Source organism: Girardinichthys multiradiatus, chromosome 21 (genome assembly GCF_021462225.1).
Source record: "Girardinichthys multiradiatus isolate DD_20200921_A chromosome 21, DD_fGirMul_XY1, whole genome shotgun sequence".
Classification (NCBI taxonomy): domain Eukaryota; kingdom Metazoa; phylum Chordata; class Actinopteri; order Cyprinodontiformes; family Goodeidae; genus Girardinichthys; species Girardinichthys multiradiatus.
Genome location: NC_061813.1, coordinates 33,524,447 through 33,668,625, shown reverse-complemented (window position 1 = coordinate 33,668,625; position 144,179 = coordinate 33,524,447). Strand labels below are relative to the sequence as shown.

At 40.2% G+C, this 144,179-nt stretch overlaps 3 protein-coding genes across 8 annotated transcripts; 1 reads left to right on the top strand and 2 right to left on the bottom strand.

Annotated features, from left to right (window-relative positions):
• The first annotated feature begins 13,974 nt into the window (after positions 1–13,974).
• On the top strand, positions 13,975–18,769 carry LOC124858234 (apolipoprotein D-like). The gene is made up of 5 exons (XM_047350157.1): positions 13,975–14,130; positions 17,277–17,392; positions 17,471–17,592; positions 17,886–17,971; positions 18,184–18,769. Exons 2-5 carry the CDS (start codon positions 17,282–17,284, stop codon positions 18,411–18,413), a joined length of 549 nt encoding a protein of 182 aa, XP_047206113.1. The 5' UTR covers positions 13,975–14,130; positions 17,277–17,281; the 3' UTR covers positions 18,414–18,769.
• Positions 18,770–25,779: 7,010 nt separating this feature from the next.
• LOC124857892 (apolipoprotein D-like) lies at positions 25,780–39,207 on the bottom strand. The gene is made up of 6 exons (XM_047349453.1): positions 37,855–39,207; positions 31,346–31,470; positions 31,202–31,267; positions 27,082–27,098; positions 26,439–26,515; positions 25,780–26,348 (listed from the first exon to the last, which is right to left on the bottom strand). The coding sequence occupies exons 3-6, from the start codon at positions 31,262–31,264 to the stop codon at positions 26,080–26,082; spliced, it is 426 nt and encodes a 141-aa protein (XP_047205409.1). The 5' UTR covers positions 31,265–31,267; positions 31,346–31,470; positions 37,855–39,207; the 3' UTR covers positions 25,780–26,079.
• Positions 39,208–39,334: 127 nt separating this feature from the next.
• Positions 39,335–139,715, bottom strand: LOC124857754 (rho GTPase-activating protein 21-like). 6 transcript variants are annotated; one of them, XM_047349167.1, is made up of 26 exons: positions 139,308–139,715; positions 136,889–137,133; positions 86,412–86,600; positions 82,461–82,482; positions 70,992–71,090; positions 70,202–70,280; positions 68,345–68,399; positions 64,673–64,696; positions 60,489–62,322; positions 55,852–55,998; positions 55,667–55,769; positions 53,624–53,660; positions 52,953–53,072; positions 52,503–52,802; positions 51,323–51,387; positions 51,083–51,231; positions 50,772–50,914; positions 50,227–50,385; positions 49,991–50,069; positions 49,840–49,913; positions 49,671–49,760; positions 49,458–49,583; positions 49,335–49,376; positions 47,724–47,829; positions 44,568–44,599; positions 39,335–41,884 (listed from the first exon to the last, which is right to left on the bottom strand). In XM_047349167.1, the coding sequence occupies exons 2-26, from the start codon at positions 136,997–136,999 to the stop codon at positions 40,271–40,273; spliced, it is 5,799 nt and encodes a 1,932-aa protein (XP_047205123.1). In that variant the 5' UTR covers positions 137,000–137,133; positions 139,308–139,715; the 3' UTR covers positions 39,335–40,270. The 6 variants fall into 6 exon arrangements, with proteins under 6 accessions (XP_047205123.1, XP_047205124.1, XP_047205126.1 ...); XM_047349168.1 differs by lacking the exons at positions 136,889–137,133; positions 139,308–139,715 and adding an exon at positions 126,184–126,361; XM_047349170.1 differs by lacking the exons at positions 136,889–137,133; positions 139,308–139,715 and adding an exon at positions 99,995–100,012.
• Between the last annotated feature and the right edge of the window lie 4,464 nt (positions 139,716–144,179).

Genomic DNA, 144,179 nt, shown 5'->3' with positions numbered 1-144,179 from the left:
TTATAATCTTGCAAGAGAGAAGGATTTATTACAGCATTGGAGATGCGCTCAGTAGTGCTGTCAAATCGTTATGCCTAGACCAAGCAAAGGTTTTCCTTATAAGCTACAACAGTTTTCAAGGTAACTCTCATGAGACCCAGAGAGACGAGGTGAAACCTGTTGTCCTAGACATGTTGACAATGGAAATGGAACCTTACACAGTGTGGACATGTTATCTCATACAAGTGAATAGGAGAAGGTTGAAAAACCATCTCTGTAAGACTAAACAGAACCATCTGTCCTAACCCTGGAGGCAGAAGAGAATAACACAGAAAGGTTTGAATACTTTTATCAGATCGTGCAGAGTATCTAGTAGAAAAGAAAGCAAGGCACTAAAATTTTTCAGAACAAAGGTCAAGGCCTTGTATCAAGTTAATTTACAATCTAAGTTGTAAACAACATCATCTATAAATAACTCAGAAGCACATAGGAAGTTATAATTTCTATTCATGAAGTTGTCTGAATAACTTCAGATAACTTCTTCCCCGTAACCTCTACCCCCAATACTAGATAAAAGTAATTTGCATATTCTGTACACCCTTAATCATACCATTATTTAGTTATTCATTCCTGTTAAACATTTGATCACAATAAACAGTCATTTTTTTCCCCAATATATCCATTTCCATTCATCCATCCTATGATTATTATTATTTCTTTTTGTTTTCTCTGAAGTCTAACGGTTAGTCAGACAAACATTTGAGACAAACATTGAAACAGAAATTTAGACAAACACTTAAGACACACAACACATGTCGGCTTCAGCCTCCCCTCTTTAGGAAGTTTGCTGCCAAATCTTTTACCATCAAATTATTCAACCAGAACCCTATGGCAGAATGACAGGTTCTATTTGGTTCTGTTCCTATCCCAAAGACAATTTGGATCCAATTTCACCTCAAGAAAATTCATAAGAAATTTAAGTTTTCACCTCTGAAACTAAAACCCAGAAAATTGTTCCAACTTGCGAGCATCTGAACACATATAGGGAATACCGACAATAGAGAAAAACACATGAAAAACAAACTTGGTGCCCCCAAAGCGTTCTTTAGTTGTCCGAACACAACTAGGAATCAAAACCCAAAACAAAAATGAGCTCACAGAACCTAAAACATACCATTTGATCCATGAACCTTTCACTCATGTGGCCCACATCATTCATCATTCATACCTTGGACCTTCATTCATTCCTGTCACACCTTCTCAACCACACGATTTCAACCCTCAAAAACAATATTTGGATTTCTATTGTTCCTGAACCCCAGAGATCTCATGTTCTAAGTAATAATGTGTCAATAGACCCATTTGTCAGGCTGGTCCCATCCGCCTTTTCAGGCCTTCTTCACCTAGGAGAAAAATAAATGTTTAGGGTTATCTCTCACATCATCAGGCAATATAGTGGGACCACTCTTCATCAACCTTTCCAGAGAAATCATGAGTATCGTGACCGGCAATGCCTGCAAATAATTTGATCATACAGTCATCCCGGTACAACAAATTAACAGGAACAAGAAATCACAAACTTGGGTAGATAAATCGGCATTTTTCTTTCTTTTGCCATCTTCATTTCACAACACATAATCGTATTTTTATATCATTTCCATTATTGTAATATACAAAGAAGACAAATATAAACAACATTCCAGTCTTGCTGCGTATCATTTATTGAAGGAATAAAAGAAGATAAAAAGCAAATAGATTAATTATAGAAAGAATCATTCGTTCAGAAAAAGGAAAGTATAGCCTACCTTTGTAGCACCTGGTGGTCTGACACAAAAACTATGGATACTTGGCCTCTAGTCACCCTTTTGTAGCATCAAGTAGTGAAAGTTGAAAAATTAATTTGTACTTCTGCCTACCACAATAAACCTATTTATGCAAAAATCGGTATGTATAATCCGCCAGGGATTTTATTGCTTTTAATTCCATCAATTAAATCAACTGTATCATTTAATGCAACAACCACTTTTGGTGAAAACCATGTTTTAATATAGGACATTAATTTTAATCTTGCCAGAAACCAATGGTAGATTTATTCTTTTCAAATTATATAAAGTTAACAGTATTTTTCCTCATGCTGTAAATCTTAAATGAATTATAGTTTTTTCCAAATTTAATCACTGCAATTATTTGTTGTAAAGTTTTCGAAAAATCACCTGTTGGATTCGTATAAAATGTTTTTCCCTTCCAGCCCGTAAAAGAGTTTTCACACAACTGGTCCTGCCAGTCCTAGAACACGCAGATGTATTTATGGCCATGCCACAGAAACTAATCTTCATCCCCTCAAACTTTGAAATACTGCGTATTTAGAAATATTTGATCCAATTTAATTCACAATATGGTCTGAGAAATACTGATCAGTTATCTTTATGTGTTTTACACCAAGAATTAGGAAAAATTAGACATTGTGCATTTCAGTTTAAAGCTTCATCAGTTTGGAATACTTAAGTTGCCTTTACTTACTTTATTGTAAAACATATTTTTCTTACTTTCAATAAGAACAAAGGTTCATTTATTCTGGACTTAATCCTCACAGAGATATGAACATGAACTCTGCATCTGTATGTGTTGTCTTTTGTGCCTTGATGTTAAGTGTGTGTGCCAATGCAGCTGCTATGCTAGTGGTTGTGAGAGTGTGTGTTTGTGGGTCCTTGAGAATGTTGTGGGTATTTCAGTGTGATTTTTTCACATTTGTTTGAAGTAGAGACAGGCTTCTGCTGTGTGCAGAAGTGTTATCTTTGTTTTCAGGCAGCTGCATGTCTGTGTCAAGTTTAATGCTGCAGTCATTTCACAGAGCTGAGGAGAGAATTTAACTTCTCTTAAAAGAGGAAAAATCAAAAATGCACACAATCTGGGTCAAATATGGAATTATTTTGCTGTAAAATGAATCTTCTGCATGTGCTTTTCAACTGGCCTCAGCATTATGGCTATGTTGGTTAAAGGCTGATCTTGCTGTTCTCTCTGTTCTTTAATTTTCCAACCGGGACGTATGATACGCTATGTTCTGAGCTCCCGGTCCAATTGAAAGCGCTCTAATCGGCTTCCAAGACACCAGAACACATTCACTCCACAGGAGGATGGATTCAGCATGCAGTCCTTGTTATCACCGCTAGGTTTCCAGACTACACACTTCCTCAATCCACCGATCTCTTTCACACAGTACAAGTTATGTAAAAACATTAATCATCATTTACAATACTACTGTTTACCAAGGCGAGCCTGTAAAAACAGGCGCAGACTTATTTTGTATAACTTCGTACGCAGGTTTCCCAGAGTGTTAAGATCATTGAGTCATCAATCAATTAATCAACCAATCAATCACCCTGAGGTTAACCGATACCCGTTCCCCGGGCCGAATCCGCTATCTTATTCAAACCTTTCTTTGTTAAATCACTGATTAGTTTTTTCTATCTCTTTTTACTTCTTCATCTTTTTCACCATTTTCCACAACAATATAGATTAAGTGAATGTCACTCCGTACTTAAATTCGGATCAGTGGAAGTCCAGAAAAAGAGACGTGAGAGCCGAGCCCTGCAGTAAAAGCGCATGTTTACCAGGTATTTCTGCCTACCTGATGAGATGACTACGGTGGCCCTGAAGTGCAAACCACATCAACAAGTTACTAAACACAACTACAAATTATAAAACACAACATTTAAAAAAAACACAACATTAATTAAGCGCAACAACAAATCAAAAAACACATTTCAAAAAACGCAACGACATTACCTAAGCACAACAACAACAGATCAAAAAACACATTTAAAAAAATACAACATTTCAAAAAACGCAACGACATTAACTAAGCACAACAACAAATCAAAAAACACATTTCAAAAAACGCAACGACATTACCTAAGCACAACAACAACAGATCAAAAAACACATTTAAAAAAATACAACATTTCAAAAAACGCAACGACATTAACTAAGCAGAACAACAAATCAAAAAACACAACAGCATTTCAAAAAACGCAACGACATTAACTAAGCACAACAACAAATCAAAAAACACAACAACCTTTCAAAAAACGCAACGACATTAACTAAGCACAACAACAACAGATCAAAAAACACATTTCAAAAAACACAACATTTCAAAAAATGCAACGACATTAACTAAACACAACAACAAATCAAAAAACACAACATTTCAAAAAACGCAACGACATTAACTAAGCACAACAACAAATCAAAAAACACAACAACATTTCAAAAAACGCAACGACATTAACTAAGTAAAACAACAAATCAAAAAACACCACAACATTTCAAAAAACGCAACGACATTAACTAAGCAGAACAACAACAGATCAAAAAACACATTTCAAAAAACACAACGTTTCAAAAAACGCAACGACATTAACTAAGCACAACAACAAATCAAAAAACACAACAACCTTTCAAAAAACGCAACGACATTAACTAAACACAACAACAACAGATCAAAAAACACATTTCAAAAAACACAACATTTCAAAAAACGCAACGACATTTACTAAACACAACAACAAATCAAAAAACACAACATTTCAAAAAACGCAACGACATTAACTAAGCACAACAACAAATCAAAAAATACAACATTTCAAAAAACGCAACGACATTAACTAAACACAACAACAACAGATCAAAAAACACATTTCAAAAAACACAACATTTCAAAAAAACGCAACGACATTAACTAAGCACAACAACAAATCAAAAAATACAACATTTCAAAAAACGCAACGACATTAACTAAGCACAACAACAACAGATCAAAAAACACATTTAAAAAAACACAACATTTCAAAAAACGCAACGACATTAACTAAACACAACAACAAATCAAAAAACACAACATTTCAAAAAACGCAACGACATTAACTAAACACGACTACAAATCAAAAAATACAACATTTCAAAAAACGCAACGACATTAACTAAACACAACAACAAATCAAAAAACACAACAACATTTCAAAAAACGCAACGACATTCACTAAGCACAAAAACAAATCAAAAAACACAACAACATTTCAAAAAACGCAACGACATTAACTAAGCACAACAACAAATCAAAAAACACAACAACATTTCAAAAAATGCAACGACATTAACTAAACACAACAACAACAGATCAAAAAACACATTTCAAAAAACACAACATTTCAAAAAACGCAACGACATTAACTAAGCACAACAACAAATCAAAAAACACAACATTTCAAAAAACGCAACGACATTAACTAAACACAACAACAAATCAAAAAACACAACATTTCAAAAAACGCAACGACATTAACTAAACACAACTACAAATAAAAAAACACAACATTTCAAAAAACGCAACGACATTAACTAAAACACAACTACAAATCAAAAAACAAAACATTTCAAAAAACGCAATGACATTAACTAAACACAACAACAAATCAAAAAACACAACATTTCAAAAAACGCAACGACATTAACTAAACACAACTACAAATCAAAAAACACAACATTTCAAAAAACGCAACGACATTAACTAAACACAACTACAAATCAAAAAACACAACATTTCAAAAAACGCAACGACATTAACTAAACACAACTACAAATCAAAAAACACAACATTTCAAAAAACGCAACGACATTAACTAAAACACAACTACAAATCAAAAAACAAAACATTTCAAAAAACGCAATGACATTAACTAAACACAACAACAAATCAAAAAACACAACATTTCAAAAAACGCAACGACATTAACTAAACACAACTACAAATCAAAAAACACAACATTTCAAAAAACGCAACGACATTAACTAAACACAACTACAAATCAAAAAACACATTTCAAAAAACGCAACGACATTAACTAAACACAACTACAAATCAAAAAACACAACATTTCAAAAAACGCAACGACATTAACTAAACACAACTACAAATCAAAAAACACAACATTTCAAAAAACGCAACGACATTAACTAAGCAGAACAACAACAGATCAAAAAACACATTTCAAAAAACACAACGTTTCAAAAAACGCAACGACATTAACTAAGCACAACAACAAATCAAAAAATACAACATTTCAAAAAACGCAACGACATTAACTAAACACAACAACAACAGATCAAAAAACACATTTCAAAAAACACAACATTTCAAAAAACGCAACGACTTTAACTAAACACAACAACAAATCAAAAAACACAACAACATTTCAAAAAACGCAACGACATTAACTAAGCACAACAACAACAGATCAAAAAACACATTTAAAAAAACACAACATTTCAAAAAACGCAACGACATTAACTAAACACAACAACAAATCAAAAAACACAACATTTCAAAAAACGCAACGACATTAACTAAACACGACTACAAATCAAAAAATACAACATTTCAAAAAACGCAACAACATTAACTAAACACAACAACAAATCAAAAAACACAACAACATTTCAAAAAACGCAACGACATTCACTAAGCACAAAAACAAATCAAAAAACACAACAACATTTCAAAAAACGCAACGACATTAACTAAGCACAACAACAAATCAAAAAACACAACAACATTTCAAAAAATGCAACGACATTAACTAAACACAACAACAACAGATCAAAAAACACATTTCAAAAAACACAACATTTCAAAAAACGCAACGACATTAACTAAGCACAACAACAAATCAAAAAACACAACATTTCAAAAAACGCAACGACATTAACTAAGCACAACAACAGATCAAAAAACACAACATTTCAAAAAACGCAACGACATTAACTAAACACAACTACAAATAAAAAAACACAACATTTCAAAAAACGCAACGACATTAACTAAAACACAACTACAAATCAAAAAACAAAACATTTCAAAAAACGCAATGACATTAACTAAACACAACAACAAATCAAAAAACACAACATTTCAAAAAACGCAACGACATTAACTAAACACAACTACAAATCAAAAAACACAACATTTCAAAAAACGCAACGACATTAACTAAACACAACTACAAATCAAAAAACACAACATTTCAAAAAACGCAACGACATTAACTAAACACAACTACAAATCAAAAAACACAACATTTCAAAAAACGCAACGACATTAACTAAGCACAACAACAACAGATCAAAAAACACATTTCAAAAAACACAACATTTCAAAAAACGCAACGACATTAACTAAGCACAACAACAAATCAAAAAACACAACATTTCAAAAAACGCAACGACATTAACTAAGCACAACAACAGATCAAAAAACACAACATTTCAAAAAACGCAACGACATTAACTAAACACAACTACAAATAAAAAAACACAACATTTCAAAAAACGCAACGACATTAACTAAAACACAACTACAAATCAAAAAACACAACATTTCAAAAAACGCAATGACATTAACTAAACACAACAACAAATCAAAAAACTCAACATTTCAAAAAACGCAACGACATTAACTAAACACAACAACAAATCAAAAAACACAACAACATTTCAAAAAATGCAACGACATTAACTAAACACAACAACAACAGATCAAAAAACACATTTCAAAAAACACATTTCAAAAACGCAACGACATTAACTAAGCACAACAACAAATCAAAAAACACAACATTTCAAAAAACGCAACGACATTAACTAAGCACAACAACAGATCAAAAAACACAACATTTCAAAAAACGCAACGACATTAACTAAACACAACTACAAATAAAAAAACACAACATTTCAAAAAACGCAACGACATTAACTAAAACACAACTACAAATCAAAAAACACAACATTTCAAAAAACGCAATGACATTAACTAAACACAACAACAAATAAAAAAACACAACATTTCAAAAAACGCAACGACATTAACTAAACACAACTACAAATCAAAAAACACAACATTTCAAAAAACGCAACGACATTAACTAAACACAACTACAAATCAAAAAACACAACATTTCAAAAAACGCAACGACATTAACTAAACACAACTACAAATCAAAAAACACAACATTTCAAAAAACGCAACGACATTAACTAAGCACAACAACAACAGATCAAAAAACACATTTCAAAAAACGCAACGACATTAACTAAACACAACAACAAATCAAAAAACACAACATTTCAAAAAACGCAACGACATTAACTAAACACAACTACAAATCAAAAAACACAACATTTCAAAAAACGCAACGACATTAACTAAGCACAACTACAAATCAAAAAACACAACATTTCAAAAAACGCAACGACATTAACTAAACACAACTACAAATAAAAAAACACAACATTTCAAAAAACGCAACGACATTAACTAAAACACAACTACAAATCAAAAAACACAACATTTCAAAAAACGCAACGACATTAACTAAACACAACAACAAATCAAAAAATACAACATTTCAAAAAACGCAACGGCATTAACTAAGCACAACAACAACAGATCAAAAAACACATTTCAAAAAACGCAACGACATTAACTAAAACACAACTACAAATCAAAAAACACAACATTTCAAAAAACGCAACGACATTAACTAAAGACAACTACAAATCAAAAAACACAACATTTCAAAAAACGCAACGACATTAACTAAACACAACAACAAATCAAAAAACACAACATTTCAAAAAACGCAACGACATTAACTAAACACAACAACAAATCAAAAATTACAACATTTCATAAAACGCAACGACATTAACTAAGCACAACAACAACAGATCAAAAAACACATTTCAAAAAATACAACATTTCAAAAAAACGCAACAACATTAACTAAACACAACTACAAATCAAAAAACAAAACATTTTGTTGGGACCCACAGCCATGGAAACAACATTAAAACTCCGGTACAAACTTTTCTAGAATTTTCAAAATAAATTGCATTTAACTGACTTCCAGCAACTGAGGGGTAGCAGCGGACTTCCCATGATGCCACTGGCTGTATAGAAGCACCCCCCTTTCCAATGGTCCGATCTCTTCCACCTGGATTCTGTGCGAGGCTGGCTGGAGAGGCAGCCCGCTAATGTCTCTGGCAAAAAGACATAAACTCTTCAACTGGATCCGAGTGTCATACGATCATCGGTCATATTCACTAAGATAAGTACAAATGAATCACTGTCTGTGTATCCGGTAGATTCATTCATGAACGAGAATTAAGGTACAAGCCTGGCTTGACTTTCTCTCTGAGGCCTACAGAAGCAAACTGCGATCCAGAGAAGTCCCCAGTCGAGACGCTGTCTCTACCAAGCAGAGTGGAGCAGTTTTTCCCCGGTCTGAAAGGAGGACAACAGGAGCCGCATCAAGTTATGTAAAAACATTAATCATCATTTACAATACTACTGTTTACCGAGGCGAGCCTGTAAAAACAGGTGGAGACTTATTTTGTATAACTTCGTACGCAGGTTTCCCGGAGTGTTAAGATCATTGAGTCATCAATCAATTAATCAACCAATCAATCACCCTGAGGTTAACCGATACCCGTTCCCCGGGCCGAATCCGCTATCTTATTCAAACCTTTCTTTGTTAAATCACTGATTAGTTTTTTCTATCTCATGCATGAGTTCTCTGTGTCTAACATCTTTTTACTTCTTCATCTTTTTCACCATTTTTCACAACAATATAGATTAAGTGAATGTCACTCCGTACTTAAATTCGGATCAGTGGAAGTCCAGAAAAAGAGACGTGAGAGCCGAGCCCTGCAGTAAAAGCGCATGTTTACCAGGTATTTCTGCCTACCTGATGAGATGACTACGGTGGCCCTGAAGTGCAAACCACATCAACAAGTTACTAAACACAACTACAAATTATAAAACACAACATTTCAAAAAAACACAACATTAATTAAGCGCAACAACAAATCAAAAAACACAACATTTCAAAAAACGCCACGACATTAACTAAGCACAACAACAAATCAAAAAACACAACATTTCAAAAAACGCCACGACATTAACTAAGCACAACAACAAATCAAAAAACACAACATTTCAAAAAACGCCACGACATTAACTAAGCACAACAACAGATCAAAAAACACAACATTTCAAAAAACGCCACGACATTAACTAAGCACAACAACAAATCAAAAAACACAACATTTCAAAAAACGCCACGACATTAACTAAGCACAACAACAAATCAAAAAACACAACATTTCAAAAAAACGTAACAACATTAACTAAGCACAACAACAGATCAAAAAACACATTTCAAAAAACACAACATTTCAAAAAACGCCACGACATTAACTAAGCACAACTACAAATCAAAAAACACAACATTTCAAAAAACGCTACGACATTAACTAAGCACAACTCGGCCTGCTAGCACCAAGATAGCTATCTGCAGCACACGCGCTCAGCTTTGTGTTCTGTGTTTGTGTGTTTTTAAAGTTAAGACGAACTCTATTTAAAGGGTGATTTTAAACACAGAAGATCGGCCATAATGCGCCGTCCGCGCTCATGCATTTTAACCCTTTTATTAACGGTATTTTAAAGGTGTGTGTTTGATTCTGGTGCTAAGCTATCAGCTTCCTTGTTAGCTTCAACTGCTAACGGCTTAGGACACATGCTTGCTACTAAAGAATATTTACCCAGAAAGGTTGTTAGTTTTCAAGATAGTAAATAATAGTCCCTAAACATTATTTTACTAAATCTGATAACTAAGTAAACACCATGAAGCCCCATTTCTCCAGAAAGATTTGGCTCTTTTCCAAAATACTGCCTTAAATATTTTACCATCCCCTTAATAATATTTCTTTAAATATTATTTTAATAAATAAAGGCAGCTAATAAGACACTGTTGAGAATTAGTCATCCAGAAGGTTGGTTTTATTCAGCAGATCATTCTTAAAACATTATTTTATTAAAATAATATTTTATCTGATCTTGCATTGTGAAGGGTTGTCTAAAGGTTGCTGATTATTGCCTAAGTTGGTTCCAAGACTAACTTAACTTCACTTCCAGATTCTTCAAGATAATCCTTGGTTCTCAAACATAAACATTGCATGGTAATGTTGCATCACTCTTTTGGTCATGGTTCTCAATCATCTTTAATCAACTTGTTTATATTGTACATAGCCCATTAGTCTTGATTATTCTTTAATTCTGCTTGGTAGTTTAGTTGGATTGTTTTAGCATAGTAAAAAGTTTGTTGATTGAAATATGTTTGACTTTGAGTCGACTTATTTTTTTAAATAAATTCTTGTATTTTAAGAAATTGTGTGAATTCATTCTATGTGTGTGCAGAGTTTTGCTGTTCAATAATATCAGAGCTCATCTCACACCTTTTGATTTTGTTCTAATACCATCGCCTTAATAGGCTGATGTTCACAGGACAACCCTTAACAGACCGAAATATTATCTGATAAAATATTAATATTAAATATTAAATAATATTCTCAGATTCATAGTCACAACAATTTCAAAAAACACAACATTAACCTACCGGAAAAGGTAGGTACCAGTGGAAGACATGGGACATCGCTGATTGGTCGACCGCACTTTTGGACGGACCGAAGCAAGCTTTGGCACAGTTCTTGTTCCGCCCATATCGAGGATGCATTGATGCATCCTTCTGTGGACTTCGGTAAGCTAGGTTTCCCCTAATGTACTCACCAGCAGCGGTCAATGGAGAAGGTGAGTGCAGACATTTATCGTTTTTATACCACTATTATTTTCTGACAAAAAGTAGTTTTAAGGCGTATTCCGGTATTTTCGGAGCAGCAGAGCTCCGCAGACAGGCCACAGTGGCTGCAGGCTCAGTGGGCGGCTGGAGGGGGTTTTCCCCACTAACTGCGGTTAGTGGTATAAAAACGATAAATGTCTGCACTCACCTTCTCCATTGACCGCTGCTGGTGAGTACATTAGGGGAAACCTAGCTTACCGAAGTCCACAGAAGGATGCATCAATGCATCCTCGATATGGGCGGAACAAGAACTGTGGTCCGTCCAACAGCGCAGTCGACCAATCAGCGATGTCTCATGTTTTCCACTGGTACCTACTTTTTCCGGTAGGTTAATGTTGTTGTGTTTTCTGAAATGTTGTTGCGTTTTTTGATTTGTAGTTGCGTTTTTTAATTTGTTGTGCTTAGTTAATGTTGTGGCATTTTTTTAAATGTATTTTGAAATGTTGCGTTTTTTTTGGAATGTTGCGTTTTTTTGAAATGTTGCGTTTTTTCAAATGTTGCGTTTTGTTGAAATGTTGCGTCTTTTTGAAATGTTGCGTTTTTTGAAATGTATTTTTTGAAATGTGGTTTTTCAAATGTTGCGTTTTTTAAAAATGTTGCGTTTTTTGAAATGTGTATTTTGAAATGTGTATTTTGAAATGTTGTTGTGTTTTATCATTTGTAGTTGTGTTTAGTAACTTGTTGATGTGGTTTGCACTTCAGGGCCACCGTAGATGACCACGATCTGTACTGAAGGCTCGGTCCCACCTGCTGCCGCTGTCTGGATCCTCCTTGCAGGGATGGTCTCGTTTGGAACCTGGACAGTCGGACGAGCCCCCACTGTTGTAAAATGGGAGTTTTTACTCTCTTTCCTCCCTGTGTACCACCGGGTCCGTTTCTCTCCAGTTCCGAGACCCAACCAGTAAAACCAGCAAAGTATTTACCTTGTGAAATAATGAGAAATGGTTAAGTATAAAATCAAGATTTAATGCCAAAATGATCAGTGAACAGAGTATATAATTGAACAGATACAGAGTGACATTCACCTTTGGTACCGGGCCCCCCTCAGCCCATCTTAGGGATGCACCGAGAGGAGCAAAGAATGGAGCATGAGTTCTGCTTTTATCTATGCCTGTTCTTAACCCTCCTAAAGGGTGTCATCCTCTTGTATCAGTTTATCTTTGACTATGTGTTGCGTCTTATGTGAAATCAACAGTTTTGTTTTGTTCAAGCTGTAGCAGTGAGCGGTGCGGCAGATAAGTAACAAGGGCAGATATATTTAACTAAGGCAGCAAAGAGATGATTAGAAAAGGCCACAGAATCATGCATCCATAACAATGTGATATAAATATAAATTCTCGATACTGGTTTTACTTGATCTCAGTGCAGGATTCAACAGGATTGATCATCACATTTTATTATCCCGACCACCTAAAAAACATTGCCAGAATTAGACAACTGATGTCCTAACAGGATTCTAAAAAATTAGTTTATGCATATTTTTTTTTATCAGATTTGACTATTGCAACGCTGTTTGCACAGGACTATTAGAAAATCACTAAGACAACCTTAACTTCTTCAAAATGCTGCAGCTAGAGTTCTTACAAAAAATAAGAAGAGACCAGCATATCAGTCCAGTTCTGAGGTCTTTACTCTGGCTACCTATAGCTCAGAGAATAGAGCTTAGAATCTCATTAATGGGTTACAAAGCATTACTTGTCAGAGTCCTCATTATATCTCTGATCTTCTTCAGTGCTACAAACCATCATGACCTTTAAGATCATTGGAATGAAACCTACTTATCATTCCAAGATTTAGAGCAAAACACGGTGAAGCCGCCTTCAGTTTTTATGCCCCAAAAATCTGGAATAAGCTTCGCATACACTGCAGAACTGCTCCCACTCTGAGCTCCTTTAAAACAAGGTTAAAAACCTTTTTATTTGTCATTGCTTATTCTTAACTACTTTTATTTTAACTGCTTTTGTCATTTGTTTTTATGTGTTATCTCTTTGTATTTGTATACACTCTTATGTATAAGCACTTTGAGTTGCCTTTGGCCAAAATGTGCTATTTAAATAAAGTTGCCTTTCCTTTCCTCCAATCAGTTTCTGTGTTCTGTGTCTGTTTGCTAAGGATTATAATTTAAAATATATAACATGACATATAGTGACTAAATGTGTTCCGTAACTGCAGTGACTATAATAGGACAATAATGGGGGCGGTACTGTTAACGTTACGTGATATGAATGAGTCCAACTGTTTGTTTCCCCACTGAGTCAGCACTCCTTCAGTGAGGGAATGTGCGCATGGTAACAATTAGTTGACTGCCTCTTTAACAAGGCAAACGGGAGTCCGTATTGATCCAGAGATCTGGAGAATCATACTCAGACCGTCTGAAATCACAGCTTCACACGCTCAGGTAAGGAAATGTTTCTCAGGTATTACTTTAGGCTGGAGAACACAGGAGGGAAAATCTTTATTTCAATATGTTAACATGCTTTCTGTTTTGTCTCGTTAAGAAGGATTAATTTAACATACATCAGATTATTTTTCTGCAGTTACTAATCATGCTGCTGTACAAGTTATAATCTTTATAATTTATCATGTATAGCCTGGAATCCCTTTAAATGTCATTGAATAACATGTTTCATAATGGGGTTATACAATGTCAACAAGTTGTAGGTGTTTTTAACCCAAAGCAGCACCTTCAAAACCTGAGGAACAGGTGTGGCTTCTCCATGTATGCAGTCAAACAAGACAAACGAACAAATGATAAACACTTTCTGCAGACTACTGGGAATTTTTTTCTCTGCCATCCATCAACATAATAATGAACATGGAGTCAGCCATGACAAGTATGATTAACCCAATGTGTGTTTAAATGTAAAACTTTGACAGGTATGCAAGTGTTTTTTCTAACGTCCATTACAGTAGAAGAACCTTCTAGAATATTGTAGATGTTTATGGGTTGGGGGGCCTGTAAGATCTACACCGCCCTGCCAAAACAATATCACGCCTGTCGATCCTGTTTTCACAGTATGAATAATTTCCACAAATAATAACTTTAGTAAGAAAGATTAACTGGATAGATATGTATATACCCCTCTCTCTCTCTCTCTGTATATATAGATAGATAGATAGATAGACAGACAGACAGACAGACAGACAGACAGACAGACAGACAGACAGACAGACAGACAGACAGACAGACAGACAGACAGACAGACAGACAGACAGATAGATAGATAGATAGATAGATAGATAGATAGATAGATAGATAGATAGATAGATAGATAGATAGATAGATAGATAGATAGATAGATAGATAGATAGATAGATAGATAGATAGATAGATAGATAGATAGATAGATAGATAGATAGATAGATAGATAGATAGATAGATAGATAGATAGATAGATAGATAGATAGATAGATAGAAAGATAGATAGATTTTTTTGTTTTTTACCAACAAAGTGAGGACATTTTCCTGGTCCTTACTGTTTTAAATGCTGTTCTTTGATTAGGGGTTATGTTTAGGACTAAGTTGTGAATTAAGTTTAGGTTAGGGTTACCTACCTAGGGCTACTTAGGGTACCTAGGGTACTCCACAAGACCTACGGTTAGGGTGAGTTTAGTGTCATGATGACATCCCCCTAATTCAGTCTAATGACTGAAAAAGTTTGGCGTAGGGAGTCAAAGGCTAGGCACGGGCCGACGCATGTCACGCAAGAGCTCATCTCCGTATGTTAGACCCAGGTGGAAGGGTCAGGGTCAAGGTTAGGCCATAGAAATGAATGGAAACCAACAAAAAGTCTAAAACGTGTGTGTATGTCAAACATTTCTGCAGAAATGTTAAAGGCACTAGTATAGCGCTTTATCAAGTCCAAAGAACCCAAAGTACTTTAAGCTACAATCAGTCATCCACCCATTCATCCACTGCCAGTAGTGAGCTACATTGTAGCCACAGCTGCCCTGGGGCAGACTGACAGAAGTGAGGCTGCCATACAGTCAGCACCACTAGGCCCTCTGACTCCTATCATCAGACAAGGTTGGTGAAGTATCTTGCCCAAGGACACAATGACTGAGAAGGACAGAGGGGGGGTTTGAACCAGCAACCCACCAGTTACAAGACAAACCCCTACTACCACCACCAGTTGCCCACACTCCGATCAACCTAAAAAAGTAAATCATAAATTTAAAAATGCTTCATTTAAATTAATTGTTTTGGTCAGTAAGTGTTTCATCAGGTGTAGGATATTTTCCATAAGCTTCAACTTCCTTCAAGTCTTCAAGACGTTGCTTCAATGTTGCCACATCTTCTCGGGCTTGCCAGCTTTCCACCTTTTCCTCCAAATGTATCAGTGGTCATTATTAAGTTTTTTGTCTCTGGGTGCATTTGCAAACTGTAATCTGGCTTTTCATGATGACTTTGGTGGAACCTCTTCTTCTTCTTCATTGAGTAAATGACACTGAGCTTCAGCCACCATCTTTACAAGGTCTTTTGCTTTTGTTCTGGGCTTGATACACACATTTCAATCCAACACACGGTCATCTCCAGGACACACAGCCAGTCTGCTTCCGAACCAGACGGCTGACTTTACATTCCCACGATACTCTACACATAATTGAGCATTGGACCTTCAGGCCGCTGAAAACAGATGAACCAGACAGATAAAGGTCCACAAACCTTTTCTTGATTCCTTCCGTTTTGACTCTGTGTAAAATACCTCCACCAGTGTGTTTCCAGTTAATTCAAATGCTGTGGATTAATCTGTCAGAAGCTTAGTGCGCTGAAATCATCATCTGGGTTTTTACCTCACTTTCAATTTTCTGGCATGTAGCAAAAACAAATGATTTTGGCATTCCTAACAGACCTAAAAGAGGGAAAATTAGCAACGAGGAAAATAAATGCGTACTTTATAAAGTATATGTAAGTATCTTGATTCAACTACACATTAATCAAAATCAGCTTCAAACTGCAACATTAAAAGATTTTGAAAATAAGCAGAAAATGTCTTGGCAGATTTTGCCAGAACTGAAAACCCCTACTGGGAATTTTATGTCAAAGGAAGCATTAACCACCGGAGCTGTTTATAGCCTGGATGAGTGACAGCTCTCATAAATCTGACACCTTTGTTTTCAACCAGAAAACAACAGAGTTCACTCCGCACCAGGGTGAGTCCCATTCTTAAACAAAGGGATCCAGTATTTCTGTTTCTGGTTCACAAACGGTGGCAGCATGAAAATAAATATTTCTAGAAGGATTGGGGCTTTGGGCTGCAGTAGGTGTGGCTCTTGACTGTCTTGGTAGAAGAAATGAGCTGAAAGGTGGATCTTTTTAGTTCACTGGTTCCAACCCTCACCTGTGGATAATGATCCAAACCATGAAATCTGTTTCGTAACTGGGTTTATTCTAAGATGGATGGACGGAACATGCTGCCTACTGTACCAATGGCAGAATGCCATTGACATGTCTAACCATATTTACAATATTCTGTTTTATTGATAAGTTTCTGTAAATATGTAATAATTCTAACTTTTTAATCGTTCTGTTTTTTCCTGCAGGAACCATGTCTGCTGTCTACCTCGTCCTCCTGCTGCTACCTCTAATCTCGGCCCAGACTTTTCACTGGGGTCCATGTCCCAATCCGGCAGTGCAGCCCGGCTTCATTGTTGAAAAAGTAAAACACGTAAAAACATTGTGGGTGCATAAATAGAGAATGAGTTACCCAGCAGTAAGGCATTATTTCTTTCACCAGTACTTGGGAAAGTGGTATGAGATAGAGAAGCTTCCTGCTTCCTTTGCACGAGGAAAGTGCATCGAGGCAAACTACGCCTTGAGGAAAGATGGTACCATCCGAGTGCTGAACTCCCAGTTCTAGTGAGTACTTTGTGAGCTCTCTGATTGGTTCTGGATTTGATTTGATGTTTTGTGTAAATACACAATTTGATTTTTCTGGTTCCAAACATCTGATGCTCAATGATTGTCATGTTTAGAGCAATTCAAACTATCACATAAAAACACTATAGAAACATAAAAGTTGCACATACTTGAATTATTGTGTCTGATAAAAAGAGTGGCCATGTGGACTTCCTGTCCCTCCTTCTTTCCAGAATAGGCGGAAAACCCCATAGCAACCAGTGACCAACTCATTCTGTTTTTCTATGTTCCAGTAAAGATAAAGTAAGGACAGCAGAAGGGACAGCTGTGATTCGTGACATGAGGGAGATGGCCAAACTCGGAGTCAGCTTCTCATACTGTAAGTGTCTTTAATAATGAGTATTAAGATTCTGATGGCACCCAATAAAGGGATATTTGTTATTTTTGTCAGTATTTGAGGACAAACTGGTGTATTATAAGTAAAAGGCCAGAGGTTGTGAATTACACATCACTGTGGTTCACATCTGATATCTGACTACTTTGATCTCCTAAATCAGCATATAAACTCACTCCTATGGCCTTTGCTCACAGTCACTCCCTACAGCCCATACTGGGTCCTCACCACCGACTACACCAGCGTGGCTGTGGTGTACTCCTGCACGGACATCCTCCGCCTGTTCCACGTCGACTATGCCTGGATCCTCTCGCGGTCACACTTCTTGCCTGCGGAGACGGTGCGCTACGCCAAACAGCTGCTGGTCAGAGAAGGAATCGATATCTCCAGGATGAAGGCCACTGATCAGAACTGCAAGGACATCTAGGGAAGAGCTGATGGTCCTTGCAGAAAGAATATCTGGCTTCTCAGATTCAGTACATTTATATCCCACTATTTCTGCTTTTGTTTTTTGAAATGCAAAGAAGTAATGTAACAATAATTTTCAAAGAATTTGCTTAAAGAAGCAATATTTCATTGTTTGATTGCAGTTATCTGCTATTGTGATATTTACCCCAAGTCCAACAAACTATATTTTTCGATTCTGTTTCTCTGTTAAATGGTCAACCGGCTGAGGGTGGTGGTGTATTTAATAAAAATCTAAACCACTGAAAGGTTCTTGATTACTGCACTATAATGGTGTAAGTTACATTTTCTGTATCGTTTAATAAATAATGCATAATTGTTCTGTCTATTCTTTTTGGACTCACCGTTGCCAGCAATAGCAACTAGGGGTTGCTGCACCTGATTGCAGTTTTCTGGCCGATCACAGATTTTTAAAAAGCCTGACCTGCCGATTCCGATTTTGGCAGACACCAATTTTTTTTATAAGTGACACTGTGACAGTGTCAGGGTTTATAAGGTCACGATATACTTTCAATGTTCCAATCTTATTTTTTGAAAAGCACAAAAAAAATACCCAGTAAAAACAAATTTGTTTTAGCTGCCCATAAGGTGGTGCTCTCAAATATAACCGAAAAGTTTAGAGCACTGCAGTTCCTTTAGTGTTTTCATTTTCATTTGTCACATTTTAAAAACAAGCAAAACTTGCACAACAGGTTAAACAAATAGATAAGATCGGCTTCACATGTAAGTATCGGCCAATCACCCAAAATTAAGGAAACTGGGGCCGATCAATCAGCCTTAACTATTCTGTTAACATTTTCCACAAGGTTTAGGATATATATATATATATATATATATATATATATATATATATATATATATATATATATATATGTGTAAATATATATATATATATATATATATATGTGTATATATATATATATATATATATATACTCCGAGCCCCTCCCGGATGTCCGAGCTCCTCACCCTATCTCTAAGGGAGTGCCCGGCCACCCTACAGAGGAAGCTCATTTCAGCTGTTTGTATCCGGGATCTCGGTCTTTCGGTCATGACCCAAAGTTCATGGCCATAGGTGAGGGTAGGAACGTAGACCGACAGGGAAATTGAGAGCTTTGCTTTTCGGCTCAGCTCTCTCTTCACCACAACGGACCGGCACAGTGCCCCCATTACTGTGGCAGCCGCACCGATCCGTCTGTCAATCTCCCGCTCCATTCTTCCTTCACTCGTGAACAAGACCCCGAGATACTTAAACTCCTCCACTTGAGTCAGGAACTCCCCTCCAACCTGAAGAGGACAAGCCACCCTTTTCCGGTCGAGTACCATGGCCTCGGACTTGGAGGAGCTGATCCTCATCCCAGCCGCTTCACACTCGGCTGCGAACCGCCACAGCGCATGCTGTAGGTCTTGCATAGAGGGGGCCTGCAGGACCACGTCATCCGCAAAAAGAAGAGACGAAATCCACTGGTCCCCAAACCAGACCCCCTCTGGCCCTTGGCTGCGCCTGAAATCCTGTCCATAAAAGTTATGAACAGGACCGGTGACAAAGGGCAGCCCTGCCGGAGTCCAACATGCACCGGGAACAGGTCCAACTTAGTGCCGGCAATGCGGACCAAACTCCTGCTCTGCTCGTACAGGGACCGGATGGCCCCTAATAAAGGGCCCCCGATTCCATACTCCTGGAGCACCCCCCACAGGGCATCACGAGGGACACAGTCGAATGCCTTCTCCAGGTCCACAAAACACATGTGAACCGGTTGGGCAAACTCCCATGAACCCTCGAGCACCCTGTAGAGGGTATAGAGCTGGTCCAGTGTTCCACGGCTGGGACGAAAACCACACTGCTCCTCCTGAAGCCGAGGTTCGACTATCGGTCGGACTCTCCTCTCCAATACCCTGGCATAGGCCTTACCAGGGAGGCTGAGGAGTGTGATCCCCCTGTAGTTGGAACACACCCTCCGGTCCCCCTTCTTATGAAGGGGGACCACCACCCCAGTCTGCCAGTCCAGAGGCATTGTCCCCGACCGCCACGCAATGTTGAAGAGGCGTGTCAACCATGACAGCCCTACAACATCCAGAGACTTGAGGTACTCAGGGTGAATCTCATCCAACCCCGAAGCCCTGCCACCGCGGAGCTTTTTAACCACCTCGGTGACTTCAGCCTGGGTGATGAAAGAGTCCAACCCCAAGTCCCCAGCCTCTGTTTTCACCACGGAATGCCTGATGGCAGGATTGAGGAGATCCTCGAAGTACTCCTTCCACCGCCCGATAATGTCCTCAGTCGAGGTCAGCAATCTCCCACCCCCACTATAAACAGTGTTGGTGAAGCACTGCTTCCCCCTCCTGAGGCGCCGGACGGTTTGCCAGAATCGCTTCGAGGCCAACCGGTAGTCCTTCTCCATGGCCTCACCAAACTCCTCCCAGGCCCGAGTTTTTGCCTCTGCCACAGCCCGGGCCGCAGCACGCTTGGCCTCACGGTACCCGTCAGACGCCTCAGGAGTCCCACAAGCCAACCACAGCCGATAGGACTCCTTCTTCAGCTTGACAGCATCCCTTACTGCCGGTGTCCACCACCGGGTTCTGGGATTGCCGCCGCGACAAGCACCGCAGACCTTACGGCCGCAGCTACGGACAGCAGCATCGACAATAGATGTGGAGAACATGGTCTATGTCTCCAACATCCCTTGGGATCTGGTCGAAGCTCTCCCGGAGGTCGGAGTTGAATACATCCCTGGCCGAGGGCTCCGCCAGGCGTTCCCAGCAGACCCTCACTATGCGCTTGGGCCTGCCAAGTCTGTCCGGCTTTCTCCTCCTCCAGTGGATCCAACTCACCACCAGGTGGTGATCAGTGGACAGCTCAGCCCCAACAAAGTCGATCATCGACCTCCTGCCTAGGGTGTCCTGGTGCCAAGTGCACTGATGGACACCCTTATGTTTGAACATGGTGTTCGTTGTGGACAATCCGTGTCTAGCACAGAAGTCCAATAACAAAACACCACTCGGATTCAGATTGGGGAGGCCATTCCTCCCGATCATGCCTCCCCAGGTGTCACTGTCGTTCCCCACGTGGGCGTTGAAGTCCCCCAACAGAATAATGGAGTCCCCAGGAGGGGCACTATCCAGCACCCCCGACAGGGACGCCAAGAAGGCTGGGTACTCTGCACTACCACTTGGCCCGTAGGCTGAAATGATAGTCAGAGACCTCTCCCCAACCCGAAGGTGCAGGGATGTGACCCTCTCATTCACTGGGGTAAACCGCAACACGAGACGGCTGAGCTGGGGGGCAACAAGCAAACCCACACCAGCCCGCCGCCTCTCCCCGTGGGCCACTCCAGAGTAGAAGAGAGTCCAACCCCTCTCGAGGAGATGGGTTCCAGAGCCCACGCTGTGCGTGGAGGCGAGCCCGACTATTCCTAGTCGATATCTCTCGACCTCCCGCACAAGCTCAGGCTCCTTCCCCCCCAGCGAGGTGACATTCCACGTCCCTATAGCCAGTCTAAGCATCCGGGGATCGGGCCGCTGAGGTCTCCACCTTCGTCCGCCACCTTCGTCCGCCACCCAATCCTCTTTGCACCGGTCCCTCACGGTTCCCCCTGCAGGTGGTGGGCCCATTGGGGGATGGCCTCGCGTCTCTCGTTCGGGCTTGGCCCGGCCGGGTCCCGCGAGGTGCAACCTGGCCACCAGACGCTCTCCGTCGAGTCCCGACCCCAGGCCTGGCTCCAGGGTGGGACGCTGGCACGTCATGTGCCTCGATATTTTGGTCCTCATGAGGGATTCTTGAACCACTCTTTGTCTGACCCATCACCTAGAGCCTGTTTGCCATGGGAGACCCTACCAGGGGCATTTAGGCCCCAGACAACATAGCCTCTAGGATCATTTGAGCACTCAAACCCCTCCACCACGTTAAGGTGGCGGTTCATATGTATATATATATATATATACATATATATATATATATATATATATACAGTACAGACCAAAAATATTTTCATGACTATAAATATTGTAGCTTCACGCTGAAGGCATCAAAAGTATGAATTAACACATGTGGAATTATATACTGAACAAAAAAGTGTGAAACAACTGAAAATATGTCTTATATTCTAGGTTCTTCAAAGTAGCCACCTTTTGCTTTGATTACTGCTCCGCACACTCTTGGTATTCTGTTGATGAGCTTCAAGAGGTAGTCACCTGAAATGGTTCTCACTTCACAGGTGTGCAGGAGGTGGATACAGTACACAGCTGATAGTCCTACTGAACAGACTGTTAGAATTTGTATTATGGCAAGAAAAAAGCAGCTAAGTAAAGAAAATGAGTGGCCATTGTTGGGACCTACAGCCATGGATTTCCACATTAAAACTCCGGTACATACTTTTCTGGAACTTTTCAAAATAAAGTGCATTAACCTTCTTTCAGTACAGCCAGGAAAGAGGGTAACTGCAAACTTCCTGTGGCACCATTACCCAAAATAAAGCACAACTCCGAAGGGGGAAGGGGGGTAGCAGAGGACTTCCCAATGATGCCACTGCCCATATAAGACCCCCACCCTTCCCACATATCGCTCTCTTCCACACCGATGACCATCGGGATAGGAGGGAAACAAAGCAAAAAAGACATAAATTCAACTGGATCCAAAGTCATACGATCATCGATCATATGCAAAGTTAAGTAGAATGAAATACTGTCTGTGTATCCGGTATTTTCATTCATGAACGGGGATAATTAAGGTACAAGCATTGTTGACTGTCTCTCCAAAGCCCCGCAGATGCAAACGGTATTCGAGAGAGAGGCCCCGGCCAGGACGCAGTCTCTCAGCCTGAAGGAAGACGGCAGAAACCGCAGCGGACCAGAGGAGCCGCCAGCTCTCCGGAGCTAACCCTATTGTTCACAGAGCGAACGCAGAGGTTCCGCTTGTTGACTGTGGACGTTTCTTCGAACTTCATCGCCCTTGGAGAACATTCCCTCGCCATACGTCAGAAGTGAGGTTTGGGCAGATTAACACATAGGTTTAGGATGAAATGATCTAAACGTTTTCATGTTATGAAGTTTTGTTTTGTGGAACCTGGCGATCTTTAGTGCTAGTAGGCTAGCTACGGCACGCGCCGGTTCTGTGTTCTTTGTATGTTTTAAAGTTAAGATAAACTTTATTTAAAGGGTGGTTTTAACCAGAACATTGCTCATAACGCGCCGTCCGCGCTTATGCATTTTAACCCTTTTATTAATCCTGGTATTTTAAAGGTATGTGTTGATTCTGGTGCTAAACTTCTTTGTTAGCTTAACTGCTAACGGTAAGGACACATGTGTGCTAGCATTAAGGTTAGTCAACAGAAAGGTTGTTAGTTTTCAAGCTAGTGAATAATAGTCCCTGAACATCATTTGCTAGAGTTGATACTTAAGTAAACACCATTAAGCCCCATTTCTCCAGAAAGATTTGGCTCTTTTCCAAAATACTCAATAATATTTCTTCAAATATTATTTCAATAAATAAAGGCAGTTAATTAGACACCGTTGAGAATTAGTCATCGAGGAGGTTGGTTTTATTCAGCAGATCATTATTTAAAACATTATTTTATTAAAATAATATTTTATCTGATCTCATATTGTGAAGGGTTGTCTAAACATTTGCTGATGAGATTATTTTCTAAGTTAGTTCCAAGACTAACTTAACTTTACTTCCAGATTCTTCAAGATAATCCTTGGTTCTCAAATATAAACATTGCATGGTAATGTTGCATCACTCTTTTTGGTCATGATTTCTAATCATCTTTAATCAACGTGTTTATATTGTACATAGCCCATTAGTCTTTGTTATTCTTTAATTCTGCTTGGTAGTTTAGTTGAGATGTTTTAGCATAGTAAAGAGTTTGTTGATTGAAATATGTTTGACTTTGAGTTGACTTATTTTTGTTAATAAATTCTTGTATTTTAAGAAATTGTCTGAATTCATTCCATATGTGTGCAGAGTTTATGCTGTTCAATAATGCCAGAGCTCGTCTCACACCTTTCTATTTTGTCCTAATACCATCGCCTTACTGGGCTGGTATTCACAGGACAATCCTTAACAGACCGGAATATTATTTGATAAAATATTAATATTAATTATTAAATAATATTCTCAGATTCATATTTACAACACCATCATTACTTTAAGAAATGAAGGTCAGTCAGTCCGAACAATTGGGAAAACTTTGAAAGTGTCCCCAAGTGCAGTCGCAAAAACCATCAAGCGCTACAAAGAAACTGGCTCACATGAGGACCGCCCCAGGAAAGGAAGACCAAGAGTCACCTCTGCTGCAGACGAGAAGTTCATCCGAGTCACCAGCCTTAGAAATCGCAGGTTAACAGCAGCTCAGATTAGAGAACAGGTCAATGCCACACAGAGTTCTAGCAGCAGACACATCTCTAGAACAACTGTTAAGAGGAGACTGTGTGAATCAGGCCTTTATGGTAAAATAGCTGCTAGGAAACCACTGCTGAGGACAGGCAACAAGCAGAAGAGACTTGTTTGGGCTAAAGAACACAAGGAATGGACATTAGACCAGTGGAAATCTGTGCTTTGGTCTGATGAGTCCAAGTTTGAGATTTTTGGTTCCAACCACCGTGTCTTTGTGCGGCGCAGAAGAGGTGAATGGATGGACTCTACATGCCTGGTTCCCACCGTGAAGCATGGAGGAGGAGGTGTGATGGTGTGGGGGTGCTTTGCTGATGACACTGTTGGGGATTTATTCAAAATTGAAGGCATACTGAACCAGCATGGCTACCACAGCATCTTGCAGCGGCATGCTATTCCATCCGGTTTGCGTTTAGTTGGACCATCATTTATTTTTCAACAGGACAATGACCCCAAACAGACCTCCAGGCTGTGTAAGGGCTATTTGACCAAGAAGGAGAGTGATGAGGTGCTGCGCCAGATGACCTGGCCTCCACAGTCACCAGACCTGAACCCAATCGAGATGGTTTGGGGTGAGTTGGACCACAGAGTGAAGGCAAAAGGGCCAACAAGTGCTAAGCATCTCTGGGAACTCCTTCAAGACTGTTGGAAAACCATTTCAGGTGACTACCTCTTGAAGCTCATCAACAGAATGCCAAGAGTGTGCGGAGCAGTACTCAAAGCAAAAGGTGGCTACTTTGAAGAACCTAGAATATAAGACATATTTTCAGTTGTTTCACACTTTTTTGTTCAGTATATAATTCCACATGTGTTAATTCGTAGTTTGACTAACCAATTAATTTGTTTTTGTCCTTTCACACCAAAACATGTTTAATTGATTAGCAATTATCACAGAATACATTGTTACACTACATTTGTTACATTGCATCAGTGGATAAGCATTGTTAGATCATACAGTTTTTGGAATTGCATGTATATAGCTCCTACAGAATCAAAGGTTAATTGTTTCACAGGATTTTTACATTTCCATAAAGTTCCAGACCACACGAAGTAAACCTGGGAAGAGGGTGAAGACAATGTAAACCTAAATCGCAGTCAAAAGATCTAAATCCGGATTAGTTCAAAGAAGAAACAAAGATTAAAAACACAGTAATTCTGGGGAATTTGTAATGTATAAAGGTTTAACTCAGCAGGCAATTGCATAAAAGAACAAAAGCCTACATATCATGCCCTAGCTTTCATTCTTCCTCACTGCCGTGATGGTCCTCATGGTCCTCGTGGCAGTCCTGCTTAGTTGGCTCCATCTCAGAAACATCAATTCCTTCACTCATCAGCAGCTCTTTGGCATGATGCACCATCTCATTAGGCAGGAAGGGCGAGTGTGACAGAATAGTGACGAAGTTGAGGTGGAAAAGACTCAAGAAGTCAGTGCAGGAATACACAATGGTTACATTGGTGTAGTCAGTAGTCAGAACCCAGTATGGACTGTAGGGGGTAACACAGAAAATTAAAACCATTTAAACAAAAAAATAGGATATAAAAAAGAAGAAAAGGATGGTGAAATGATATCCAAACCACAATTTCTTACAAGGTGTATAGCTGACTCCAAGTTTTCCTGGTTCACGAGGGTCCAAAATCTTAGCCGTCCCTTCTACCACAATCTTCTCGCCTTTGCTGTAACAATTTTAAGGAACTTAATGGCATATAATTGAGGCTTGCACAAAAAACAATATTTAAGCAGACCTGATTCCTCATAATTTCCTCAGAAACCTGAGTTTATTCCTAAAAAGATTAGCAATAATCTTATCATACTAGAAGGAATTAAATCCTGTTAGTAAGCTTACCATAGCACAACACAAACAACAAGATATAGTCTGACTTTACTTCAATAAATAAAACAACCATTTGAGGCAACTGTGGCTCAGTAGGAAGAGTAGTTGTCTTGCAATCAGAAGGTTGTGGGTTCGATTCCAGCTTGCTCCTGCCATAGGGTTGATGTGCCCCTGGGCAAGGCACTTAACCTCAAGTTGCCTACCGATCTGTGTATCGGTGTATGAATGTGTTAGTGAGTGCAATTGGGTGAATGTAGCTCTAGTGTAAAGTGCTTTGAGCGGTCTGTATGACTGGTAAAGCGCTATATAAGTTCAGTCCATTTACATTGTTTATATTTATAATTATGCAAACAAAAGTATTCAAAATTGTTTGCTCTGGGTAGTCAAAGCTTTCTTATGTAAACTGACCCTCCTTGGTAGCTTAGCTTGTCAAAAAACAGATATAAGTGAAAAAGGGAATTATTCAGCTTTTGTCCATCACTATAAATAACAAATGTTTTATCAACAAAGGGGAACTATTAAATATAATGTCAGGGGGTACAGATGTTTTTGTGTATTAAGAAAACCATCTAGTTAGCTTAGCATAAACATTTAGAAGGTGAAACATAGATGAGTTAATTCTTACTAAAAGGTAAACATTGAAAATATTGTTCTGACAGGAGAAGTATTTTTTTTTTCATTATGTTCAATAAACATGCACAGCATCCTGTATAGCTTAGCATAAAAACCGAAAAGTTTAACCAAACAGTCCCGCCTGTTGTGTTTTGAACACAATTTATATAATTAGATTTTGATACATTAAACCTAAACAATAAAAATATTGGTTGGAGGTAAAAAAAAATTTTGTGTATGTGAAAATGTAGTTTATTTCAGCTGAACTTTGCATGGCTTAGCTTAGCATAAATACACTGCATGTGCACAATCTTCTTAGCTTAGCTTAGCTTAGCCTACCTTAATTTAGTTTAGTTTAGTTTAGCTTAGCTTAGCTTAGCTTAGCTTAGCTTAGCCTAGTTTAGCATAAACACATAAAGAGAAAATTTCCCTTTCTTATTTTATAAATAACATGCATAAGTGGAAAAACTAAGCCATTAAAGTATTATTCTAGGTAGTAAATCAATTCAATTCAAAAATACCTTATTAATCCCAAAGGGAAATTAAATGTTGTTATAGCTCATATTATGAAGGTTTCTTCAAAGAGCCGTTGTAGATGCTGATGGCTGTGGGCAGGAAGGATCTCCTGTAGCGCTCCGTCTTACAGCAGATCTGAAGAAGCCTCTGACTGAAGACACTCTGTTGTTGTAGGACAGTCTCATGAAGAGGATGCTCAGGGTTCTCCATAATGTTCTTCATTTTATGAAGAATCCGTCTTTCCACAATGATCTCCAGAGGTTCCAGAGGAGTCCCCAGAACAGAGCCAGCTTTCTTTATCAGCTTGTTGAGCTTTTTTAAGTCCCTGGCTCTGATGCTGCTTCCCCAGCAGATGATGGCAGAAGAGATCACACTTTCCACAATAGACTTATATAAGATATGCAGCATCTTGCTGCAAACACCAAAGGACCTAAGCTTCCTCAAGAAGTACAGTCTGCTCTGTCCCTTCTTGTAGATGGCTTCACAGTTGCATCTCCACTCTAGTCTGTTGTCCAGGTGAACACCGAGGTATTTATACTCCTCCACCACCTCCACTTCTTCTCCCATGATAGAAATAGTTTTTGACTTATTCCTGTTTCTCTTCAAATCTACAATCATCTCCTTTGTTTTAGTCACATTCAAAATGAGATGATTGTTGCCACACCATGCCACAAAGCAGTCCACCACCTTCCTGTACTCAGCTTCTTGTCCATCTCTGATCCACCCCACGACTGCAGAATCATCCGAGTATTTCTGCAGATGACAGGTGTCTGTCTTGTACTGGAAGTCTGAGGTGTACAGAGAGAAAAGGAATGTTGCTTTCTTTGGATTACTGCAAAGAAAACTGAAAACCTGCTGGTTAGCTTGACTTAGCTCAGTGTAGATACTGGGAAAAGAGATATTTTATGGAACTGTATTATTATGAAATTGTGTATAAAAATAAAGCATACAAATATGGAGTTCTGGGAGTTAAACGTCTGTTTTGTGAATTAGTGTGAAAATTGACTATTTACTGGTTAGCTTACCTGTGGTAAAAATGTAAACAGATACATTAGCTTTAGTGTATCAGTATAAACATATGTTTATATGTTTTAAATGTTTATAAACTGTACACATATGTAAAATTTTATTTGTAAGTACCTATGAAACCTAAAGCATTAAAAATTGTAGTTCTAAAAGGTAAACATGTTAGGTCAACATATCCTGAGGGTTTGCCTTGTGTTAGCTTTGCTTAATTAAGAATAAAAACAATAATAGCAGAAAGTTGGAATCTTCTTATTCCTTGGGTACATCCTTAAAACATTTTATATATATACAGGTCCTTCTCAAAATATTAGCATATTGTGATAAAGTTAATTATTTTCCATAATGTCATGATGAAAATTTAACATTCATATATTTTAGATTCATTGCACACTAACTGAAATATTTCAGGTCTTTTATTGTCTTAATATGGATGATTTTGGCATACAGCTCATGAAAACCCAAAATTCCTATCTCACAAAATTAGCATATTTCATCCGACCAATAAAAGAAAAGTGTTTTTAATACAAAAAACGTCAACCTTCAAATAATCATGTACAGTTATGCACTCAATACTTGGTCGGGAATTCTTTTGCAGAAATGACTGCTTCAATGCGGCGTGGCATGGAGGCAATCAGCTTGTGGCACTGCTGAGGTCTTATGGAGGCCCAGGATGCTTCGATAGCGGCCTTTAGCTCATCCAGAGTGTTGGGTCTTGAGTCTCTCAACGTTCTCTTCACAATATCCCACAGATTCTCTATGGGGTTCAGGTCAGGAGAGTTGGCAGGCCAATTGAGCACAGTGATACCATGGTCAGTAAACCATTTACCAGTGGTTTTGGCACTGTGAGCAGGTGCCAGGTCGTGCTGAAAAATGAAATCTTCATCTCCATAAAGCTTTTCAGCAGATGGAAGCATGAAGTGCTCCACAATCTCCTGATAGCTAGCTGCATTGACCCTGCCCTTGATAAAACACAGTGGACCAACACCAGCAGCTGACATGGCACCCCGGACCATCACTGACTGTGGGTACTTGACACTGGACTTCTGGCATTTTGGCATTTCCTTCTCCCCAGTCTTCCTCCAGACTCTGGCACCTTGATTTCCGAATGACATGCAGAATTTGCTTTCATCCGAAAAAAGTACTTTGGACCACTGAGCAACAGTCCAGTGCTGCTTCTCTGTAGCCCAGGTCAGGCGCTTCTGCCGCTGTTTCTGGTTCAAAAGTGGCTTGACCTGGGGAATGCGGCACCTGTAGCCCATTTCCTGCACACGCCTGTGGACGGTGGCTCTGGATGTTTCTATTCCAGACTCAGTCCACTGCTTTCGCAGGTCCCCCAAGGTCTGGAATCGGCCCTTCTCCACAATCTTCCTCAGGGTCCGGTCACCTCTTCTCGTTGTGCAGCGTTTTCTGCCACACTTTTTCCTTCCCACAGACTTCCCACTGAGGTGCCTTGATACAGCACTCTGGGAACAGCCTATTTGTTCAGAAATGTCTTTCTGTGTCTTACCCTCTTGCTTGATGGTGTCAATAGTGGCCTTCTGGACAGCAGTCAGGTCGGCAGTCTTACCCATGATTGGGGTTTTGAGTGATGAACCAGGCTGGGAGTTTTAAAGGCCTCAGGAATCTTTTGCAGGTGTTTAGAGTTAACTCGTTGATTCAGATGATTAGGTTCATAGCTCGTTTAGAGACCCTTTTAATGATATGCTAATTTTGTGAGATAGGAATTTTGGGTTTTCATGAGCTGTATGCCAAAATCATCCGTATTAAGACAATAAAAGACCTGAAATATATCAGTTAGTGTGCAATGAATCTAAAATATATGAATGTTAAATTTTCATCATGACATTATGGAAAATAATAAACTTTATCACAATATGCTAATATTTTGAGAAGGACCTTTATAGAATTCACAGATTTATGCCTTTGAATAGACATTTATTTTGGGGATTAAACTAGTGCAGATTAGAAATCAGTTGCTGAGCTTAGTTTGAAAATGTGACATCAGATAAACAGCCAGCTATTTTAATGATTAAAAATGTCACAAAACAAAACGAATGCCCTTGTTAGTTTATTACAACTAGGCAAAACATAAAAGTTAATAAAATATTTTCCCCTGTCGTTAAAACTGTGAAAGGAACACGACTTGTCCTCCTAACGTCTTTTGATTTACAAGTCGCTCATCCCTTCTGAAATGGTAGCACTAAACCTATTCAAGTAACATTAATATAATTAAAATTAAATATTATCATATATATTTGTTTGCTGTCAGAAAATCCACCAACTTCTTGAAACTTTAGAAGAAAAGCAGAATTACTCACATGACATGAGAGTTGAGCACCTGGACGGTACCATCTTTCTTTAGTCAGTAGTTTACCTCAAGGCACTTTCCATTATCAAAGTAAGAAGGGATCTTCTCTATCTCATACCAGGTTCCCATGTACTGTTAACAGAAACAAATAACAATGTATGAGAAACACATGGTTTTCTGTGGATGCATTAAAGTATATCTTAGCTTTACCTCCTGGAGGTCAAAGTCAGGCTGCACAGCTGGAGTAGGACAGCTACCATAGTGAAAACTCTGAGCTGAGATCAGAGGCAGCAGCAGGAGGATGAAGAAGGAAGGGGACGTTGTTGCTTCTGGAGCTAGGAGAAAACACCGCAGAAATTAAGAGCGGAGATAACAGGAAGTTTACTGATGTATATGTAAGGTGCTGCCTATGACTTAAGTGGAGACGTGAAGCAGCAGAAAATAAACGAGAAGACCATAACTTTGCTTGATTTTTTATTTGATTCTATATTTGTAAACAAACACATAATAAGCAACTCAGTTCAGCTAGTAATCCATTTGGTTTCTCACACAAATAAAGAAAATAAAGAAATTATCATCAAGCTAGTGTAGTGTAATGACTTCTTGTGGTAGATTTAAGTACTAATCTGTAACCCTTTTGTGCCATTTGGTTTATGTTATTAATATTTTTACAGAAAGACATATAACAATTTTAATCTTAATTAAAGCTGCAAGCAGCATTGTGCGGCCCTCACAGCCAAGCGCCGCTTGGCCTGTGCAGCCACCGCGGGACCCTGGCATCGCCTCCTACACGCCACACACGATGACACCGCTTCACTTCAACGCGTCGCCAGTAGGTGGCACTGTGGGCAAAATGTCAAATGATCTTCGGTCATGCAGAGTTTGAGTCTGGCAAAAAGCATTCAAAATTTGGAGTAAATCGGACCTTCCAGATGGAAGCTGCACTCACTTGTTTGTTTGTGGGTGGGGCTAAAACAACATCATCAATTGACTGTGTCAACATGTCCATCATTAACTCATGATCATGTATACTACATTTCAAGTGGATCTGATGATGTATGAGGGAGATATAGCCCTTGAAGTGTCCTAGGGGGCGCTGTTGATCCAAATTCCAATGTAATCCAATAGAGGTGTTTGGGGACTGAGAAATATCAGCCATATTTATTTTGGAGTGAATCAGATAATCCATGTGAAATTTAGAGCCAAACGTATGGCTGTGGTGTGACATCAGAATTTGCCACGCCATCATATTAACACTGTCCAACTAAAGCAGTAAGTACTGTCGACTGTCTAAGACCATCATGTTATCTGTTACTTGGGACAGTTTCACGTTGATTAGGTAAAGAACATCAAACATTGACTCTGTAAAGGAAAACGTGACACTTCCTGTTATCAGGGGGCGGGTCTTCGATGATGTCAGCATCTAACCAGTGAATATTGTTCAAGCATAGAGGCAGATCAATCCCAAAAAGTTTAATGTGTCTGTGACTTTCCTTGTAGGAGCTATATCAATTTTGTCTTTTATGGTGAGAAGTCATATTTTGAGTCATGGCCACGCCCACACGCTATCGTGTATCAAAAAGCTTTTGATAACTTTTGATCCCCAATCCCTTAAGAGTATACTGAGTGATTTTCAAGTGTGTAAGTCAAAAGCTGTACGATGAGTTCGCTCAGATATGCGGGCTAGAAACGCCCAAAACAGGGTAAAAATGGCAACTTCAATCCAAAATGGCCGACTTCCTGTGGGGGTTGGACCAATGCTCCAATAGACTTTTTTGTAGGTCCCGAGAAGTTACATATGTGTACCAAATTTCAGAATCCTCGGTCAAAGCATGGCTTGGGGCTGATTTTTTAAAATTTTCTAGGGGGCGCTGTGGACAAATTAGGCCACGCCCACCAAATATGTCATCAGATCTCTGTTGGGGACTGGAGTAGGTTCAATCACATGGAATTTGGTGCAGATCAGATGATGTATGTGGAGATTAAAGCCAAACGTATGGCCATGGCGTGACATCCAACTTTGCCGCGCCACCACGGCCACGCCCTTTTATGAAAAGTCACTGTGCCTCAAACGAAGTTAGACCCACTAGTTATCTGTCTTCTGACACACTTTCAAGTGGATTGGGTCAAGAGGGTCATAGAGGCACCCTTCCAATTGAAAAAAGTGACTTCCGGTTCTGAGGGTGCGTGGCTTTGATGATGTCAGCATATGACCCCATAGAATCGTCGGGAACCCGAAGGCTGTCCTTCATACCAACTTTGGTGTGATTTGTAATTTGTTTGGTAAAGTTATTGCAATTTTTCACTTTTAGGCGCGAACGCCAAGTTCATGCCCCGGCCACGCCCCTTCAACATACACGAAAAGTCACAATTTTGATAACTTTTAATCCCCCGTGCCTCAACTCCACATTGACCAAATATGAAGCTGATAGCTCAAAATCCCTAGGAGGAGTTCGTTAAAGTTCGAGGTGAGTAAAAGTGAAAAATGGGCAAAAATTGGCCTTTGACCCAAAATGGCCGACTTCCTGTGCGTTTTAGGACATACCCCCAAGAGACTTTTTATCTTGGTTTGAGGAGCTCTAGCAGTGTGCCAACTTTCAGATCTGTACGACTTACGGTTCGGGCTATCTCACGTTTGGGGGCGTGGCTAAGTGGTTTGGCCACGCCCACTTATGGCGACATTAAAGACTTAAAATTTCACCAGGGGGACAATTTTGGGTAAAGTTTGGTGAGTTTTTGGATATGTTAAAGCCGCCAAATAGGCAATTCATTTGTCGCCAGAATAATAATAAACAGAGCGATTACAATAGGCCTTCGCAGCGCTTTGCTGCTCGGGCCTAATTAGATTTTAAGGGGTTAGTTTAATCTTAACCAAATGCAGCAAAAAAACTAAATTTTGTTCTTCTCCCGACTGATACCTTTGTACAACTGTTTTTTTTTTTTTTTTTTCATTCTTTTTAACATCAATAAAATATGGATTCAGTTAAGGGATGCTTATGCGTAAAATTCAGGAGTGTTCTAATATGAAATCTGAGATTGGTGTAATCTTAATCAGATTTTACAGATATTTATGTAGCTTTGTTTTTTTTTTTAGACTTTTTACTATTCCCTTCTTCTGATTGATACATTTCTACAATGGGATCTTTTTGATCCCCTTTAGCCTCTCTGAAAACGATGCGTTTGGCTTAAGGATATAGATATATAAATGTTAGGAAAACCTACTGTGACAACATTTCAGTGTAAATTTGTTTTAATCTTTTTGGAAATGTTTTCTATTATTTTCTAGGTCATTTTGCTGTCCAAATGTTGCAAAAATCATTTCTGTTTTATGTCATTTCAGTTTTCTCCAGTGTTCTGTTTGCAAGTTTCAGGACTCAAAACTGAGCCCTGCATACCTATCATTCTCACACCTTTCTTTGTACACACTTGGCTTTCTTTTTTTGTTGTTTTCAAGACAAGGTGCGGCCACTTGAGCAAAGTTCGAACCATCGGGTTTAATCTCACGCAGGAACTTTGTGCATATTTGTGTGGGTGTCTTCCATGATTTATTAGATAAACTGTCTTCAAACTAGGTCCTTTTATCTGTTATGTTTTTGTACGCTGAGGTTTGTTTTAAGTAATTTAATTTTGTATTATGTTGCGGCGGAAAAAACCCTTAAACAAATACAAGGTGTAGTTTCATTTTACAATGACTGTATAATCCTGTGTAATTTCTTTGTATCCTTCTCCAGACTGACACCTTTGAAGTGATTCCTTTGAAATGTATCCGCCAGCTATGACTACAGGTGAATCAGATGTGCTCTCTTGGAACAGACTTGTGACTCTGGTTGTTGGTTGATTAAATAACTAAACTAGTCAACTAAATCGGGTCTGATAACAACACAAAAGGCATAAAAATAGGGATTCTCATAAAGGTATTTTTTAAAGAATTATTTAAATATAGGCAATGCATATTTTTGAGTTTAAACCAATGTATTTAAATATGTTTAATCATTTATTAGTCAACTTTACCCTCTAAAAATAGTTCAGATAGTGCAACTATTTTTTAAACAGGTGAACTAATGGTTAAGTCACCTGTCTTTTGCGACTCATTTCAAATTAGACAGATGTTGACAATCCCCCTGTGTCAGCTTTTTACTTTGCTTACAAGTTTAAATGAAACTTTTTTTTATATAATTTATTTTGCGGCACTAGTGGCCTTTAATTTCTAATTTTTTCTGAAAGTGTGCTGACTGGAAATGGGAAGAAAGATTAGGGGAAGACATGGGTTGCGCCCTATGCAGCATTTTTAAGTAAAACAAAAAGTTTTAGATTAAAGTAACATTCTCGTAACTTTATACTGGTGGATCATCTGCGGTGGTAGGTGCACAAAACATGAAACAGAAGTTTGGTTTTCTTCTTCCTATACAGGTCCTTCTCAAAATATTAGCATATGGTGATAAAGTTAATTATTTTCCATAATGTCATGATGAAAATTTAACATTCATATATTTTAGATTCATTGCACACTAACTGAAATATTTCAGGTCTTTTATTGTCTTAATACGGATGATTTTGGCATACAGCTCATGAAAACCCAAAATTCCTATCTCACAAAATTAGCATATCATTAAAAGGGTCTCTAAACGAGCTATGAACCTAATCATCTGAATCAACGAGTTAACTCTAAACAACTGCAAAAGATTCCTGAGGCCTTTAAAACTCCCAGCCTGGTTCATCACTCAAAACCCCAATCATGGGTAAGACTGCCGACCTGACTGCTGTCCAGAAGGCCACTATTGACACCCTCAAGCAAGAGGGTAAGACACAGAAAGAAATTTCTGAACGAATAGGCTGTTCCCAGAGTGCTGTATCAAGGCACCTCAGTGGGAAGTCTGTGGGAAGGAAAAAGTGTGGCAGAAAACGCTGCACAACGAGAAGAGGTGACCGGACCCTGAGGAAGATTGTGGAGAAGGGCCGATTCCAGACCTTGGGGGACCTGCGGAAGCAGTGGACTGAGTCTGGAGTAGAAACATCCAGAGCCACCGTGCACAGGCGTGTGTAGGAAATGGGCTACAGGTGCCGCATTCCCCAGGTCAAGCCACTTTTGAACCAGAAACAGCGGCAGAAACGCCTGACCTGGGCTACAGAGAAGCAGCACTGGACTGTTGCTCAGTGGTCCAAAGTACTTTTTTCGGATGAAAGCAAATTCTGCATGTCATTCGGAAATCAAGGTGCCAGAGTCTGGAGGAAGACTGGGGAGAAGGAAATGCCAAAATGCCATAAGTCCAGTGTCAAGTACCCACAGTCAGTGATGGTCTGGGGTGCCGTGTCAGCTGCTGGTGTTGGTCCACTGTGTTTTATCAAGGGCAGGGTCAATGCAGCTAGCTATCAGGAGATTTTGGAGCACTTCATGCTTCCATCTGCTGAAAAGCTTTATGGAGATGAAGATTTCATTTTTCAGCACGACCTGGCACCTGCTCACAGTGCCAAAACCACTGGTAAATGGTTTACTGACCATGGTATCACTGTGCTCAATTGGCCTGCCAACTCTCCTGACCTGAACCCCATAGAGAATCTGTGGGATATTGTGAAGAGAACGTTGAGAGACTCAAGACCCAACACTCTGGATGAGCTAAAGGCCGCTATCGAAGCATCCTGGGCCTCCATAAGACCTCAGCAGTGCCACAAGCTGATTGCCTCCATGCCACGCCGCATTGAAGCAGTCATTTCTGCCAAAGGATTCCCGACTACGTATTGAGTGCATTACTGTACATGATTATTTGAAGGTTGACGTTTTTTGTATTAAAAACACTTTTCTTTTATTGGTCGGATGAAATATGCTAATTTTGTGAGATAGGAATTTTGGGTTTTCATGAGCTGTATGCCAAAATCATTCGTATTAAGACAATAAAAGACCTGAAATATTTCAGTTAGTGTGCAATGAATCTAAAATATATGAATGTTAAATTTTCATCATGACATTATGGAAAATAATGAACTTTATCACAATATGCTAATATTTTGAGAAGGACCTGTATTTGAAACTACAAATGCAGCTCAATCGTAAAGTCATTTGGGTTCTTCTAGATGATACAATATCCGGTTCAGAGTTATTATTTCTTAACTTCACGCTAAAAGCTCCCGGGTTTTCGGTTGTGCCACCATGACATTAGTCGTCATCCAAATTGTAGAAAAGATTTTCAGTTATCTTAGCTCAGTTGGTATTTGTAAAAGTAGCTGCCAAAACATAAAAATATTTCTGTTTAAGTGCAGTAAAATTATATTCCAGCAGAAATGAGTTTACAAAATATAGATGATGAAATAATACAGATGTGCCAGTTTTTTATTTAAATTGTACAAGATATATGACTTATCACGATTGAGGAAAACAAACAATAAATCTGACTTTACAACAGGGATGTTCTATTTTTTACATGCATTAATCAACTTTTGTTCAAATAAGTTACAATCACGCTTCACCTGCTGGCTGCTGGAAAATGTCTTTTTGCCTTTTTCCGCCAAAATAAAAAAATCTTAAAGACGTTTGTTTTCACAAAGCAGCTTCTTTTTTTTAGCTACTTTTCATATTTAACAACAATGTAGAAAAAAGTCATAGAAAAACCAAAAAGGATAGGTCACTAAATAAATAAATAAAATTTACCTGAGGACTTTGTCAAGGTCAGGTGTCTGAAATCTTTAATAATGCTAAAAAAAAAACATATCAATGGTTTTGTTACCTGAGCTCTGAGGTGTTGTCAGGTGAAGGTTTGTTCCAGACTTCTGCTAAAATGTCCAGAACTGGATGGGCTTCTGGCTCACGTTGCGTCACTCTTGAAAGCACGAGGCATAAATGCCATCACCGTCCTTAAAGGCAAATAGTTTCAGTCATTCAGGCTCAACCGTGTCAACAAAAAGTGTCGCTTATCTGTGTGGAAATTTCATTATTTATGAAATTTTGTTCAGAGGTGACTGAACAAAACGCAATGTAAAACCCTTCTCTTTTTGCAAAAAAGAGGTTAAAAAAATAGGATTTTGTCCTTGTTTAATCACAAGTAAATCAGTCATAGTAAGAGTTGCAATAGTGGTTTCACTGGAAAATTATTCTTTTATTTCTCACCTTTATACAGGTACCAACAGTTTTCATTTAGACTTCATACCTCTGGAGTTATTCTTGATTTATTTCAGTTATGTAATTCCAGGTGGAAATTGAAAATATTTTCCTATTTGTATGTTAAACAAATCATGGAAACAACACAGTGCTAAGGTCGTCAGTGTAGCAAAGGGTCATTTCATTAATTGTTTTTATTTTTTAGGCCATCTGGACCAATTCAGATCAGCGGATTCAAAAAACAGTAAGACCTAAATAAATATGGACTTGAATATCCTACATTTAATACAGATCCTTTACATTATAGTTTGTGATTTGTTTAACTTTTACTTTGCTTGTAAAAATTTCAGAAAATCATCTGGGGCAATGCTTTGTTTGACACCTAAACCAGACCCAGTTTTAAGAGCCACAGGCCCATTAAAAACCCTAATCTTACATAGTCTAGAGGCTAAACATAAGAAAAGATCTAAAGTGATCATTTTTTTATGTATTTCCAGCTGCGAAAAACAGTAAAACCACTAATGAGTTCGAACAATTATGATGTTGAATTTGTTAAGTGTTGTGAATTTAAAAGCGAAGCGCGGCAGCTTTGTGGGCACTCATCTGTCCACTCAGCTCCTACAGTTTACGGGCCTACTCCTATAACACAGCTCCATAATGGACTTTTTCCTTGACTCTCAGCACCACCTAGTGAAACGAAACACCCAGGTTTGCTTTTCACCGACAAAACATATTTGCTTGTCCATTTCTTTCAAAACAAAATGTGCCCTTTAACATCCACTTTTCTTTCCTCCACAGTTGTGATGATGGACAACTCTCTGTCTATATCATTAGGGTTACATTATATAATTATATTGACATTTGTATAGCAGAAATACCTTTTATTCCCCCCCAAGCTTTAATTATTTGATTTCTTTTTCTTAAATTGTGTGACGGACCAGATAAAAGGGTTCCGAGGGCAGCATAATGTCCAGAGGCCAAAGGTTCCCCACTAATGTTTTAGATAATAGAAAAGAATATGAGGTCAGTGAACAGACATTTACATGTCTTCCTGTGTTTAATGTGCAATAGGATAATTTAAGAAATAAATAACTGCAACAATGCCAAAATATACTTACGATTTTTATTTATTTCCAGTGTTTGTTGGGAAGGGGGGGGGGGGACTGAACCCATGCTCTGCTGCAGCAAACATTCATATAATACAGGTTTCAAACCTAGCTTGTTTTTCTTCCAGTTAAAGGCGCTGGTGCCTTTTACTGCACTTTAAAAACACAGGTGGGGGTGGGGAAACAAATGCTGGAGTTGTAGATTTCACTGAAAACTGGAGTTCTTGTTTCAAACAATCCTTTTGTGAATGATAACTGTTTATAAAAACTGCTTTTAAAAAGAAAACAAAAGAGGCACTTTTTCAGATAAGAACAACTTGCACAGGTAAAAACATACTTTTTTTGGAAATAAAAACTAATGTACCAAAGCATTACATACTATAGCGTCAGCATCTCGTCATTACCATTTCATAGCCTTTTTTTTTAGGGATAAAACTATAACCATCCTCCAGTTCTTCCAGCTAATATCTGGCTGTTGTTGAGTGTGCTGCAGAAATAAAACTTCCCACAGAACGCAGCTCAGAAAGCAGCCGTTAGTATTCCTACGTACTTCAAGTACAAACAGAACAAAAACAGACAGTATTGTCACAAGCGTCTAGTATTAGCCCAGAAAAAGTAAAACATTCTTCATACATGAGGAAGAACTGAACCATGAATCCTCCTGCTGTGAAAATCTTCATTATCATCTGTGTCCATATGACAGAATAAAGACTCTCGGGTCAGTTTTGCAGGAGAAAGTTCATGTTTCCTTTCCGTGTCTGTTCCAGTATGGCAGAGAACTTAATCATCTTTAACATTAGTTTAGTAACAATCATCAGAGCTTATACACAGTATGTACAGTAAATACAGAAAGTATACTTTAGTATAAAAATATTGTGCTAAAATACACACATTCACACTTGAACACACTCGCTCTGTCTTTAGTTACGGTTTCTACACCTACAGGTACTGGTAAAACCGAGAGCGGGTAACTTGTGCTCTGGAGAGTTTGTGTGGGTGAGCGTCCGACCCCAGCTGGGTTTTATTTGTGTCCTGCAGCCCGTCTCCATTAACCTGCGCTGCCTTCGTTGGCTGAGGTTTTTCAGGTACAGTGTCCGGAGCTGCGGGATGATCGTCCTCTGGCACCGCTTTGGGAGCCACCTCTGCACTCGGTTCGGAGCCTCTGAGGCGCTCACGGGTGATCCAGTCTCTGATGGAATGGTCCTGAGAGGACCACGTGGGCTTGAGGCGGTCCAGAGCCGACAGATCGGCTGTCTGGTCTACGCCCCCCTGCTCCCTCCAATCGTTAATAACCGCTAGCTCTGCAAAGTCTCTCTGCCCGCCCATGGTGTGCCTCCGGCGGATGTTCTTCTTCTTGCTCTGAGCATCAGGAGCCTGGCCCTTCGTGGTGAACATGTCATCAGCAGATGATCGTATCCTGAACCTCAGCCGCTCTGTGATTTTCAGGTGCCAGGCCGGCTCAGGGCGCTCCGACTCGCTGCGTGAAGAGGAGCTGATGCTGCTTGACGACCGGCCTTTCTTCATCACCTCCAAGACTCGAGAAAACCGGTTGGAAGGCTCTGCTCTCCCCTCGTTCCCCACAGCCCCCTCTGCTGACGAGTCACTATCAGTTTTATGCCTTAGGGACCACTTTCTGGATAAAGTGTCGCATTCAATCATCCTGTGTGTGGGGAAGAGGCGCCGTGCTTCCTGTCTCTGTGTGCCCGCCCCCTCTGGGATGCCCTCTTTACCCCCAGCATCAGTTTTCTCCTGACTCTGCTTCGGGCAAGGCGTGGACTGGCTGCTGCCACCTCCGGGAGCGAACACGGGGAATTCACTTTCGCTGTCTGTCTCCATGGGTCGCCCCTCACTAATGAGCTCGCTGCGCTCGTCGTCAGCCTCCTCCCCGCCCTGTAGCTCCGGACTGAGCACGCTTGACTCCGCGCCGGTCAGGAATGTGATGGAGGAGGTGGTAGAATAGTCGGAGGTGATGGAGCTCACCTCAGCTCCGGCTGACGTCCCTGCTCCTTGTCCCACACTGGCAGGCAGATCCATGAAAGCTCCACCAGTCCACTTTTTGGGTCTTGATCGTGAGACAGATGCCCCAGAGCTCATGGTCCCAAGGTCAGAGGTGTTTTCTTCCAGCTGGGATGGGGGGTACGACAGGGAAATCTTCCTCTGGGCAGCTGTTTGATCGCTGATAATTGGCAATGGTGAGGGTGAAGGCGAGGGACGTCGGGGTGGAGTCTTTTCTTTGAGTAAAGATGAGTTTCTGTGCTCCCTCTTGGCTTTAAATGTGAATTCAACAGCTCTACCGTTCTCCTTCCTCTCCTCAGCTCTCGGCTTGGTGGTGGGGTTGGGACGGGTCTGGCTTGGAGCCTTGGTCTGCAGTGAGTGGTTGTTCACTTTTTGGCCGGGAACTTCCTTTCTGGGGAACACGGCATCGAGATCATCATCTGAGCTGCTAGGCTGCGGCTTCTCCCTTGACCTCCCTCTTTTGTGGCTGGCGGCAGCAAAGATGGAGGAGACCAGAAGCTCTCTGCTGCACTGGTCCTTCCCATAACCCCAGGAAACCTGCAGGGAAAATGGAGATTGGGCAGAGAAAAAGAAAAAAATACAAAAATGGGTCATGTTAAACTGGGAAAAGACAAAATAAGGAGACAAATAAGCCTTCATTCCTTAGATCAGTACTCCACCTGCTCTTGAGAAGCACCGACCAGAGAAGTGGACAGAAAGAGGAACATTAGCAGCATCATAATGAGGATGTACATTATTATTGTTGCCATGCAGCCTCGAAAGAAGCAGGTAAAGCAGAAGCTGCAGAGGCACAAGCAATGCCATGAAGCTGAGGAGGAGTTGCAAGAAAGCAGCAGTACAGCAAGAAGCAGCACCTCCTTCTAGACCCAAATGAGCTCCTCTGAGAGCAATGTCACTATTTGCAGGACTGAAACTACAGCAATACCTGTCAGATATTTACACACGTTTAAAATCTATTTCTTCTTTTTTTCCAGCTTCCTACTTTGCATTATCAGGCTGGAATAAAGACAGGAATATTGCAACAACAAAGTATAAGTATTTTTTCTCTTGCTCTCGGTGGAAGACACACGCATTTTCTCTCCCTCCCTCCCTGCTGATCCCTGCTTCTTCTTTTTGTCTGTATTTTTCTCAGAGCCTCGCTTTGCATATCCTCCAAACTTTTAAATTATGGATTTGGTCAGCTGGACTCTCAACGAAATCACATTTTTTTTCGACAGGAAGACAGGGTAAAGGAGACCCTCTTGTCCAGGTGGGACATTCTTCTCTGGAAACACAATGGATTCTTAGCAGCAGTGGAAGATTGTGTACCTGACTGCGATGTTGGTCGAGGACATAGAAAATGTGTAGATATTTGGACTTTTGATAACAGGATTTCTGCTTTTTGGAGTTGGTGGTTACCTGGCTTATCAAGTGATTCGCAAAACGTGGGCAGCTGTTCAAAGCTTTCCAAAGCTTCCTGCGATGTTAGATGGAGTCAGTAGAGCGATCAACACTCAGACTGAAATGTTAAGAGAGCAGAATCACAAGCTGGACACGATTCTTGAACAGAATCGCAGCCTGGCAGCGGTTGGACTCGGAGGTTAAAGGATATAATCTTGGAGAAGTTGTACGCTCCAGATCTGCGGAAAGTACCAGAAATTTGGCTATTTGGATTCGCAATTGAGACAAACCAGTAAAACTCTTAAGGTAGTTGGAAATTCACAACTTCCTGAACCACAACATTTATTGTTTTTCTAAATCTGGCGCCCCAATGTGGCCTTGGCAACTTCTGCTAACTGGCTATTGACAAAATATTTCCTGGATGTTATATAAACACGACGCTCTTTCCCAGCACTCCCCTACCAGCTGTGTGCTGATAGGACTATGCGTCCCATTGATAAAACTTCCACCTCTCTTCTCAAGGACAATGGTGCTTCTATCAGTGTTGACAGTCTAATTCTTGCAAACACACTCAGACTTTTATAAATTCGCACCCTCAAGATTCCACCGTACCCTTGCTAAATCTTTACTTATGTGTGTGTTGCTTACCCCTGCTGAGGTTTTTTGTACTATTTTTTTTTCCTCCTATCTTACTTTACCTAATTATGTGATTTCATTACTTTTCATAGATTTTCACATTTCTCAGAAGGATTACCAGCAAAAGCCAATTATTATTAGTAATTCATTACTTTTTCATTGATTTTTAGTTTTATCAGAAGGATTACCAGCGAAAACCAAATATTATTAGTAATTTGGACTTTAGCTGCTCTTACACCAATGACCCAGCTTTCTTAATTAGACTACAATGGACTTACTTAGTTCAACTTAGAGTACCAGTAAAAGCAATATATAATTAGCACCTGAAAATGTGGATTAAAGCTGTTTTGTACCAGTGACTCAGCTTCACTAGTTAGAATTCAGTGGAATGATGAGACTATTAGATTTCTTAGAAGGATCATTTGATTTGTTTTTCTGTGTCTGTATCTGTGTTTATTTTCTTTGTGATTGTATTGTAATTGTATGTAGAGCGCTTTGAGTGTCTCGTTACTGAAAAGCGCTATATAAATAAACTTACCTCACCTGTGCAAACTAGGAGCTCAAAGCTGACCCCACCCCCCACCCTGAAACCATCTGTTGCTCTTACCACACACCTCACCACTGTCTCACTGCACCACACTCACAGACATTTATAGAGCTGTTTCTTGGAATTAAAAACGGGGGGAATTGCAACAAATAAATAGTATAAAAATACATAAAATTACTATTTAAAAAAAAAAAGAATGAAAAGGAAACAAAGAGATACAGGATAAAATGTTACATTTTCATAATTTTATTTAACATAATAAAGTATTTACTAGGGTTTTTATGTACATTTTATGCTCTCAATTATGGCAATTTCAGGCCTTTATATAACTAATTAGCACCTCCCCGAAGCATCTTTACTATCTTAGTGTTCTTGGACTTAAGATTTCAGCTCAGAACCAAAAAGCAGATTTATCACTTTCAGTTAACTATTAGGTACATTTAACAACATTTGTTAAGCGTAATTACTGATACTTGCTCATGTTTTTATTAATAATTAAAACTTAAAGCCCTTTAATGAGATACGAGGTACAGAGAACCGATTCTTAAAAAGCAGAGCCAGCGATTTATAGCTGTATAACCTTCGAAGCATTTATGTCATGCAACTTTCTTTTTAGCGCCTGTAACTCTAAACTATCAGTGACCTCGACGCACTCACCTTAGATTTAGCTGAGTCACTAGTTGGTGAATCTGTGGGGTAAAAAAGACCAAAAAGAACAACATTAGATGACTTTTACATGTAAAAAAATAACACGAAAGAGGTGGTACAACATAGGGGAATGAATTAAAATTAAATAAAGTGTTATGTTGACGAATGAGAGCATGAAAACGAGGTGAGAAAACACTGGACAAGACTGATAAGCAGACGACAGGCCATGCTGCACAGACATACAGATGAGCTCCACGTCCGCCCAGGATGGGATGTTCTTTTTCGACTCTGACACACACACCTGAACATTGAAAGCAAGGGGTCTCCGCAGAGAGTGAGGCAGTCTAAGGTAGCTGACCTGAAGAGCAGCAGAGTGGATGTGCCATGCAACGAGGATGGTGACAGAAGGAGGCACGTTGACTGAGACCGCATCTTCTTTGGCTGCACTTCAATAATTACTACCAACAACCCAGTTTGCTGTGTTGATGTAGATAAAATAAATAAAATTTACAGAAAATTGTTAAATGCTGAAGCTGCTTTTTTTATTGCGGGAATCTATCTTTGCCAGAAAACTTGAACCTGAAAGCTGAAACATTTGTCTATATAAAAACAGAAATGTTCAACCACCTAAAAGAAAATAAGTCTTCTTCATGCCCATCTCAGTCCCACAGACCTAAATCTTATTTTAAAAAAAGCCTGTGGGATGGGCTGAACAGTACAGATTATAAGAGCAAACCCAGGACTCTGGATGACCTAGATAGCATAGAGTAATGGTCAAAGAGCCCTTATATATTGTTATAGAAGAAGACTAGGTTCTGTCCCACTGGCACAAGGTGATAATACAAAGAATCATCAGCAGGGGAACCAGTATTAGTGATAAGTTTAGTTTATTAAATGAATAATCCTATCAGATGTAATCAGATGCCAGAATTCCAACTATTGCTGACTTACATCTTTATTCCAATGTTAGGAAACTTAATAAAACACCAAACAGCTATCAGATATGATGTTTAACAGGTTAAAAAAATAGTTTTATGAACAGAATTTACCTGTTGAATACATGTACTCAAATAAAAGTTTTTTTGTGTTTATTATAGTTTGGGATTTTGCTACTGTATTAAAAGAAGGTTTCATGTTGAGGGTTTTTACACATTTATTTACCAGGAAGACCAGTAAAACTCGACAGAACCGCAGCTCTAAAATGTAGGACCATCCTTTTAATCAGTAACTGAGCCATAGTTCTGAAAGAACAGGCGATATAGTTAGTTATTTAACTGACAGGGCAGCTTAAAGGTGAGATGAAAAGGGACACAAACAGAGATGGCCATCGAAGTAAAAGAAAAGTGACAGGGGGGTCACAGAGGGGCTAGCTATATGAGACAGGAGGACGCTACATGAGAGAGATGAGTGTGGGTGAGGGATCCTATGATCAGTGATTACCTCATAATAATCATTTCACGTCCAGCTTTAAAATTTGTGCTTTACAGCCGAGCCCCCCTCCGCTCCCCTTAAGTACAGTACAGATGATGGTAAAGTGTATGCAGGTGCACACTGACTGGAAGTAGAAACCATACCATGCTATCTCTCCTGTAGGCCAGCTTGTAAGACAGTGAGGAAAGACAGCGGAGAGCCTTTCAGACAGCAGCACCGGCCTGCGTAAGGTATACTCTGACAGAAAACCCACATCATTGGGGACTGTACCGTGTAGCCATACTGCTTCCCCGGGTTTCTTTTTGTTTTTGTTTTGTTTTTCTAAGTTTCGCCTCATCTTCACGTTCGTTTTTGGATTTAAAACACCTGCGGGTTCCTGCAGACTAGGCAGCTACAGTGCGGGCAACAGTCCTCCTTCTTCCTACAGTTCCAGCTGTCCATCACGGACAGTACAGAGTCCATCAGAGACATCATGGCGTGATAGACTCCGCCCACTTGGCCTGTGTCAAGATCAGTATGTGTGAATGCTGGGAAAGCCGTTAGGACACCCGACAGAGCCTCACTAGAGACAGAGGGATCAGAGGTCGCCTTTTACTGTAAAAACATCTGCACTGATGTGAAGAACATGCCGAGTTAGTGCAATAGTAGGCAGGATAAAGAGGGAGAGGGGAGCACAGCCCAAAACAAGATCAGCAGGAAATTACATCTTTTATTGCTTTACTTTACCAGCTGTTTACCAGCTGTTTCAGCGTCCTGCTAAAGTATTCATACTCCTTAAACTTTGTCACCAGAACCTTTAATGTAATTTATAGAGATCCTATGCGGTAGATCAGCACAAAGTAGAACATTATTCAACCATTTTTCTTTTCAACATAGCTCGAGCCGAGACAGATTGGATAGAGAGTAGCTCTGAGCATCAACTGTCAACTCTTGCCACCGATTCTTTAATTAGGCCATTAAAACAAATGAATATGCTTAGATTGGAACCATTTCATTGTGGGTCTGACTGCATGCTTAGGGTCGCTGTCCTGCTGGAAGAAGAACCTCCACCCCAGTCTGAGGGTCCTTTTGCAGCTTCTAACATGACTGCCCATGAGCCGTGGATCTCTGTTGCTCCTCCAGACCTACAATGGGCCTCCTGACTTCTCTAAATATTTATTTATCTGTTGGTTTATTTGTCAGGAACAATGTCGTTGCAACATTGTTACAGCTCAACATATTACCGATATGTTGCTTACAGGATTTAAAGCCAGATTTGCTGACCTTGTCCCTCGTTATGCTTTTCTACTCATAAACATAATTAGCCGTGGTTAAGCAAGAATAAATGAGATCAAAATAAAACTTTATAAAATAAAAAAATAAAAACTACATTTAAAACCTTGTTTCTCCACTTTACAATTATGCACTACTTTGTGTTGGTCTTTCGCGTATAATCTCAATAAAACAGGTCAAAGGTTATATTATTATTATATGACACAAATGTGTAAAAAGCTTAAGGAGTACAAATAATTTAGCAAAGTTTATCAAAGTTACAGCAAAACAGGAAACACTGCATTTTTATGCATCCTTCTTAGAGATGCAGATAAATTACAGAAGCCAAAGAAGCAAAGGGAGAAGCTGCATTATCATCAACATAATTTTTAATGTTTTTTTAAACGGAAACGTCCCCGTCTTTGACCGTGGCGGATGAAAAGGACAGAGGACGGCTCACCAGCGGCGGAGGCAGCGCGTTACCTGATACGTCACCCTGCGACGTGCCGGTGCGACCGATGTTGGTGAGCAGGTGGTCGATGTTGGGGACGGGCTGAGACTCGACGACGTTCTCATCGGGGGAAACGGTCTGAAAGACGTGAAAGAGCAGACCGTAAATGTTAGACTGGCGGACTAAAACGGAGCTTGACTGCTGTTATTCATTTGGTGATGAAAATTTCAGGACCTCAAAACTATGTTTGGACAAAAAGAAAAAAAATGACTTATTTCTCCTTTTAGCTTCTATGTGTCAAAATAACATGTTTATATCATATTAAACAGGATATTTAATCTGAATATCATCCCAACCCAGCTATACTTTTCTTTTGGCTCACTCTGCAGGCTTTCTACAGGGTTTAGTTCTGGGACTGAGATGGTCATGGGAAGAGGCTGATCTATTGTCTGATGATCCATTTCTGCGTAGATTGTTTTGGATCATTATCCGGCTGAAAGACCTAATCATGATCCATTTTCAGTTTTCTGGCAGATGCCAGTAGAGTTGAGCCACTCCACATATTTACGTTCGTGATGGTAGGACAGGAAAAGCTCTTTTCTGGCATCGCTGCCTAACAACCGGTCACCATGGAGATAGCATCTAACGGTTGTTATGGTGACTTCAGGTGCCACTCTTTGCAGTGAGCTGTGTAGGTTTAATGTGACATCCCTTACCATCCTCCACTCTCTATTCTTGACTCTCCCATTTTGAAGATTAGCTAAGAGGCAAGGCCTGTGTGTCATGACGTATTTATACCCCCAGGTGAACAGTAAGTCATAGATCACTAATTAAATGTTCCTAGAAATTTTGCTCAACTATAAAAGCAAATTGTAAATAAAATAAAATAGCTCAGTCACATTTATTCAGTAGTGCTGTTAATAGGGCAACTAGTAATTTAGTTAAAAAAAAATCTTAATCTTGTATGAAAGTCTAAGTTTGGAAGAAGAGTTTATTTTCAGGCTTTCTACTCATCTTTACCAGAGGTGTAAATAAATATGGAGGGTCCTGTACATCACATGGTGTCTTAGCTGCATTAAAAAAGAAGTTCATTAACATTTAAATAAACTGAAAAAATATTTTAGTCCCTGAAACTGCGAGTTTTGGGTTGAAAAAAGGCGTTTGCATTTCTTTCCTTATTCTCACAAAGTTTGACTATTTTCCCCAATTTAATTACTGCATAAAGGAATAAATGAAGACCTTAAAATGTATTGAAAAAACATATTTCTTTGAAATATATATTTCCAATTTAACTTAAATTATTACATATACCAATGTAATAATGTAACAATTTAGTAACTTATTTATTTTTGGAATTTGTGTCACTGTTTATACAGCAGGAAGATCGAAAAGGTAAATATTGATTATTTTCTACTAGTTACAGACTGTCATGGGTAGATGATCTTGTCCCAGGTCCAGAACATTAGGGTCATAATGTTCTAGAAATTCAGTGTTGATTACTGGATGAAAACACTTCAGAGAACCGCAGAAAAATAACCATTTATGTTATCTTTAAATTTAAAAACAAAACCCACTGAAGGGCCTAAATCTAGACCCCTGATCTATATTAAACTGTCTTTACATCCTGAACAGAGTTAACTCACCACTGGATCTCCATTTCCATCGTCAGTGAAGAACCAGTTGTACTGCAGGGAGAAAACAGAGTAAGAGGTGAAGCTCCGGTTAACACGTGTAAAAGGATGGTCACTGAAGGATCAGAGGCTCACGTTCTGAATGAGTGTTTCCACTATCTTGTACTGGTCGGGCATGTGCGTCACCATGTGGGTCATGTTGTCGTCGGTGGTGCGCACCAGGGTGGGGCCAAACACGATGGCCAGGTTCCTCGGCTCCATCTGACATTAAAAGGAAACCAGGTGTATTTTAGGTCTTAAGTTATGCCTAAAACTAAAGAAAAAGTGTGAAAGTTATGAGATGATAACCTTGTTTTTCTCTGAGTTCTCAGCTACAGTTTTCAGATGAGCTGAGAGGAACTTCAGGGTCTCATAGTGATGATCCGGTAGCTCATGAAGCTGCAGGCCGTCAACAGACGTTAAGTATTTTCTAACTTTTTCCCCTTATTTTGAGGTGAATTTAATCCGTTTTACTCACCAGTCTCTTCAGCACCTTGAGTCTCTCCACTGGATCCTCTATTCTGTTGGCTTCAATGAAATCTGCGTACCTATCTGCAGGGGAACAGAACACTTTTATAGAACTACAGTTCACAGTTGTGACCACAAGATGGCGAGCAGAACAAGCTTACCGTTGGTAAACAGGGGCTCAGGAAGCTTTCGAAAGAAGGACTTCAGTAAGCTGCTGATCACATTGAGGTCCCTCCATTTCTGCAGGAGAAATGATTTATACTGTTGCTTTTTTTTATTTATTTTTAAAAGCCATTAACTGATACCCCGGCAGGTGCTACAGCTGCCCTGACCGGGACAATTTGCAGCTTTGTCCGGCAGGTATTTTAAGCAGCACAGATTGATAAAGGACACTCACATCATCCTGGATATCGATGTCACCCACGCCCTTGTTATTGAGCTCTTCCTGCATGTTGGAGATGGCAGCGTTGTTTCCGGGGACCCTGTAGATGCCCGTGTACTCCAGTCCCCTCTCCTCCACCAGCTTACAGCAAACCTCTACGATCAGAGGCACAAACTGGAGGACAGAAAGCCATAAATAACCGATGAGGCTACTCCTCATGACGCTTTATGTACAAACATACAGTATCGTGCACATTTTTATTCAAACCCATTTCATATCAGAAACCGGATATTTACATACAGTATAAAAAATCAAATCAGAAGAAACTTTTCCTGTTTTAGATCAGATATGATTGTTGAAATTATTTGTATTTGCCGAATGCCAGAATAGGAGAGAATTTTATTTTTCATGACTTTTCAAGATCAGAAGTTTACATACACTGACATTACTAAGCCTTTAAATAATTTTATCTTTCAATATATCAATATTTAATGGCTTCTGAGAGATTAACACACAACATCAGAGCTTTGGGCTGCAGATTCTGGACAGATTTGTTGCACCTTGTTGGTCTGTGCAGGAGGGCAGTCATCCAGCCTGACTCCAAATGTGACTCCAGGAGATGGCTTCTTCTCAAAAGGTTTCCTCATAAGCCCAGGGATGCCCTTTCTCCATGTCCCTTTGTCTTTGGGAGGACTGGTGTCATCTGTGCACACAGAGGACAACATCAGCATTTACTATACCCTAAAGTCTTTTCAGCTTGTTAGGCTTGCTGTTGGTAACCTGTGATGATTCTACATCATATTTTAATACTATTTGAATTTTTCTGGCTAAATGAAGCTCTACAAACTGTGATTTACAAAAGTTTTCCCACCTTTGTGCATGTTCTTCCTCTCCTGCTCGGGTTTGGGTGAGTGTGGACTCGTTGCTTTGGGCTCTCCTTTACCTCCCAGCAGCGTCTGTCTGATGCTGAGCGACTGGCGTGAGGCTCTGGGTGACGGCTCAGGCTTGCTGCCTGTGGGGCTGAAGGAAATGGGCAGATAAATGTTAAACAGAGATTTCAGATCAAATCGAATGAGTCCAACAACTGAAGATGTCCCTGTCTTCTCCTTACCTCATCAAGGTGTTGTACTCCTTGATCCTCCGGCTGATGAGGTCATGGCTGGTGAAAGCTGCGTTCTGGAAAAGAAGATGTAAGACGCAAACAGATATTTTTGAAACTTCAGGAGGTGTTTCCAAAGCTTTAAAGGTGATATCTTTATATAACCAGCTGCAATTAGGTGACACGGGTTAAACTATTGGAATTGGAACACTACGAAGTGTATTGTTAGGTCCAAATAAAGTACAAATGGTGGGTGGGACTAAAATGTGTCTGGATCCTTTTATACAGGGTTAGACACCCCTACAGTCTCCATGACTGTGATGAAACGTTGTTGAATTGCGACAAATCTAAAAAAATTGTCTTGAGTATGAAGGCAATTATGATGCTGCAGCTCTTTTAGTACTTTTCAAATATGTTTTCCCTGTTGCTACCAGAATAGTACTATCATTTCTGCAAAAGGATGTTTCCTAACAATGTGCTTCATTTCCCTATATATATGGGAGGTTTCTGCAGCTCCACCATCAGTGTCTGCTTTGTTGTGCAGCAGGAAACACCATCAGTATTTTCATTAGCTTAGCAGCAAGAGAGGATGGACAAGAAGAGGGCTTTCTGTGCAGTTTTGAGTACCATAATGTGTCATCATGTGTAATTATTTAACCTCGCCTATAGTTCTAAGGGGATGTGTTTATTCAGGAATTTAAGTGGAATAATGCACAAACCATTTCATCTCTGCTCTTTATTAAAAAATATGAAGCCAAAGTTTTTTGGACAGCCTGACAGGTACACCTTACATTCGAACAGCAACTTGAAAAACTTTGTACTTCCTTCAGTCTCCCAGCAACCAGCACAGCTGAATGCAGGCGCATCATGGAGGTGAAAGTTCTTCTCCCCAGCATAGAGCTTTATTCCACGAGGAGTTGATTTATATGCGCAAGAAGCCTTAGCAGGGTGTGGTGTTTATTGTTGTGCACAGATTGTTTATTGCAGCTGGTGGATGAGATCCTTTTGTTTGAAGCCAGAGGAGCAGTAAATCCAAGGCAAATTTCAGCACCAGTGTCAAGAGCATTACAATAAGTTAGTTGCTTGGTGTGAGTAAAAACCTAAACCTAAATAACCTTAACCCTAGGCCAAATATACAAAACATATGGGTAGTAGCAAAGGATGAAGTGAAATCCATCCCAAAGCTTTATACCTCCTCATCCAGATTGCTGCTCTCCTGTATGACTCTGATCCAGGCCAGCATATCCTCTCGGTCCTCAGCCTGGAACAGATACTCGCAATCTGACGTGGTCAGCCTCAAGACGTTCTTGCGCTTTGTGTCACTGTAGGAGATGTCAATCAGACAGGCCTTAATGCTAATCTGCAGGGGCTCCTCTATGGTTTGGCAGCTGGCGTGAGCTTGGCCCTCCTTCTTGTCTTTATACAGGCAGAGGTAGTGGCCTCTCAGCACGGCGTACATCTGTTTCCACTGTCGATTTCCTCCTCCGACGCGCTGCAGAGTGAAACCATTACCAATTGAGTAGCCTGAGACCTCATGGTGTACACAGAACGGCAGGCTGTTACTGCCAATAAAGCTAGAGTAGGTCAGGTGTGTGTTTTATGTGCCGAGGTCTCTCTTTTATGATGCAGAGACAGTACACACCTTTCCCTTATCTGCATGAAGCTGCTTAAAATGTAGCAAACCCTCCTTGATTGCATCACAGAAGATGTCTGATGAGGAATCTCGCCTGGACCCAGAATCCTCTGATGACCTGTCCACACCCTGGAATATAAAAACAACACAATACACGTTCAATAAAGAAAAGATTAGTAAATCATTAGTGACTGTCCACTGTCTCTACATGCTCATCCAGGAGGAGTGAATGCTGCAAGTCACTGACTGGATGCAATCTGCTGGGTTTCCTTAGATAGAAAAACTTTTTATCCAATTTGAATAAATAACTGAATCTGACTGCACTGTTCAATGGTTAGGATTAATTGGAATGTATGTACCTGACTGTTGTGAAGAGACACGTGTTGTGAATTGGCGTTATATAAATAAACTGAATTGAAATTAAATGGAATTAAACACATGCAAATTCTGACCAAGGTAGGAACATTTTATGAAAGCAAAAAAAGATAACATATTTTTTCCTATCAATTCCTGGTGTTGACTATACAGCCTTCTGCGTTTTCCATAATATATTCACATTCCAGAGGCAGAACATTTATCTTGTGGGTGTGAACTAAAAAGCTGATAAACTACAGTGGAGGACATGCTGATAAACCAGTCATGTAAGGACAGCTGGGACTGTCCTGCGATGGACAACTTACCTTCCTCAAGCCTTTCAGACTGGGAAGCAAAGACCTCCTATGTGGTAGAGATAAAACATGAAACATTAGGAGACTTGAAAGAGCTGTTGCATTTTAACTGGTCTGGAGTACTGCCTTATAACAGCTCATTAAAGCTGTTTTTATGGTTCAGACAAACATCTCCTGAGTGCAAGTGTGGCCTAAGCAAACAAACACTAAAACCCAGTGAGTTTGGTTGTGTTTAAAGGGGGTGAAAAAGGCTTAGTCACTGTTGCTGTTGGGAGATCCAAGAGCTGGACACTCCTAATAAATGAATGTGAGAGACTCGCTGCACATAAAAGGACAATAGTTGTTTTCATTCTACCAGCAAACAACTGAAGATAACTGAAACTCGATGGTGAATTTCAATTAGAAAAGGTCGGATCAACATTAATCTTCAGTGACATGTTGGTTCTTTGACTCCAGATCCAAACTTTTCTGGCACAACTTCACTGATTCCCAAGGTGCATGGAGATGGTGATGTTAGTGGCTGTTATCTAGTTCAAGTTTTTTAACATGAAAGGAATACTTTTAGAGTTCTATGTGTAATTTTAACTTGTCTGCATGTTCCTATGCACCTTTGGGAACAAACTACTGCTAGGTGTGTAGGACGATTTCCTCTTTAAATTTGAAGTGGTTCAGCCCAGAGCCTATTTGGTTTAACCAGTCTAAAAGTACTTTAATTAATGACTGATCAGCCTGTGTATGTGTGAATATGTGATTGATTTATTTGATTTTCTTCTGTATTATACTCTATTATGTAAACACAAACTGGTGATTTGTGAAAATCACAATGAAGTCCACCAGAAATCTGTCATGTGGTACAGTATATATCGTGTACCTCCATCGTCTATACCCACTTATCCTTGCAGGGTTGCGAGGGAGCTGGCGCCTATCCTGGACAGGTCGCCAGTCCATCACAGGGCAACACAGACACACACAAGACAAGCAACTATGCACACACTAATACCTAAGGACAATTTAAAGATCAATTAACCTAACAGTCATATTTGGAATGAGGAAGGAAGCAGGAGTACCCTGAAGAGAACCCACACATGCACCGGGAGAACATGCACCTCCATCCAGGCTTGTATTTGAACCTGGAACCTTCTTGCTGCAGGACAACAGTGCCACCGTGCAACTCATGTCACATAAAGAGGTTGGAAAGTTTTCAAATAGACCATTTAGCATGCTAACGCTACTGCTAATAATTAGCATTAACATTGCACCTTGCTATAAAGATAAGCATCCTTGATTAGCATAACAAATAGCATTAGCATAGTCGCTGCTATGCTTAAACTAATACCAATGGCTACAGTTAGCTAAAGTCTACAGTCTATCCTTGTTATTGTTTCAGCCTTGGTTCTTTTATCAGCCTAGATAAACCTAGTTTTTAACTCAACGTCTCAGATGTATCATAACTGCCCAGGACGATAACGCCAAAGAAATGTTAGCTGTCTCATCTTCTGCTGTGTAGGCAAATAAAAAATAAAAAAATAAAGGTTTTGGTTTTCAAGGTAATAGATTAAAAATGTAAATTGAAAATTGTAAGTCAAATTGGAACTGCGCTTTAAATAACGGCTTGCTTCTGAATTATTGGCACACATGCCACAACTGTAGGGATAGTTAGTTTGAAAAATAAATCAGCTCCTCATCGATGCTGTTAAACTATGGAGAGCCTTATGATTTCCATACTGACGAAAATGAGGACACAATGGGAGGATTAAAGATTTAATCTGCTGTTAAAGTGAAATGTTGTGGAATTAATTACAAATCCAAAATTTCATGTCAAGCTTAAACACTTTTTGCAATGGCTTTGCTAAAATTTTTCAATTAATATTAAATTTAGGCTCCTTTTTAACTTTTGGGTCTCTGCTATATGATGGCATTTAGAAAAATAAAAATTGTACTAAAAGGATTTCATACGGCCGTGCAGTCCAATAACATGAAAACAGATTTGTGTTAATTAGAACCCTTTTTCAGGGATTATGAAGTAATCCTACTAAGGATATTGCTGTAACTCACCCTCTGCTTTCCTCATGGTAGTTATCGATACCTTCATCGTACGACTTGGACCGCTCAGATTTGGTACCAGAGTCTGACCCAATAATTGTCAGGTGAAGAGAATCTATAACAGAAATGGACACACAATTACATTAAAACTGCTTTGAAACTGGTGATTTAAATGTATCTGTAGAGTTTGATCATACCTTGATCATGTGACAGGTGGCGCCGAATGAGAGGAGACGAAGACGTGGGGCTGGGTGGGATGGTGGCGATGAGGGGCGTCGAAGAGATCAGCACGGAAGCAGGAATGTGGGTACTGTCCTGGTCGATGCTGGGGCTGGACGGTTCATCTAAGGATACAAACAAGGATCCAGAGGTTTAGAGGAAGGAGGCGATGTTGAGTTTCTCTGGGGTTGTAAATCAGAAATTAGAACCAGAATCAGGCGCTTGAAGTAAAAACCTCGTGAAGCCAAGAGACAGAAGAATGTTTTATGCATCAAAACACAGGCTAGAAATGTGACTAAAGGTTTCAAGTATGTGCTGGTTTAGTCAGTGGGTCTGATCCATTATCAGGACCGGGGTTGGAAACAGGGTTTACAAGTTTTAATGTTTTGATTCGGTTTTTATTAGACTTGTTGGAGCCAAATAAAAATTCAACCTTAGCCCAGAACGTCTTTTCCTTGTGTGTCAGCAGTCAGACTTTATATTTGCAAATAAATAGATATATAAATGAATGTATAGAAGCTTATGAAAGAGAGAACATTTGGTTGAAAGAATAAAATGTATTGAAAAGGTTATTATGGACATCTGAGGTGAAAGGTGTTTTGTTTCCTCACTAAATAAAACCTGCTCTGAATGTTGTTGTTTCTTCCCTTCCTCCGTTACGTCTTTGGGAAAGCTGAACTCATGGTGATCTGGAGTTTATTTAAAATGGGCGTTTCATGCTTTCTGTCCTGTTTTGCCTAGAAGGAAAATATTTCTCCAGTGTGGGATTCGATACCTTCAAGTAGAAAGCTTCAACGTTAATCCAACAGAAGTACTGAGGAAGAAAAAAAAACAAAAAAAAACAATACTGCCTCATTTGTTCCTCTCTAACTTTTCTGAAATCTAGGAAATATTCAAAGTGTGTGAATTTAAATACCAGCACAGGGCTTAACTCTCACCTGATGCCTCAACATGAATAAAAACATTAACAGACAGCAATAAAATGCAGCAAGAAGGGCCTACAGGGCAAACACAGAATCCAGCAGACAGAAACACAGTCAGGATGAAGTTTCTGCCCAGATAAGCTGCCAGACAGCTTCACCTTTACATGTGCAGCTAACATTAAATCATCCCGTGTCATAAAGGCTGATAGGACTTATCAACAGGATGGCAAGCCCTGAAAGCAAATGAGGATACAAGTACAGAGGACAGATATGACACGACATTAATTATATCTGAGGCGGAGAGGGAGGGTGATCGGTCTATCATACCTGCCACTATCAGATGTATCACGTTATGTCAAATTAGGGAAGAAAACAAACCAAAACCGCTTTTATTCAAATTCCTATGATCGGTTTCATACTATGGATCAAAACTGTGAAAATCTACAACCACAACAGATGCATCTCAATGACTTAGATTATCAGTGAATCGGTAATTTATTTGAAACAATGCAGATTTATAAATCTCCAAAGTAAACTTCTCACTTCTTGTTTTTTTTATGGCTGTAGAGTAAATATAAAACCAATGCCAGCAGATCGTTAGCTGCACCTCACATAATCTCTACAGACTGGATGTGTCCAAGGATAAAAGGCCTCTGACTGGGGGGATTTCTTCCTTTTACATGTTTTTGGCAGCTAATTCATCAGGTTGCTGGCAGAGACACCACAGCTTGTGAAGTCCAATCCACCCTGACTTTATACGATCGTTTTTATTATTGTTGGAGGAAAGTTTTTGCATTTTTTCACTTTGATAAGCAAATACACACAAAGAATGTCTCCAGTTTTTCTTATCTATGTTGTCACCCAAACATAAAAAGTAATAAAATCAAATTTCTCAGATATGAAAAACAGCCATCATACAAGGGTCACTTTCCTGGATGCACATTTACAGATTTTTTACCAAAGTTTATGAAGTTTTCAATTAATAAACAGCAGTTATTTTCTATAGCAGTCGAGCTTCTTCACTGAAAACAGTAAAAACGTCCAAAATGCATGAATTTAAAGTTGAATAATGGTTGTCCTGATATGTGTAATAACCTGATTTAAAAATGTAGATACTTTAAACATCAAGATGCTCAAACTAGTTCTGACATGGCCATCCTTCAGTAAGGTTTTGATCCAGGTTCTGTTGTATTCTGGGATAAATCGTATAATTTGTCTCTTTATCTCTGCAAACAGATCTCAGAATATCCCCAATATAATTTATTTATTTACAACATCAGCTGACATTTCCCACCTCTGGCATTCAGAAGCAGTGCTGCAGACAGGAGTTATACACATGGTTTCAAGCAGAACCAACAGGGTTTGTAAACACTCGTACAAATTGTTTTTAAAAATCCGACCAAGCAACTGCGATTGTGAAAGCGGCGCAATAATGAATGGATGATACAGTCAGTTCATATTTTCCCAGCACACGTGCAGGTTCTGGTTGATGTTGAGGTTCTTTGCTTCAGCTGTTTAAGCTAAGCTGGCTAAAAATGTGACACTAACTCAGCACCTTACAGATGGCGGTTGAAGGGTTGATGCTAGGACCGCACCTGTTTGTTGAAAGTCAAGGTTGGTACTTCTGTGGTAAAAACAGAAATAAATGTTGTGGAACAAGACCCCGTCCCCCGTCTAATACAATAAAATTAAAGTAAAGGTTACCAGGCTGCTTGTACCTCGTCAACATGGATGGATGAATGGAAGAAAGCAAGGAAGGAAGGAAGGAAGGCTAATATTTGGACGTCGAAAACACTTTAATCAAATTTTTGATTTCTCCAAACTGTGTAGGAACCTTGTAAACAGTCGGTATTTAAGTTCTGTCCAGATTAGCATAAAGTGTTATAGATTCTAACTGAGTTGAGGTTGTACAGATGCCAAAAAAGAAGGAAATAGTCCTTTACCTGCCTGCCACATATGAAGCCAGTTTCAACACTGGGTTGTTACAAAAAAAACACAGTTAAGCCAGACTAGGATAATGCTTTCTACTCAACTGTCCATAATGACTTAAAAATAAATGGAAAATCCAGAAGATTGAGTTTGGGAAACTGGAATTTTAAAGTGGAAAGTTTGAGAGAACTTTAAGTGTTCCTCAGGGAACGGTGACGTATTCGAACCACGTATTTGGCTTCTGAGTCGGTCGGGCCAGAGTAATTCTCTCATTTTGGTGCAGCTCTTCAAGTCGGTACACATCCACCCACAGTCCGTTAAACATCTCCAGTGTCCCTCAGTGGTATAAGGCAGAAACCTTAGAACGCCGTCCTAATGGACTGTGACAGAACAGAGGAGAAAAGGAGCATTCCTGCCGGCTCTAAACAATAAGTGGACCAACATCAGCACATTAGTAACCTGCCAAACATTTCAGTAACAGAACCCAACCGTTGCTGCTTGACGTTACGTGCAAAATGTCACCTCACATCTTGCTTGTGATGACTTTCTTCACTTGCTTCATTTTCTCTCAGAAAAACGCACATTCAGAGCAGCTAATGAGTCACAACTTGCAAACAGATGTGTTTATCTTCCTGTGTTGCTGCTCTTCTTGTTCAGCTTTAAGGCTGATGAGCTCAAACTCGACTCAAATCCTCAAAATGACTCGTTGACATTTATCGGGAACTGATCTGATGTTTGTATTACGATCTGCAGGAAGGTAAACGTTTCTTTCCTTATCATTGCTTCCCTCCATTCGTACAAATTCGTCTCGTTACCCAGAGTCAGATCGCGGCACAATGGGGAACAAAGCAATCTGTTTGTTTTTCTTTTAATGATGTATGATGGGATTTCTGTGCACCCTTGAAAGACACCTGAAAAATGTGTGGAATTTGGTTTTTGAGTTTTCAAGATCCGGATAAATGTAGAAAAAAAAACACGGTATGAAAAATTGGGGGACGCTTTTCTTGGGGGACTATGAAGCTGTTCAGAATGAGAAGGTGAATGGAGCTGAAAACAGGGCAATCCTGGAGGAAACCAGTGACACTGGGGAGAAAGGTTCACCTTCCAGTAGGACAATGACCCTAAACCTGCAGCCAAAGCTCCAATGAAACGGTTTAGATTAAAGCATATTCAGGTGTTAGAATGGCCTATTTAAAGTCCGGACCAAGATCCAATTAGGAATCTGTGACAAAACTGATGTTCACTGATGCTCTCCAGTTTGAGGTAGCTTGAGCTACTTTGCAAAGAATAAAATGTAAAAATTGATTTATAAAACATTTTGAGATCAAAGTACCATTACAACTATGTGCTATTTTGTTTTGGTGTACCACATTATATAAAGAACATTATGGTTTGTGGCTGTAAATGTGAAAAAGTTTCACGAGTCTGAATACTTTTGCATGTACTATATTTATTAAAGTTTCATTTTAAAGCCTAAAGCCACCCGGCTGACTAAACCATTCAGTTCCTGCAGAAACGTTCACTTCGGCAGCGATTTATCCAAGTTACCAGCTGGATTTACTGTATACACACACCCCACTACTTAATACCTGCATATCAACTCCTTCCCCCATACTTGACAAATTTGAGAATGACAAATCAGTGCCAGGATTACAAAACTGGAAAAGAATTCATTTGCTGACAATAATGCCTATTTTGTTTTGTGGGGATGGGAATAAACTTTTGAGACTTAAGTATTTCTCTCCTGATGGATGCAGCCTTACCTATGAAAGGGATTGAGTCCAGGGAGTCATCCAGGTTGCTGGAGCCAGATTTGTGTCTCGTGTCTTCCAGCCTCCTCAGATGCATCTCCCTGCAGCTCTCATTGGACACCCAGCACATCGTTCCATCTGCAGAGGCGGCCTTCATCAACGGCGGCGACTTGTGCGTCAGCTCTCTCTGTTTGTCGTTGACGGCCAACACGTAGGACGGAGGGCGAGCGCAGGCAACTCCAGATGTCTTGTTCCTTCTTAGGACCACAACCGTTGCATCAGGTCCTTTGACACCCTCTGAAAGACCGCCATTAGTCCTCTCAAGTGCACTTGTTTCTTTCACATTTGGCTTTTGGGCGACAGCTGCGGTTGAGGATATTGTGACCACTTCGCTCTTTACCGGTCTGTGTGTGGGGAGCCTGGAGGAGGCACTGGAGCAGGATGAGGACCTGGCAGCTAATCCCGACTCCAACCTGTTCTCCATCTTCAGACTGTCTGTTCTGCCCCTGAGCTGAAGGTTCAGAGGGGAGGAGTAACTGAGATGGTTCCCCGTGGTGTTAGCTCTTTGGTCTCTGAGAGGCTCTGTGGTTTTAATGGAGGATGAGGTGGGAGAAAAGTCAGAGAGCGAGTTTTTGACAGGCAGACGTGAGGGTCTCATTATGAGACCATCTGTTCTCGCCGTCAGTGCAGAATCTGTTGTACCTTTTGTAACATCAGGAGTAGATAGAGGCAAGTTAGATAATCTCTCTTCCTGCTCTGGACCTGTAAGACTCCTATTTAGAGGAGGAAGGGCTCTTGTTTCCTGTCTTTCCTCCACCTTGTCTCCAAACCTCACCACGCTTCGCTCTCCGAGCTGCTGGCCTATATGGTCGCAGGACCTTGCTCGGGGTTTGATGACCCTGACAGTGCTAGAGAAGGGCAGAGCGTCCTGAGAAGCGCTCCGAGGCCAGTTCCGAGAAGTCCTCTCTGGTGGGCCTCCGAGCCTCTCCTGGGAGGCGCTGCGAAGCGGAGTCGTCGCAGCAGGATCCGTCCCGCGGTCATTGGAGGCGCTTCTCCGTCTGACCTGAGAGCCTGAGGCCCCTTTCTGATTGTCGCAGGGCAGTGGGGTACGCTGCTGGGTGTAGGCGGAGTTAGAGCCGGTTGCCGCTCGCAGGCTATCCAGGCGTTCCTGGATGGTGCGGGAGCCATACGTATGCAGTCTCTTGGCATCGATGTAGTCCTTGTAGGTGGTGTAGTTCCTCCAGTCAATGTTCTGGTGAGGCGAGGTGGTGGGTGCTGGGGGGGAGGGGGAGCAGTGGTTGGTGGTGGGTGAGGTGGTTGTAGAGAAAGTGTCCGTCGATGTAGCAGCGAGAGGGGCTCGCACTGAGGCGGATGAGGTCTCAGGATAGACCGTACCAGGTCTGGAAGCTGGTGATGGGCAAGTGTAGTGTAACTGGGCAATTCCTGGGACACTGGGGATAAGGGGTCTGAGTCTATCTGGTGGGGAACTGTACCGGTTTCCTTCTGTCCTGTGGCAGGGTTCAGTCAGAGTAAGCCGGGACCCACTCTCCACCGGATTAAGGGGTACAGTAGGAGTCCTGACGCTCTCATTATTGATGGATGTGGCCGACTGAGGCTTCAACACCTGCTGGGGTGAAGGATCAGGAGACGAAGGGACAGGGATCTCCATCCGATAGCTGTTCTCCGTGGGGGCCCCTCGCCTTGCCGGTCCCTGGTCCAACGGCTGGGCCACGGCCGCAGCCTTGAGCTCTATCCGAGGGTAGCATATGGGAGGGGGCTCCGGGATGTTCTGGGCATTTCCGCTGTAAGCCTCATTTCCTTTGAGGTATGCATCCTGGGAATACGCCTGCAAGAGATTATACGACATTATTTACAGTGCACTGAAGAAACGTTTATATCCTCTGAACATTTTCACATCTTGTCACGTTACAACCACAAACTTCAGTGTATTTATTGGAATTTTATGAGACAAACTAACACAAAGAAGGATAAAATTGTGAAATAATAAAGCATTTTTCTTGTCTGAAATCTGAAAAATGAGCACTGGTGGTGTGCATTTGTACTCTGTCACTCTGACACCCCTTAATAAACCAGACTAAAATCAAACGTGTAGAGAAGTCAGCCGAGTAAACAATGTCCATTTATGTTTAAAATGACCTCAGTATAAATCCAACTGTTGTGCGAAGACCTCAGAGGTTTGCTAGAAAACGTTAGAGAACAAACAGCACCATGAAGATCAAAAAACCCAGCAGATAGGTAAGAGAAGAAGTTGTAGAGAAGTATAAAGCAAGATTAGGTTATAAAACAAAATCTCACATTGTAGCCACAGCTGTCCTGGGGCAGACTGACAGAAGTGAGGCTGACATACACAGGTCCAAGGACACACGACTGAGATAGACGGAGCAGGGCTTCGAACCGGCAACCCACTGGTTACAGGACAAACCTCTACTAGCACTGCACATCACTCTCAACAGACCATCCCCAGAGTGACACAAGGTGGTGGCAGCATCATGCTGTGGGGATGCTTTTCTTCAGCATACCCAGGGAAGCTGGTCAGAGTTGTTAGGAAGATAGATGGAGCTATTTACAGGACAGGAAAACCTATATGAGGCCGCAACAGACCAAACAGCCACAGACACAATGGAATGGTTTAGATCAAAGCATATTCATATGTGGGAATGGTCTAGTTAAAGTCCAGGACCAAACATTCAAGTGAGAATCTGACTCGAACTCAAACGTTGCTCTTCAGAAACCCGCTTCATCCAGTCTGACTGAGCTTGAGCTTTTTTGCAAAGCACTCAGTCCCCAGATGAGCAAAGCTTCAAGAAACATACCAAACAAGACTTGCAGCTGGAATTACAGTGGAAAGTGGTTGTAGAAAGTATTTATGCAGTAGGGCTGAATATAGACGAACCATTTATCATTTATGCACTACTCTGTACTGGTCTGTCACATAAAATCCCAATAAAACATAAAAGTTTGTGGTTGTAATGTCAGAAATTGTTCAAATGTTCAGAAGACCTTCCTTTTTAAAACAAACCCAAGGAGACGATCAACAAAAAAATACTTGCAGTCAATCCGAAACATCCAGAAACTGTCATCTTACTGCTTCAAATTCCTGCTCAGATCTTTTCAGCTCAAGCCTGACAAATACCCTCCCATCTGCATCTCCATGTTCCTCTCTGCCCTCACAGCTACAGCTCGCTTCTAAAAATACCTCCTCTGCAGCGCTGCCATGCGGCAGCTGCAGGACTGAGGAGTGGAAACTGGAGGTCTGTGACTGCTGGTGAAGTGACGGCAGTCTCTGTATGAGTTGATGAGATTGTCACAGGGGGACAATCAATACTTGAATGACAGCTTGATGAAGGCTGCCAGGAAATAAGTGAAGAGCAGAAAAGCTGCTAATAGTCGGCCGTTTTCTTCCATCTAAATCAAACATATCTCTGTTAACATTATTTACCTAAAGGATGGGATGTAAATTGAACATTTTCACGGAAAGCTGAGAATTTCTGCAGAATTCCATGCAGATAGAGGAAGTTTGCAGCAGTTTACCCACCTTTGGTACCGGAGAGCTCGGTCTGAGGCACAATAAGCGGGTGAATCTGGTTCTCCTCTTTTTGTTTTTCGCAACTGACGCTACTTCTGTCAGCATGGCTTTTCTTTGATTTAACCTGAACAAAACCACTAAACGGAGCTAATTAAAATCACATAAATAAAATCTCTGAGGTTTGGGGGGAAAAAACCCTCCAGGCCTTATATCCAACGCTGACATATTTCCTCATCTTTTCAGCACAGACTTTCATGAGAAAATGAAAGGGAGAGAGAGTAACAGTGCTGGACTTTAATCAACAGCACTCTACCTGTGGTGTCAGGTTACAGCTGCTGACTGCTCCCTCTGGATCTTAACTCCTCCAGTTAAATAGAAGCCAATTTCCTGGTTGTGGAAAGTACAGAGGAATGTTTGAGGTCTGCTTGACGATAATCTCAATGCCCGAAAGAAGAAGAAAAGCGAAACAAAGCATGATCGTTACATTTTATTCAAAACACTGATACTGGTGGAAAACGTTGGGGGGATTTCTATGTGGGGTTTGCCATTTGTCATCATTTGCAGCAAACATGAGCTGCAAAAGGTGGAGAAATAAGCCAGGAGAGAAGTGAATCAGCAGGAGAGGTATTAGTTAGGTTTCCCTTCTTACCAGAGCAGTGATATCCCTGGAAAACTGCAGCCCACAGGTTAGATAAGCGGGAAAAGAGACAAAGAAAGGGTTAGAAGAGGTAAACAGGTGAGTATGAAGAGATGAGAAACACAATGTTACAGAAAGAGGAGAGACTTCAGAGAAAACTACAAATTAGATGCACCAATTGTGGCTTTCATGGCCGATTCCAGTTTCCGAGTCTGGTAAAGATTTCAGAGTAAAATGTAGGAATATTTTGGTTTTCACAATATTCTGGACATTTTAGTATGAAATACACCATTTAGACATAAGTTACAATTACTTCCATGGTGTGAAGAAACTAGACTGGCCTGACCTCAACCTTAGAGCAGAGGCTGCAGTTCTGGTTTTCTCATCTAATTCTGAACACACTCCTAAACTTGGAAAATGTGGAAAAACTGTGGAAAATGTTTACAGAATAGTTAAAGTTGCTGTTGCTGGCAACAATGGGTCCATTAACAAATTATAGACTGAGAATAGGATGCCATCAAACTTCAAAATAGTGTATCTTTCTAGTTGGGTTTGATAGTCTGCACAATCCATAATAGTTTCTCTGCTTTTATTTTGTGTATCTGGACCATCTTAGATCAGCTCTAATTTCTAATCTAGGACACTAAGATTCTCCAAACCAGTTTGTGACCTTTAATGTCTTCATTTTGTTTTTAGATTGATGTGGCAAATAAGCGATAAAGGAAGTCATCAAACATTTTTTTAAATTTAGAAATGAAAATTGAAACATTTTCCTAGAGTTGAAAAAATGATGAAATCAAATTCCATATTTTTCCATGCTGTGTAGGAACCTTGTGTCTTGAACACTTGAACCCAAACCCTGACAGTGGAAAGGAACCACTTCATTTTAACGGAAGGAAACGTCCAGCAGAACCCGGCTCAACGTGAACGGCCTCTGTTGTCACCGACTGGGGACGCTCTGGTTCAGGAGTACTTTCTATGTCACACTTTCCTGTAACTAGCTATTATTATTAGCTTCAAATTTGTAAATTTGAAGCTAATAAATATGCATTTGAAAGAACCCAAAAGTGACACCAAGTCAGCTGTTTACATGACAACGTTTTAAAGTGAAAATGGAAATGTTTTGTAGCATTTCTACTGTTTGTGTACACAAACAGCAGAAATGCTTCCTCTGAAAACGGCATGTTTTGTTAACGGTTTCCTGAGTGTTTCGTTCTGAAAATGTCCCGGTCTCCGTACTGCTTGTGCTGCTGAGTCTTTTGAATCTAACAACAGTTCTCCAAAGTTCTCACTTTCTGCCCCGTTCTCTAAACATTAAGTGTTACCACACGTTGTTGAGTCTCAAAGAACATACCGCCTACTAGTGGTGTGCCGGGGAATTACACCATTTTCACGTTTCTACTAGAGTTGAGTGCATGAAGTTCATAATTAAAACATCCTGATGATGTGTTAACATAAATTGAAAAACGGATTATAGTCGTGTAAAACGGGTCCAAGTCAGCTGGTGTTACATCTCCTGTTCAATTGCAGAAGACAAACATCCATAACAAAGCAGTTTCCTCATAATTTTGAGTTAACTTACGATGCAGCTGCCTCATTAGCCCGCATGCATGGACAAGAAAACAGAAACCAGCTTTCTCATGCCAGATGTGTTTGTGCCAAAACAAAATAATAATGTGTGATTCTGGTCGCCTAATTAATTATGCTGTAGATACACCATGATGTGAGGAAGGCAGGAAGCGATAAAAACGGTAAACAACGTTGTCTTTTTGGAGTTATTCGTTTGGTGTAGCTGTTCGTACACATTACTGCATCTGTTCCCCATAAACCATCCACATCACAGCTGCTGTCAGAACAGCCACCTTTCCCCAGCAGAATCTCTGCCTTTCCTCTCTTCTCGTCACCTCCTCTCTGTGGCACCACCCTTCGGCCTTTCTGCATCTTCAGGCATTTTGATTGCGTCATTTTCACACTGACCTCCCCTTTCTCAGCTCTCCCATCAGTTAGACGCAGTTTATCCCATGTTCTGCATGCCGGCACGCTTTGCTGGATGTGTTTGTTTGCTGTAAACAGCATGCTGACAGGAGTCAGCTGACTGCAGCTGCCCTCCCTCTGGCTCTGGGTGGGCTCAGAGTCTCTCAGAAAACACATTTAAATATATGTCCAGTCACAGTTTGTTCATGCACGTGTTCTTTAAGACAGTGCGATGCATTTCACCGCATACAAAGGTAGTAGATTACATAGAGTAATAGACGGGAGATTTGAATACTGCATATGGTAAAAAATACCCGAATCGCTTGGCCTTGTGGGTGCTTGTTGTTGCTTTCTTTTTCCAACAGCATTTTATTAGTTGTGGCTGAGCTGAATGGGAAGAATTTAGCAGCTGTTTGATCTGACTCAACTCCGTGCTTCCCAAAAACGGCAGATAAACATGCAGCAACTGGTCTGAATCTGCTCCCAGCTGCTTTATTGTCTGCGGGGCTATGGACCCTCACTGGCAGCGTGGGCAGCTGGATTACGTCACAGGTCTGATCGGTAAATGGGTATGAAGCATTAAGTCTGGATCGGCTCCTGTTTTTGCTTCTTTCACTGTGTATTATGGCTGCTTCAACATCTTTAATCTTATCCACTATGCCATCTGGTTGTGATTCATGCAAATCCACATCCTCCACAAGCTCGCTGATGGACAGATCATGCATCTTTCTTTGTCAGGAAATCAGATAATCACTGACCTCCTGCTGAACGATCTCTCAACAGGTTCACATTTTAAGAAATTAAAGTAAGCCAACTGTCCGAAGTGATACTACTGTTCAGTTTTGTTGGACTACAAGTAAAAGGGTAAATTAAACACTTTGTGTTTCTGTTATAAAGGTCCAGAATAAAAAAACCCACAAAGGAAACATTTCTGACTTTAGGATCATTAGGATTTAATTTTAGAGGTTGGTCAGGAATCTGCAGCCTGGGACTGTACAGCCGCTTGTAGCTCCTAAGACCCTCTACGGTGGCTCTTCAAGGCCAAAAAAGTCACAAGCAATATTTCTTTTAGATATAAAGCATAAATGGTAATTTTCGTAGTTTTTCTGGGTTTTTTTTAAATCCATAGTCTGCAGAAGAGAGACCAGACACCTCAAAATAAATTACTTGGAGTGCTACTACTAGTGCCACAACACCCAAATGCTAAACGCAGACATTCTCTTTAAAGAGGCGCTGGTACCGGCGAACATAGAAAGAACATTTTGGATCTAATCGACAATTAGACAGTTTCAGGAGTAGATTTTACTGTATGGCTTGCAGAGAAACTGAATATCTGACAGTAAATGTCTTTGGACAGAGCTCTTTGCTGTGCTGAATCATGGCCTTTGTAGTTTTGACCCAAATTCTTTTGTTAGAACTGCAACCCATTGAACAAATTAATTCCCCAATTGAAGAAAATTAAAAACTAAAAATAGCAATAAAGGATCAAACAAGCAAATTTAGGGCATAAAAATCTTATTTAGGCCTAGAATTGAAATTAGTAAAATTTTAAAAGTTTTATAGGATCCCACATAAACCCTTGCTAGATCATGGCAGCTTCTGTGAGCTACCCCAAGATTCTTCGTTTTTTATTTTTTAAATATTGTTAAAATCGCATCTAATGAGGTGGATTTATAGTTACAACCCCACTAATAATCGATGGATACATACCAGCTGCAAAATGTCCTCATCTTTTGGCATCACACAGAGTTCCAACGTGGCATCGCTGATGCATGGAAAAAATCAGAGAGAAAAATATTTAGAGTTTCTTTAAAAATAGCAAAAATCACAAAAAAGCTCATGATTGAATCTGTAATCAACTGAGTTTTTACCCAATAAAAAGCTTTAAAAGTGTTAGCAGGGGACAAGCAGAGTGGTTGACATGTTTTCATAGTCATGCACACAGGTAAATATACTTTATATTAATCAGCCCATTAATCAGCCCCAACTAGTTTTAATAATGTTCCAGCTTCTCCTGGTATTGGCTGTTTGCTGTCTTTTTTATATGGTCCTTTTCAGTTATAATTCATACAAAGATAATTCAACTCAAATACAATAACCCCACAGTGTTTTTGGGATATTTAAGACAAAATGTGAAAAATTAGGAGCATTGTAAGATAAATATTCCTTGGGAACACTGAAACATGCAATATATGTCCTAATAAAGGATATATATAATCATTTAAGGTTTTCCCTTTCAAATGTATGCAGGTTTGTAGTTCATGACAGTTAATTTCCATTTTTAGACCCCAGCCTCAGACGTCGACAGTTAACAAAATGGCCACCCAGGACCAGTAAGGAGGAAGTTGGGGGAAATGTAGCTATAAGGCAGCAGACTGGAGACTTAACAAACTGGCACCCCACCCAGGGATTTAAAAGAGTTCTGTAAGGAGCCTGCCTGCAATTCATCACAACATTCAAGCAGAAATTGTAATCTCTGCTCCAGTTCTGACGAGCATTGCTACTCTGGTAAGGCTTTTTGTAAAAAACTTGTTCACCAGAATACAAGAGCCATGCAGTGATTTTTCTCACGTTTCTCTGCATAATCACCAGTTTTACTCTTAAGAGTTTTACTACTGGAACCTATTTGTCAAAACAACTATACCCACAACACGGTCTATCACGCTACCCAAACTCTAGGAGTCCATCTACAGTTACGGGTTTCAAAACAACGTGTCGTCTAGTCACTTCAAGCTCGTGTTACATGGAAAGGAGGTCAAATACTGGCTTACAATCTGTTGTTCAATTGACTCAGGCACTGTAGCTAATTATTGTGACTAATGACGCAAAAATGATTAATGATTTATATAAAGGGATCCCTTGTTGTCAGCGGATGTTTTTGACTAAGAAGACAGACAAAAGGTAAAAAAAAAAAACTAGATTTTTTCACCAGGGAAACTTTATGTTCACAAACAACACTGGAGGTCGTCTCACCATCCAAGCTGTGGCATGGAATGTTATTTATTATGGCTTCCCTTAAATCCAATAACTTAATAACCCAGACTTTTGACAGTCCTGGGCCAAACAGTGTTTTAACTGGACGAAGAGAAACTGGTCCTCCTTACCTGTTTGCTTTCATAAAGCTCATCCACTTGTTTTGCATACAGGATCTTTTGGAAAAGTAGGAGGGCTTACTCCAAATGTTTCTGTTACCAAAAAGTGGCCACACATCTGTCCAACACATTCTTGTTTAAAAAATGGCTTTTTATCAACAAATAAATAAATGTTCTGTTAACAACAAAATCAAAAGTCGTACCCTGTAGTTTCAGGTGACACCTTATCATCCATATATGTCTGTGCCTCCTGTTTTTCGAGAGACGTGGCTCCAATGTTTCATTTTTTTGTATGAAAAGTGTTTTAAAATAAATTGTCTGCTTCGAAAAAACAATGGAAAGACTGACGAAGATTTGTTTACGTTTAATACTTTCAAGATTTTTGCATTCTTGCTCTAAAAATACAAGGAAACTTGCCCTTTAAGATCGTTTCTCCCAACACAAAAATTAAGATGCCGCATAATTGCAGTCCTACCTGTTCTGGATCAAAGCTATGACTTGGGAGTAAGTCTTCCCGATGATGCTTTCACCGTTCACTTTCACAAGTCGATCCCCTGGAAGGAATTAAAGGAATAATTTAGAGAAGTGTCTACGTGGGGATCAGAAAAACACAATAATCCTGAGTCGAGAAACCAGTCCAGTAACTCCATCCAGCACAAACATGCATTACCTCTGCTCAGATCAAACAGGAACAATAATAATCCTACATGTGTGCATTTGACAGGACGTTCAGAGTTTCTGAAGATGACCATCTTCAACAGGAAGAGAGGCGAGGTGAGTTTAGGGGATAAACCGGATAAATGTGGGAAAACACTGCCCTCCCTTCTCCCAGGGGAGCGGACAGATAAAAGCAGACAGCTCTGAGGGCTTGTCCGCACCACTTACTGTAACATTTCCTGTAATAAAGAGCTGACTTGGCAACTCAGAGCTCCTAACATCACTTTCACTTCAAGGAAACTTTAAGGTGCTGATTCATTGCCTCTCTACGTCAGAGGTTTTAGAAGTATTTTTATCTTTACTGTGTCGAATTAGAACTGATTCATGTATTAATAAGATAAGAAACAAAGTAGAAATAGACGAGACCAGAGCCATGGCAAACAAAGAACGTTAACACTTTGTTCAACCTCCCACAGAGGAGTCATCTGTTATTTTGTACCTCCTGGCAGTTTATGCTAAAGTGGAATTACCTTCAGTAAAGTACATTAATAGAAGATCTGCCAATTATGACAAATGGCACACCTTCCCCCTCCACAATCACTGTGTACCTGTGCAGAGTCCAGCTCCGTGGGCGGGGCCACCCTCCTTCACTTGCTTGACGAAAATGGTGTCCATTGGCTCCAGACGGTTCCTCTGTCTCCCTGGCCCTGGATAAATTAAATTCCATAATTTGACTAACATGAAAACACAAACAGGTGAACTTTGAACTTTAGATGCCCTTCGTCACTTCGTTTATTCACTGTGTTTTTAGTCCCACTGCACAGCACTGCCTCGCTCTTGTGGGCCGGCATGTTACTGCAGCAGGCTGGCACGTAATGTTCGGATTTGGAAACAATCTGCATCTCATAAAACAACATAAACGACTAAAGGAAGCCTATGTGACATTATAGTCTGGTTCGTTTATTTTTAGTAAAAACAGCTACTGCAGATCACAGTAAACATGATCTGACTTGATCTGCAAGTTGAAAGCCAAATCTATTTTTAGCACTATTTATTTTACTAAAATGCTAAGCAAGAAAACAACTGTTGGGCAGAAGGAAGCGGATTTTCTCAGAAACAGTGTTATATTTCATGATCATCCTGGTTCTCATCTTTCTAGACTTGCTGGTTGCTACCTGCCATGCTGCAGTGAAGCTCCGTTCCTGCAGTTCCCAGAGCAACTTGATGCAACCCTCACCCATGCTGTACGTGGACGTTGCCTACGAACACACACCCCTCCCCTCCCATCTCTCGCCAGACTCACCCAGCAACAAACTCTGCGGCACAAATTGGATTCTGCAGGTTTCCACGCCTGCAGCTGGATGAGCGGGATTACATGTGGAAATCTCAAGCTTTGGACATTTTTAATGCCCCAAAGTGTCTTAGTAAAAGCATAAACTGCAGCGACCATTAATTAAAAACACAAGCGTGCCTCAGAGCGACTCCAGCTGCTCTGAAACATTGAATTAAAGTTGAACTGTTACTGCATTCCAGCACAAAGCAGTTTATACTGTTTAAAACTAAGTTTGAATAAAACAAAACAAGGTAATGTTAGAAGTAGGACTGGTCTAAAAAGGAAAGGTCTAGTAGCACCCAGACTATATGTCCAGACTGACATAGTCAGATTCATGTTCTTTTAGCCTAGTTAAGACAGGTGTGGACCTAAAGGCTGTTTAGGTTTTAATTTGTATTTAACAGCAACCTAACAACTAATGAAGTGGTTCTTTCCAGTAATTCTATGTATTGCTGGAAGTTGTGCAGCAACAAATGGGTTTTATCACTGTGTGGCCTGAAAGGTGACGTTCCCGGTAAATGGTGTCCCTTTTTTAGAAGAAAATAACAAAAAACTGACATGTAGAGGAATTACAAACCCAATGATTGCAATGATTGTGGAAAAAAAGAACAAATTACACAATGCCCTTTTTTCTTGCTCACAACATCTAAGTTTCTGTAGATATAAAATTCCCCAATCAAGTATTGATCAGCTACAATAAGACTATCAAACTCAGGTCAGAGCATTCAGGTCAACTAATTAATTACAGTTAGAAACCTTGGCTCAATAACAAGGGGAATAGAGCCTTTTCAGTGGGGGTCCTTAGCTAACCTTAAATAAAAGCCACTCTGCGAATAATCTATATGAATAAGGTGGATTTCTCAAGATAATAACATGAATATCTTGTCATCTTGAGAATATAATAAAAATAAAAACGTAAATATTTCTAGCACCAGCCACCGCCATTCTGGGCTTTCACACTTCTCAATTAATCATTCCTTACAATCCCACTGCTTTTATTTATAGTTGTACAGGATGGATGGATGAGAGCTTTTATGGTGTGGGAGAAATTAATTTCATTTCATTTATCACAACCTCGCCTGGATTTGAGATTCTAAGACGTGAACCTCAGGCAGAAAGAGAAGCGGTTTGAAAAACTGGGCCACTGCATGTCATTGAGACCGCGCAGGTTACCTGCATCAAATATTTATGAAATATTCATACTGATATCAACTGGCTGGACAGTGATGCTTGAACAAAATATGAAAAATAAATGTTTCATTGTAAAAGTGAGATCGATCTTACATTAGAAATGCAAGATAAACCCCCTGAGGGAAACAACCTATGAGTTCTTTTCATTTACAGCCATTTAAAACTATCTCAAAGTTGTCCACAGGAGGGCAGTACATACTACACTGCTCTGATGGATCCGCGTTTGAGATGATGTCTACCAAGTCTTCATACATCCAACTAGAGCTGCTTTTACCTGCTGTAATAAAACAAATCAACACTTAATTTCTAAAATGTAATGCAATGTTCTTGTCTCTGGTGTTTCAGCAGGTAAAAATAGTGGCTCCCAAGGTTGGACCCCTCTGTGTGTGATGCTGAAATGATCTCCGGAAATCACATTAATACCATATTTCTGCCACAATTTTTATAGTGGATAAAGAAAACAAAGATGGCCTTGTTCACCTGATTTATGAGTAAACTTTGTTTTTTTTGTTTGTTTTTTTTTACTGTAGTTGAAGGCTGAGAGGTGTGGGAACCACTGAGAAAGTAAACCTTTAACAGGTTTCTGACATGTTCTTCCATGTCACACATATAGTTTTCCAAGCTTAAATTTTCACAGTTCTCAGTCGTTTTTACCCTAAATTTGCAGCTTTACTTTAAATTTGGAAACTTTAAACAAGTTAACTTAAATTTTATGTGTTTTTGCTAATTACATGTAAAAAGTAAGAAATGTTTTAAAATATTGTTTAGTAGGACACATTTTTTTTATCACTTTGTTCATTTGCTCATTTGAAAGTTGCACATTAGCTTCAGCCTAATGCTTTACAAGCATTTTATGGCTGTGGTTACTGTGAAATAAAAAGTATTTTGCCAGTCAAACTGATATTATGCTGCCAGGTAACCTTTCCCAGTTAACGGTGATTGGGCTGTATGCGTGCCTGAGTGTACACACTGCTCTCTGCCTCTCAACAAGCTCTGGTCTGGCTGCCGTCCTGTGTTGCACAGCTGGGCCCGGTTGTGTGGGCCAGCTACCCGCTCCCCTGTTGTTTTGGGTTAGATAATATTATTCTAGAGAGAATTGGGTCAGCTGCCAAATCACTGCATTAACCTCAGAGTAAAAAAAACCCTCTTCAACATTAACATTTTTGTCACTCTCACGTTTACAAGCCACCACAACCACAAACAGATGTACGAACATACACTGCACCCTCTGCACATGGGCTGAGGCTTTCAAACCCAAAGGAGAAGGTCTGTGTTTATGTTTAGATTACTATCTACAGTAGGTCTGATTCACAGGAGAAATCTGATGATGGGAAGCGCAAAATACTGGCAAAGGAAGCCTCCCCTTAGAGTGGGAAGGTCAAAGCACAAGTACAATTTACATCAATTCATAATTCAAATGTCCTTTGAAAAGCATCAAAGACCATCAAAGACCTTCATTCTTAGAAAGAGAGTCACTCAGATGGTAAGGAAACATGTCGGTGCAGATCTCAGATGAATGGTGCAATATCTCTAACCCCTGAACTCCGTAAACACACATCTGATAAAGTTCAAATGCTTTCAAAGCTTCTGTCACCAAACGGAGGAAACTGTGTTCATATTTAAAATATTTACAAATGACAACAAGACATCTGAGATGATTGAGAAACAATTCTACAAGACGACCAAATTTACATCTTTAAAATCTAACAAATCATAAGTTAACTTTTCCAGAACTTATCAAATACTTTCCCAGAACTTTTCAAAGGATTTCCTTGAACTTTTGTGGAACTACAGGTTACAGGTACTTTCCCAGAACCTAGACATTACTTACCAGGTACTTTTCTAGAACGTTTATGGAAGTTACTAGTTACTTTATTGAAAAGTAATTGCTACTTTCCAGAAAGTACCAGGCAAATTACAAGAAAAGTAACCAGTAAATTCAGGGATGGTAACCGGTAAGTTCCACAAGAGTAACCTGAAAGTTCCATGAAAGTTCCAAGAAAGTACATGGTAAGTACTGGAAAGTAAACTCTAACTTCTGCAAAAGTACTAGGTAAGTTCAGGGAAATAAACTAGTTAGTTCCATGAAAGTACTTCAAGTCACCTCATAATAATGCCCCGTTTCTTCAAATACCCTTTAATTTTTGGCAAAGCTTTAGGAAAATATGTGTGAAATTCTAGAAAATAACTTTCAAGTTCGGAGAAAGTAACCTTTAGGTTTCAGAAATGTACCAAGTAGGGTCAATGAAAGTCCACCATTAAAAATCACCCGATCACACAGCCCAGCTCCTGAAAGTAGCCAGTACATTTTGGCAAAGTTCCAGGAAAGTATCTGGGAAGTAGGACGTTACTAGAAAATCTTGCGATGGTGTGAAAATGGAGATATCAGCTGCCATATCTGCCTTTTTTCTCCTTTTGTCTCTTTCTAATATTTGCTTCCATCACTCTGTGACCTTTAGCATGTTGGGCAACGTTCATAAAACCTGGGATATACTAGCCCACAGTTATTACCCTCTGAACAGTCCTTCTTGATTTGAAAATTGCACAGTGATATTGCAATGACGACATATTAGCGATATATTGTGAAGCCTTACTGGAAAGCTTAGAAAAGAACCAGGTAGATTCAGGAAAGTTCATGGAAAATTACCTGTAAGTTAAGAAAAGGTAGTAGCTTTATTTTACATCTAATTTTACAAGCAAATGCTTTCCTTTTCAACTTAGAGAAACAAAAAGCTGGGAGGTCACCTCAAGCATCTGTTGAATGGTGTGTCTGTTCTCACACACACCTTTCAAAACACATACACATATATATACACATTCATAACTTGTGTTTTCCCACCAGAACAGGAAGGTGGGAGAGTTCTTTCCATCACTCTGTTTCAGAAGAATTACACATACCAAAAACCACCTGGGATAAAGAAAAGTACATTTTACTGATACATACAGCAAGAATATATTCAATGATTTGTTTTCTCTTTGTTAAATGAGGCAAATCACACAACAAGGGAGCTTAGGTTCAAGTAGGGGAACAAGTGACAAACATCTGGAGCTAGTTGGTTTGATTTCAGCCTGAATTGTTGAATCTATTTCCAGGAAACTGAACATAAGATAAACATTCCCTGGAACAGATTATCTAACTGTACCAAGCAGAGTTAGTGTGCTAATAAAAGAGAGTCTGAAGGATTGGATGTACTGCCTTTACAAATCTTTAATGCATTTTCAAAACTGTTAGGAATACTGAACTCAAGCTTATAACCAGCATGCGGGTTTGATGTGGTATTAAATTTACAATACGCCTCGTTAATTGCCACGTTCACACGAATGACGAGATTTGATTCTTATGTTTCAAAGTTTAAAACTGGCTAAATTAAGTGAAACAAACTCTAAAGACAGGATTTGAGTGGGTTTTTCACCATCCCACAACTAGAAATCCAATATGGCTGCAATATAAGCATTATAACAGCCGCCTTCATAAACTGTGCCTTTGCACTTCTGGAAGTTTGTATCTCACAATTGGAGTGCAAATAATACTGTACAACATCTAAATTCAATAAAGGTTGTTTAGATGGAATTAATTCACAGCAACAATCGTAGACCGCTTAAAAAACACAACAGGTAAAAATTGTAGCCTGTTGTATTTAGTCTCATTCAGTCCATTCTGTTCAAATTCTTAACATTACAGCTCAGTACAGTACAGGCAGAGTCGGTAGATCATGTCAGTTATATAGAATAAGTAATCTTGTTTTTCTTCTCCATAGAAAGTACTCTCTGCATAGTATTGTTTATTTAGCTGTACATTTTTCCTGGACAGAAACATTGATGGTGCTACAGCTGCCATTGATGTCTGCTGTGTGTTTTCCTTTCCCCTAGAAAGTACACCTGGCTCAGTGTATAACTTTGCCTCTTTTAATGGACGGAGCCACTGACAAATCTATTGCTGCCATTAATTCTGTGTACTTTTATCATTTCTTTCCATAGTAGGTACTCCTAGTTGATGCTTCTATGTTTAGCTGTGTCTCTTTTCTGGACAAAGCCATCATTGAAGCTTTTGCTGCCATAAACTCTGTGTACTCTCTTGTTTCTCTTCTCTGTAAAAAGTATTAATGATTGAGCACTTCTGTGTTTAACTGAGTCTCTTTTCTGAACTGACATTGATGGAGACATTGCTGCCATAAACTCTGTTCACTCTCTTTCCTGTAGAAGGTAGTCCTGTTCAAGTGTGACTGTGTTGATCTCTGTTTCTTTCCTGGAAAGAGTAATTGACTGAGCTGTAACTGCCATTAACTCTATTTATTTTTACTTCCTATTGAAAACACACCAGGCCTTGACTGTTGACATTGACCGAGCTTTTTTTCCCCATAAACTTTGTGTACTCTCTTTGTTTTCTTTTACCATAGAAGGTACTCCTGGTCAAGTGATTCTGTGCTTATCTCTGTTCCAATTATTTGTGTCCTCCCTTGGTTATGCTTCTTATAGAAAGTATACATCGTGCAGTGCTTTGGTGTTTTATTGTGACTCTTCTCATGGCTGGACCAACTGATTGGCACCATTTATCCTTGTACTATACCTATTTTTCTTTCCCTTTGTTTATGTGTGTCTTTTTTACTGGAGAATTGACAGGGTTATAGGTGCCAGTAACTCTTTAGTGACTGAATTTAATTACGATTATAAAACTGTTTTTGTTGTCACACAGATGCTAGGTTAAATAGAGGTATATAGTTTAAATACATTATAACATACATCGAATATATATTTTTATATAAATGTAGATATGATGCAAATTAGCAAAATTAGGGATTATTGTGTATTATGGTAACTAAAAAAACTTCCTGGTCACAGGTATGTAGATTATTTTATTAATGCAGTTAATTCTAAGCAGGGCTTTGAAACAGAATTACTGCAGAAAATTCTGTATAATCTATTCTGGTCATTTCAAACACAGCTTCAGACTATAAAATATTATATCTGAAAGGCATTCAGATTCTCACCACTAAATGTACTTCCAATACAATTGTAGGTCAGCTGCATTAATACTGGAAGTAGCTAGAGGTATTAAGGGTGTAACGGCAGACATATTCGGACCAAAAATATCCGGTACAGCCTTGTTGGTTTTGTATGCACGTGTGCTGAACAAATACAGCCTTGTTTATGTGTGGAACTAAGTGCACAATGCAATGTCATGCCAAAACAAAACAGGGAGGACTCCCAGCTATCACTAAACTGCAGTTTGGGAACATTACGATTTCTCATGCAGCTACAGAGGAGAAAGACAGTTGGGCCGAACCCAAGCTTTACGTCAGCATTTTTCAATAGCGATGAGGTGCTGCACCGCAGCTTGTTCTACACTGAACTTAATTACTCCCCTGAAACAACTTCAAGCTGAATGTAAACATCACAGACAAGGGAGAAAAACTGGCATCCAATCAGCCCAAACTCTGTATATCTATGAGATGCAAGTCGGGAGGAATCCCCGCGGATGAGAAGGGACCTTCCCAACAGCTGCTTAGGCTGCATTCAGGCACAGCTGCGACACTGGATTGTCTAGATATCAAAACAACTACAACGTGTTATTCTCAAATAGGGGCTCAGTCTTGTTCAAAAAATGTTAAACATCAACCCTGACCTGATTTTTCATTTGGTTTTATTGTTGTGTAATCTACCTATCAAGGCTCTGCGTTTTATGACTGACGGCAGCTATTGTGTTTTGTTTGTTACAGCAAATTGTCAATCCCTACCTGCCCACAGACTCTCTCACTGGGTGTTTTTTTAATCTATAAATGCAGTCTTGGGCTTCTTCCTACATATTTATGCTTATTTCTGTGTACAGAACAGGAAAAGGCCGTTCAATTTTCTGCTCCTGCTACCTGGAATACCGTGCCAAAGATTTAAAACTGTCATCATTTGTGGAACCTTAAGTCAATTTTAAAAGACAGAGATATTAACTCACTTGGCTCTTTAACTGCCCGAATGTTTAAAGCTATATCTTGAGTGCATTTTTATGAATTGTGTAACTGCTGTTTATGTGTTTGTGTTGTTGGTCTTGTTGTCTGTTTTACGCTGCTGTATTGGCAAGCCACCCTTGGAAAATAGGTTTTAATCTCAGTTTTTCCTGGTTAAATAAAGGGTCCTACACTGGCTATGCCTGCTTATACTACCTTATTCATTGAAATATATATATATATCCAACCAAATCTCCAGTTAGGTCTCAAATTTTATCTTTCTGATGTTTTAGAACATAATAAAAAGAATGAATTTCAGAATCTAAAAAAAAAAATCCTTTGTTAACTGTTGTCCGAAGAAATAAAAAGAAAATCATCCATTTTTATTTATTTCTTTTGAGTACCAAAAACATACCACACTGTGATTTTTGTGTAGCGTTACACCCCTACTCCCCTTGCATGCGTGGGTTCTCTCCAGGTACTCCAGCTTCCTCCCACGGTCCAAAAACATGACTGTAAGGTTAACTAGCTATGTCTGTGTGTGCATGATTGCTTGTCTTGTGTGTCTCTGTGCTGCCCTGTGATGGACTGTCCAGGGCGTACACTCACCAGCCGTCACGGCCCTGCACGGATAAGCGCGTACGGACAACGGACGGATGAAAGAATGGGTCGCATTAGAAAACACAGGACCGGTTTGACTTCAATAGGACGAATTAAGATTTGTTTTTCTTGTAAAGTATCTTGAGAAGACATCTGCTGTGAGCTGGCACGAGCTATAAAAAGCTGATATGAACTGAATTGAAAGAGTCAGTGTCTACATTCAGGAAGTACAAACATACAAATAGTGGAGAGAAGAAACTGGATAACAAGGGAAGAGAAACGAAACCTTTTCTCGCAGCTTTACTAAAGTGAGCGTGTTTTAAAAGGCTCACTGGAGAAAACAGGAATTCTGTTTGCTTGTGCTGCCTCACATTCCCTCTACAGACTTTATGGGAACAAATTAAAATCCAAGCAAAAACGAAAAGGAGAGAAAAGTGAGGAAATAAAGTTGGGAAGAGACTCACGTTGAAAGAAAAGCAAATATTTTAACAGATGGGGAATTTTTTTGTGTTGCTCCTCTTGCTGTGCGGTTTAACAAGCATCGCAAAAAAGGATTTTACCCTTCAACAGCTTGATAAAACACACAACGGGACTGGAGCATTCACTTGGTAGTGGGCTGGAATGAAGATACAGGGGAAGATTTAGGATAAAAGTCTCTTGGTATGAACACAAATGAAAGCAAATCAACCGTTCCACAAACTAGACACAGTCAAAAGTTCCAGTTTTGTTTTCATGCTTTTACATTCTGAAAACAAAAGATTGTTTCTCTGTGCATCATCTGAGTGTTATGTTCTTTCTGGAGGTTTGAAGAGCATCCAGCGGCAACACCCAGCTAGTCAACATGAGGTCAGCTGACCCCCACCTGCTCCTCTCCAAACAGCAACTGCATTCAGCACACAGCGGACCCAGAGCCGAGCAAACAAGCTGAGCTCCAGCGCGCCAGGGAGGCTGCGCTGACCCGAACGTTAAAATAACCGAGCACATGGCATGTATTATCTGTCTGTGTTTCTGTGTGACTTCACATAGTTTTTCACTGACGTTCTGAATGTTTTTGGACCGATTACAGCCAGCAGAGTCCACAGCTGTCACATAGCAACCACAACAGTTTCTGCATATCAAGAAGAGAAACCACTAAAGTCAAAGACCGAGAAGTCCTGACAACATTTTTCACTGTGGACTGACTAGCGAAGGCTAAAACTGACCTTTTAACCCTTGTATATCTATTAAATATTTTTTTCTTCTTCTATTGCTTTCAGAACTCAGACAATTTGAGGAAGGATTGGTGCACCTCGCAGGATAGATGACATCATAAGGAAAGACGTGGAAATACTGAAGATCTCAGGATATGAGCAAGGAAGTTAAAGCTTGGACACAAATGGATCATCCAAATAGACAGTGACCCTAAGGATAGTTGGTTGGACAACTACATCAGGCCTTTATGGAACGGTCTCTTTGTAGGCAGAACTAAAAAGGTGTGTGATGCAGGCGGACTACAAACCTGACCCAGTTACACCAGTTCTGTCAGGAGGAATGAGCCAAAATTCCCGCAAACTATTGTTAGCAGTTTGTGAAAGGATATGCAAACGTCTTACTCATTCTTGCATTTGGCAAATTGAACAAATTTTAGTTATTCTAGCTGACCCAAAGCAGGTAAGGTTTGGTCTAAGTTAATGTCAGACAGTCAGAAACGTTATAGAGTGTATGTATATATCTGGTTTCAGCTGTATATAAACCAAGCTGCATTTGTTGCTGCATATCTCCAAACTTTAAGCCCTGTTGCTACCGTTTGTAGTTATTAGGAATTCCTAATCCAAGTTTCTGAAATCCTGCTAGGCTCCCTGTCAGCATCCTCAGCGCCGGGTCTCGGAACCTGCTGAGATGCCGGGAAGAACTTGGAGAAGAACCAAGATTCTACCTGCAGCAGCATTAGGAACGGGGGAGCTTTATCAGCCAAGAATAGTCATAAATATTCTCATGTAGGGTCAAATCACACAAAAACATTTTAATACATGTTTTAAATCACTGCTTTGTGACTGAACAGGAAGGGAGGATATGCAGGAGTTAACTTTGGTGGTGAGAGGAGGAATGTGACACCACAGGCTGTCAGGGGAGGATGAGGGACACTTACAGGAATCTCTCCGATTCCCGTTGAGAACATTGAGAACATTTAGGTCAGATTTATGACAGATGCTCCACTGACCCTCCTTTCACTTTTAGTTTTTTTTCACTTTCGCTGCCTACTTATGACGCAGTAATTGCCCCGTTGGGGCTTTAGGAGCATTCCAAGGCAAATACAAAGCTAATGATGGATTATCTTCCTCTCTGTGCAGCTATTTCCAAGAAATAACTGCTGTTTACTTTTATTTTAACACGCAAGGATCCCCAGACAAGCAAATACAGAAACCTACTGCAGAAAACTGCTGGGGAATATTTCAAGTTGACGCTCTGTCTGCATAGGACTGCAGGGGCACATGGATGCAAGATCTGCTGCTTCATGTGTACATATAGATGTGATTGATGCGGCTGTTTCAAGGCTTTTGATGAAGAGCGGCGGAGCAGTCCTGCTGGGCCGCAGACGTGAGCTGCATACTGAACGGGCTGGAAAGACAAGCCGGATGCTCCGAGGAATGCAGAGGCCGTGCCAGGATCAGAGTGCAGGCTGCCAGGACAGCCACGCCAAAGAACAAAGACTTTAAATTGCCACACTACCTCACAGCTACCACATGAGACAGCTTCACCTGTGGGAAATCAGTGGAGTTGAAATAAAACTCCTAGAGTTCCAACCGAGACAGAAATGGTCTTTAAATGGATCAGTTTCTATTTATGTATAAAGGAATACATTAAAGTAATAAGCAGTCGATAATCATTTATTTCCCATTTACTGGAGCAACAAACATGGAGGAGAGATTAAATGGTTTCTGTGCTTTCGTCAGTAGAGCACCTGAGGTCCCTCACACAGCAAACGCCACAGATGCAGGCAGCAAGTAAACAAAGGAGGGTTGTCTTGGACTCACCTCGGCTGCCGTTCTCGTCATCCTGCAAGAAAAACAAAAAGAGAATCCTGTCAGATAATAGTTTAAGATTGCTGTTCAGCACTTTCTGAAAGTTGAAGATTTTACTTTCCGTTACTTTCTTGCAACTTAGAAGGTACTTTTATCTGGAAATGAAGTTGGGATGCATGACATATCAGCATTTTAGTAGTCTATTTGTACATATTGTATTGATCCCATAAGTAAAACTTTGCTGATATTAGAAACTGATGCTCATTATTTAAATATCGGTTCTTGGCCATAATAGCAATATTAATATCGGATATCCATATCGGCCCAAATTTACATATCGGTGCATCCCTAAAATAAAGTCTACTTTCAGGGGCTGGGCACTGTTTTGAGGTGACTTGTAACCTGATACTTCAGGAGTTCAAGTAGTACTTACAAGGTATTTTCCTGAAACATTCAGGGTACTATTCCATAACTAACAAGTTGCTTTCCGAACTGAAACAGAACCTTTCGCTGCTTTCCCAGACCTTCCAGGGTACTTTCAGGGATTAGGCTGTATTACTACAGTACTTAAAGGATGCTTTCCGGTAGTTTTAGGAACTTGCTAGTACTTTCCCCAAATTTACAGGCTTCCTCTTAGGAACTACACATTACAACCCAGAAAGTAACCTGTAAATTATGGAAAATTCCAGGAAATTCAGCTGTTGGATCCAGGAAGGTTGTCTTAAAGTTTTGGGAAAGAAGAGCCTAGGTTTTATATTTGAAACAAAATAATAAGTCAACTAAAAAATTGCAATTCCTATCCAGGTTGCAGTGGATGAGTAATTTATGACAACATTAATGCATCTTGTAAGGACCAAGACTGGGAAGCACCAGGGTATCCTGGGAGCTCTGAATATAGCAGAAACATGGTTTTAAATACCACCACTAAAAAACTATGATGGAGTTAGAGGCTGCCATATGCAAATTAGCTGAAACTGTGTAATGCATAAAATAAGCGCAACACAGGCTTGATGTTACCTGCTGGCTCCAACACCAATCTGTGCATACATTCTGGCGTTAGCCTGTTCATTTTATAGTCTGATAAAATGACTTGTTTTTAATGACGAGGGAAAACAAAACACCCGGTGTGATAATTTAGGGTTAAACGGCCAAATGCTCGGTATGTTTTTGCTTGCCCTATAGTCTACACATCAAGCCTTCATTTCACTGTCAAATCCACACACTCAGGGTGTAATCCCCATCCTGTCAGACACATGTGTTTTCCTCTTTTCTTTAAAGTCTTGTCTCTCTAAAGCCTTTCTTAAGACAGACTGACCTTCTTCAATGAATCCTTAAATGAGGATTAAATCAAGAGCTTCTGATCCAGCGCCCTCAAATTAATTACAACGAAAAGCAAAGAATCCACATCAGTTTGTTTACCCTCCACTAATCAACTGATCCTGGGAAAGTGGTGCATGTTTAGAGTGAGTCTGACCAAGCTTAAAATGATGGTTTGAGCGATTTAGAAACGTGTGAAAGGTCCATAGTAGAAACCCTCTTGATGCTCGGAGAACACCAGACTTAGTCTAATGTCAGTTTTAATTCATTTTTACGAGGATCACACAGAAACAATCTGTCCCAGAATGGACTAAAATGTTCCCCAAACCCTTCTGTGATACCCAAGAAGACCTCTGGGAGAAACCATCTAGCTCTCTGATTATACAAATGTCTGAGCATCCTATCTGTTGGGCCACAGCTTCTCTTTTAACATGCAGAACCAAAGCCAAAAGCTATAAACAGAATGTCCTATGCTAACTTTGTGGGAAATCCTTCTGTGCAAAAAGAGGTTAACCAAACACACTTCAGAGAAAAGTAAACCTCACTTATCCTGAATTATCACTCAAAAGAAACGAGGCAGTCTTTGATAGGCTTTGAGAAAGCCGACCCAAAACGCCAGCGCATTTAGCCCTTACTGGAGCACCCGCAGCCCTTTAGCCCAAGTTTGTCTGTGCCCATTCAGGGAAGGAAGTGCTGCGGCGACGGGATGAACGGGAAAAAGCTGATTGAAATGGATCCGCGCCAGAGGAGAGCTGGCAAAGATCTTCAGTGGTATCAAACAAGTCAGAAAGCGATGTTCTGCTGGAAGATTTGTTCCACTTTTATATACATATACGGTAACATTTACAGCTTGGATTGAATCAGAAAATTAGGTATAAAGATTCTCTGCATAAAGAAAAACTAAACGTTGGACAGTGGAATGTATGGTGCCTTGCTCTAGTGTTCATATCCCTGCAACTTTAACTAACTTCAATCAGGTTTATGGGGTTGTCATTTATTATTATAATTATTATTATTATTATTATTAAGAATACGTAATAATTAACAGATAATAATTTATGTATTTGCAATTTCTGTGGGCAGCTGATTGTACTATATTTTATTTATTAGTATTAGAGTGAGGGGGTCTAAATGCTCACCACTTTTTCAAAATATTTGCTAATAGTGAATCATTTTCATTCCACTTTACAATCAGTATCTGCCCTTAATAGATAATCCCCAACGTGAAACATGGTGGTGGCAGCATTATGCTGTTGGGGCTCTTTTTTCAGCAATGTCTTAAAAATGGCCCAGTCAAAGTCCTTTCTTAAATCTAAATCACAGCTTGCAAAGACAAATCAGAGAATGTTTCCGTCTCGAGATGTGCTGAGCTGGTATACATGATAGAAACCTGGTTCCACAAAGTATTGACTCAAAGGGACTCTAAAAATTACTTATTTATGAAAGAAATAGAAACCACGCCATATTTTCCCTTCACAAAGTGGAACTACTTTGTGTTCACATGAAATGCAATGAAATACAGTTTGTGACTGTAACAAGACAAAATGTGAAAAGGTTCAAGGGCTATGTATACTTTTGCAAGACACTCTACCTAAACACTGAGGAAATCGTGAAAGGGAAAACACTGAAATGGGAATTCAGGGTGAGGGAAAAACACTTCCCTTACAACTACCACACACAAAGGAAACTGAACGGCTGCACGCAGCTGGAAAAAGTTACACTTTCAGGAAGATCGGAAACATTTGTTTGTAAAGTTGAAATGCCATTGGCTCCACACATCTGAACATCATATTCTTTGTTTCAAACTGCAGATCAGAGTCACATTTGAACAAAATCAGATTGTGTACCTCCAACATATGCTACTCTGATCTGTTATTGTGTTCAATCTGTGCAACCATGAGGAATTAGTGTTGGCCTCCTTTGATTATGGTCTCATAAATGTTTTTGTGGTTTTGGTAATTTTGACAGAACGATCCAAAATTATCATCTGGGACTTGAGATTAGAGAAACATGACAAGTTTCAGATTGAAGGGACAAACATTTTAAGAAAGAAACTTCCCAGCAGTTGAGTTAAGATGTTACGTAGAATGAAAATACAAACAGAATCTGTAAAACACTTTAAACTGTAAAATAGTACTATGTAAAGACTTAAAACAGATGTTCCCAGCTTACAGTAACCCACATGTTTTCAGCTGGACCTAAAGAAGTGAATGCTGTATGTTTTTTGGCCTCATATTACAAAAACATGCAACTGCCAAGTTAAACACCTAGAAAACAACTGCCTGATTTGGGCTAAATTTGGACCACGAGGACCAGATGCGTCTAAAATGAGCCCCGGATCACATGACTGGGGGAATCATAGGTGGAGCGACAGCAGTACAAACTGAATTCACATATCTTACTCTGTCAGATATCTGTTTTCTTGTGCTCCAAAATACTTTCTCAGCCCTTCAAAGTGGATAAATGTGCTCATTTTACTATTCCTGGCACTTTCCTGAAATGACAGCATAAGATGCTTTGAAGCTTACATTCAAATGGTATTCATCACCTGATAAAAAGTGTCTTTTTAGCTGCATGAGAGTCACATGAGGGTTTCTAAATGCTTGTATTTCCCAGTGTCATCAGAGCCATAAAACCCGATATTACCTTCAGAGAGTTGTGGACAGCAGACTCCGGCGGGTAGACGATGAAGTGTCGCAGCGTGAAGCCGAAGCCCTGCGACGTTCGCCGCAGGCACAGCGTCTTCGGCCCCGGCCAGGAAAACGGCTCCTCCTCGGCCCCTGGGGTAACGGTGGCCGACGTCTCGCTCTGATCCCGACCATCCTTCTGCTTCGTCTAAAAAAGTCAAATAAAATATTCAAGTGTTAAATCTCTGAATATAAACCTAAACAGTTCAGATTATCAGAGTATTATTGTTTTTGCAGCACCAGTGGCCTAAATTTTATATTTTTTACAGTAGGCAGGAAGTGGGGTGGAAAGAGGGGGCAGACACACAGCTGAGGTCTCCAGGGTTGGGACTCGAACCCCGGGACGGCTGAGTTTAGGACTGAGGCCTCCGTATGTGGGCAGCACGCTCTACTGCTACGCCACGCGAGTCCGCATCTGAATCGATAAAAATAAATAAATAAATAAAAAAGTGGCCTAGTCAAAGTACGGGCTTAAATCTGATTGAGGTTCTGTGGCTGGACCTTAAAGCTTCATGCTCCAACCCCCTCCAGTTGGCTGAATTTAACAAATGGAACAAAACACAGTGGGTGAAAATTCCTCCAGATAGATAAAAGACTAATTTCCAGTTATTGCAGAGACTTAATGGCAGTAATCTCCGTTTAGAGGGCATTTATTATATTTACATGAGGCCATAAGGTTTGAATAGCTGTTACCCCTTAATGTATTCAGCGAGGTTAACTTTGTCTGATGTTAAAATATGTTTGATCTGAACCATGCGAGTGGGACAAAAAAAAGGGTGAATGCAATATATACAACCAGCACTAATTGCTATTTTTTTTGGAAGCTGGAAAGACTGGGTTGTTGCAGAAGCTCTTAAATATTTTACTAGTTTGTAATTAAGCAGCAGGTTGAGTGAAATCTCCTTTTCGGCATCAACCTCATGTTTGTTATCCTTTTTGGGATGTCTGCTAAAGTATGTTGTGTCTTAAAGAACATCGAAATGCACCAAAACACATTTTCTGCTGTACAACTGTAAGGTTTTCTTCCTCTACACTGCAGACGCCTGCTGCATATGATGCACAGTGAAAATATCTTCGAGATAACCTGCCTTTAACATGTGTGACCAGACGCCGAGGCACATAAAATTCAGCGCGGTCACTATCCTGACATCACCCCTGGTAAATTGTAACACAAAGTGTTTCTAAAACAAAGAGGAGAAGTGTGTTTTCTTTAGGGAAATGGCTCCTGGCTCCGACCAGATCTTTTTCATCAACCTGAATTAAAGAAAGGATTCCCCTGTTGAAGATTCTTCACAGATCTGATAGAGACACAAGGAAGAATCAGGCATCACTTTATGGTTTCTGGGGGGAAAAAACAAGATTTTTGGTTGGTTCGAAGCTTGTAAAATAACAGGGAATAAATTATCACTGTTAGAAGATTGAAAGACCGCCCTGAAAAATCAGCGGAAAGTAATTCTGCCTGCAGGATAACAGTTTATCTGTAGCTACATACATCTAAAAATTAATACCAAATAAAACCGGGGGCATTTGATATTGTAAGAAGAAGAGTTATAGGACTGAATAGTATATTTCAAATTTACCATTGTTGCAATATCGTGGCCCCTGGACTGGTTTTGTGTGGCCCCTGACTGCAATTCATATATAGTACATATATGGCCCCTAGCACAGGGGCCTCAAGCAGCTGGAGGTTTTATATTTAATTAGAGCAAATTATTTACTGACACATTGAAATCTGAGAATGGAAATTTTAGGAATTCATTCTTTAATGTTCATGCTTTTTTCTTTCTGTTTAATTTTACAGTCAATATGCCACAAATGTCCAGCGACATTTACTCAAAAAAGCAGACCCAGGTGCACCTAAATCTGCATTTCATTGATTCATTGAACGTGGCTCAATACAACAAACATGTATGAAGAAAGAGTGAACCGCATCTTGTTCCTGTTGCTGAGAAATGACAAGTACATAAAAATCAGTCAACTCTCCCCAAATAAGCTGTAAACTGTAGGTGCTTCTGTTAATACGGCAAACCTGGAAAACCTTTATGTTTTGGATCAACTATAATTTGCAGATGCCTTTCCCTCAAGAAGGACTATTTGTTTCACTGAAATGTCGCCTGGGTAGTTGATTGTTTAGCAGTTAAAAAAAAATTGGAGGGGTTTTTAAAAAATACATTTTGTGTCCTGCAAGCACTTTCATCTAGATGATGTTGTCCCATGAGGCAAAAACGTTGGACACCACTGTTTTACAGCGACTCTCTCTCTCTCACACACAGTGTGACGTCGCCTCTATGTTTAACACCCTTCTGCACACCCCAGAATAACAAGGACAATATATTTTGAAATTTTGTCATTTATCTTCCCATTCTGCCAAAGGTTAATAAAAGCCGAAGATTGTAAATTGTCCAGAAAACTCTCTACATCTCTACCTATTGTTAATGATATACGCTGCACACCATAATCAAGTTAGTAGCAGTGATGAGTTACTATGTAATATTATGGAGTAATGGATGTTTTTCCTGTTGCGTTACTGTTTGTGCTCATCAGCCACTGGATGTAAATGTCAAATACACACTCAACACATCAATCAGTTCTCTATTTCATTATTTCGTTTTAAATAGAGTTCCAAACTAAAAATGCTGGCTGAGAATAAAGTTTAATAAAACTTTTACCTGTCGTCTGAGCCAGCTGTGCGGCCCTACGCACAGGCCGACACATATGGCTTCAGTTATTGCACAACTGAGGCTTTTCTGCATGTTTTCATGATGACAGACTTGTCTTCTACATTCCTACTGTAGTGGACACAGGACATAAAAAACAAGCCTGAAGCTCCACAAGCCTGAAGCTCTGTTGCGTAATATTGCATAACACAACACATGCATAACAATAATTTTTAGTGTTTGCACTGACTTACTCCGAAATAGTCCTTCCAGCTGAGGAGTCCAGGCATCCCTCATTTAAAGAGGAAGATAATTTGACACGTTTTAGGTAAAACAAACTCTTACACATGCATAGAGAGGGAATAAAGGTCATCCGGTAAAGCTCAAAGTTAAAACATTTTTGTCACAGTAAATCATATTATTTTTATCTATTCAAACTTTTTTTTAAAGCAGAAATATCTATAGTTTGGGGTTTCAAAAGTAAAAGAACCTCAAGATTTTAGAACATAAAAAATGACAATTAAATGTTATTTTCTTTCCGACAAGAGAATCACTTTAAACATGTTCAGTAAACATGGAGAAACCTTGAAAAGTTTGGTTGAGCCTGTGATTATTTTCCTTTTTAGCAATTTTATTCTAGATTTTTTATAATTGGCTCAAATCATCACCCCTCCCACACCGTGCTGTACTGTTGGTATGAGGTGTTTGTGCTGATGTTCCGTGTTTGATTTGCTCTAAACATGGTGCTGAGCTTCATGGTCAATTATCTGTATCATGGTCTTATAATAAAACCATAAAGGACATTGTTCTTGATATCCTGGCATAAGTACTGTTGCCATTTTCTTTTTAGGGAGAAGAGGCGTCCTCCTGGGGACCCTTTCAGACAAGCCATACACATTCTGTGTTTTTCTAACTGTACTGTCATGAACTTTAACATCTAACATGCTAACAGACAACTGCAGCAGCTGAGACGGAGCTCCAGGGTTTCTTGCATCTTCTCTGACTATTTCATGCTCTGACCTGAATTTGTTGGGACCTCTAACCCAGAGACGATTAGCAACCCTCTCTAAAATTTACCTGCGAATAATCTTTCTTACTGTAAACGTTTGGTCTTCAAATTGTTTAAACATTACTTTATAACCCTTCCTAAATGGATGGGCAGCGACCATTGCTTCTGTAAGGTCACACAATAAAGTGCTCGGCCGGAAAGAGTCTCCACGTCAAACGCACTTCTTACAGCAACCAATCGTGAGAATGTGCAAAATTTCCCTTCTTCATCCCTAGTCTGGTTTAATGGCCTTTAACACCACCTTCTTTTCTTTTGCTTTTCCAAAGATACAAAAGTAGCTCTTCCTTCTCGTCTGATGACACCAAGGCAAAAAGTGTGAGAAATGTAGGAATTTGTCACCAGAATTACAGAAAATTGGTACGCTAGACTGTAAAACCTCAATCGCCCGCAAACTTTGTGCCGCTCACAGACGCCCGACTCTGTGGGAGCCTTAAAACTCTACCAAAGCAGAAAGGGTGTGCTTAAGTTTTTTCCACATACAGCTTTTCTATTTGGCTTCAACTCTGTCGAATAATAAGTATGGAATCAATTTTTTGTTGATTTAACCATGACTGTGTTTTAAACTCTGATCTTTTAGCCTAAATCTGTCAAATACAGCCAAATAAAGCAGAAAACGAAGCACTGCAGGGATATTTTTGAGGACATGTTTTTAAAGCTTCCACACTTAAGTCTTTTAAAATTTATCTTTGCCTCAAACACATATTAGGAAATATTCAATTACTTTCAATCACTACAACCATACATTTCCTCATCAATACTTCCAGCCTCCCGTCACATCCATCATCAAAGTAACGACGGAGCTGAACTCCTGCACCGCAGGACGCGCGTTAGTGGTTATTCCTAACACCTCCATCATGACTCTGCGCTACAGGAACCTGCCAAGAGTTTCAGCCTTAATCCAGATCACTCGGCAGGATCTTCTCCCACCAAAATACATCTATGGTGCGGATCCAACACAAAGACCTACTCCCCCTTTGTTACACCCTCCGGCTTTTCTTTCCCCACCTCTCTTTTGCATGTCAGGGAGCAGCTGATGAAGAACTCTCCCGAGAGAGGGAGTGGTGTGGGCTTAATGGTTGGACTGGTGAAATCACTACCAATACCCAGAGGTCTGGAGCTGGAGGTAAGCCACAGTCCAGAGTGTAACTGAGAGGAGAGGGAAGAGAAAGGAGGGAGGAAGGAAAACTCCTCTGTCTGTTTTCATTTAATGCTTAAAATCTTAAGATGTGCTGTGCAACTAGATTGGCCACTAGGACTAAATACCTCACAGCTGAGGCGGCGGGGGATTTCTGTTTCTATATCTCTGCAAAATGCTAAATTATACAGGCCTTGAAAAGACTTTTATCCCCACTGAACATTTCACGTGCTCCAGCGATTTTATGTGTTTGTAAAGAAGAAGGAAAATAGTTCATTGGCACGCCTTTGTAGTCAGCTCCTCTGAATCAATACTTGGTAGAACCACCTTTCACTAATTTTACAGCTGCAAGCCTTTTAGACTAGGTCTACCACCGGTGCACATCTTGAAACCAAAATTGTTGCCCATTTCTGTTTGCTAAAGAGCTCAAGCTCAGTCAGAATAGATGGAGAGCGTCTGTGAACCTAAATTTCCAAGTCTTGCCACTGATTCATTATTGTATTTAGGCTTGGACTTATACTGGATCATTTTAACACCTCTTAGCTGTAGCTCTGGCTAAAGGTTTAGGGTCATCTCCCTGCTGGTAGGTGAAATTCTGCTCCAGCAGCCTAGGTTATCTTTGGGGATTATGTTGTATTTAGCTCCATCTATCTGACCAGCTCCCCTGTACCTGCTGAAGAAACAAATCTTCACAGCATGACGCTGCCACCACCATGTTTCACCTCCAGGATGGTGTGTTCAAGGTGCAAGCTGCAAACATGACCTCTTATAGTTTGCTTTCAACAATGGCCTTCTTCTTACCACTATTCCATGATTTTCCATGACCCTGGATTTGTGGAGATGTAGAGTTTGTCTGTCAACAGATTCTCCCACCTGAGCTCTATATTTCTGCAGTTCCTCCAGGGTTATCAGGGGCCTTTAGGTGTTTCTCAGATTAATGCTCTCCCTGCTTGTTCAGTCAGTTTAGGTGGACGGCCATGTCTTGGTAGGTTGGCAGCCATGCCATATACTCTCCATATTCAGATGATGGGCTAAACAGTTCTTTGTAAGTGCTTCAAACCCTGCTTCTGCACAGCTGCCTCTCTAACCTGTCTGCTGAGTTCCTTGGAGTTCATGATGCCCTTTGTTTTCCAATGTTCTCTAACAAACCTCTGAGGCCTTAAAAGAGCAGCTGGCTTTATGCTGAGATTAAATACATTTGCTAGTTGTGATGGTAAAAAATGTGGAAAGGTTCAGGGAGTATGTATACTTCTGCAAGACAAAAAGCAGGAGAATTGGCAGAAAACCACCACTGCTGCAGCAGAGGTGGTTTTATTTAAAGGAAAACGTCATTTTAATCTGCTCTAAACAAGCACAGACAATCACCTGATAAATACTCTTTAATTATGCACGCAATCTGTTCATCCATCCAGCCACTTATTATTTCAAAAAGGCAAGTGTTTGATGTGCTGTGTTGCCATATGTTACTGCAGCCTGCAGGAGGGTAGATTTGCATGCTTATTCCTTCTTCTTTATGCATACAAGATGAGGAGTTGGACTAAATTCAAATGAGATTCTCTTTGGACGCTTCTCTGATTCATGACTCAGTTACAATAAAACATGTTCTTTTGCCTGTTAAAGTGAGTTCTTTAGTTAGAATCAGAAACTGTAGCTTGGCAGGATTGAGGAGAATATTAGCCTGAACATTTTCCTCCGACAGCAAACAGAGAGTTTCACCCTGAACCCTACAAAGGGGCCAACAACAATAAACGAAACCTTATCCAAACACATACAAACACACTCACGTTACAAAAGATATCGGTCAGTGAAACAGGATTACCCTGCAGCTGGAGAGCAGGATGAAGCACATGAAATTCCTCAGGCAGCACAGCAAAGTGTGGCCATCCCCGACCTCTTCTCCTCATGTAAGCCTATACGTCTCCTAAAGGGGCTCTGTGAGGATGCTCTCTGTCCCTGAAACCAAACCGTGCCTTACCCGAGATCGGACGCAGTTCTTCCTGGAAGCTTCCCGGAGCCGAGCCCAGGACACGCTGCTGTTGGGACTGGAGAGCCCCAGTTCCACTTCCCCCCAGTAGGCACGGGCCAGGAGCTGGAACCAGAGGCAGTACGGCTCGGACAGGCAGCCATCCACGCCGGCCAGCCGAGCCCAGGGGCAGCCTCCTGACGGCGGCGAGGAGGAGGAGGAGGAGAAGGAGCAGCAGCCTCCTGCGTTCTTCTCTGTATCCTGCGGTTCTGGGTGATCCTTCAGGCGAACAGGCTTACAGCCCGCAGGAAGCCCGTTCCTCTGAGCCAGCATGGCATCGCCAGGTCTGAGGCTGATTAAAACAGGGTCCTTTAGTTCCTCTGTGCGCCTCGGTCCTTTATTCACTGCCTGTTTTAGATTGAATTCGCAGAAACAGGGTTGTTCCCCTGGACGTCCCACAGACTCATGATGTTTCCACTCAGCCGGGAGGAGAGTGCACTGCACAGAGTCCTGTCCGACTCAATGACGCACCCACCCACTCGACACACAGAACTTTCCCTCAAGTATGCGCACACACATTCCTGCACACACACCAGGCAGCCTGAAGTGAAGTTTTCCTGCCTCCCTCATCTTCCTCTCTCACTCCCCTCGTCCTCTGCAGACAGCCTTTAAAAGTTTCAGTCCTTCACTCGTCCATACGCGTGCTGCTGCACTCACACATGCTGAGGTCGATCAATAAATTATGAGAAACAAGAGGAAACATTTAAAGGTGCTTCAAACGTTTAGATTAGGAAGGAAAAGCAGGCAGGAGAGAAGGATTAATTTTTCGCAACTGCAAGAACAGCGACTTTAGATTAGGCATCTTGTGGACTCAAAGAAATCTTTAGCAAGAAATGCACAACTAAGCCAGCCACCTCTGAGTATCTGCAGCTCATCTGGCGGCTACCGAGCACCAATGGTCTGATGGCTCAGGCTGTTAACTGATGTCAGCAGTTACATAATGCTTGGCACATTTTTATCGGTTTGTTTCGCTGCAACGGGACAGTTTAATTTGATTACCAAAGGGTGAGCAGTGATACAGACAGATTGCATATGAGAGCTTTAACAAAAAAGAAATAAAAGTTTGGTTTAGTGATTCAATTTTGTCCTTCGGTTATTACATTTTACTAAGTGAGAGCTGGTTACCGGTATCCAATGATGAATAAAGGACAGCACAAGGAAGGAAGGAAGGAAAGAAAGAAAGAAAGAAAGAAAGACAGACAGACAGACAGACAGACAGACAGACAGACAGAGAAAGAAAGAAAGAAAGAAACTAACTAACTAACTAACTTCAGGTGTGTTCTATGTGCAAGACGGTGACATCCGTCCCTTTTCTAAGAACTATTTGTTTCCAATTCCTGTCCTCACCACACGTGTGAATTTAAACTTGCACCAACAACACACCTAATGGAATACCTCCTCAACCCTCCCTCAGTCCTCACAATTTACCAGTTTGCTTCCTCCAACAGATACTCCTTGCAAGCATCCAGCGGATAGAAATGTCTTCCACATGAGCAAAACTACAAACACTCCTCTATTTTGACTCTGAGGTATATTTGCCATCTGAGACGGCAACATCGGGAACCCAGTCGTGGAATGTTCCGTCTCTGCGTTCGGCCGCGAGCATCTTGTTACCACATTCCCTCGGCTCAGTTTAGCCCGTGGCATTCTGTACGGAAAAGATAGCAGAAATAGAGGCAGCTGAGACACTTGTCTATGTGGAAGCCAAAAATTATATACATGAGTAAAGTCCCCAGATTCCTCTACCGATCAAAAGTTTTCGATGTACTTAATACTCACTTAATAGTCTTTTTATTTTCATGACTATTCAAATTGTAGATTCTCCCCAAGGGCAAAAGGATCTGTTAATGAACACACATGGAATTATATAGTAAACAAAGTGTGAAATAATATTTTCATATTTTAGATTCTTTAAAATAGCCACCTTTTGTTCTGATTACTGCTTTGCTCTCTTAGCATTTTCTCCATGAGCTTCATGAGGTGCTCACCTGAAATGGTTTTCCAGAGCCTTGAAAGAGCTTCCCAGAGGTTCATTGAAAGACAATTAATATTTCAGTCATCACGGCAAAGGGTGGCTACTTTAAGGGTTCTAAAATATAACATATTTAAAGTTATTTTCCAATTTTTGGTTTGCTACATATTTGCATATGTGTTCATTTCACACTTTTAATGCCTTCATTGAGAATCTACGTACAATGTAAATAGTCGTAAACATAAAGAAAACCATTAAATGAGAAAGGGGTTCAAAAATCTTTGACCAGTAGTGTATGTTGGCAGGGAAAGTTGTTTGGTGTCCTGAAGCACACAAAAACAAGACAGGCCACCCAGAAAAGTTGTGCCTTTGTCATGGCAACAAACAGGACCACAATAATGAGTCCACAGAACCGGGTTTCTGAGTGGGTGCTTGTTAGTGTGACGTGTTGGTGTACACTCAGTGTGGTTGTGGGCGTCGTGAAGAACAGCAAACAGGATTTTAGGCTGCAGACTCTCTTCACTTTCTCAGACTTTCTCCTCATGAGATCCTCAAATAAATGTCCATAAAAATGCTTTTTTAAATTTTATTTCAGGAGAGAAAGAAAACCATCTAAACCTAATATGTAAATCTTCCATCGAATGCTCTGATAACCTGTGAAGAGACTGTGGAAGGATTCGGCCCACTCCTCTTTGCAGAATTGTATTAATTAAGCCACATTGGGGGTCATTAATGGCTTCTTTAGGCTCAAGCATCTTAATTAGATCCAGACTTGAACTTTCACCTTTATTTTGCTTTTTCTGAAGCATTTAGATGTGGTTGAGCTTAAGGTCATGTGCTAATATACTGACGTTCACCTCCAGGATTTTCTGGTTCATCAATAACAGCAAGTGGTCCAGGTCCTGAAGCAGCAACGCCACCCCAGACCATCACACTACCACCACCATATTTGAGTGTTGGTATAATATTCTTTTTTTCTGAAATGCTCTATAAGTTTTACGCTAGATGCCAGTGAAAGACTCAAAAGTATTCAATTAACGGGTTAAATGGGATGGCTATGTTCAAACAAGAAGTTAAACGCCTCTTTGAAGCAGGAAAAATAAACTTTTTGGTGTAGTCAAAGTATTGTCAATAGTACAAGAAGCGCGATGGTAACGAGCTTAACGAGAGCGACCTGGATGACAAGGTCAACTCCAACATGGTCACAGAGAACTGCGAGATTCCACGAGTGGGTGTTAACCATCAGATGAGAGGGTACATCTGACACTGTGTTGTTTGAGGCCCTCGAGGGAACATGTACCTCCTGAGACAACTCCAAAACTGAGATGGATTACTTACAAAGGAGAAGCTTCTTCAGGATTCACACGAGTTTGTCGTAAAACTACATCAGTTGTACTGAAAACCTGTTAGACCAGGGGTCTGCCAACTTTACAACTCAACAAGCTGTTAACGCCCTCTGCTCTGCTAAATAAAACTCATTGCTGATTGAACTTAAAAAAAAAAAAAAAAAGACAACTATTATTTTTTTATAAACATATCCTTTAGGAACCTTTGGCATTTTTAAAGAACCTTTAAATAATTTTTAAAGGCATTATTTTCATCTTCAGGCTTTCAAATAAAGAAAACCTTTTGCAAAAACAGGATGGATACATTTTCTTCTATACGCGGTTAATATTTGTGGAGAACAATGTAAAAAAAAAAGCAAATAGTATCCAACCTATTGACAAAAAATAAATAAATCTAAACAAATATAATTACTGGTACTTTTCGTGTGAAAGCAATTGCCAAAACCTGCATTTTTTATTATAACTAGATTTAAAAAAACAGAGCCAGTGGAAGCCGCCACGGTTAGACCAACACGTCCCACAGCAATACCCCGAGTCGATGTTCTGTTTCCTTAATTCTGAAAGTCACTTCAAATGTTTTCTAGAGGGAAAAAAATCACATTGAAAACCAGGTTGCTGAAACTCAGAAGTGGTGGATTTATCAGAGGGCTATCTGCACGTCTGATTTGTGTAACAATGGTAGAAGCAGAGCTGCAGTCTGTAAGCAGCTGGCAGGATCTCTGGACGAGGATTAAAGACACAAGGCAGCGATGGGGCCGAAAAAACCCCCGAAAGTAGTGCTTGTGTGCGACCAATGTTGTGTGGATGTTTTGTGGCTGCGTGTGGCACTGAGAAGAAGAGAAAGTCCCGCAAGGGGGATTAGGCTCGATTCAGTGCTACTTTTTCAGAACTCCGGGAGGAGTGCATCTGAGCTCCACGAAATACAGCATACTGTAACAAAGAGCTGACTAATGAGGGCCAGGGGACAGACTGCTCACTGCGGGGGGCTGCACCCATAAAGCCTTCCTTTATGTGTCCAACAGGGGGTACAGAGTGCTATGACCCTCAAAAGTAGCTTTTAGAGAAATAAAATAAAAATGCACTAAAACAAATATCTTTATATAATTAATTAATTAAAAAAGGTGAAATTATATATATAGTTATGTTATATAATAAATATAATGCATAAATAAATGCTTTTATCTGAGAGTAGAAGCCAACAGTTGAGTCAGTAACTCCTAACTGGGCAATGTGCTTATAGTATAATTTTATTGCTCTCTCACTGGCCAGCATAATAGCAGGAGAGAAAGTGATTTAGGTGCACACATGGAGCTGCATCTTTTTTGTCCTTCTTCAGGGAAAGGAAAGCAACTCAGACAGCCAATGAAGAGGAGGAAATAACTGAAGCATTATGCTGATGGGAATATTAGAAACTGCCTGCCTAAAGCCATGAGACAAACCCAAACTAGGGCCCACTTAGTGTGGAAAGGTCTGTAAAAATGACTACAGCTTTAACAAGTTTGAAAGATCCAAGACACCTTTCAACCACAGACAAAATCAATGTTCAGAAATAAAATATATATACAGGGGTTAGACAATGAAACTGAAACACCTGGTTTTAGACCACAATAATTAATTAGTATGGTGTAGGGCCTCCTTTTGCGGCCAATACAGCGTCAATTCATCTTGGGAATGACATATACAAGTCCTGCACAGTGGTCAGAGGGATTTTAAGCCATTCTTCTTGCAGGATAGTGGCCAGGTCACTACGTGATACTGGTGGAGGAAAACGTTTCCTGACTCGCTCCTCCAAAACACCCCAATGTGGCTCAATAATATTTAGATCTGGTGACTGTGCAGGCCACAACTTCACTTTCATGTTCATCAAACCAATCTTTCACCAGTCTTGCTGTGTGTATTGGTGCATTGTCATCCTGATACACGACACCGCCTTCAGGATACAATGTTTGAACCATTGGATGCACATGGTCCTCAAGAATGGTTCGGTAGTCCTTGGCAGTGACGTGTCCATCTAGCACAAGTATTGGGCCAAGGGAATACCATGATATGGCAGCCCAAACCATCACTGATCCACCCCCATGCTTCACTCTGGGCATGTAACAGTCTGGGTGGTACGCTTCTTTGGGGCTTCTCCACACCATAACTCTCTCGGATGTGGGGAAAACAGTAAAGGTGGACTCATCAGAGAACAATACATGTTTCACATTGTCCACAGCCCAAGATTTGCACTCCTTGCACCATTGACACCGACGTTTGGCATTGGCATGAGTGACCAAAGGTTTGGCTATAGCAGCCCGGCCGTGTATATTGACCCTGTGGAGCTCCCGACGGACAGTTCTGGTGGAAACAGAAGAGTTAAGGTGCACATTTAATTCTGCCCTGATTTGGGCAGCCGTGGTTTTATGTTTTTTGGATACAATCCAGGTTAGCACCCGAACATCCCTTTCAGACAGCTTCCTCTTGCGTCCACAGTTAATCCTGTTGGATGTGGTTCGTCCTTCTTGGTGGTATGCTGACATTACACTGGATACCGTGGCTCTTGATACATCACAAAGACTTGCTGTCTTGGTCACAGATGCGCCAGCAAGACGTGCACCAACAATTTGTCCTCTTTTGAACTCTGGTATGTCACCCATAATGTTGTGTGCATTTCAATATTTTGAGCAAAACTGTGCTCTTACCCTGCTAATTGAACCTTCACACTCTGCTCTTACTGGTGCAATGTGCAATCAATGAAGACTGGCTACCAGGCTGGTCCAATTTAGCCATGAAACCTCCCACACTAAAATGACAGGTGTTTCAGTTTCATTGTCCAACCCCTGTATATCTCTACTGTTTACACTCGCGTACAAAATCTAAATAATTGACTTCAACTGCAATGATACATATTAGATACCTAATGGAGAGTTTCAATTTTAGTGGCGGACAGGAGGTATAGTGCATTAAAATAAAATAAAAAGCATCGGGTTCCCCGCCAAACCAATCTTGAAGCATTTGTTGTAGCTTTCGTTTTAGAACAGAAAGTCTATAGGCTGCTCCTCCATGCATTGCCATACAGTGTCCAGAACAGGACCAGAAGATGAGTTCATAAGGTTACCCCCTTCACAGGGTTTCTACTCATGTTTCATGCCAAAATCTTCCCATCTGAGATTTGTAGAGTTCTCCATTTTTGGCAGATCTTGTGAAAATATAAAACAACAAAAAGTCACTATAAAACTACAACAGATACAATCAAGCTATGGAACTTGCAAAAACTATGGCTGCTGCTCACATTAGTGCACATCTACTTGACATCATGGTTGATATTAACAACAGTGAGAAGGAAATGAGCTTGTTGTACCTTCCTGTATACAGAGACCAGGATTCCTCCACAGTTTTTCCATACTTTGCTCGACTTAAATTTCCAGAGTTCTCCGTCGTTTTTAAAACTATAAATACAAAAGTTAACTTTGAATTAGTGGCAATTAGTTTAGTAGTAGAGAAACTTTGAACATGAAACCTGTTAAAACCAGAAACAGGAAGTATGAAAGAAAGAATGGATAGAAAACAACATGGGAGGATGACGGATGGATGAACGGACGGACTGAAAACTAATCTATTAATTCTACCTTTAGTTCTCTAGAGTTCATTTATAGAGTGTGGCCAATCTGCTGCATTAAAATAAGATTAAAATCTAAATAATAACAATCCTTACAATAACTGTTGTTGAATAAATGTTAAAAGGAATGTTATGTCCTAATGTTCTTAAAGTTTTGATAAAACTGTCCACAGTCACACACATTAGCAGTGATGCTACAGTGAATGAAGCATGCAGGATTCAGATCTGCAAAAAGACTCCTTCTCCTACATGCCTCAGTTGTGAGCACATGAACTTGGCACAAGTTTTCTTTTCATTCTGAGAGATGTCCAACCCAAACAAAAATCATGACGCAACAGCTCCAAATCCACCGGTTTAACTCCCAGTGAGTCATGGCGACCACGTATTTACGACCCAGTGCATCTCTTCTCCTCCGCCAGCGAGAAACAGCCATCAAAATCCACTGTTTGCTAAGGAGACCATCTGTATGGAGGGCAGGAGAAAGAAACAACAAAAACTTCCAGGAGAAAAAGAGTCCGAATGAGGTGGATTTCTATGAATCTACAGTGAAGAGTAGGGAGAACAAAAAGAATGAAACCATAATGGGGGAGAGCATGAGCTCTGAATTCACTAGTGAAGGAGCCCTGCTCGATAGGGGCAATTGTCTCCGCAGGTCCCTTGACACCTTCAGACAAACACCACTGCCAATCAAGCATTCAGGAAGCTGCTCATTCACTCCTCAGCAGCTGCTCTCTATACAAAAGCATCAAATATGTTTCTCCTCCTGAATCGGCCATTTCTGAATGTTGCATCACTCCTCACCCTCGGGGGAATAAGCCCATGTGGCTCAGTAGAGGTGGAGATGACGAGATTCATCAGACAGTGGTAATGAAGACACATTTGTCCTAATGTCAGACTGACAATCTGATGTAAGATAAACCCCCTGCTTCAGGTCAACATCAACAACCATCATCTCATCTTGCTTCACAACCCGGCTGCGACACATGAAACACGCCCTGCCATTACCTGGATTCGGCCACTTAACTGACATAGTCTGACTGTCCCAGTCTGGGACAGTCCTTCAGGGTTCCTCCAGATGTTTTGTGTCAGTGTGCCATGCTTCCTCAGACGGTCCTTTTAAATCACATTTCCCCTATAAGCACTAAAGATCTGAATTAGTCTATGGCAGATATTTGTACAAGGGTCAGGCTTGCTTTATGGGACGCTGAAAAGAACATAAATTATAGAACGGACTGAAGGAACAACAGACGGAGCAACAGACAACTGGATGGATGGACAGACGGATGGATGGATGGACGGACGAATGGATACAATTTTTGGACAATGTAAGAGGGAATAAAAACTCTGGACATATTCTTTAAATTCGCTTCTCTTCCCTGTTCTTATCCCGGCCTGGAAAATAAACCAAATCAAACTCCAGACCGTTGCAAACTTTTCCAGGCTGTGTTAGAACCCCAGTAGGCTGACAAAATCTCTGAGGGCAAATTAATACAAAAGTAGACAAAGATCACCCTGAACCGCCAGCCCCTGAAAAGCGGTTCCTACAACTACTCGGTTCTTAGCCATAATTGGTGGAAAGACCGTCCTGCCCGCCCTAAATGTAAACTCCGGTTTTCCATCTGTCTGAAGGTTCTCTTAGAGAAAGCCAACATTGTGCTTCTCAAAGAGCCCACATGGAAGAGGTGTAAGGTCTGACCGCTGTGGAAAAATGGCGGCTGAGTAAAGGGCACTAATTCCACACAAATACCTGAAGACTCTACATTCTGTGGTACACTATTGAGAAAGCACGTAGATGCAGAAAAACACCCAGCCTTTCAAGACGTTTTCTTGTGCTCAGCTGAATGACACATTGTATGAGTCTATTATTCATAAATACAGAATATAGTCTAGGGCGAGTCTATGCTCTAACAGTACTGAACTTAAAGAACATTTTTAAGGTATCAGTGTTTTAAAGGGTGTTTTTCATCAGTTTTCCCCACTTTTTGACTGTTACAACCAGAGCCTAAAGTCAGCCTGATTCTCTCCATTAGAAATACAATTAATGTATGAATGTAAAACTTAAAGTCAGGATGTTCCATCACTTGAGCTGCTTCATATCAGGACAACTTCTGGGAACGTTCTTCCAACAGACCAGAAATATTCTGACATGTAGAATCTGCATGCATGGATGCTGCACAATGCAATTACGATGGTGAGTCAACATACTGTGCATCCTGTGGTCTTTTAACTGTCTCCATGCAAGAAACCAAACATCTCCTCTCCTAAATCCATCTCAGCTTCCTTCGTCATCTTGTAAAACATTCAAAACTCGGATTTAAAATTCATGCAGCCAAATTCTAAAAATACTTCTTCTCAAACGCGATATAAAATATTTATCTTGGCAGAGAATGCTTTGCACGTGTCTCATGATGACCTCCCTCAGGTGCAGCAGCAGTTCTATTTTCACACAACCAGGAAGTTTGTTTCTGATATATAATGAAGAAAGTTGTAATTCATCCTAATTGTGTTGGATTTAAAACTTACTTCATCAAAGAGGATGCCACACATTGCTTTTCTATGTATTTTATGTTCCTTAGAAAGAAAAATTGCAATAGATAGAAAGAAAACCTGATTGATGCACCTCTAAAAATGCTAGAATATAAAAGGTGGGTAAAAGTGTACAAAAGAGATGAAAGCAGAGCAAATGATGCACTGAACAAATTGCCTTTAAGTCTGCAAATGGCTTCTGTGTCTATGCGATCAGCATTTCCTTTCCTTATTCTGTCTTATAAGAACACAAGTTATGAACTACTTGACAGGGAAAAGACTTCCAAAGTCTTATGAAAACATTTCTCTGCTCTACCATGTATAAAGGTTATGCTGATGTTTGGCTCTGGTGGCTTCCAACCTCAAATAAACGTAGACACTGACATAAACATTGCATGGCATTGCGTTGCTGCTAAAGCATTCATTGGACTGTAGGTGATGTGGTTTGGGACAGATCTGAAGTGAGTTGTGCAGCCTGTACTGGAGCCAGCACTGATGAAGACTGTGGGACACACCCTTAAAACAACACACACAAAACCCTGGGCTGACCGAAAGGGTTGAAAATATATATTATATGAAATTACCCCTTATAAGACAAAAAGTTTAGATCCTGAAAGGGTGAATTTTAATTAAAGGTTTCTGGAAAGCAGCATTGTGCTTTCTCTAACCTGGAGCATTTAGATTTTCTTTCCCCCGCTATTGATTCCTCTGTTCTCTGCTGATGGGTGTGTCCCCCGAACTACCTCCTTCTCTGTGCTCGTTGTTGCACTTCAGATCTCTGACTTAAGCCACAGAGGCTTCATCGACGCAGACGTTTTCAGGGACGCCCATAACTTCCCTCTGTGACATCATGCTGCATCTCAGCAAACTGACTTTACAGCTGTGATGTGGCAAAAGATCTGCCGGGATGGGATTAGAGTTCGTTTTCATCTCTGTGGGAAAACATCTGTCAGCTCGTTTTGTGTTGCTGCAGGGATGAAGTGGGCCTTCCCTGCTCATTTGGCAGCAAATGATGTCCCAGTGTTGTTGGGATGAGAGTCAGCTCCTCTAAGTCTGTGGTCATGGTTTTAAATCAGCAACAGTTTGAATGCTCCCCATCTTTGCCTCAAACAAAGGAGCTCAAATATCTTGGTAAGCTATGGTAGGATGGAGTGGGAGACGGCCAGACAGATTGGGGCCTCTTCTGTAGTAAGAAGAAGCCAATAAGAGCAACTCCTAATTTTCAAGTTCCATATAGATCTTCACTGGAAGCTTCACTATGGTTCCTTTGTAGGGTGGATAAACTCTGCCTTGGAGATAAGGTGAGCTGTTCTGTCATCCAGGAGTAGCCTGGAGTCCGAATGAGTTGGTTTGGGCACCTGAGAACACCTTTGGTCCCCCCAAAATGACCAGGAAAGTGTCACTGGAGAAAGGGATGTCTGGGTTTCCCTCCTGGCCCAAATGCCACGCAACCAAATCTCAGACAGATTGATGTGTGCGCAATTCAGAACCACGCAATGCTTTGTTCTTTTCTTTCCCCAACCTTTGTTGAGAACAACTAAACAGAACATGGGGTACCTCAAGTTGAAAAGAACACAGAAAGGAGTATGAAAGAAATAAACAAAAAGGATTAAACTTAAGTACACAAAATATTATTTGTCTATATTAGTATTTTTCTTAGTATCGGTATGGAATTTGAAATATTAGTATCGTGACAAGCTGACCCAGGAGAGCTGTTTAGAAAGCTTGGAGAACTGACCGAGACCAACTTTAAAAATTACCAAAAAATCTTGCTCCTTAACAGTAAAATGTAAAGAAATTAGAGAAATGAGAAATGAGATTTGCTTGAGCTAAAACATCAAGATGGCAAATATTTTAGGTGGCTCTATATTTAGTTTAGCACAATGAACATTGGCTGAGAAATTCACAAACTGTTTTGAGCACCATTAGTAAAATGCTAAAGTGCCAAGCACAGTTGCTCATCCACCTCATAATTTAAGCACTTTTAGATGGTGGACTTTGCCCCCTATTTGGCTCTACTTCAGATTTTTTATGCAGGAATGAAGCTAATTCAGCTTTCTAATCTTTCTAATGAAGGTAAACCACTGATTAAACTTGAGTCATCCAAACACCCCCCCCTTATGAACAAAATATCTCTTTTTCAGATTAACTCTTTTTTTCAGAGTTATAAAAGCTTCTAGGATATTTTTAAGCTAGAAACAGCCTTTAACTGTGGGTTAAAGTAAGAGTCCTTCCAAGGATAGGCACTCAGCGAACATTTCCCAGCACTGTTGAGGGTTCAAGTGAGTTCATGTGATGCAGACAAAGACAGACGGGATTTGTAGCAGGCGGGACAGGTGTCACCGAACAGCAAAGTCCTGTATTAGCCGAGGGGGGAAGCTGAGCTCTAACGTCACTCGGTTGAGAACATCTCACTGGTTGATGCCGTTTACAGGGAAAGTGCAGGTTTTCGGCTGCCATCTGCCATGCTCCTGGGTGGAAAGGTCTCTCTGCTTTCATTCAAACCTCTCAACAGAATCGAGCATTCCTTTAGAGCTGAGTGTTTACCCAAACAGCTGACTTCAAAGGCTCTTCAACAGTCCCTGCTTTTCTTAGACCTGCCCCATTCTGCTCCCTGCAAGCCTGTCCAAAAAACTCCATTATGCAATAAAGGACAAGGGCTAGATGAGCAGACGAAACGGCCATTTAGATCTCCACCTCTCTTCCCCACAGTGTGGAGTAACTCCACCAATTTTCACTGGAATGTTTTCCTCCCATGTCTGTCCAGGGAGAGCTGAGACCCCCGAAGCTTTAGGGCTGACAAATTGCTTCTCTGTTGGTCTGTATTTTCTTAATCTGGAGTAAATGAGTCCAAGTTGACTGATGACTAACCCTTTACAGGAACTGCCTAACAATGAGATTTCTTTATAACCATCACACACAATAAAACCCAAACCATGTATTGCTGCTATGTAGATGCACTTGTGAACTCTGTTACAGGCCTAAACCTGTCCTATGATCTTGTATTACTACTGGTACTTAGACCCGAGTCACTTAGGTTGCATCAACAAAGACTTGACTTGGACTAAAAGTCTGAAGATTTCAAATCTGACCTAGACTCAAGGTCTAAATACTGACCTAACTTGGACTCCCTCTGTAAAGATTCCAGACTTCACTTGTACTTGTGGTCTAAAGACTCAAAGATTTGACTCTGAATCACTCTCCAACAACTCAAGACTTGATCTGGGCTTGTGATCTAAAAACTCAAGACTTGCTCTTATTCTCAGGCTCTAAAGCCTTCAGACTAGACATAGACACAAAGATACAAGACTTGTGCTCAAACAACTCAAGACTTGAATAAGACTTGTGCTCTAAAGACTCAAGACTTGATTTGGACTTGTGATCTAAAAACTCAAGACTTGCTCTTATTCTCAGGCTCTAAAGCCTTCAGACTAGACAGACACAAAGATACAAGACTTGTGCTCAAACAACTCAAGACTTGAATAAGTCTTGTGCTCTAAAGATTCAAGACTTGACTTAGATTCACGCTCTAACAACTTAAGACTTGATTTAGACTTGTGTTCTAAAGACTAGAGACTTGAGCTGTGGTTGATGTATCAGTAGATCTTTGCGGACCATATGTCATTAACGGTTCTTAACAATCTGTCTCTGCTGTAGCATCATAACAGTAACCACAATGATTTCTTTCAAACCAAACTCTGTATAAAAATCATGTCAGTTCTGTTTTTATTTCTTTTTCTGGATCTATGCTCCAGAAAGTAATTCATTAAATGTAATTTCAAGAAAATTATTTCCAACACTCTGACTCAGGAATGCTGGTTTGTAGAAGGTGTCACCTGATTTGCAACTGTAAATGAAAAAGAGAAGGGACTGTTTGTGGTACTGTAAGCCCAGACTGAGGACCAGATGGTTTCACCAGCAAACCCCATGGAGGGGGTGGGGGTGGGGTGGGTGGAGTGAGGTGGGGGGGATTCGGTCTGTGTTTGTGTCCTGTGGGAAAAGAAGTGAGTGAGGCTGTGAGCGAAAGCACCTGATTAAGCTCTAAATCTGCTTCTAAACGGCTACTGATTGAGAATAAAACTTGCTGAAACATAGTTAACTATCACAACATCAAAATGTTTGGACTTGCAAGTATTTGTGGAAAAAATCTGATTTTTTCAATTTTTTTGTTTCATAAGGTGTTTCCCCATCATTGAACATCAACATAACACTGGACAGCACAAAAAGGCCTAAACATTAGAAATAAAGGTCAGGCAAAAGTTTGAAGGTATTAACAAAGAGAATATGCAGAATTATTTTAGGAACCAGTTGGTAAATGTGCAGACATCAGCAATGGAAGCCATCAAAGTGTGGATCCTATTGGTATAACCTCTTTAATCCTTATAGGAGATACAGGATCAGCCACTAAACTAAGCAGTCCTACTGACAGCAGTGTTCCAACGGCGTGTCAGGAATAGCAGCAGGCGTCGGTCTGCAGCACTGCTCTGATGCATAACGCCATCAGTGCAGCAAATCAGCAACACAACCAAAGTAAGAGGCAGTTCTGCAGCAGCAAGATATATTATTTATCTACTGAGAAAACCTTTAAAAATAGTTTGAATCCTTTATTGCCATCATTAATTAAATATTAAGAACAGTGTGCAAATGGATATGACATCAGTGTACAAGACGAAAAAAAAAAGAAAAGAAAGAACTCATCTTCCTTTTAGTTGCATGATCTAAAAATCTGGAAATTGTGTTTTAGAAATCCAACCTTTAATTGCAATACTTCTATTTTTAAGAATCACCTATGCCATCACTAACTGGCATTAGTTATTCCTATATTTTAACTGAAGCATCTTTTTTAAAGATTTTGTGGCGCTAGTGGCCTTAATTTACAGTGTTTCAGGCAGGAAATGGGCATAAATGTGACGTAGAACACATGCTGATTTCTATTACATACTCCTCAAAAAGGGAAAGACAAAGGAACATGACTTTCTAGTAAGGTAGGAAATAGCTATGAGTGTAGTAACTCATCTAAACCTGCCCATATCTATAGCCAGAGCAAAAATAAAATGTTAAAACAACTAAAGCTGGGATAAATATGGCTGGATGAGGACACACACACAGCGATCAGGATGGTAAATGGAGTTAAAAACAAGAGCTCACCAAGTCTGCACAGCAACCGATTATTATTAACATGCCAAATGATTGAGTGGCATACAAGAAGAATTTCACACCATCACAAACATAAACGTGTGGAGATGCTATGCACTACTGGGACTTTAAATGGAGATGAGGGATTGATTTTTGGCAACAAACACTGACACAGGATGAATATGTGGAATAGCACCTCCTGCTAACTGTTAAATATGGCGAAGGATCGTGATACTATGGGCTTGTTTCTTTTCTAAAGAACCTTCATACAGTACAACATAAAAAAAGGGAGACTAAACAGCTAACTGTATAATTATATTCCGACAAAGAATAGCAAGAGTGAATGTTGAACAACTGAAGGGATTAATTACTTAGCAACACTGTGCACCAATCAAAAAGATTGCACACTTTTTCATGCAAGCTATGTCATCTGACCAACTATTTAATTATAATGACCTCATATAAGGCAAACAAACAGTTGTAAACCATAATGTGCATCTTCATCTTCAGACTGCAAAAATATCCTGGAGAACCGCTCCACAGAAATCCCTTAATCTAGTAAAATACTGTTAGAAGATTTGAGTGTCAGGCTGAGTACAGCAGGGCCGGGGTGGTGTAACGCTGTCCAACACAGGTCTCTGAGGAGGGTGACGCAATAGAAGGCGGGTAGGGACGCCGAGCCGAGAGAGCAGGAGGAGAAGAGGCACAGATATGTTGACTGTTACAAACTCGGGCCCCCTCCACCTCCGTCGTGTCCACTGCAGTCCCACCCTGCCCTGAGGCCCATCTGGAGCGCCTCGTGACCTGGCTGATTAAAAGCAGTTGGTGAGATACGCCTACAAGAATGTTGAAGCCACAGAAAGGCCCTGAGTAAGTGTGTCCAACTGTTTGCCTGCCTGCGTGTGTGCTGATGCTGTGTTTACTCACATACATGTGCGCATGCAACCACGGCTCCGTTTAGATTGCATGTGGGTACAAAGTCACATGACCATCAGGGCCAATCAACAATCATCTTTCACAGTGAGAAAGACAAAAGAGCCCTGAGTTACATTGATGGATGCCCCCACTGGGACTGATGGGTGAATCAGTGCCCCGGTTGGTACAGACGCTTTTTTTGAGATTCCATACTTTCCAGAAAGAATAGTTTTAGGGTTTCTGTCCCGTTTAAGTCTATGTTTTAATAGAAATTGCAAGAAAATACAGCCAAGGTTCAAAAAACGCTTTTGGAATACTTTCAGTAATTGTGGTGGAATTTTGATTAGGGTCGGGTTCAGGGTTTGGTCGAGGTATCGGTTCAGGGATCAGTAAATGTGAGAAAATTCACACCTTCAGTTGGCCTGGTATGCTTTCACACAGATTTTTTTTTTACCGGGTCAAACAAAGTCATGCAGTTGCAACGGAATATTTTGGACACTGGCGTGACCTACTCCAGAAACTGGACTCTGGCACAGTCCAAACGTTCCAAAGGTTTGGTGTGAAAGCATTGTAAGACCACTTTCAAACAGGGTTCCTACACATTATTCATGTAAAGATACTTAACCAGACTCAGCTCTCCATAATTCTCAGTCTATTATGTTCATTTTAAAATATTAAATATTAAAGGTCACTCTGAAGGCTCTAAATATATCTGAAAAAACAAAAAGTAAGGAAGGACAGCAAAAAGGAGACTAGGAATGAAGAAAGGAAGGACACAAGGAAAGAAGGACAAAGGGACACAAGGGAAGGAGGACACAAGGATGGAAGGAAGGAACAAAGGAAATTAGGATATATGGACTCAAGGACTGAAAGGAAAGGAGGAAAGAAGGAAGGACACAGGGAGACAAGGAAATGAGTTGAGACTTTTGCACGGTATTTTATCTCTTTTTCTGAGGTTCCATCTGTTTTAAATCCAACTGCACATACATGTAGAGTATGGCTGTGTTGCGAATTCCCAGTTAAACACAAACCAGGCAAATCTCCTCAGCGTGACTAAAGAGCCCATGGTGAATCTTTACTGCTTCCCTCCATACAGTGGTTCCTCCTCACGGTTAATGCTAGACCTAACGTATTTAGCTGTATAATTGAATAATGAAGAGATGAGAGACAAGGATGAAAACCACACGACCGAGGTCTGCACCGAAACGCTGTCGGAGGAGTATAATGCGGTGAGGCCAGTATGGTTTGGTTTTAAAGCCGTGTTTTTAAGGAGTTTCGCGGCTGCACGGCTGTCAGCGACACTTTCATTATCTTCCACAGGTAAATCCTGCACAGACCTAGCCACCTGACTTCCAATTCTCCTTCAAGCAAACTGGTTAGAAGTTTCTTCGTGTGAGAGAATGTCTTTGCTTTATTCAGGCGAGTGGCGAGAAAAAACTGTATTTTTCATAATGAAGTATGCACTGTTTTAACATTGCAGCTTTAGTAGATTTTTTAGGCAAAACATTTTTTGGGAAAAAATACTCTGCAGAAGATTCTCTGAAGCTACAGCATGTATAGTTGATCCTTTTCTCCTAAACGTTTGGGACTGGTATTACCATACAGTGACCAGAAAAAGAGTTCATAAGGTTACCGCCTTCACAGGGTTTCTACTCATGTTTCATGCTGAAAGTTCAAAATCTTCTCCATTTTTGGAAGATCTTACATGTAAAAATACAAAAAGCCACAATAAATCTACAACAGATACAATCAGGCTATGGAACCTGCAAACACTATGACTGCTGCTCACATTAGTGCACATCTACTTGACATCGTGGTTGATGTTAAGAACAGTGAGAAGGAAATGGATGGATGGATGGATGGATGGATGGATGGATGGATGGATGGATGGATGGATGGATGGATGGATGGATTTATGAAATATACAAAGAGACAGGTAATAATCTGTGGAATAATTTTTCCATACCACACTTATCAAACGTATCAAGACCGGGACAACACCAGACAGTTTGGAAGCCCTGCCTTCAGTACCTCAGCTGACACTCAGCAGATCATAAAACATGTCACAACCAGGTGATGGAAACAGTGATGTCCAGTTTGATTTACAGCGTCAGGACACACATTCCACTCGCTTCACTTCCTGATAGTTCAGAAGGGCATAGTATGAAGTAAAGGCAGCCAAAACATCTACAGTTCTTACATAAATCTCTGAAACAGAACCATTTCAATTAAAAAAATAACATTGCAAAACTAAATTCCATTAAAAATGTGCACAAAGAAATCATCTGGCAAATGGGTCAGAACTTAACAATCCAGGCCAAAATAACTCCACCCTGTCCCAGCTGGAAGAAATAATGGGCTCATACTCCTCATCCTTCCCCTTTCCTTCCCATCTCCTGCCCCTTACTGCTGCCCCATCTCTCTGCACTTCACATCCTAAAATATAGCATCTCAATCACCCGACTTTTTTTAATGCACCCTGCTTTAATTTTCTCTGATGGCATTGTAATCATTAGTTGGCAGTGCTGCAGCGAGGGTGTGGCGGCTGTGTTCTTCGTCTCCACAGTAAACAACCGGTCGGCTCGTGAGCCACTCGCTCTAGCATTCAAATGGGCCCCTTTTAAAAAAAAAAGCAAAAAGTAAAAGCAAAACAGATGGGTGTTATTTATGAAAGCGGGTTGTAAAACAACATGTAACCACGCAAATAAGAACATGTTGAGAACTGCTTTGTCACCTCTGACACTGTCAGGCTCATTTTAGCTGCAGTTCATCAGCAGTAATCAGGCCTCTAAATACATGCATAAGTATATAAAGATAAGTTTGTGTTCTATCTGTTACTATTATTATCATCACTGATTTATTTCTTATTTTCCTATAAATATTGTTACGCACAGTGGTGCTTTTTTGATATGCATCATAAGGGCAGTAACGCAGGGCGGCATTAGAGGGGGGGGTGTGAGTAGCGGATAATAAAACATAACTTATCTCTCAGTTATACCCTGAACAGGTTTTCTATTGCTTTTATGCATGGCGATGGACAGTTAGCCTCCATGTGTGTTTAGCAGGCACCCCTTGCTTTATTGAGAAGAGGAAGACTGATTACCTGCTTTCTGCAGGGCTGCAGCAAACAGGGGCTCGGTGCCATTAATGCAAGAAACACCCATTGAATGAACACGGATACTTGTGTCTAAGGACAACAATGACACGTCAACTGGACATGTCTTCACTAAAAGACACATGGGCCTGTTAATATATATATTAATGGTTTATATAGGTTCTTTTTGTTTGGACCTTTCCATTTAATCCACAGCACCAGACGTATTTCATGGCAAAGCTACTTGGACAGGAGAAGGACACTGTGTCATTTACTGTTTGGTTTCTACTGACTGATCTGTGTCGGCTGAATGAGACTGCAAATCAAGCAGTTTGTCTTCTAGAAGCAGCAGGACGAGAGGATAGAGAGGCTGACCGACACACACCAGTGATCTATAGATTCTCTGTCAGGACTCTGCAGAGGGATTATTCAACCCTCCAATCCTCTCCACGCTCTTGCTGTCATGCATGATGTAACCACTCCGCACTGTTTGAAATGTATGGAGGAGAAAAGAGCACCTTAAGTAACAGGACACTGAGAAAAAAAAACCTGACATGATGAGAAATAACAAGCAAAATAATTTTTCTTAGATCCCTCAAGGAGAGAATAAGGAGAGTAGGCAATCTTCAAACATACTATGGATGAAACCTGTGAAACACAAAAATTCAAGCTAACATAGCTCCACCCTCTGGTGATGCTCCCACCAGATCTGTCTGCAATGCAGCAAAGAGAGCTGCATCTTCTCCAACCTTATTTTGTCATCACTGAAGCCAAGCTGCATTTACTGCTTTCCCGCTCCCTGTCCCGTCACACATTACCAATGTACCATCCGTTTTCTGCGTTACCAAGGTCACAACTGCAAGGGCGAGTCTGCCCTTCTTGGTTTCGCTGAAATTGAGCACCTAAAAACCTTTTTCCTGCATGGAAAGGATAAAAACGGCGCCGACCACATTGTGTTTACTGCAGCGCCGTGCACATATGTCACCAGGATTAAGTGGCTCTGTGTGGCTGCTCGGGGAGGTGGGGGTATTATTGTGAATCAGCATTCTGTTCACGCCTCTTTTCACTACAGCTGTTATTCACAATGCAGAATGATGTGCCACAGCACTGCAGCACAGATGATGCAGCAGTTAGTTATCATACTGCATTATATCTATATATATATATATATATCAAAAATGTTAATGTCCCATGGTGAAATGTGCTGGTGGCAGTATCATTAGTGGCCCAGTCAAAGTCCAGACATAGAGCCAAATAAGAATCGAGGCAAGACCTAAATTAATGCTCTCAGCCACTCTCCATCCAATGAACTATTTCACAAAGAAAAATGGAGGAAAAGGTTAGTCTCTGGATGTTCAAAGCTGATGTAGATGTGCCACAAAAGACTTGCTTTAGTGATTTCAGAGGAAATTGGTTGTAACATATTTACTCAGGAGGGCTGAACACAAATGCCACAATTTTCTGATTTTTATTAGTAAAATCTATTTAAAACCATGTATTCTGTTCACAATTACGCACAACCTTGTGTTAGTCTAACATGTAAAACCTTAAAAATGTAAAGTAAAATGTGTAGTTTAGGGGTTAGTCCAAGTCTTAAAACATCAAGTCAAAATATTCAGCATCTCGAGACGATCTGTCAACACACTTGAACCAGGCTTTGTGTGTAAACATTAACCTGTCTCAGTGGGGGGCTTCACTCTGTGGTTTAATGCTTTGCTGCAGCCAAACAACAGACTACATTTTAACACATCTCAGAAAGAATCATTTACTAGTTTTGTGTTTTCCAAAACTCCCAAACTCAAAAAAATAATCTTCCCTCTTTTGGCTGGAAATAAATTCTGTCTTCTATTTTCAGATTGTTTTGGTGTGATAATTGCTTTAATACCAAGTCATGGGCATTAAACTCCAATAACACTGTAACAGTAGATAACTTCTCACAGGGAATCCTGCATCTACTTTGCTGTAGCTCTATCCTTATGGTTCTGATACTTTAAAGTCTGATGTTTCTTTTATATATATGTAAATACAATGTTTTGCCTAAAGTATTCTCTCGCCCTTTAAAATCATTAAATTCATGTTCTAATCATTGCCACGTGTGCATAAAATCCAGCAGCTAGGCATGCAGACTGCTTCTCCAAACATTTGAGACAAAATGGATAAGATGTCATCTGTGCAATAAGTGCAGTTGTTAAATTCCCACACTACTTATAACTATCCAGTGAACTATTAGTGGAGGCGACTGGGTATGACAGGAACCCAGCCGTGAAGTCACAAGTCAGGTAAAACCACAGAGCAGGGACAGCTGATGCTTAGGTGAGTTCACAGAGGTCGCCAACTTTCAGCACAGGTAATAGCTACAGACCTCCAAACTGCATGTGGCCCTTCAGATAAGCTCGAGAATTGTGCATAGAAAGGTTGATGGAATGGGTTTCCAGGGCCGACCGGCTGCATCCAAGCATCACGCAACCAGATACAATGCAAAGCATCAGATGAAGTGGTCTAACAGCAAGCCGCCAATGGACTCTAGAGCAGTCTCTGACTGGCAGTCTAATGGATGAGTCTGTGTTTGGCTAGGAGGACGCCACTTGCCTGACTACAATGTGTCAACTGTAAAGTTTGGAGCCGTGAGGATTATGATGCAAGGTAGTTTTTCTGTAGTTGGACTCGGCCTGTTAGTTCCGGTAAAAGCAGCTCTTATTGATTCAGTGGACCAAGACATTTTGGACAATTTCATGCTCTGAAAGTTGTGAGAACAGCTAGGAGATTGTCTCTTCCTGTTTCAACATGACGGTACACCAAAATATGTATACCTCAAAGGACTGTTTTAGATGCAATAACTGGTGGATAATATCTCCATGAGATCACTCATCCCACACGTCTGTAATATGAGTCTCACTGCTGGATAAATGCCCACACCTGACAGATGACAGTGTCCCAGATACTAAAGGTCACAGGCAATGGTGGAAGCACAGCTGAGAAAAAACAGAGAGGAAAATTTGGTTTTATCGCAACACATACCGTGATTGCAATATTTACCAATAATATGGCCATGGCATGATTCTCTAAGGCGAATACTTTTGGCAATATAAGGGATGCTCATCCTCCTATGAGAACAATCCAATTGTCATAAAGATAATTGAAGTTAAATCTACAATTTATCTCTGGAGAGATAAAATTAACTTTTGTTATTCCTCTAGAACTGAACACAAATAAAGTGTGCAGATTTTCTGGAGCTCCGTTTCATCAGCAGCAAAACTATACGTAACAAATCCTTTATAAAGTATTTATGTATATTGTTTGCCAACCTCTCATCACCACCAAAGTCACATCATCGGACTGCGTTAACTGCAATATACTCAAAATTATAAAAGCATCCTGGAAGAAGAAGCACTATCTCCCCTCAAACAGACAGCTGTCTGGATAGGCCAATGGTACAGACAGAAAGGGAGATGGAAGCAGAAGGAAAGGAGTTAGGACACAAGCAAGGAAGCGACAAAGAAGAGAAGGAAGCACATAAAATAACTGCAAGGAAGGAATGAAGGAGAGATGAAAGGACACAAGATAGGACACAAGGAAGGAAGGAATGAAGGAGAGAAGGAGAGACATAAGAAAGGACACAATGAAGAAAGGAAAGACGGACGGAAGGAAGGAAGGAAGTTAGGAAGTTAGGAATTAAGGATTTTTCATATTTTCTTAGACCAGTAAAACACTGAAATCAAATTTCATACTTTTCCTGACGATGAAGGAACCCCATTTATCATTAAAATCATCGTAAAGGGTGACAAACACTTTGCTTGCTGAGGAGAGACCTGATTCCTCAGTTAAATGTAACAGTAAGCACATTCAATGGCACAGTGGTGTATGTCACACACAACACAACAACTTAGACTGATTTTTTTAACAAACTGTCTGCAGTTCACCTAAAATCAGAGAGTACACTAACAATATGAAATTAGAGATGAGGACTCTGATACTATTCATTTAAAATGCCTTCATCCTGAGTCCAATCCAATACTAGGGATCCTTAGTACACACTCTTCTTCATCCTAATGGACAATTAAGACTTGCATCTGTGCTACATTCCCATTAAAGGTGATCAAAAGAGAAGCCAATTCAACTGGTGTAGAGAGGGTTCTTTGAATGCTTCCTGAATCTAAAGGACTGTTAGTGAAGACAGTCCGTAATTGATACAGTATATATTGACTGCTTGTGCAAGACACAGTGAATATTACCAAGCAACAAGTAAATCAAGTCAAACAAAATACTTGCTTTAGTTGCCAATTACAGCAGGATCCAATCAATGGCTTCTTCTGCTGTTCCCATTTTATGATGAAATATACAGAAACATGTTCTTGGAGGTGGAACATAGTTCTGACCTCTTTGAGGACAGGATTTAGAAGTTTTAACCCTCCCCTTCCCTCGCCCTTTTCCCACCCCAGCTCAATACCCCTCAGCTGCTTTCAGATGCTAATAAATGTGCAATTGTGCCAGCCAACAGACTGGAATTTCACCCCACAAAGGAGAGATAGAGTTGGAAGGAAAGAAAGGGACAGACAATACTGCGGTGAGTCAAACCACTGGTAACAAGCCAGCTGTCTACATAAAACCACAAAGAAACCAAACAGCATCATTCTATCCTCCTGCATTATTTTAAGGATGAACCCTGACATCATTTGATTAGGAATCAATCTGCAGCTTACTATGTCTCTGTAATAAAAAAAGAAAATTGATGATTGCATATACTACCTATGGGTTTGTCAAAAAATATGTTTAATTCAAACAAACACCCTCGAGAGACAGGAAACAATTGGGTTACCAGCTTTAAGATTTTCTTTCCTGAAACATAACCTCACTAGAATGAATTAATGTGGCGTTTCCAGCAGCTGGGCTAGTTCCTAAAACACAAAGGTAGGGGTCTTAAGATTAACTTTGGAAATAAAAAGCTGGCTTCCTACACATTCTTAGGACCAAATTCCACATTTTTCCAAACTCAAATTAGCAGAGTCCTCAGTCCATTTGTGACCCATTTTATAAATAGACTTTAGGCAGGTGGGCAGGCAGGCAGGATTGAGGGAGGGAAGAAGAGACAGATGGATGAATGGACGGACAGAGAGTCTGTTCAGTGTTTCCTGGATGGACAGGAAACACTGAACTAACCGATTTGATGGACAGTCCCCTAGTTGTGTTCACGAAATGTCCCATAAATGCCGTAAAGCATAAGTTTGTCAGTTTATCTTGCATCATATTTTGCCAACAGAAACCAAGCCCCTCCCACGTTGCCTCACCATGCTGGATATGGTTCATCAGCAGAAGGTTGACAGATTCACCAGTGACAGATCCAACCCCCCACATGACAGCTCAGAGCCAGAACCTCCCAAACAAAGAAAGGGACCTGCACATTGCACTCTTCCTACACAAAGACGGTCACCTCACCCAACCCCTCAGAGATAGAGGGCAGGTGGGCCAATCAGAGTCCCCGGGGTCCCCCCTCTACCCTGATGCAAGCAATTCCACGTATAATTGGTTTTCTCATCTATGAATGATTAATCTGTGTTGTCTTTGAGGTTTGGGTCCATTGACTGGGGGTTTAACTTGCCCCCAGAGCCACGTTATGTGTATTCCTCACAAGTAAAATAACAATAAGAGTTTAAATCATGCTTTGATCATTTTTTAGCTTAGTATGTGACAGATACTTTGTATATTAGTCAAGCTAGTTAGAATTCAATTTAAAAGGATTCATCAACTATTTTAAATATAGTCTCAGTGGACTTCCAAGCTGCAGAATAAAAGTTTATTTTAAAGTAAAAATAAAACTGAAATCATATTAAGGCAGTGGACTTCTCACCAAAATCTAGTATTAAACTATAGACGCGATACAATTAAACATTTTTTGAAACAACATATTAAGATTTTTCAGTGTTAATCCAATAAATAAACAGGAGAAAAAAAATTTTGATCCGCTGATCACAGTTAAAGCCATAAACAGGAAATTGGCCAATTTCAATACATTTTCGATTAAGATTAAGCACTTTATTTTAGTTGGAACATAAGAAAGAGGAATTGAAAAAGCAAATCACGTCTCCTTGTGAAAACATACCTCAAATCCAACTGTGTGGAGGCTGATTTATTGTCTCCCAGAACCAGTTTTCCAAAATCTAGGCATTTAAAGTAGATCTCCGCAAAACATCAATAATAAGAGGAGGACAGGCACTATTTTATTACCGGGGGGAAAAAAAATCACAATTTCAAAGTTAAACAGAGTATGCTTTGTAATATTTCCCAAGCTAAAACCTGACAGGAACCACCCTGTGAAGTCAGAATTTTTGACCTGGAAAGTTGGGGGTGGGTGTCCACAAGCATAAACCTCCAGTATGACTGCTGTTGGTAGAAAACATACTGAACACTGCAGTTGCAGGCTATTCATTTGCTTCAATATTAGCCTTATGGACACGGATGGCCCAGTGACGATGTTCGGTCGGTCTGAGCTCCCGGAGTCGAGGTGTGCTTCCCAGGTTTTTTTTTGTGGTTTTTTTTCAAGCTTTATAAGGAACAACTAAATGGAACACGGCACACATCAAGTTGGCAGCAACACAGAAAGGAGTAAGAAGGAAATAGACAAAAAGGATACAATTTGAGTATGCCATAAACACAAAATGCTAGGGGTTACAAATCGTTCAAACACACAAAACTAAACAAGTTTATTAAATGTTTAAAAGATGACACATTTCTAAGCCTTTATTTTTGCAATCCAGTAGAGAAAATTTAGTGGTTTATATACAAAAGTAATTCAATGAAACTTGGCTTACGATATGAGAACTTCGATTGATGAACACAGAATTTGGACAGTATAAGTAGGTTTATACCATAAACATGAGGACTGAGTTCACCGTCAATATCTGTGTAACAAAACACGATATTCTTCCAGCATAAGGAAAGATAAGGGTAAACATGAACAAAAGCTAAACGTTAGCATTTGCTCCAAAGATGTTTTGTAAACAAGCAATAAGTAATAAAAGAAAAAGTATGATTTACATTAATATCACCTTTAAGTCTCTGATGTTAGTGGTTAGTTGGATAGAACTTATAAGGCATTTTTAAAAAAACTTTACATTTCTTGGTAAAAAGGAACTTTTGTCCTCTAAAAGCCAGACGCTACGTTCTAACTGCGCAACGATACGCTCTAATCATGCAACGCTATGTTCTAATCACCAAGGTTATTATCGTTAACAAAAACTAATGAAATAACGAAAACTAGAAGTAAAAAAACATTTTAATTAACTGAAATAAAAAACAAGACTTTGCAAAAAAACGAAAACTAACTGAAACTGTAATGAGTGTTCACAAAATTAACTAAAATTATCTGAATTTATAGAGATAATGTGCTTAGTTTTTGTTTGTGTGTCTCATGCATAAGTATGAAGTCTAGTCTCGGGTTGCTGTTGTTTTTTTTTTTGCTCTGCCGCATTACGCCAGAAGATGGCGGGTACGTCAGTCAAGTCATCTGTGCAGTTCGTCTACACCTAACGTCATGTCAGCAAAACTTGGGATAAAGCGCCAGAATCCAAATTGGGATTACTTTGAATATGACTGCGTTTCAGATAAAACCAAGTGTCTTGTAGTGTAGGGTGACCAGACGTCCCCAATTTAGACGACCTGTCCCAGGCTAAAGCTGTCGCCGGAAATGTCCCAGATTTTAGCGTTTTGCAAATGAGAAATGTTGTGTGTAGACTTACTACGGTAGCCGGGGCTAAAAAGCGCGAGTGAGCATGTTGCTCGCAACAACTGCTGTTACGGTAGTTGGTCGCGCTGCTGTTAACGTTACAGACGGAGTAGAAGAAGATGAGCTGAGTGCGCCGCCTTGGACTGAGCTGATCCTGGCCGTGATGAAGGTTTGTTTCGCGGTAAGAAACGTTACTAGTGTTGTCAACATTCCAACAAATGGTAAAAAAAAATGACTTGGATGTGTCTTGTTTTACTAAAGGTGAGGACACAAATGCTAATAAACTAAGTTTTTAGGAACGAACCGAACAGCAAATAGGAAGACAAGAGCACAACTCCCAGATTTGGAAAATTGGAGCTACAGTGTCAACAAGGATTTGTCCAAAGTAAGATGTTTTAGAATTGATTGGTGACCTTTAATTTAAATTTCCTGAGTTAGTTATTAGTTGTATGGCTAATTTATTACAGTGATTTGTGAACTCAGGCTGAGGGGTGTTTTCCACTCATTTTGGACATATGAAAGTTACTGAAAGGAGTCAGTAACAGGGAAAGTGAATGAGGGAAGAACTGCATGAACTGAGAATGATGAGATGGGAGAGAGAATCACCTGGTTAAATGTGCATTTCTTCTGTTGTATGAGCCTGTAGCTCCAAGTAAAAATTGTTGTTTTTTTGTTTTTGTTTTGCCAAATATGGTAATTTTGGTATTTCATCAACTGAGGAAAATAGTTAAATAATTAAAGAAAAGTTAATATTTAAAGGATTATCTTAGTTTCCTAATTTCAAAAAATATCCAACTACTAAAGGGTATCTGAAAAAAACAATCTTGTTTTATTTGTTAAATTGTAATTTTTCAGTATGTTATATACTCTAATGTTTTTGGAGAGGATTGTGGTTATATTATGTCTCTTTTAGAATAGTGAACATCTGATAGAAAAGGAGAGGAGGAAAATAGAAAGACTGATAGAAAGAGTAAGCTAAGAACAGGGAAAGAGCAGATGAGTGTTAGAAAAAGGAGGAGGGCAAAGAAGACAGACATTACTACTGCTATTTATTTGTTTTATTACTCTTAGGAAATGCTAACAGTGTGGATAGACTTCCCCGCTATTACACTTGATTTTTATAGTTTAATTGTGAATAAATATTTTAAAATAAATGAAACTGTAACTGTACCATTGTTTTCATTATATCTTGATAACATTTATTTCTTTTAATCTCTGGGCTGGAAATGTCCCTGGATTTGTTTTCAGAAAAAAAGACTAAAACTATAACTGAAACTAATAAAAACTAAACTGAAACTAAGCATTTAAAAAAATAAAAACTAAACTAGCAAACAAAAGCTAAAAACAAATTAAAACTAAAATAGAACTGAAAATGTGAAATCAAAACTAAATATAAATAAAAACTAATGAAAACTGCAAAACTATTAAAACCTTGCTAATCACGCAACACTACGTTCTAATCGTGCAGTGCTCGATTCTAATTACGCGACGCTACATTTTAACCGTGCAACACTAAACGCTACGTTCTAACCGCGCAACACTGTTATCATCGCGCAACGCGTCCTTCTAATCATGCAACACTACGTTCTAATCGCGCAATGCAATACGGCTGAATACTTTTACAGGGACCAGATTCTTAATACAATGTACTTATTAATGTACTTAATTATTTCAATAGTCAATTAATCATGATTAATTATTATTGTCAACTAATTTATTATTCGAATAATCATTAACTGGACTACACAAACTAAAACATGCCATTTGCTGAAAGAACAACCCACTCAGAGTGGTAATTAGGCCAAAGCGGTACAAAAATACACGCATTTTGCATTTAAGATGAAAAAACCTTTTATTTTCTGTAAATATGCTCTATCCAGAAACTACACTTCAAAATGGACACTGGTGCGGTTGGTTTCTGGTGTTAATATGAACTGGCCTCGATCTGACCCAAATACAGGAAACATACGCCTTTTTGAACTTAACGAGCCACCATAGCAGGGCATCATGGGAAAAACTAGCCCTTCAGTGTTGCTAATGCTACTACACCATCGATGCTACAAACAATAAGCAGTGGATGGACCTGGAGCAACAAGGAGACACTGTGCCTTGTTGTGATTATGAATCTGAAAATTTTATTTAATATTTATAATTTAATATTTTATCAAATAATATTTCGGTCTGTTAAGGGTTATTCTGTGAATACTAGCCCAGTAAGGCGATGGTATTAGGACAAAATAGAAAGGTGTGAGACGAGCTCTGACATTATTGAACAGCATAAACTCTACACATATATGGAATTAATTCACACAATTTCTTAAAATACAAGAATTTATTAACAAAAATAAGTCAACTCAAAGTCAAACATATTTCAATCAACAAACTCTTTACTATGCTAAAACTATCCAACTAAACTACCAAGCAGAATTAAAGAATAACGAAGACTAATGGGCTATGTACAATATAAACAAGTTGATTAAAGATGATTGGAAATGATGACCAAAAGAGTGATGCAGCATTACCATGCAATGTTTATGTTTGAGAACCAAGGATTATCTTTAAGTTAGTCTTGGAACTAACTTAGGCAATAATCAGCAGACGTTTAGACAACCCTTCACAATGCAAGATCAGATAAAATATTACTTAAATAAAATAAAATAATGTTTTAAAGAATGATCTGCTGAATAAAACCAACCTTCTGGATGACTAATTCTCAACGGCGTCTCATTAGCTGCCTTTATTTATTAAAATAATATTTAAAGAAATATTATTAAGGGAATATTTGGGAAAAGAGCCAAATCTTTCTGGAGAAATGGCGCTTAATGGTGTTTCATTAGCTTTTAGCAATTAAAGCTAACAAACGAATTCAATTCAATTCAATTCAATTCAAAGATACTTTATTGATCCCCGAGGGGAAATTAGATAGCTTAGCACCAGAATCAAACACACACCTTTAAAATACCGTTAATAAAAAGGGTTAAAATGCATAAGAGCGGACGGCGCGTTATGATCATTCTTCTGTGTTTAAAATAACCCTTCAAGTAAAGTTTGTCTTAAATTCAAAAACACATAAAAACAGAGCACAAAACTGAGCACGTGTGCTGCAGATAGCCTGCTAGCACTAAGATAGCAGAGTTCAACACAAACAAAACCAAACTTCATAAAATGAAAAACGTTCAGATCATAAATCTTTTCCTATTACTCTGCCCAAACCCTAACCTCGTATGAACCGTGCTGAGGAGTTGTCCGGGCGACGACAAAGTTTGAAGAAAGCTCTGTGAACAAAAGGTTAGCTTCCAGCTAACCTCCGGAGCAGTGGCCGGGCGGCCCGTTCTGTCCGCTGACCACACTGCATGTTACCGAGGTGATGCCGCTACTGTTGTCCTTCTTTCAGACTGGGAAAACCGCTCCACTCGGCTTCGTTAAGACCGCGTCTCTGCAGGGGAATTCTCTGCAACACAGTTTGCTTCTGCAGGCCTCAGAGAGAAAATTAGGCAATGCTTGTACCTTAATTATTCTCGTTCTTGAATGAATACCGGATACACATACAGTGATTCATTCGTACATAACTTGTGCATATGATCGCGTGATCTTAAGACACCCTTGGATCCAGTTGAAGAGTTATGTCTGTTTGCCAGCAGGGAGACATTAGCGCGCTGTGCCTCCCCTATCCTGGTCATCACCGTCATGGAAGAAAGTGACTTGTGGGAGAAGTTGGGGTTTTATATGGACAGTGGCATCATGGGAAGTCCGCTGTTACCCTTTCCTTGGCTGTGCCGGAAGAAGGTTAAATGCAATTTATTTTGAAAGTTCCAGAAAGGTTTGTACCGCATCTTTCATGTTGTTTCCATGGCTGTGGGTTCCAACAGCCTCCTTGATATTTGGGCAGATGAACACATAACCAAAAGAACATGCTAAACCCCGTCGTGTTCAGCATGTTGAGCGAGAAAATGAAGGAAAGAGGGTTCGAGATGCATTAAACAAGGTTTCCTCCATTTCTGGGTCCGTGCTCTGACCCACCCTAGTCATTTCTGTCTAATAGGAGCAACAATCGGCACATGCATGGCTTCGTTTACAAGTTATAATTCACATGCAAAAAAGTACAATGTGAAAGCAAATCGCTCCAAAAGCAAAAAATAATGTCCGCTTTTAGTCCGGATCAAACAAGCAGACCAAAGGACGTTCCTGGTGTGAATGCACCATAACTTTGATGATATGCTCATTGAAGACACTACTAAAAGGAACAGAGTTAGAAATATAATTGTCAGGCCAACTTATTATTAGAGCTGAGGCTCCCAGTTATTGGTAGCAATGTTGTTGAATCCACAGCCTTTCGTTCTCGGTCTCACACCAGGTGTTAGCCTGTAAATATTTCATGAGGCCTCGGTGCTGTGCTGCTGGCGCACAGAGACTGTTTTCAGCGGCTTTCTGGAAACAGAGGCCCATCAGTTCGGCTTGAGACACAAACAATTTTCAGCATGGCTAAAATTAAATTAGGGGTAGGGGAGGCAGCGCATTGCTCAACGCGGCAAGACCTCTTTACTCCTCACATCAGACATTCCATGGCAAAATTAAGAAGTGGAGAGAAGGGAGGAAAAATGCACGAAACAATGAGCTGTCTGTGCAAGAGTCCAGGGGAAAAGCCAAAGAGGCATGTCAGAGATATGACACGCTTGTAAGGGTGCCAAGCTGACTTCTGTCCACACAGACAGAAACTGCTCCAAGCAGATGACACGATACAGAGCACTTTATGACAGACAAAAACCCGTATCAGTGTGCCCAGATGCTAACACACATGCATCATTCTCTGAACACTAAGCCGCTTTGATTCTTACACATCCTGCATCTATCAACTGTCCTAAAGCAGTAGGTAGGAGAATGAACAACTGCTCCAGTGTTCAGTCTGCTCTGGTAGCAGAATGATAGCAGCTGATAAGTTTTCTTGGCAGATATCAATTTTCAGATTTTGTTTGACATGCCAATTTGGAGTTTGGACGATACTAATTTCTCTTTAAGAGCTAAAAGTAGATCTGCACCAATCAGAAATGTGTGGCCAATTACACAAGTTTATCATACAGCAAGAACTGGCCCATTACCAGAACCTGCTTAGTTTAGAACATGTAGTTTAGAGTTTAACAGGGATAGTATTGTGGGTTTACATAAGAAACTCTCTGCTGTTGCTGTTCTTGATATGGCCGCTCCTTTCAAATTAAGTAATTTACATACCCTTCACTCGTTCCATGTTTATCAAATTATAAATACTAGATCCTTTCTTCTGTGTTCTTGGTTTGGTCCTTAACTTTTACCAGTGAGTGGCGAAGCTACCACCATACTGATAATTCTTTAAACACGTTGTTCAGGACAAAAAATACTTTATTGAACTTGGCTTTAAACCACCTGAAGATGCACGAGGCGCTCCCTGCGGACACACCGGGACACCCGGAGGTCAGCATGCTGAACAAGCCATGGTCTCCTGTTCCACAGCTCTGAATGAAGGCTGGCTATTAATAGCTAAAATGTAAGGGATGCCTTTGCTGGAGGACTCCTGAGAGCTTTCCAGCCTCTCAAAAAAGATGGCAGAACATTATGAACTCTTATTTTTTCCACACACAGCTACAAACTTCTGTAATGTCATATCTTATTTTTGTAAGAAGTCTGGCATTAAAAAGCGACAGACTCACGCGAGTTCCTCTGTATCTATAATGACTTTTTTGATGATAAGGCCCCATCGCATGTTTGCCTGCAGTTGCAGTCAGTCGTGCCAGGTAAAGCTTAGAGAGCTTGTTCTTCTGAGCCATAACAGATCTTGTTTTGACCATAAGACCCAAATATTTTTTTACCCAGAACTTAATGTGCCGGAAAGTAGAAAATATGATCTGTAGAGAAGTTTAAACTAGGACTTGACTTACAAAGCAGCCAATCATCCTAAAAATTCACCTATAGTTTAGGGGTTTTCAAGAGAGTACACCCCTACTACCAGGGCAATCCTATAAGTGTGCAGCGGTCCACAAAAATCACATGTCAGTACGTTTAAATAAAGAGAAACAGACAAGAAGATGGATGGAAGGATGGAGGCTGCACAATGATGCCATTGTTAGCAGCACCGTCGCCTTACAGACGGATGGTCCTGGGTTTAATTCCGGGCCAGAGCCTTTTTGCATAGAGTTTCAGTGTTCTCACCGTTCTTGCATGGGTTCTTTCTGGGTACTCCAGCTTTCTCTCACAGTCAAGAAAGTTTGGTCTCTCTAAATTGCCCTAAATTGCCCTGTGATGGACTGCCAACTTGTGCAGGGTATACCCTACTTCTCACCAAATGACTGCTGTGAATTTGTCTGTAATTTCTGCATCGCACGGATGGTCATCTTAGAGCGGCAGGCTCTAGATGAGGAATGGTGACCTAAATCTAGAAATTTAAGCAACGTTTGAAACCTTGCAGCTGTATGCTGATGACTGGAAATAACATCCTGTAACCAGACGGTGAGAGAAGACTCATAAGTCCTTAAAGACATCCTAAAAAACAAAAATCATTATAAAACTGACCTGATTGCTCCAGGCGCAGTACAGATCACAGATCAGGTTCCAGTTGTTTCTAATCATGCAGTCCAGAACTTTAAGATGTGTCATTTGCACTGAAAAAATACAAGCTGCTCGGACAACTCTCCGTCAGTCGTCTGTGTTGAACCCCGCTGCTTCCGGAGGCTCCCTGCAGACAGCGATGCTCCTCAAAAAGCGAAGGAGGGATGAGACGGAGTCATCAGCTGAACATGCACCTCAGCTCCCATCTGTGAACCCAACGGGTACCCCCATCAGCTGTGGCCAACAGCGCAGCCACGATTTATTAGCTGTGCGTTAATGATTCAGGCTGCTTGTGTCTGAGATAATCCTCTGAGTTCAAAACATTTTTTTAAAACTGCCTGGTGAAAAATGAGGGTAACAGGAGAGAGTTATCAGCAGCCGAGAGCCAAAACGTCCACCTGGATGTTGATATGCAGAAGAGTCATCGTCACGTTTAGACAGCAAGATGCACACTGCAGAACGGTGACGATGAAGAAGGAGAAGCGTGAAAGAGAACAGAGCAAGTTGCACTTTTTTCTGTCCTCTCCATGTTGGTGAACCTCCCTCTAGCCTCTCAACTCGTCGTGCCACCCTGTGCTTGTCTCTGCAGCGGTGCCATGCAGCGGCACAATGAGATTCAGAGCACCAAAAGATCCCTCTAGAAAACCATCAATCAGGCTGCAATGCAGAACTCCTAAAGGCTCCTGTCATGGTCCCAAACACAAGTTAAAAGGCAGGGTTTGTAAAGTCAACGTTGTCCTGAGTAAAGCTGCAGAGAAGAGGAGTGTGCTACCTATAACTCTGGATCTGACTGCTGCTGCATCATCGGCAATGCAGGATGCTTCTTTTTTTTTGCATTACTCTGCAAAAAAAATACAGCAGGAGGTAAGCCTGCTGCTGCAGCCCCCACTGTCGCGTACTTTATCTTGAAGCGATGAACTCCGGTCATTTCATAGACGTAAACATTGCCTTGAGTAATTGTGCAGACACAAAAGTCAGACAGGCCAGGAGGTTATGTCAACAATCTGCACTGTCAAATCTTAATCCAGCAAAAATGCTGGAAAACCATATTCAGAATGCTCGTAATTAAAAAGCACCACCGTCATTTTAATTGAAATGAAGTGTATTATTATTATTACAGAATTTGTTGATAACAGTAAAGCAAAAAGTTTGAGAAAAAGGCTTGGACTTTACAATTGTTGAAGCAGTGTGACATGATTCGAGGTTGAGATACAGTACTGGGAAATAGTATTTCCTCCCTTACCGATTTTTTCAGTTTTTCTCACACTCATGTTTGAGATCAGACAAAGATAATCCGAGTAACTACAAAAAGCATTTCTCAAATGATGATTTTAATAAGGGAAAAACATTATTTACCTGTGATTAACCACACCTTTGTGTTCAATTTCAATATCCACAAAAAGACCTGATCGCTGTCCAATCTGTAGAAACAAGAAACCACCTAATATGAACCTGTCTGACAACATGAAGTAAGCTAAAATATTTTTAAAAAGCAACATAATATAAAGAAATTCAAGAACAGATAAGAGACAAAGTCGTTCACACCCATCTGTCTGCAGTTTCTACGGCTTTGGGACTCCAGCGAACCACAGTGAGAGGCATTATTCAGAGAATGAGAAGACATAGAACAGTGATGAACCTTAAAATAACAATTTTAGCACTTGTCAGAAATAAAGAAAGCATCGTCCATGCAGTGGCTAAACAAATCTACTCCAAGCAGTCCTAATAAGTTGGTAGCAGACCAATGTCTATGTGTAATAGGTCAAAAATAAAACTGTCTGTAAAAAAAGATCTGCACAGCAGAAATTCTTTTTTTGCTAATAGAAAGTTAAATCCATCCTGCAGTACTTGAATGCGCAAAACATGAAATTGATGAGGCACTGTTAGAAATGCCTTAGCTGCTGTAGGAGGCTTGAAACAGACCAAAAAGGTGTTTATTTACCGACACTGAACAGAAACAGACATACAAACCCCCCGTTCAGCAGGTTGCTTCAGGTCCCAGCAGCTGCTCACCCCGATCAGGCAGCCTTTTTATTACCTTTTACTCCTTTAACATAACAGACCTGCCATAAAACCAGGCTACCAAGAACATATATGCACTTAACACCTGAAAATCCCTAAAAAGTTTATTTAACAAATACTGTCAAATAACAATTAGCATGAACACCTTGCAGAGGAAGACACTGACACTGATACCCCTTAAAACATCGGTGCTGAAAAGAAACAAAGCACCACCACAAACGCCAACAATAAAATACTTCACTCTCTGTTTCTCATTGTGTAGTTGTTCATGCAACGTCTTATTAAAAGCAAATAAACATTTCAAATGTGTTTCCAGGTACTGAAGACCTCGATTACATACACAATAGTGGGAAAGATACCTGTTTAGAAAACCACTGTTTCATCACAAGCCAGGGACAGTCCAGTAAAAAGTAAAAGCATGTGCCCTTCCCCCCCACAGTGAAGTAAATATAATCCAATCAATTCTGATTTATGGATCCTGTGTTGCTCTCACACAGTCGGTACACAGCAAAACAACACACCACGTAGATTACAGCTCGCAGAGTGCCTGAAGCAGAGAAATTATACAAAATGATACTAATTCAAGGCGAAACTTTGATTCCTTAAATGTACAAATTGTCGTTGTCACAGCTGATTAAGTTTATGTTGTTTCCAGTTTACTCTTAACCCCTGTTTAATTACTCGTTAACACAAATAGCAAATCAGCCAATGCAATCACATGGCTGCAATTCCAACCATTCAGGCATCTAGACGTGGTGAAGACGACTTGCTGATGTACAAACCAAGCACCAAATAGGTAAAGAAACAGGATTTAGGCGATTGCAAACATAGTATGGTTGTTGGTGCCAGATGAGCTGGTCTGAGTATTTCAGAAACTTCGGATTTAGTAGGAGTTTCACACACAGAAAATGGTCCAACCAAGGTATGCAGAAGACCACCTCTGATGGCACAATACGTCAAACGTTAAAGCTGATGGGCTACAGCAGCAGACGACCCCTCCTAACAGCAAAGAACAGGAAACTGAGGCTACATTAGAAACAGGCTCACAACCTCTGGAAACAATTGGAAAAAAAAAATAGGGGATGCACCGATGTGAAACTTCGGGCCGATAACCGATATTTACAGATTAAATATACTTCCCTACCGTCAACACTGTGAAAAAATGACCACACCGCTGAAAGTGCTTATTTGTTTCCGGACACCACACAATCCTGCGCTGTGTCACAATCACTGTCACATGGCCAAACAAATACCACATGATCAACCCCTTCCCCAACCACATACAAAACTGACAACAAGATGGAGATAAACGTTCGTTATTAATATCAGGACCGATACTGAAAATAGCAAACATCGGCCGATACCGATGTTAATGCCGACATGTCGTGCATTCCTAAAACAGATTTTGATTCCAGCTTCAACATTCAGATGGTTCGGACAGGATTTGGCGTAAACCGCAAGAAAGGTTGGATCCATGGTGCCTTAGCAATGTTTCAGGTTGTTGGTTTGGGTATAACAGAACAGAAGATATTTGAACACATCTTCTGACTGCTACTTCCAGCAGGATAATGCCTCATGACAAAAAGCTCAAATCATCTCAAACCGATTTCGTGTACATGGCAAAGAGTTCACCAAACTCCAATAGAGTCCCTTTTTCGATGTGGTGTACGTCATGGACGTACACCACATCGTACACCAGATAGATCTGCAGAAACTGAGTAATATGTCAATATGGACCAAACTAGGCATTCCTAACAATTTGTACCATGAAGAATTGGTACTTCTAAAGACAAAAAGGGGTCCAACCATGTGCTAGCAACAAATACCTAATAAATGAGGAAATGTGGGTATATGACTGCAATAAATGATATCTACCAGGGCGGTCAGAATCATTATTGTTTGATTTAAGACACTAGCCTGTTGGCTTTCTTAACAACTAGCCATAAAGCGGATCACAACCAAAATAAATTGAAATAGTGTACAATACAAAGTCTTCAGAAAACAATACAGTTAAATTAAATTATACATGAGATTTGAGCCTTTATTATCTTCATAATTTATAGCAATATTTAACAACAAAGAAAAATAAACTGATATGCAGTGGTTTAAGAACGTGGGTATGACATAGTACCAAATGGAAGTTGAATGAAATGGCAACACATTGGTATGAAATTGGAGTAGGAACTGGCGAAGGAACCTATTGAGCCAATAAGACAACAAATTGACTAAACCTGCTTGTTTGAGGAGGTGGAATGACTTCCCGTACTTCCACCGGGAACTCCAGCAACCTCCTCAAGCAACTCCTACACCTGATTGAACACAGTTAACGCTCTGATAAACACTTTGACATAGCCTTTCTGTGACTTTTCCCATCATCCATTCATAAAATCCCTCCTTCATCTGACCGCCCTTGTTGCTTACCACAGAAGATACTTTCAGGACATAATGAGGTTTCCTGCCTAGCCTGAAACCCACACTAACACCACCGAGGGCCAAGATACGTTCCCGATAACATCGTATTACATAATGCTGGAGGAAAACCCCAGATTGCTATTTCACATGATGTTGCACTTGATGATTTGTGTTAAATGACCTTTCAGGTGTCTATCCTCTTACCATGCGCCTGCTACTACACAGAGCATTGCATAATCTGTGGCTTATGAAGCCTGCAGGGAGTGGAGTGTGTCAGGAGGGAGGGGGAGTGTGAATGCTGCCCGAGAGAGATGCAATGCAAATAAACTGAGCTCTTCAGCAACTCAAAGGTGAACATTGTCCTGCCTCAAAGCCAATAATGAAACCAGATAATTGAAGTGTTTTGACAGAGAGCGTCAGATTGGTTCTGATCTGAATTTCTGCCTGCATCTTTCGCCCTAACACACCCCCTCTATGCTCCGATCATCAGCCAGAAGGATGGAGACATCCAGGTGGTAGAAGCTGTGACATTGAGCCAAATGGCAACAAAGGGACATAAGATGATAAAGAAAGAGCAGGGGGCATTTTCCAGCGATGGTACTCTAGTTTGTTTTCACACTTTCTGCTCTCTCCTTTCTTCCATCTTCAAATTAAATGTCACAATCACTTATCTATTCTTGCATCTGGAAAATTCAGCGAAGCAAACGTCCTTGGATTTTAAAGCGTTTTAACCAAATAGACCAACCAAAAGAAGCAAATACAGTGCCTTGCGAAAGTAATTGGCCCCCTTGAACTTGTCAGCCTTTTGCCACATTTCAGGCTTCAAACATAAAGATATAAACTTCTAATTTTTTGTGAAGAAGCAACAACAAGTGGGACACAATCGTGAAGTGGAATGAAATTTATTGGATGTGTCAAACTTGTTTAACAAATAAAAAACTGAAAAGTGGGGCATGCAATATTATTCGGCCCCCTTGTGTTAATACTTTGTAGCGCCACCCTTTGCTACAATTACAGCTGCAAGTCTCTTGAGGTTTGTCTCTATCAGTTTTGCACATCGAGAGACTGAAATTCTTGCCCATTCTTCCTTGCAAAACAGCTCGAGCTCAGTGAGGTTGGATGGAGAGCGTTCATGAACAGCAGTCTTCAGCTCTTTCCACAGATTCTCGATTGGATTCAGGTCTGGACTTTGACTTGGCCATTCCAACACCTGGATACGTTTATTTGTGAACCATTCCATTGTAGATTTGGCTTTATGTTTTGGATCATTGTCTTGTTGGAAGATAAATCTCCGTCCCAGTCTCAGGTCTCTTGCAGACTCCAACAGGTTTTCTTCCAGAATGGTCCTGTGTTTGGCCCCATCCATCTTCCCATCAATTATGACCATCTTCCCTGTCCCTGCTGACGAAAAGCAGGCCCAAACCATAATGCTGCCACCACTATGTTTGACAGTGGGGATGATGTGTTCAGGGTGATGAGCTGTGTTGCTTTTATGCCAAACATATCGTTTTGCATCGTGGCCAAACAGTTTGATTTTGGTTTCATCTGACCAGAGCACCTTCTTCCACATGTTTGGTGTGTCTCCCAGGTGGCTTGTGGCAAACTTTAAACGAGACTTTTTATGGATATCTTTGAGAAATGGCTTTCTTCTTGCCACTCTTCCATAAAGGCCAGATTTTGCAGTGTACGACTGATTGTTGTCCTATGGACAGACTCTTCCACCTCAGCTGTAGATCTCTGCAGTTCATCCAGAGTGATCATGGGCCTCTTGGCTGCATCTCGGATCAGTCTTCTCCTTGTTCAAGATGAGAGTTTAGAGGGACGGCCGGGTCTTGGTAGATTTGCAGCGGTCTGATACTCCTTCCATTTCAATATGATTGCTTGCACAGTGCTCCTTGGGATGTTTAAAGCTTGGGAAATCTTTTTGTATCCAAATCCGGCTTTAAACGTCTCCACAACAGTATCTCGGACCTGCCTGGTGTGTTCCTTGGTTTTCATGATGCTCTCTGCGCTTTGAACAGAACCCTGAGACTATCACAGAGCAGGTGCATTTATACGGAGACTTGATTAAACACAGGTGGATTCTATTTATTATCATCAGTCATTTGGGACAACAATGGATCCTTCAGAGATCCTCACTGAACTTCTGGAGTGAGTTTGCTGCACCGAAAGTAAAGGAGCCGAATAATATTGCACGCCCCACTTTTCAGTTTTTTATTTGTTAAAAAAGTTTGACACATCCAATAAATTTCATTCCACTTCATGATTGTGTCCCACTTGTTGTTGATTCTTCACAAAAAATTTGAATTTTATATCTTTATGTTTGAAGCCTGAAATGTGGCAAGAGGTTGAAAATTTCAAGGGGGCCGAATACTTTCGCAAGGCACTGTAACTGTGAAATGGAAAGAATAATATCTATATACAGTGTATATATATATATATATATATATATATATATATATATATATATATATAGTCAGTCAGTCAGTCATTTTCTACCGCTTATTCCATAGTGGGTCACGGGGAAGCTGGTGTCTATCTCCAGCAGTCTATGGGCGAGAGGGGGAGTACACCCTGGTCAGGTCACCAGTCCATCGCAGGGCAACACACAAACAACCATGCACACACTCATTCATACACCCTAGGGGCAATTTAGAGAGACAAATTAACCTAACAGGCATGTCTTTGGACTGTGGGAGGAAGTTGGAGTACCCGGTGAGAACCCACGCATGCATGGGGAGAACATGCAAACTCCATGCATAAAGACCCCCGGCCGGGAATCGAACCCAGGACCTTCTTGCTGCAAGGCAACAGCGCTCCTTTTGCATGTATGAAACATTCATGCGCACAGATTCTGGACAACACTAATTCAGATGCAGAACAAACAGATGATTCAGTTTGACCTTTACAGAGACATTAGCTCTGGTCTAAATCTGGAAAAACTGCAATCCATTTTAATCCAATGTCACTTTGGGTTCCCGGGGTAAGACTAAAGCAATGACACGTCCGGTTCAGTGTCTCCTTTGGTTAACATGAGAGAACGCCTGATTTGTTGACCAAATGCAAATGTGCTTCTCAGATTCATGCTAATGAAAATGCTTCTGACTCTGCTTTGTCTGATAAGCTGCCACAGCCCGGAATGCTAACAATAAAGGGGTTTATAATCTTCCTCTTAACAGAATAACTCCTGCATGGCCTAAACGGAGCAATGAAACCGTTATGAATAAAAACACAAACAAATCTGAGGGTCTGAGTTGAAGTTTTTCCACGTACAGCTGAAGGTGTCTGTGGAAAAAGCTCCCATGGAAAAAAGAAAACAGGGTCCTAGAAGGGACAAACCAACTACAGTTGGTAGGCTGACCAATGCTTACATTTACATTTCTTGTTACACCATCCAGGGGAAAAAGAGAGCAACTCCAGTGCACTGATTACATTTTTCCCTTAACATTCATCTTTCCATGGGCTAAATATAGGATCACTGAAAACACACGGGAATAGAGGATGGGTGAAAGGCAAGCATTTGGATCAGGAGAAAGAGAAAAAAGAGCAGGGGGTTTATAGAGTTGGGAGGGGCTGCAAAGCTGAGAACATGGCTCAGAGGACCGCCATTGGCCTCATCTTCCCTGACAAGAATGATGGATGCAGTTTATGTCTGCAAAAACGTTTTCACGTTTACCTTCATGCATACCACACATGGCTTCATCACACACTTCTCTACTGCTTTCAGGGTTCCTTCACATTTTTAATCACAAAAGTACAGACTCAGTTTTTCAGACTTCCCACTTCATCTTAAGACTATCTTTAAATTATCATTAGAAAAGTTCAAGATATTCTTTTCACAGATTTGATGGATGGATGGAATAGGGTATAAAGTCTATTCTCTGAACAGCTACAGCAAATAATTAATTTATTCCAGGGTGTAATAGTAAAATGCATTGACAGTATGCAAATTTGGTGAATGAGATCATAACAAATGAGCTGGTCTTATAAAAAATGTATTATGCTGATTTTTTACCCCTGAGACATAAACAGGGGGTCTTGGCTCTTGGACCGACCCGGTTTGTTTAAGCGTGACAGCAGGTCGAGCAAGGACAGAAGCGGAAGCGCCACAGTGAGGGAGACGCTGCACACACAGGGTGTTTTTCTCTTAATGATCAGAGCAGCTGGGTCTTAATTGTGCTGCATCCATGGTTTGGCACTGACTGGGTGGGGTGTGTCTGGGTTTGCTGTGGAGAAAGGACCCCCTGAAAATCTCCCTGAAGATGATGCAGATGAGGCCCCTCGGCTCTCCTCATAGCCTGAAGGGACGGCGGTTAGAGCTTTAAATCTCGGGGAGTTTTTTTGTGTTCCTCAGCAGAACTCGGGAGGTGGATTTAAATGCTTGTTAAAGACAAACATGCCAATAAAATATTCACCAAGTAAATTTTTTATCACCTTTATGTTCCTAAAACTACACATGAGCCCTATCAGGCAGTCCCTTGGGGCACTTTTATTTAAGAACTTTTACAAGATGGGGACAACATTGTAACCAGCAGTGGAAACTTGATTTGTATAATTTTATGCTTGCAGTGAAACATATTCGCAATTTTAAACGGCAATGTACGTAGGTTTGGTACATTATTATGTGCAAGTTGAGTAACTGTAATTTTTTTTATCTTGTTTACTTGTAATCCATGTCTGACGTTGCTTCAGGGACTTGTGGGTTCTGCTAAAGCCAATTCTGAAATGATTAATTTTTATTTTAATATGCTCTTATTAATTTGAAACTGTATCGTGATAATCATCGGAACCGCTTAATAGAAAAAAAATACACTGGTACAATTTATTGTCCGTATCGCCCAGCTCTTCTTGAAAGGTAGTCCTTTAGTTAGCAAGACCAAGTATCACATTAACAATAAAGGGTATAGAAAAGATTATTCTTACTGTAATAATTATGTTATACAATACTTTAGAAGAGAAGAAAGACACTTCGCAAGCATAGTGAGAATCATTGAGAACCTCTAAGAACACTGTTATAAATGAAAGTAAGGAATCATATTAATTTCTTCAAATTATCTGTCAAAAATCATTTCCGAGAAGTGGATCTCAGCTGGTTTAGAGTCATTTCTGGAAAAGGGAAATTGAGTTTTGAAGCTGACTGATGCGCTTCAGATGCTTCTGCTTAACAGCTGGGAGTTTGAGAGGATGTGGTGGTTTGAGTTTTCCACAGAAAGGCAGAGCGGAGTGTTGCTGTGGGAAGCATTTATTAGATTGCCGAGATGGAAGCAGAGAAAAGATTTCATGGCAGCTAATGTCTACAAAACCATGCCTTGGTTAATGAGATTTCTCTAAAACTGCAACATTAATACACTGTAATGGCTGCTTTCTACCATGCACGTGTTCTGGTCTGGACAAACACGTATCCCAACTACGTTGGGAAAATCATTGAAATGCTGACTTTACCAAATGAAAGACAGCAGCAGATCTTTGAGGTTTGTACGTGCTTCACTCTCAGGATGCTGAGCTTTAGATTCATGTCATCCATCCTCAGCTAGTTCCGACACAGTAAGAGGATTACAGCCACACACGTACACACACACTCGCAGCACTGTTGCCATTTTCAGATGATGGATTATTCCAAAACATGCCGCCGCTGCGGAGCTGGCTGGTAGTGATGATTATGATGATGTAACCGCTTTAGCAAAGGAAAAAAGGAAAAAAAAAAAACCAGATGAGTTTGACAATGTGCCATTTTTTCAGAGTCTGGCATGCAGACCAACAAAGAGCCCAGTAACATCAGCAGCTCTGCAAGCATAAAACTCTCATTGTACACTTAACCAGTTGTCAGAGGAAAGAGAGGGACAAAATGAACCCAATCACCCCCAAACCCTGGCAGATGTGCTGCAACACTTAGCTCACTCTCCCTGTGCTCGCTTCGACACTTCTCAGGCATGTCACGAGTTCTCTACAAGAAAATACCTCCAAAAACAGTCCTCACCAAGTCAGGTTCTTAACAGAGACCTCAGGTGACGACTCAGAACAAGTGAATCTTCATGCAAGAAATGTTCTACTCCGGAGCAGCACTACAGAGCTGCATTGTGTCCGAAATAGATGCTCTGCCAGGAATCCACTTCATGTCAAAGATTATTTACAGTGTGATGCACTCAAAACAAAACAAAAAACATAAACAGCTCAGGAGTCCTGCAGCTGCACACCAAGAGCAGTTAAACTGCAGCGTCTGCATCCAACAACCTACCTGACAAGCGGGAGTTACAGCTGTGTGGTTCCGCTCTTCATTGTCCTGTGGGGAATCACTCCAACGAGCTGCCATCATTTCATTCCAAACCACAGAGTGGGGAGAGGTCATTTAGAGCCCACATTGACGTGAGGAGGATAAAGCCCCAAAAAACAAAAGAAAATAGAAAACGAAGGGGGAAAACAAACAAAAAAGATCCTAATCCACAGCGTCCACTTTCTTCATGTCGATCGGTGGCTGCAAATCTGCAGAAAAATATGTAGAAATTAGTCAAACCTAACCTTACTCAACCTGTATCTCAGTATAAGACCATAAAAATCCCATAAATATAGCATAATGGCAACCTTTTGAGTATTTATCTACTTCAGTTAAAAGTAAAATACAAATATAAAAGGAAGTGAAGTATTTGTTTACCTTATACAATTATTAAAACAGATCCACAATATTTTTTATTTACTTTTATTTAAAAGTGACAGTGCACACTATAGCTGCACAGTATATTGAATCAACTGCAGCTTAGGTGTGTGCAATTTTGCAATCGCAACGCAATGTTTGGATGCAGTACTTGGCTGGCTATTCTATTTCCATGCATTTAAACTCCTGAATACAGGTCACCTGAAAGGTCAGTTGGTCTTTCATTGTCTTTTGTGACCACATGGAAAACAGATCCTAATTACCAAGATGCCAAAACTCAAGGATAATGGGCTCATTTTGACGAGGAAAAAGAGCGACTGGGATAATCACAGTCAATATTATTGCAATGTTCAATCGTACTCCATCATGCAAATGTGTCTAATTAAGTCATATAGGATCATTTTCATTCATAGTATCTGAAAGCTTAAGAGTATAAAATTGAGATGCACAATTTATCGAATCAAAGTCATCTACAGAGAATCAATATCTCCAATACTGCAATTGCAGAGCACTGCATGTATGCCAATATATATTTTTCCAACTGAAATGGCTTTCACTGGACCTAACGCCTCCTTATTCATATAGATATTAGCGACCGAGATGCAAAGCACACAGATAGTCGTGAGAAAATCAAAATGATGAAAAAAAGTGAGGCAAAAGAAGTTACACAAGAGACAAATGAAATCAAAAACTTCTGAAACATGTAACAGACACTAATATTGGCATGCAGCTATAAAACTGTAAGTATATATCCTGCAAGCTACATCTGGTGGACAAACTTCCCGAAAGTCATTAATATACAGACTGAAAAGTAGAGGACCGAATGTAAAACCCTGAGGAACACCAACATTACAATGAATCATTTGGACACTCTGTCATCTATGCCAACATATTGTATTTAATTATTTAAATATGGTTAAAAAATGTTATTGTGAAATGACTTACTATGACTTACTATGCAATGAGGACTTTATGGTTGAATGTATTAAGGGCTTTCTTCAAAACAAAACAGGTGGTGGTGATATACAGCTGCATCATCAGCATAAATCATTAGGTGGGAAAACATAATAAACTCAGAAATATATACAAACTAAAACGCATAGGACCAAATATAGAATGTTAAAATACACAAACATGACTTTTGGCCATTTCAAATTTGTCATGTATGCAAACACATTGTTTTCCATTCAAACACAATTATGTCAATTTAATCCCAAAAGCTGTCAAATTACACTGTCGAAATTTGACAATAACAACCTTAAAGGCTTTCTTCCACTTAAGACAGATGACCCCTAACACGCAGTTCTTGTAAAATTTAGCCTATCATCTAGAAAGAAAATATTAGCAGTTTTGGCAGAATAGTTTTTGTGAAACTGACATTTTCTTGTTCTGCACCATGCCACATGCTATTTGAGCAACTGTTTTTTTTGGCGTAGATATACAACTGTATCATCAGCATTCATCTGTAAAGTTACTCCGGGTGAACAAGCCTCAGATAAGTCATTAACATTCAAACAGACAAGGAGTGAACAAATTGTACTTAAGTTAATTGCAGCACAATAACATTTTAATAAATTTGACATGAACCTCATGGCCCAAGCATATCTATAGATACATGCAGTTTACATAATAATGGAAGCAGGTGCACAAGAGATGTTTATAATTTAATTTTTAAATTATTTTAGAATAAAAATGCCTTATAGGGAAAATGTCTGGAAAACATGTGTGCAAAGGATGATACATATAATTTTAAAAGGAAATTTGTGGTTCCCTATGAGGGGAAAGTGCACAAATAAGGACAACACCACAACAGTCATTATGAACCAAGCCACAACCACAGGATACAAAATACAGTTTCCCAAAATAGCACACAAGCAGCTGTTAGGATCCCATTTTTTATCTGATGCTTCAATGAAACTACATCCCAGTGGAGCAGTTACTATAAACCGTTGCAGACAAATAAGGGGACAGACGGGTTGTTGTTATAACTGGGAACAAAACCTACCTGTTACAAATAATGAATAACAGAGTGAAAAGACACGTTGTCCATGATTGTGATGAGAGTAAAGCACTTCCCAGATCCCTCCGTCACTCCAAGGATGGGTTTAAAAAGGCTGTCAAGAGATTATAAAGCGGGATATTCAGTCTCGTTTCAGCGGCACACTGACTGACGGTCGCTACCTGTTAGGAAAAACGCGCTGGAAAAAACACGGTAAACGCCCCTCACGAAGCATTTCTCCGCTAGGGGGGCGTCGAGAAAATTTAACCTGTAGTCTTCATTCATGTCCATCCATTTGCGACATTTAATTCGAGGCGAAAACCACCCCCTTCCCAAACATTGGGACAAAAAGTACTCCTCCGTCCTCCCGTTTGGCGGCGCGACAATCTGAACGAATAACTGACGAATCTCCCAACCCGGTTGCAGCTCCGCCCCCTTCCACTTGCCTCCTCGCAGCATGCTGTCCAATCAGACGGCGGGTTTAAATATGGAAGTGAAAGGCGGGCCAATGGGAGACGTCGTTACATAACGGCTTCAGTAAAGGGTGGAAGCTGGTTCATTCTGGTCACCAGCTGAAAAGCTGCTTTATATTGTTTACGGTGCTGCTGTGGCCATCACATGTGATTTTTAGCACACATTTTATTATTTATTGAAAAACATAACCTAAAACCAATATATTATTATGGATTTAAGCAAAACCGTAAACTACTTTTTATATAAAAAAATACTTCACATCATTAATCCCTTTCTGCAACACAAATAGAAAATTCACATGCAGTATCCTACAGATTGTATGAAATAATGCAGGTTATAATGTTTTGGAAAAATAATAAAATTTTCACATTGTATTTTATTGGTCACCACCACAGAATTTAACGTATTTTAATATTTTTACATTGTTGCATCCCCAACAGCATGATGTTGACACCTCCATGCATTTGGTATTCAGTGTAATATTCATTGCTTCGTTTCCTCCAAATATTGCATTTTGAAATTATCTGTAATTACCTTTGGATTTTATGTGATACACCAAAATAAAGCAGTGAAGCACTATGCAAAAAAAAAAAAATTAAGTGTACGGGTGAAGCAGGACAGGAATGTTGAAGTTTGTATTTGCTTTATGACAAATGGGTAAAAAGTTCAAAGGGTGTGAATATTTATTGAAGCATGCATCTGCCGAGATCTGCATGCATCAGGTATACCCTGATAAAGTTAATTATCAGGTTTATTATGATCGAATTAACCCCTTATTGCCACACATTAGCTTTTGGACGTTTGCACCTTTTAAAGCACACAAATTACAACCCTATATCTTCATAATAAACATCCATCAGGCCCACATACACTTGCTGTCCAACTTCCCAACATCCAGCCACTGCAACATATTTATATTTCCATTATAAACTATAACATCAGTGATCTTAACTTTATTATGGTGACATGTAGGCCATGGCAGCCACATCGGAGCCAGCAGAGCATGAAGAAAAACAGGATTGCACAGCTGATCCATGCAAAGACAAAGCCCTATAGTGTTCTGTTTGCAGGCTACTCCTGCAGCACAATAGAAGGTAGGATAATAGAACGAAGCTTTCCCGGTTTCAGGAGAACCTATTGTCTATAGAGCGCGTGCGCCCTCAATCAGACAATGGAGAAGTTCAACTGATGGATGTAGTTCTCCGCATTATGTGATGGTAAACATGAAGTTACGATTCATTTAATGCAACCTGCTTGTTAAACCATCCCTGAAAAAACACTACAGAAACAGGAGAGATATGCTGTTGTTTTCCAGTGTGATCTGCATCCTTATGGATTACATGTGTGTATAAAAATTCTTCCAGAAACTATAAAAATCCTTTACTGCTTTCTGTTTGCATGGCTCCAAGAAGCATGTAAGCAACTACAACCATGCAATTTCTTTCTCCTGTTCCCGATCCGGGAGGAAGCTTTCTAGCTTTTTTGATCCTTTTACGCCAAATATAAGGTCAGGAGAAAAGAGATTATAAGCTCTTCCACGGCAGCAAAATTGTTGGCTGGATTAGGACATCACATGAAAGCAAGTTCAAAACCAGGGTTTGGATTAGGACAGGTGGAAATGATTCAGCAGTTGTAGGAGAATGCCTCTGTGTCCTATGCCCAACAGATATACAAGTATGACCGCTCGCTGAGGATTTTTTTTAACCTGTGGTTTAGTTTAAGAGTTTAAGAGGATGAGATCACTGCCAACTCCTGGTTGTATAAGTGGATCTGGCTCTGAGTTAGATGACTGGACGAAACCCAGCAGCAGTCATCTATGGAGGCCTAAAATCCAAGTGATACTGCAGAGGATGTCTTTTATTTGTAAACCATGGTATGCCACTGAAGAAGAATATGGTTTGACTTCAGAGGGTAAAATAAAAGGTCAAATTCTAATATGCAGCTTGAAGTTTTGCATTAGAAGCACAGAAAAGATTTATTTGACAGCAGTCACTGGATTGATCAATACCCCGAATCACTGGATCTAAGACGGGATTTGTTGGTTTTCACAACTTGCAAAGTATTTTTTAAGCCATCTCTAATCAACGGCAGATTCAAAAACTATGAGATGAAACAACTGTACTGAAGCAGAAGTTATTTAGATGTGTTATTACTTTGGCAAGGTTTGGAAGAAGATCAAAACTGTGCACATCAATAACCAAAGAACATCAAAAGCCTAAGGATGCCATTATCTGAAAACTGTAACAAAGTAACACATCGCTTAAGACTGAGATGATGCCAACCAAGAAAAAAGTCCCTGGTCAGAAATCAACACCTTCAAGTTTGTATTAAATCTGCAGCTGCCCACATGGACATAGTCTCCTCGTCAAGAGTTTTATGGTAAGACAGGAAAAACATTGAACTGTTCAGCTAGACGGACTACAAGTACGTTTAGAGGATTTATATTGAGGCTTTCAAACCTGAGATCACTGTATAGCTGTAAGCTATGGTGGTAGCAGTATCATACTGTGGGGCTATTTTGATATAAATGGTAACGCTGCGCTGCATAGAGTGAAAGGTTTAATAAGGAGGACTGTGAGTTACCTCCAAGATTAATAATTTCACCTTGAATTAACAGCTAAAAAGTTGAAACTTGGACAAATTGCATGTCCCAACCAGGGACGTGGCCAGAGGGGTGGCTGGGGGTGTCACCAGCTACCCCTGGAATCTGATTGGCCACCCCAAACTGGTCACCCCAACCAGAGCTGTCCATCAGTTTATATAGCGTTTCCAAGGAGATTTGCAGTGTTGCCAAATCAGCACTTTTCTCACTAGCGGCTTTTCAAAGCCCCTAATTGACTTTTATTCAAAACGCGCCTAGCGCCAAATCTAGCATGTTTTTGGTCAGGGACGTGCACAGATAGACGCTAGGTGGTGCTAGAGCACCTGCCTTTTTATCCTTTGGAGAAAAAAGTGCCCTCCTGAAATCTTTTTTTTTTTTTTTTTACAGTGTATAGTGTGGGGCCCATGGTAAAATATCTGAATTTAAAGGCCTATAATACCGGTTCCTCACGTTTTGAAATCAACGGAGACGGGCTGCGTGCAGAGCCGAGAGTTGGACCTGCGCTGGTCCAACTTACCTCTTCTCTCCTCCCGTCAGATAGATCCCCGCCCTGCCGACAGGCCAACTAACCATCCAGGAAACAAACAAAACGAATATACTTGCTTCCGAAACTTCAGATGAAAAAGTTAAAACTTCACCTGCCACCATTTTATCTAAACAGAACAGTCCAATGAATGGCATACCTCTACCCGCTATGTCTTCTATGGCCGCCACCAGGCGCCAGGAGGATTTAACTCTTAGATTAAATTAGAAGAAAAAAATAAATTCAAATCTATCTCATAGATGTCGGTAATACATTTGCTATTATGGTCCATGATGACTTCTGTTTGACTCGTTTTTTTTTTTATTGCAAATATGGCCAAATGAGCTGGTTAACATTACAATTCATACACTTCTAAAATACCTTTAATAAAGTTCAGTAAATGTGGGGCATGTAGGCTAAGTTGTATTTTCTACTTCTGTGTGTGTAAAAATGATGATGTGATCAGAATATTTTATTTTCTAAATAGCAGACATCTTATCAGTTCTCAGGATTTGTAATCTCATTCATTTTAATTCTCTAAGAATAATTTCTGTCATATATCACACTGGCTACATGCAGAAGTATAGATGATTCTTCTTATGATCATAGTCTCTGATGTTGGTTTCATTTTGACTATAAAGATTTTATAACTTATTTTCTGGGTATAGTTGATTTACACTGTAAAATGGTCACTGGTTACTGAAGATAACTCATTTAGTGTGACCTACCTGGTAAATTTGGCAGTGTAACCTGCTTTGCTACAACATAAGGTTATTTGGTGCAGAAGACATTTTGTGATAAAAGTACAGAATGATATAGTCAAGACAAACACGTTGTGGTCAGTGTGTAAAAAGAAAAAATTAAGGATAACGTAAGTTTCAAATTTGACTCATGAAGTTCAGGTTGTGAATCAGTAATCTAACTTTAAATCGGTCTATGATCATTTTGTTGCCTTATTAATTTAAAGAATTTTGTCAAATGCATTCTTGTTTTGAATTTTTTTTTCCTGGGTGGTCATTTCCCTTCAACCCACAGGACAGTTTGTTTTGGGGGTGCTTAGTAATACATATAAATTATGTTCATGTTGTGTCTGTAATAAATCTCACTACAAAGGCAACCGACAGCTCCATGTGCCGCACAAGGTGCCCTTTCTTTCCACTTGAGCACCTGCCCCCCAAAATGTCTGTGCACGCCACTGTTTTTGGTAAACTTTCTCAGGAAGAAAGCTGCCGCGTGAATAAGCTTAATCTGTTCCCACACGCAGTAACCGTCTACAACG

Bases quoted from the DNA above. Each gene is read 5' to 3' on its own strand.
- LOC124858234 (XM_047350157.1), top strand. From the start codon at position 17,282: ATGTCTGCTGTCTACCTCGTCCTCCTGCTGCTACCTCTAATCTCGGCC. The intron at 17,393-17,470 runs GTAAAACACGTA...TTCTTTCACCAG, and splicing joins CCGGCTTCATTGTTGAAAAA to TACTTGGGAAAGTGGTATGA. The intron at 17,972-18,183 runs GTAAGTGTCTTT...CTTTGCTCACAG, and splicing joins CGGAGTCAGCTTCTCATACT to TCACTCCCTACAGCCCATAC.
- LOC124857892 (XM_047349453.1), bottom strand. From the start codon at position 31,264: ATGGGAACCTGGTATGAGATAGAGAAGATCCCTTCTTACTTTGATAAT. The intron at 26,349-26,438 runs ATACACCTTGTA...AAATGGTTTTAA, and splicing joins AGGAAAACTTGGAGTCAGCT to TTTTCTGTGTTACCCCCTAC.
- LOC124857754 (XM_047349165.1), bottom strand. From the start codon at position 93,609: ATGCTGGCTCAGAGGAACGGGCTTCCTGCGGGCTGTAAGCCTGTTCGC. The intron at 70,281-70,991 runs GTACACAGTGAT...AATTCCTTCCAG, and splicing joins CGGAGCTGGACTCTGCACAG to GGGATCGACTTGTGAAAGTG. The intron at 49,761-49,839 runs GTGAGTAAAACG...GACGGCCTGCAG, and splicing joins TCAAGGTGCTGAAGAGACTG to CTTCATGAGCTACCGGATCA.